Source organism: Oncorhynchus masou, chromosome 27 (assembly GCF_036934945.1).
Source record: "Oncorhynchus masou masou isolate Uvic2021 chromosome 27, UVic_Omas_1.1, whole genome shotgun sequence".
NCBI classification, from domain to species: Eukaryota; Metazoa; Chordata; class Actinopteri; order Salmoniformes; family Salmonidae; genus Oncorhynchus; species Oncorhynchus masou.
Window position 1 is genome coordinate 53,822,724 of NC_088238.1, and position 126,619 is coordinate 53,949,342.

General features: G+C 47.9%; 3 protein-coding genes, 1 long non-coding RNA gene and 1 pseudogene across 4 annotated transcripts; 4 read left to right on the forward strand and 1 right to left on the reverse strand.

Moving 5' to 3' along the window:
* The first annotated feature begins 266 nt into the window (after positions 1–266).
* LOC135516417 (EH domain-binding protein 1-like protein 1) lies at positions 267–66,775 on the forward strand. Its single transcript, XM_064940718.1, has 19 exons — positions 267–568; positions 19,687–19,744; positions 20,537–20,632; positions 20,750–20,803; positions 21,038–21,219; positions 21,846–21,994; positions 28,662–28,721; positions 30,784–30,940; positions 45,906–45,996; positions 46,224–46,390; positions 46,547–46,595; positions 46,728–47,249; positions 47,366–47,423; positions 48,546–48,583; positions 48,733–48,844; positions 48,953–49,052; positions 49,401–49,474; positions 63,434–63,548; positions 63,889–66,775. The coding sequence occupies exons 1-19, from the start codon at positions 465–467 to the stop codon at positions 63,983–63,985; spliced, it is 2,283 nt and encodes a 760-aa protein (XP_064796790.1). The 5' UTR covers positions 267–464; the 3' UTR covers positions 63,986–66,775.
* LOC135516418 (uncharacterized) lies at positions 39,022–42,069 on the forward strand. The gene is made up of 3 exons (XR_010451929.1): positions 39,022–41,130; positions 41,224–41,290; positions 41,623–42,069. It is a non-coding gene; the product is annotated as an uncharacterized LOC135516418 (long non-coding RNA).
* Positions 66,776–72,269: 5,494 nt separating the features above from the next.
* Positions 72,270–83,359, forward strand: si:ch73-40a2.1 (tyrosine-protein kinase receptor TYRO3). The gene is made up of 15 exons (XM_064940720.1): positions 72,270–72,613; positions 73,026–73,090; positions 73,359–74,007; positions 74,199–74,354; positions 74,639–74,974; positions 75,441–75,612; positions 76,292–76,383; positions 76,547–76,666; positions 76,786–76,866; positions 77,347–77,439; positions 77,581–77,696; positions 77,811–77,920; positions 80,349–80,508; positions 80,819–80,952; positions 82,572–83,359. Exons 1-15 carry the CDS (start codon positions 72,532–72,534, stop codon positions 82,933–82,935), a joined length of 2,730 nt encoding a protein of 909 aa, XP_064796792.1. The 5' UTR covers positions 72,270–72,531; the 3' UTR covers positions 82,936–83,359.
* A 738-nt stretch (positions 83,360–84,097) lies between these two features.
* On the forward strand, positions 84,098–110,591 carry rab1ba (zRAB1B, member RAS oncogene family a). Its single transcript, XM_064940721.1, has 6 exons — positions 84,098–84,462; positions 88,080–88,152; positions 88,277–88,372; positions 104,201–104,296; positions 104,524–104,655; positions 106,044–110,591. The coding sequence occupies exons 1-6, from the start codon at positions 84,449–84,451 to the stop codon at positions 106,236–106,238; spliced, it is 606 nt and encodes a 201-aa protein (XP_064796793.1). The 5' UTR covers positions 84,098–84,448; the 3' UTR covers positions 106,239–110,591.
* A 1,666-nt stretch (positions 110,592–112,257) lies between these two features.
* LOC135515385 (E3 ubiquitin-protein ligase pellino homolog 1-like) overlaps positions 112,258–126,619 on the reverse strand; it is a 25,943-nt pseudogene continuing 11,581 nt past the window's right edge.

A 126,619-nucleotide genomic window follows, 5' to 3' on the forward strand; every position in this document is an offset into this window, starting at 1 on the left:
TTCATCTCAAACAATGGTCTAAACCAGGCAATGCTTTCTGTTTTTTCAGACTTAAAAAAAATATATATCAGTAAAATATGATTTAAACAACATGCAGGTCAAATGTAAAATTGTAATTGTTTTTAATAATGTCATAGGCTACTATGGATAATGCAGTCACACTAATAATTTTTAATTACAAGTGTTATGATTAGCTATTAAGTTTTGTGTTTGGGGTGTCACCGCTCGTTCCTGTCGCAGCGTGCATTTGTTTTGCCTCAGTTCTGTGTGTTGTGACATTCTAGAGGTGAAGTTGTGAACACGTCAGTAAGACTGTTTGAGTGAACATCGGCTGTCTTTCTTGCGCAGCAAACGCAAGTGCTGCATCAACAGACTCCTTGGCAGAACGCGAGGAGGGCAGAGGGGTACTGTGACGACGATTTTAGTAATGTCTCTTGAGAAATAACATTGTAGCGTCTCTAAACATGACTTCGGTGTGGAAGAGACTTCAGCGTGTCGGCAAGAAAGCGTCGAAGTTCCAGTTTGCGGTGACTTTTCAAGAACTGACAGTAGAATGCACGAAGAAATGGTAAGTAAACATGCTTTTTTTTGTTGCCTTGATAAAAATGGTCATGTCTGAACCGATAAAACGCAACCTCGTGGGACCTTTGTCACTGACTCTGTCCCCAGCTCGAGTTGTGATGTTTTAAGGTCATACTTTTAGATTCAAATTTGGTTGGTGCAAAGCTATGTTGTCAGTTATAGGCTAAGTGATGGTTTAATGTTGTCAGTTATAGGCTAAATGATGGTTTAATGTTGTCAGTTATAGGCTAAATGATGGTTTAATGTTGTCAGTTGCGTACTGCTATCACATTGTCTTCCCCATTACTTTTTTTGTTGAATGTACACGTTTATACCATCAGTGCATCGTGCATTACACTGTACTGTACAGCTTTGGATGAGCGTACGCCTTTGACAGCCAATGCACTTCCGCATTTGCCCTTTTCCTATTCTAATCATCGTCATGCGACAAGCATCCTAATTGACATTCAGTTATTCAGAGGGGAAACATTAAAACTGGTTGTTTTGAGGTTAAGCAATAGATGTGTCCAAATTCAAATATAAAAATGTGTAAGCCTGAACTATGAAGTATCACAGGTCTATAACAGGTGAATGAACTACAGTTGATTCTGTACGATGATGATGATGATGATGTCATTTATTCATGAAAATCATTGTTGTCATCACCGTTGTCATGATGATGATGATGATCATCATCATCCATCATCATCATCCATCATCATCATCATCATCACCTGTAGTGCATATAATGTCCACTTGTTCCAAGCAGGTGTTATTATTTTTCGACCATACAGTGCATTCAGAAAGTATTCAGAACCCTTGAAATTTTCCAAAATGTGTTACGTTACAGCCTTATTCTAAAATTGATTAAATTGTTTTCACCCTCATTAATCGATACACAATACCCCATAATGACAAAGTAAAAACTGTTTTTTAGAAATGTTTGCAAATGTAAAACTGAAATATCACATTTACATAAGTATTCAGACCCTTAACTCAGTACTTTGTTGAAGCACCTTTGGTAGCGATTACAGCCCAGTGTCTTCTTGTGTATGTCGCTACAAGCTTGGCACACCTGTAGTTGTGGAGTTTCTCCAATTCTTCTCTGCAGATTCTCACACCTCTGTCAGGTTGGATGGGGAGCTTTCAAGTCTGAGCTCTGGCTGGGCCACTCAGTAACATTCAGAGACTTGTCCCGAAGCCAATCCTGCGCTGTCATGGCTGTGTGCTTCGTGTCGTTATCCTGTTGGAAGGTGAACCTTCGACCCAGTCTGAGGTCCTGAGTGCTATGGAGCAGGTTTTCATCATCAAGGATCTCTCTGTACTTCGCTCCGTTCATCTTTCCCTCGATCCTGACTAGTCTCCGAGTCCCTGCTGCTGAATAACATCCCCACAGTATGATGCTGCCACCACCATGCTTCACCGTAGGAATGGTGCCAGGTTTTCTCCAACGTCTAGTTTGATTTACATTTGGTTGAGTTGTCAACTAACGTGAATTCAAAGTGAAATCAACCAAGAATGTTCACCTTATCATAGGATTTAGCTTAAAAGTTAGGTGGGGAAAAAATACATTCCCTTACCTTGATGACTTTTTGAAAATCCAATCAGTTATCCATGTTGATTCAACGTCGTCATATAACATTTTTGTTGTGGAAATGATGTGGAAACAACGTTGATTCAGCCAGTTTTTGCCCAGTAGGATGTTATTTCAGCATTTTAAGCTGATACTGTATCTCTTAGTCTGACCTAACCTAATATAATCATGTAATCAATCACTCATGTGGAATAAAGACTGTCAGGCTGGTGAGGCAGAGTGCTATGCAGCCCCTCTGACAACCCAATGCACTGCTGCCTATGACTGCTGTGCAGCCAGGTGTTGCTCACACACGCGCTAAGTCAGTTCTTATGTATGTATGGAATGTGCGTACAGCCAGTGGTGCTGTGGTTCCTGTCTGGGCCCTGGCTCTGCATGAATTCCATTAGCATTACTCACATTGTACCTAGAATGTGCTTCCTCCATCCGCCCAGCCCTAACTGGCAGACGACCTCCCTGTCTCTCTACCCTCATTGTTCTATTATACACCACCTTAGTAGTATTAGTATGTTCTTGGTATTGCTATCTAGCGAACCATTCTCCTATACCTAGTGTATGCATATTCAGCTTGATGATAACATCATTCAGTACAGTGTAATTTTAATGTGGTAAGAGTCAAGTTTGACCAGTTTGAAAACGAGGTCATCAATTGCATGGCTTTTATGACTGTTTGATGTATGAGATTAACACAAGTGGTGTTTTGTCGGCTGGTGATGGAGTCAGTATGTTTTGGTGATCTGACTCTTGGCAGCAAACTGTGGGTTCTGTATGGGCCTCTGCTTGTTCACTGTTTAGCAGTAATACCATGTGATGCTGTGAAACCACAGACCACGCAACGTCACATCAGTCACTCAACAAGCCCCAGCAGCACAGCATTAAAAGGCCAATATCGGCAGTTAATATTGATGAAATTATATATTGGTCCGACTCCACAGAGAATAGCAGTAATGTTACCAGACGTGGTGTACGTTTCCATGTTTCCAGTTCGCAAGAAGAATGTGAACAATGTGGATCAGCTAGACAGGTCGTCCTGCTTAACTGATTAGCAAAACGACTGTTCAGTTTGCAACAATAGAGGTGTGTGTGCGTACAGTGCATTTGGAAAGTATTCAGACCCCTTGACTTTTTCCATAATTTTGTTACGTTACAGCCTTATTCTAACATATATATATATTTTTAATGATCCTCATCAATCTACACACAATACCTCATAATGACGAAGCGAAAACAGGTGTTTAGACATTTGTATACATTTTCACAAATAAAATAACTGAAATAACTTATTTATATAAGTATTCAGACCCTTACAACCAACTAATTGCAGCATTACTGCAAAGCGAAAGGGGGGAAAAGTAAGGATCTTGTAAGTCTGGCCTGCATTAAAGACCAAAGTTATTTAAAGAAAATTGTGATTAAAAAAAATATATACCATTTTCATTTAAGGACCAAAAAATTGACAGCTGTGTCATATAGATTGCAAAATAGTTGTGAAGAAATGTTCGATGTACTGATTCCATGGCACATAGTTTATGAACTGATATGCAAAAGCTGCATATAGCAATACTTGGTGATTTGAAAAGTCATAGTCAATCGGTCAATAATATAATAACACTTTTAGTTAAAAAAATTCTTTAATTTACAATCTGTAGAAACTATGAGAATAGAAAAGTTCAGAACGTTTGTGAAGCATCACAGCACAGTTAAAAAATATATGTCAAATAGAAATCCAATATGGAGGATGTTAAGAGATATATGGGAGGGGTTGAAAGGAGCTGAAGGGTGGGACTAATAACAACAAGATAACATATACTGTGTCTATAAAATGTATATAGGTTCACAACTTTTGTGAAACAGCACAGTTAAAAATACATGGCAAATAGAGATCAAACAAGATGGAAAATCAGAAATAGATGGGATAGGTTGAGGGTAGTGGAAAGACAGGACTCAAAACAAACAAAGTATAACTATTGTCAAATAAATTGTGTCCGTAAAAGGTATATAGTGTTTATAAGTGTTGTTGTTCATTCGTTTACACCAATTAGGGGAGGGGTGGAAGGGTTAGTGGAAAATAACAAAGTAAATATATTTTAAATAAGGTATGTGTGTGTATATGTACACTAACGTTCGAAAGTTCGGGGTCACTTAGAAATGTCCTTGCATTTTTTTTTTTGTCCTTGCACTTTTTTTTTTGTCCATTAAAATAACATCAAATGGATCAGAAATACAGTGTAGACATTGTTATTAATGTCGTAAATGACTATTGTAGCTGGAAACGGCTGATTTAAAAAAAAAAAATATATCTACATAGGTGTACAGAAGGCCCATTATCAGCAACTATCACTTCTGTCTTCCAATGGCATGTTGTGTTAGCTAATCCAAGTTTATAATTTTAAAAGACTAATTGATCATTAGAAAACCGTTTGGCCATTATGTTAGCACAGCTGACAACTAGTTGAGTATCTGGAGCATTAGCATTTGTGGGTTCAATTGCAGGATCAAAATGGCCAGAAACAAAGAACTTTCTTCTTAAACTTGTCAGTCTATTCTTGTTCTGAGAAATGAAGGCTATTCCATGCGAGAAATTGCCAAGAAACTGAAAATCTCATACAACGCTGTGTACCACTCCCTTCCAGAACAGCATAAACTGGCTCAAACCAGAATAGAAAGAGGAGTGGGAGGCCCCGGTGCACAACTGAGCAAGAGGACAAGTACATTAGAGTGTCTAGTTTGAGAAACAGATGCCTCAAGTCCTCAACTGGCAGCTTCATTAAATAGTACGCGCAAAACACCAGTCTCAACGTCAACAGTGAAGAGGCGACTCCGGGATGCTGGCCTTCTAGGCATAGTTGCAAAGAAAAAGCCATATCTCAGACTGGCCAATAAAAATAAAAGATTAAGATGGGCAAATGAGCACAGACACTGGACAGAGGAAGCTTGGAAAAGTGTTATGGACAGACAAATCTAAGTTTGAGGTGTTCAGATCACAAAGAAGGACATCTGTGAGACGCAGAAAAAAATGAAAAGTTGCTGGCGGAGTGCTTGACGCCACCTGTTAAGCATGGTGGAGGTAATGTGATGGTCTGGGGGTGCTTTGGTGGTGGTAAAGTGGGAGATTTGTACAGGGTAAAAGGGATCTTGAAGAAGGAAGGCTATCACTCCATTTTGCAACGCCATGCCATATACCCTGTGGACGGCACTTAATTGGAGCCAATTTCCTCCTACAACAGGACAATGACACAGCTCCAAACTATGCAAGAACTATTTAGGGAAGAAGCAGTCAGCTGGTATATTGTCTATAATGGAGTGGCCAGCACAGTCACCGGATCTCAACCCTATTGAGCTATTGTGGGATCAGCTTGACCGTCAAGCCAATCCAACGTGTGGGAGGTGCTTCAGGAAGCATGGGGTGAAATCTCTTCATATTACCTCAACAAATTGACAACTAAAATGACAAAGGTCTGCAAGGCTGTAATTGCTGCAGATGGAGGATTCTTTGACGAGAGCAAAGTTTGAAGGACACAATTGTTATTTTAATTAAAAATCATTATTTATAACCTTGTCAACGTTTTGACTATATTTCCTATTAATTTTGCAACTAATGTCATGTATGTTTTCATGGAAAACAAGGACATTTCTAAGTGACCCCAAACTTTTAAACAGTAGTGTATGTTTTTCACAATTCCTGACATTTGATCCTAGTAAAAATCCGCTGTTTTAGGTCAGTTAGGATCACCACTTTATTTTAAGAATGTGAAACGTCAGAATAATAGTAGAGAGTGATTTATTTCAGCTTTTATTTTTTTCAACACGTTCTCAGTGGGTCAGAAGTGTACATACACTCAATTATTATTTGGTAGCATTGCCTTCAAATTGTTGAACTTGGGTCAAACGCTTCAGTAGTCCTTCCACAAGCTTCCCACAATAAGTTGGCTGAACATTGGCCCATTCCTCCTGACAGAGCTGGTGTAACTGTGTCAGGTTTGTAGGCCTCATTGCTCGCACATGTTTTTTTCAGTTATGCCCACAAATTTTTTATATGATTTGAGGTCAGAGCTTTGTGATGGCCACTCCAATACCTTGACTTTGTTGTCCTTAAGCCATTTTGGAAGTATGCCTGGAGTCATTGTCCATTTGGAAGACCCATTTGCGACCAAGCTTTAACTTCCTGACTGATGTCTTGAGATGTTGCTTCAATATATCCACATAATTGTCCTGCCTCATGATGCTATCTATTTTGTGAAGTGCACCAGTCCCTCATGCAGAAAAGCACCCCAACAGCATGATGCTGCCACCCCCTTGCTTCACGGTTGGGATGATGTTCTTCGGCTTGCAAGCCTCCCCCTTTTTCTTCCAAACATAATGATGGTCATTATGGCCGAACAGTTCTATTTTTGTTTCATCAGACCAGAGGACATTTCTCCAAAAAGTACGATCTTTGTCCCCATGTGCATTTACAAACCGTAGTCTGGCTTTTTTATGGCGGTTTTGGAGCAGTGGCTTCTTCCTTGCTCAGTGGCTTCGGCCTTTCAGGTAATGTCGATATAGGACTTGTTTTACTGTGGATATGGATACTTTAGTACCTGTTTCCTCCAGCAATCTTCACAAGGTCCTTTGCTGTTGTTCTGGGATTGATTTCCACTTTCGCACCAAAAGTACCTTCATTTCTAGGAGACAGAACACGTCTCCTTCCTGAGCGGTATGATGGCTGCGTAGTCCCATGGTGTTTATACTTGCGTACTATTATTTGTAGCGATGAACGTGGTACCTTCAGGCGTTTGGAAATCGCTCCCAAGGATGAACCAGACTTGTGGAGTTCTACAAAACAATTTCTGAGGTCTTGTCTGATTGCTTTTGATTTTCCCATGATGTCAAGCAAAGATGCACTGAGATTGAAGGTAGGCCTTGAAATACATCCACAGGTACACCTCCAATTGACTCATGTCAATTAGCTTATAATAAGCTTCTAAAGCCATGACATACTTTAATGGAATTTTCCAAGCTTTTTAAAGGCACAGTCAACTTAGTGTATGTAAACTTCTGACCCCCTGGAATTGTGATACAGTGAGTTATTTCAATGTATTTTTTCCAGTTTCGAATTAAATATACCTTCCTCCATCCCGCCTCACCCAATGTGGTACAGATCTGCTATTTTTTAGATCTTATAACTGGAAGCTCTATCAGAAGCTAGCCATCAGAGACTAGCCAGCTAATTAGCTACTAGCTATTTAGTCATTGTTAGCCACTGCAAGCAGTCTTTACCTTTAGCTCAGACACTAGATGCTTTAGCCTGGATAATACCTGCCAGTCTGCACAGCGTGATATCAGCCATGAGCATATCGGACTGCTTTTCTCCACTACATCACCGGATTCCTACAGCAAGCTCTGGACCATTACACCGGATCATCGCAGCTAGCTAGCTGCTACCGAGTGGCTAATGTGGCTAACGCTCTTGTCCAGAAGCAAGCACCAGTTAGCCTCGAGCTAAGCCCATCTCCCCGCTAGCCAACGAAGTACACCAACTACAGTAACTCTCTTGCCAATTGGCCTGGACCCTTTGTCGACACGGAGCCCCGCCGATCCATCACTACTGGTCTGCTGACGTAATTCGGCCGATGTGCTCTCAACCGACCTCTGCATTGTGTATGTCTGCTAGCCCCGGCCCGCTAGCTTTCTGAACGCCGTGTCTCCCACTCGCCTAGCATAGTAACGACTACCGAACGGCTCCTTGTTTCATCTATTGCTGCTCATTGAACTCTATGATCACTCGGCTACACAGCTGATGCCTGCTGGACTGTTCATTAACACGGTACTTCATTTTGTTTATCTATCGGCCGCAGCCTCGAACTCAGGCCATGTGTGTAGCTAACTGACCCTCTAACTGACCCTCTCTGCTCAGCTGTTTACCCGTTGTTGTCTTAGCTCTCCCAATCAACACCTGTGATTGCTTTATGCCTCTCTCTAATGTCAATATGCCTTGTATACTGTTGTTGAGGGTAGCTCTCATTGTTTTATTTTACTGCGGAGCCCCTAGTCCCACTCAACATGCCTTAGATAGCTTCTTTGTCCCACCCCCCACACATGCAGAGAGCTCGCCTAGATTAACTGGTGCCTCCAGAGATGCAACCTTTCTCATCGTCACTCAATGCCTAGGTTTACCTCCACTGTACTCGCACCCTACCATACCCTTGACTGTACATTATGCCCTGAATCTATCCTACCACGCCCAGAAATATGCTCCTTTTATTCTCTGTTTCCAACGCACTAGACGACCAGTTCTTGTAGCCTTTAGTCGTACCCTCATCCTACTCCTCTTCTGTTCCCCTGGTGATGTAGAGGTTAACCCAGGCCCTGTGTGTCCCCAGGCGCTCTCATTTGTTGACTTCTGTAACCATAAAAGCCTTGGGTTCATGCATGTTAACATCAGAAGCCTCCTCCCTAAGTTTGCTTTATTCACTGCTTTAGCACACTCCAGCAACCCTGATGTCCTAGCCGTGTCTGAATCCTGGCTTAGGAAGGCCACTAAAAATTCTGAAATTTCCATCCCCAACTGCAATATTTCCCGTCAAGATATAACTGCTAAAGGGGGCGGAGTTGAAATCTACTGCAAAGATAGCCTGCAGAGTTCTGTCATACTATCCAGGTCTATGCGCAAACAGTTCGAGCATCTAATTTTAAAAATGAATCTCTCCAGAAATAAGTCTCTCACTGTTGCCGTTTGTTATAGACCCCCCTCAGCTCCCAGCTGTTCCCTGGACACCATATGTGAATTGATTGCCCCTCATCTATCTTCAGAGTTGATACTGTTAGGTGACCTATTATTTTTTTCATGTTTATTTAACCAGGTAGGCCAATTGAGAACAAGTTCTCATTTACAACTGCGACCTGGCCAAGATAAAGCAAAGCAGTGCGACAAAAACAACACAGAGTTACACATGGGATAAACAAATGTAGAAAAACCTGTATACCGTGTGTGCAAATGAAGTAAGGAGGTAAGGCAATAAATAGGCCATAGTGGCTAAGTAATTACAATTTAGCAATTAACACTGGAGTGATAGATGTGCAGATGAGGATGTGCAAGTAGAAATACTGGTGTGCAAAAGAGCAGAAAAACAAATATGGGGATGAAGTAGGTAGTTGGAAGGGCTATTTACAGATGGGCTGTGTACAGCTGCAGCAATCTGTAAGCTGCTCTGACAGCTGATGCTTAAAGCTAGTGAGGGAGATATAAGTCTCCAACTTCAGTGATTTTTGCAATTCGTTCCAGTCACTGGCAGCAGAGAACTGGAAGAAAAGGCGGCCAAAGGAGGTGTTGGCTCTGGGGATGACCAGTGAAATATACCTGCTGGAGCGCATGCTACGGGTGGGTGTTGCTATGGTGACCAGTGAGCTAAGGCAGAGCTTTACCTAGCAAAGACTTATAGATGACCTGGAGCCAGTGGCTTTGGCGAGGGCCAGCCAACGAGAGCATACAGGTCGCAGTGGTGGGTAGTATATGGGGCTTTGATGAAAAAACGGATGGCACTGTGATAGACTGCATCCAATTTGCTGAGTAGAGTGTTGGAGTCTATTTTGTAAATGACTTCACCGAAGTGAAGAATCGGTAGATCATGAACAGTCAGTTTTACGAGGGTATGTTTGGCAGCATGAGAGGAGGCTTTATTGCCAAATAGGATTAGTCTTGTTCAAGGAGGTGACCAAGAACTCGATAGACACTCTGACAGAACTCCAGAGTTCCTCTGTGGAGATGGTAGAACCTTCAGAAGGCCAGACGAAGCCACTCCTCAGTAAAAGGCACATGACAGCCCGATTTTCTGGTCTGATGAAACCAAGATTGAACACTTTGGCCTGAATGCCAAGCGAGCAAAGTACAGAGAGATCCTTGATGAAAACCTGCTCCAGAGCACTCAGGACCTCAGACTGGGGTGAAGGTTCACCTTCCAACAGGACAACAACCCTGAGCACACAGCCAAGACAACACAGGAGTGGCTTCGGGACAAGTCTCTGAATGTCCTTGAGTGGCCCAGTCAGAGCCCAGACTTGAACCCGATCAAACATCTATGGAGAGACCTGAAAGTAGCTGAGCAGTGACGCTCCCCATCCAACCTGACAGAGCTTGAGAGGATCTGCAGAGAAGAATGGGAGAATCTCCCCAATTAGAGGTGTGCCAAGCTTGTAGCATCATACCCAAGAAGAGTCAAAGCTGTAATCCCTGACAAAGGTGCTTCAACAAAGTACGGAGTAAAGTGTCTGAATACTTATGTAAATGTGATATTTCAGTTTTTTATATTTAATACATTTGCATAAATTTTGAAAAACCCTTTTTTGCTTTGTCATTATGGGGTATTGTGTGTAGATTAATGAGGAAAAAACTATTGAATCAATTTTAGAATAAGGCTGTAACGTAACAAAATGTGGAAAAAGTCAAGGGGTCTGAATACTTTCCGAATGCACCATATGTCCTGGTTCGTTCTGCACGTTCTCTCCAAATACAGCGCATTAGTCTGTCAAGGGTTTTTCCTCAAGAATGCATGCTGGGAGTGGGAATAAAAACATACACTCATGTGACAGGATGTAATATGAAAGTGTTATGGTAAAGATTATCTCTTATAACACCGTGATTTATAAGATGATGTGGTCCCATTCACACAACTATGGTTATTTCCCTTAGGCTACTTGGTATAACTACCCCTGTAAACACTTGTTTCAGTGGCATCAGCATGTTGAGTGACCCAATTAGGTGACAGGTCAGTCAGTGGCAAGCTCGGGTTAGTTACCGACCATTACGTCTCATGTATTTCCCAATTAGGTAACTTCATTGTGCAACACATCAGTGCTTATGTTGGGCAGGTCCTAAAATGTTCTACTGCTTGATTACCGGCACCTCTTATATAATATTGTCTCTAGAAAAGTTTAGAAACCATACAATACATCCCCAAAGGTAGACTGTGGTTTGTAACAACTCTAGAGCGCGTGGCGGGCGTTGTGTGAGGCAGGCTGATATTTGTCTGCCGTTGTGTGGGGCAGGCTGATAGTTGTCTGCTGTTGTGTGGGGCAGGCTGATATTTGTCTGCTGTTGTGTGGGGCAGGCTGATATTTGTGTGCCGTTGTGTGGGGCAGGCTGATATTTGTGTGCCGTTGTGTGGGGCAGGCTGATATTTGTCTGCTGTTGTGTGGGGCAGGCTGATATTTGTCTGCCGTTGTGTGGGGCAGGCTGATATTTGTCTGCTGTTGTGTGGGGCAGGCTGATATTTGTGTGCCGTTGTGTGGGGCAGGCTGATATTTGTCTGCCGTTGTGTGGGGCAGGCTGATATTTAGCTGGCGTTGTGTGGGGCAGGCTGATATTTGTCTGCCGTTGTGTGGGGCAGGCTGATATTTGTCTGCCGCTGTGTGGGGCAGGCTGATATTTGTCTGCCGTTGTGTGGGGCAGGCTGATATTTGTCTGCCGTTGTGTGGGGCAGGCTGATATTTGTCTGCCGTTGTGTGGGGAAGGCTGATATTTGTCTGCCGTTGTGTGGGGCAGGCTGATATTTGTCTGCCGCTGTGTGGGGCAGGCTGATATTTGTCTGCCGTTGTGTGGGGCAGGCTGATATTTGGCTGCCGTTGTGTGGGGCAGGCTGATATTTGGCTGCCGTTGTGTGGGGCAGGCTGATATTTGGCTGGCAGGTGTATGGGGCAGGCTGATATTTGGCTGGCTGCAGGCTGATATTGGGCTGGCAGGGTATGGGGCAGGCTGATATTTGGCTGGCAGGTGTATGGGGCAGGCTGATATTGGGCTGGCAGGTGTATGGGGCAGGCTGATATTGGGCTGGCAGGTGTATGGGGCAGGCTGATATTGGGCTGGCAGGTGTATGGGGCAGGCTGATATTGGGCTGGCAGGTGTATGGGGCAGGCTGATATTGGGGCAGGTGTATGGGGCAGGCTGATATTGGGCTGGCAGGTGTATGGGGCAGGCTGATATTGGGCTGGCAGGTGTATGGGGCAGGCTGATATTGGGCTGGCAGGTGTATGGGGCAGGCTGATATTGGGCTGGCAGGTGTATGGGGCAGGCTGATATTGGGCTGGCTGTATGGGGCAGGCTGATATTGGGCTGTGTATGGGGCAGGCTGATATTGGGCTGGCAGGTGTATGGGGCAGGCTGATATTGGGCTGGCAGATATTGGGCTGTGTATGGGGCAGGCTGATATTGGGCTGGCAGGTGTATGGGGCAGGCTGATATTGGGCTGGCAGGTGTATGGGGCAGGCTGATATTGGGCTGGCAGGTGTATGGGGCAGGCTGATATTGGGCTGGCAGGTGTATGGGGGCAGGTGTATGGGGCAGGCTGATATTGGGCTGGCAGGTGTATGGGGCAGGCTGATATTTGGCTTGCAGGTGTATGGGGCAGGCTGATATTTGGCTGGCAGGTGTATGGGGCAGGCTGATATTGGGCTGGCAGGTGTTTTGGGGAGGCTGATATTGGGCTGGCAGGTGTATGGGGCAGGCGGATATTGGGTTGGCAGGTGTATGGGGCAGGCTGATATTTGGCTGGCCGGTGTATGGGGCAGGCTGATATTGGGCTGGCAGGTGTATGGGGCAGGCTGATATTGGGCTGGCAGGTGTATGGGGCAGGCTGATATTTGTCTGGCGTTGTGTGAAGCAGGCTGATATTTTGCTGGCGGGTGGGTGAGTTAGCTGTTAACCTAATGGTTAAGCCCCACCATTCCACAGGTCTATTTCTGTGGCCCCCCCACCACCTCACCTTTCCCCCAGCCTCCTCCACTTTGCCCTTACTCTCTGATCCTCCCAGCTTCTATAACTGGCCTGCAACATGAGAGAGGCCCATCCCGTCCAGTCATACTGTTTACTCTACCCTTACTCTCTACCTCCCTACTTCTCCCATCCTCAGCCAGCAAACAAGTAGTTAGTTACTCACAGGCAGTTCAACTTTTAAGAACCTATGTTCATTCTAGCGTACTAAGAAGACATAAGAGTGCATTCTGTTACATTTCCACATGCAAATAGCCTGTTGCTTGTTTTCTGTCAGAGTCGTCCGGACTGACTATCTTGCCGACTCTCACTATTGGTTCTTGTTATTGGGAGATGAAAAAAGGTCAACAACATGGCACTCGGTTATTTCACATCCACACAATGAATCTCTTCTAGGATTACATAATAGCTGATCAAGTCTAGAATAGGTCTGTTGGTAGACAACCATATTTGTGTGACGTACATGTAGGAGGTAGCTGGCCGCAGCTGCTGGAGACAAGGTGAAGTATTGTGGCCTGACGGTTGCTAGGGACCACACCCTCCAGTAATAGGGCACTGAGGACTGTAATTGCACAAGTGAAAAAAAAAAACATGTCCAAGCTGAGATATGTTCAGTAGGGAGCAAGGAGGTGTGAAACTTGGAGTGTAACATGGAGGTTTTACCTACCCCAAACGTGTCCAATGATGTTTTAGAAAGTTGTTGCTACAGTTGGACCTGCTGAACACTACACTCATCATGTGTCTCACAGCAGAAGCAACCAGAGGAGGCCTCTTTGACACTCAGGCTATAGTTAGTTTGTTGATGTTGACCCCATTGTGGAGTTCATTCTATACTCAGTCTGTTTGTTAGAGCTTTGATTATTTCAATCAGATGTGTCGTGCTAGGGCAAAAACCAAAACGTGCACTCGGGGTTACAGCCCTGAACAGAGTCACAACATGGCTGACGCTCCCCCTCCTTCTCTTGTGTTTACGCAGCAGACAGATGTGTGAGCTTGTATTTGAGAGAAGGCCAATGGGTCATTCCTTAAGCTTTTATCTTTGTGTCCCTTAATTCCAGTCACTTTATGGGGGGGGGTTATTCATAAATCCTCGACTTAGTCCACATTTTGTTGTGTTACAGCCTGAGTTAAAAATGAATAGCTGTGAGCCATTCTTGGTAAGAGCTTTGAACACCTAGATTTGTACGATTTTTTCCAATTGTTATTTTCAAGCTCTGTCAAATTTGTGGTTGATCATAGCTAGACAAGCATTTTCAAATCTTGCCAAAGATTTTCAAGCAGATTTAAGTCAAAACTGTAACTCGACCACTCACTGTCTTCTTGGTAAGCAACTCCAGTATATATTTGGCCTTGTGCTTGAGGTTGTCGTCCTGATGAAAGGTGAATTAATCTCCCAGTGTCTGGTGGAAGCAGACTGAACCAGGTTTTCCTTTAGGATTATGCCTGTGCTTAGCTCCATTCTGTAAATGTTTTATCCTGAAAAACTCCCCAGTCCTTAACAATTACAAGCATAACCATAAGATGATTCAGCCACCACTACACTTCCAGATATGGAGGGTGGTACTCAGTAATGTGTTGTATTGAATTTTCCCCAAAGTGAATTGCTTTTCCACATTTTTTTGCAGTACTACTTTAGTGCGTTGTTGCAAACTGGATGCATGTTTAGAAATATTTGTATTCCTTGTATTCCTTTTTTCACTCTGTCAATTAGGTTAATATTGTGGAGTAAATACAATGTTGTTGACCCATCCTCAGTTTTCTCCTATCACAACCATTCAACTGTAATTATTTTAAAGTCAACATTGACCTCACGGTGAAATCCCTGAGTGGTTTCCTTCCTCTCCGGTAACTGAGTTAGGAAAGACACCTGTATCTTTGTAGTGACTGGGTGTATTGATACACCACCCAAAGTATAGTTAATAACTTCACCAGGCTCAAAGGGATATTCAATGTCTGCTTTTTTAAAAGAAGAAGTGCCCTTCTTTGTGAGGCATTAGAAAACCTCCCTGGTCTTTGTGGTTGAATCTGTGTTTGAAATTCACGGCTCGATTGTACAGATAATTGTGTGTGTGGGGTAAAGAGATGAGGTAGGCATTCAAAAATCATGTTAAACACTATTATTGCACACAGAGGGAGTCCATGCAACTTGTTAAGCAAATTTTGACTCCTGGACTTATTTAGACTTAGCATAACAAAGGGGTTGAATACTTATTGACTCAGCTTTAATTATTTTATTATTTTGCAAAACGTACTTTCACATTATATGGGGTATTGTATGTGGACCAGTCACAATTTTTTATTTAAAAAAAAAATCATTTTTAAATTCAGGCTTTAACACAACAAAATGTGGAAAAAATAAAGGGGTGTGAATACTGTTCATAGTATGTGCTTACATGCTGCATGTTTGTGGCATGCTGTGACCAGAAGGAAGGAACAGAGGATACACTGAGAGCTCTGTCCTGATAGTTATTCTGTGCTATAGTACCGGTATCTTCCTATGCACTGTACACAATTTGAATATCTCAGGCTAGGCTTGGGCGGTATCCAGATGTTAATTTCGTCAGACCGTCCTTCTCTCATCCCGGGGATTTACGGTATTACGGGTGTAGCACACAAGGGGGTGCTAAAAAGGCAAGAAAAGCCCATTGGACCTCTATTACCAGAATGCTAATAACATTTTCACAAACTAATAGCGAAATCACATAAGAAAACTAACATAAACTAATTGCAAAGACGGCTTAAAAGTTATCCAAGCATAGCTAGTAGTTATTAAATCTCATTTTCGGTAAGTGTGGACATTTACAAGTGAAAGGGAACAATATAAATTGTGCAAATGAACAAAGTTGTTGTGCATGCTTTTCTGAAGGAAGTACATGGAGCAGAGGGGAGAAGAAGAGAGGAGAAAAGAAAACCTTAGTCGGAAGCACAGGGAAAAAATGGCAACTGTACAGATAACTCATGCAGAGTTCTTTGACTTCTGTCAGAAAGACATTATAAGATATCTGATGGCAAACATTTAGTAGTGAATTGAATAACTTCATCACCTCATGTACGCTGAACAACAGACTGGCTGATAGATATAGAACTTTATGAACTCTGCAGCTCCCGCTTTCTCCCGTTGTGCTATTTACAAACAAACACGTGACTGGCTCAACTGTTCTGGGGAACTACGGTGAGATTCATAATTTAAAATAATGTGACAGGTGAAATGAAGAGCGCAATCTGCTTTATCTCCCAATGTATTGCACAAGTTGACTGCAGGTAAATATTCACATTTATTGAACAACTTCAAATAAATCGTTTTGACGGTATTGAAAATCCTCCTGTGGCTTTTTCCAAATGCCCCAAAACAGTATGTGGTATATATGAAGAATGCAGGGTCGCCTCGTGGCTAGAGCGTTGGACTAGTAACCGAAAGGTTGCAAGTTTCAATCCCTGAGCTGACCAGGTACAAATCTGTTGTTCTGCCCCTGAACAAGGCAGTTAACCCACTGTTCCTAGACTGTCATTGAAAATAAGAATTTGTTGTTAACTGACTTGCCTGGTAAAATAAATGTATATCTATTATTACCTGAAGTGGGTTAGGTAATCAAATACTGCATTTTCAAAGGAAACACTAATCCCTCAGGGCACAGATGATATTGGTTCAGTCACTGGTTGAAACAACATTGATTCAACCTGTGTGTGTGCCCAGTAGGATATCCCAGCTTACCTTTGGGCGATTCCACACCAGCATGGCCGGAATTGTTTTGGGGGGGCGTGTCTCAGATTGTTCTGGTAATTCTCACAATAAAACTTAATTGGGAGGAAGGATGTTTAACATCGTTTTTACATTTGTATCACAAACCATTTTTGGGAAAATCATGGCCAACTTAGGCTCTTTTTCAGACCTATACAGTCCCTGCTTCCTGTAAGACCCAATGATCTGTGAACCGTACATGATACAGACAACACATTGTCATTATACTCCTAATAGTGTGTTTTAAAATATGGAGTATGTTTATATTGTGAGAAATAAATAAATAAATAAATATACACATTAATTTATTCAACATTACAAATATTAATATCTCAAAAGTACTCTTTTTTATGTTGTTAATTTGAGACACATTGTTTGGAATACTCTTCAAACACATCAAATATACAGAGTGTGCTTTCTGCTACTTTTTTTCTACAATAGAAATTGACATCACAGCCCTCCATTCAGCAAATCACCAGCAGAGGGAGGTCCCATTGAATCCATTTTCCCATTCAGCTGTGTTGGTGGTGGTCATAAAATGTAGCAGAGAGCCCACTAGACATTTGATGCACTTGTAGAGTATTGTAGGCCAACAGTATATGTCTAAAAAGGGCCTAAAATCGCCTCGTGATTTTCTGAAAGATGCTCATGTAAAAAGCATATCAAACCAACTTCCTCTCAATTAAGTGAGAATTGGCAGAAAAATCGGAATATTTTTGTTAACAATGTTAATGTATGTTCATACATTGTCTTTTTTTACCCCCTTTTTCTCCCCAATTTTGTGGTATCCAATTGGTAGTAGTTACAGTCTTGTCTCATCGATGCAACTCCTGTACGGACTCGGGAGAGGCGAAGGTCGAGAACCATGCGTACTCCGAAACACAACCCAACCAAGCCGCACTGCTTCTTGACACAGCACCCATCCAACCCGGAAGCCAGCCGCACCAATGTGTCGGAGGAAACACCGTACACCTGGTCAGTGTGCACTGCGCCCGGCCCGCCACAGGAGTCGCTAGTGCACGATGAGACAAAGATATCCCTGCCGGCCAAACCCTCCCTAACCCGGACGACACTGCGCCAATTGTGCGCCGCCCCGTGGGCCTCCCAGTTGCGGCTGGCTGCGACAGAGCCTGGGCTCGAACCCAGAATCTCTGGTGGCATAGCTAGCACTGCGATGGGAGGCTTACTTTAACATTGTTAATGTATGCTTATACAATGCTTATGTGTGCTGTTACAGTGTGTATGTGTACTGTTACAGTGTGAATGTGTGCTGTTAGTGTGTATGTGTGCTGTTACAGTGTGCATGTGTGCTGTTACAGTGTGTATGTGTGCTGATACAGTGTGTATGTGTGCTGATACAGTGTGTATGTGTGCTGTTACAGTGTGTATGTGTGCTGTTACAGTGTGTATGTGTGCTGATACAGTGTGTATGTGTGCTGTAACAGTGTGTATGTGTGCTGTTACAGTGTGTATGTGTGCTGTTACAGTGTGTATGTGTGCTGATACAGTGTGTATGTGTGCTGATACAGTGTGTATGTGTGCTGTTACAGTGTGTATGTGTGCTGTTACAGTGTGTATGTGTGCTGATACAGTGTGTATGTGTGCTGTAACAGTGTGTATGTGTGCTGTTACAGTGTGTATGTGTGCTGTTACAGTGTGTATGTGTGCTGATACAGTGTGTATGTGTGCTGTTACAGTGTGTATGTGTGCTGTTACAGTGTGTATGTGTGCTGATACAGTGTGTATGTGTGCTGTTAGTGTGTATGTGTGCTGATACATTTACATTTACATTTAAGTCATTTAGCAGACAATACAGTGTGTATGTGTGCTGTTACAGTGTGTATGTGTGCTGTTACAGTGTGTATGTGTGCTGTTACAGTGTGTATGTGTGCTGTAACAGTGTGTATGTGTGCTGTAACAGTGTGTATGTGTGCTGTTACAGTGTGTATGTGTGCTGTTACAGTGTGTATGTGTGCTGATACAGTGTGTATGTGTGCTGTTACAGTGTGTATGTGTGCTGTTACAGTGTGTATGTGTGCTGATACAGTGTGTATGTGTGCTGTTAGTGTGTATGTGTGCTGATACATTTACATTTACATTTAAGTCATTTAGCAGACGATACAGTGTGTATGTGTGCTGTTACAGTGTGTATGTGTGCTGTTACAGTGTGTATGTGTGCTGTTACAGTGTGTATGTGTGCTGATACAGTGTGTATGTGTGCTGTTACAGTGTGTATGTGTGCTGTTAAACTGTGTGTATGTGTGCTGTTACAGTGTGTATGTGTGCTGTTACAGTGTGTATGTGTGCTGTTACAGTGTGTATGTGTGCTGTTACAGTGTGTATGTGTGCTGTTAGTGTGTATGTGTGCTGTTACAGTGTGTATGTGTGCTGTTACAGTGTGTATGTGTGCTGTTACAGTGTGTATGTGTGCTGATACAGTGTGTATGTGTGCTGATACAGTGTGTATGTGTGCTATTACAGTGTGTATGTGTGCTGTTACAGTGTGTATGTGTGCTGTTACAGTGTGTATGTGTGCTGTTACAGTGTGTATGTGTGCTGATACAGTGTGTATGTGTGCTGTTACAGTGTGTATGTGTGCTATTACAGTGTGTATGTGTGCTGTTACAGTGTGTATGTGTGCTGTTACAGTGTGTATGTGTGCTGATACAGTGTGTATGTGTGCTATTACAGTGTGTATGTGTGCTGTTACAGTGTGTATGTGTGCTGTTACAGTGTGTATGTGTGCTGTTACAGTGTGTATGTGTGCTGTTACAGTGTGTATGTGTGCTGTTACAGTGTGTATGTGTGCTGTTACAGTGTGTATGTGTGCTGTTACAGTGTGTATGTGTGCTGATACAGTGTGTATGTGTGCTGATACAGTGTGTATGTGTGCTGATACAGTGTGTATGTGTGCTGTAACAGTGTGTATGTGTGCTGATACAGTGTGTATGTGTGCTGTAACAGTGTGTATGTGTGCTGATACAGTGTGTATGTATGTACAATGCTTATTATGTGAACTTCATTGTTCTGTGTTTTTGTTACTTTCAGGCAGCCAGACAAACTGAGAGTAGTATGGAGCAGGAGAAACCGGAGAAATTGCACCAAGGTAATATGGGGACGGAACTTCATTCAACAAGTAGACTCGTGACATATGTAGGCCTGTTTGTCTAGAACTTGTCATCACGATAAAGTGTGATTAGGCCCCTAATGTATGTAGCCTACCTAAGGGTGTGTAGCCTATAAGGTGAAATGTCAGATTTTCTGGTGTTTGAGGAAATGGAACCATGTATTACATAGAAGTGTGGTATGTTTTGAGTTCAGACATAAATCATTCTGGCTTTATTCATCACAGTAATTGCTTCATTAATCACATCACATTTAAGGTGCACTATGCAGAAATCACTCCGCCTTTTCCTGGTTGCTAAAACTCCAATAGTTGGCCTTATTTCAGTTTATGTGACAAAATAAACAAGTGTAGTGTAGAGAATTATTGTACCATCTAAACCCGCTGTGAAATATCTTTTCCAGAACCAAAAATATTGTATTCCCAGCTGTTTGAAGCTGGTGTATAAAAACAAAAGTAAAAGACAGGAAGCATAGAAATATCGCACATAGAAGAGATCTACAGTTTCTTAGACTTGCTTTCAATGAGAATGACAGATCTATAACTCCCATTGCTATGTGAATTTGGTCGGGTCGCCCAAAAAGTGACACAGTGCAAGCTTTAAGGCTCAGTTGCTTATAGTCACAATGTGTTCATTATTTATCACGTTCAACATTCTACAAGCCACACGTGACTTATTCAGTATACAGTACAATTCATAGGTATGACTGGGTTCCCCCAGTCACCGTATTATCAGATCCTTTCCCTGACTTGATATTTACCCCATTTCCTCAGCTGCATGGGTGGCAGCCTGGCATCAAGAACCCCTACAGGGGCACGGTGGTGTGGCAGCTGCCCGAAAACCTGGACATCACCGTCACACTCTTCAAGGTATGGAATCTCACCCCTGGAAAGATATGTGCAAATGAATTGGGAAATTATTTAGATGAATCTGTGTTTGGATGGACAAAACATGTTTCCTTATTCTCAGAATCGCTCTTCTTTTAGGACCCGACTGCAGATGAATTTGAAGATAAGGACTGGACATTCATCATTGAGAATGTGAGTCTTCTTGTCTGATGTGGTGGAATGAATAGATGTTTCTATCAATTAGAATGTTGAGTCAAACACACATACAGTACATGGAGTGTTTAAAGTGCCTGCAACAAAAACATTTCCTGGCTTTAAGCCTTAATACAGTTTAGGGGGAAAAAATCCTCTTGGATATACCAAAGTATTGGATTTAAACAGCATCAGCAGGAAAGCCTGAGTTAACCCCTGACCTTTGCCTCCCAGGAGACTAACAAGGGCCACAGGAAGGTGCTGGCATCGGTGGACGTCAACATGAAGAAGTTTGCCAGCGCCACCCCTGCCCAGTACGACCTGACGCTGAAGCCCAAGCCCCTGTCTGTGAAGGTGGTGGAGGCCACACTCAAACTGACCTTGACCTGCGTCTTCCTCAAAGAGGGCAAGGCCACGTGAGTTGCCATTTATCTAATCAGTCATGCTTATCACAGGCTTACCGTATTATGTCGAGTCCCTCAGCTACTAAAATGCTTACCGTATTATGTCGAGTCCCTTGGCTACTAAAATGCTTACCGTATTGTGTCGAGTCCCTCGGCTACTAAAATGCTTACTGTATTATGTCGAGTCCCTTGGCTACTAAAATGCTTACCGTATTATGTTGAGTCCCTCGGCTACTAAAATGCTTACTGTATTATGTCGAGTCCCTTGGCTACTAAAATGCTTACCGTATTATGTCGAGTCCCTCGGCTACTAAAATGCTTACCGTATTATTTCAAGTAGACAGAGATTGAGATTCTAAATGGTTTACCACATTATGTGAAGTAGAAAAGGCCTTGAGTCAACTGTCTCTCAACTAAGCTTACCGTTAAAAAAACAAAGCTCACCGTTAAAAAAACAAAGCTTTACCGTTAAAAAAACAAAGCTTTGTGATGGCGTATAACCTTTTGAGTTTATTACTGACCTGTAATGTTATAGTCAGTTAATGGTGTTTAGTGATTAGTCATATACAGTCAATTAGACAGTATTACTGTTTCTGGGAGAGTTATAATACAAGGCTTCTTCCTTTGTAATCCAACAGAGATGAGGACATGCAGAGTCTGGCCAGTCTGATGAGCCTGAAGCAGAGTGACATCGGCAACCTGGACGACTTCAACGATAGTGACGAGGAGGAGGGTGAGAGGAGGGTCAGCATCGGAGCCGGCATGGGCCCCGCCACTCCCGTCACAGGTATGGGTCTCGACACAAATGACAAGTCATCCGCTCTCGCATTCCAGGATCGAGTCAAGACGGAGAAGAATGTGTATGAGACTGAGACACACAAAATGCTCTGGTCTTGACACTGATAAACACAGTAGCTTTGTACAGTACTAACCCTGCATGCACACCGGAAAACAAAAGCCCACTTATCCACTCCATCTCACAGGTAAACAAAACTGCCATAGGAGATGCTCACTTTGCATATGTTTGCCATCCTTCGGAGGTGTGACAGATTTGAAGTGTTTAATGTTTGAAAACATTGCTCAATACACCTGCATGGCACATTGCTCCACTCTCCAGCCTCACACGTAATGTCTCAACTACGGTTGCCCAGTAGGAACTCACAAATGCCCTCCTATACATTTTCCCTTTCGAATGTATGAATGCCAAACAAATCTCTTTCCACGCCAAGCTTCCCTTTCCATAATAAATCAATATCCTTTCCTTCCTTTTCTTTTCTTTAATATTTTCCCCTTCCTTCCTTCCTTCCTTCCTTACTTCCTTACTTCCTTCCTTACTTCCTTACTTCCTTCCTTCCTTCCTTCTTTTCCTTCCTTCCTTCTTTTCCTTTCTTCCCTTCCTTCAACTCTGAAAGCACCCACGAGAAGAATATGTGATCAGGCATGGAGGCCTGTGATTGACCCAGAGCCCACAAGTAACTTCCTGTTTCTGCCCCTGCTCCCGCCTCCTATGAATCCTGATTGGATCTTTTCCCTGGCTCTGGTCCTATCCCCTCTCCTCCTATATAACATCCCATCCCTCATTTGAAATGTTAATATTTATGTGTTATAAGCATTTATCTAAATATTGATCATCAAACTATTCACATCATTTGTATGGTTTGATTAATCATATTTATTAAACCCAATGGATATTAGCCAATGAGGTGTCAAATGAAGTTGTATACCTCATTACATTCTCATGTTAAATCATTAAATCAGATACTCTGTCCATAACACTTTTTCCAATCTTCCTCTGTCCAGTGTCTGTGGAATAGACATGGAATAGCCTTCATTTCTCAGAACAAGAATAGACTGACGAGTTTAAGAAGAAAGTTATTTGTTACTGGCCATTTTGAGCTTGTAATCAAACCCACAAATACTGATGCTCCAGATACTCAACTAGTCTAAAGAAGACCAGTTTTATTGGTTCTTTAATCAGAACAACAGTTTTCAGCTGTGCTAACATAATGGCCAAAGGGTTTTCTAATGATCAATTAGCCTTTTAAAATGATAAACTTGGATTAGCTAACACAACATGCCATTGGAACACAGGAGTGATGGTTGCTGATAATGGGCCTCTGTACACCTATGTAGATATTCCATTAAAAATCAGCAGTTTCCAGCTACAATAGTCATTTCCAACAGTAACAATGTCTACACTGTATTTCCTATCAATTTTATGTTATTTTAACAGACTAAAACATGCTTTTCTTTCAAAAACAAGGACATTTCTCAGTGACCCCAACCTTTTGAACGGTAGTGTAAGTAAACAAATTAGTAGTCGTTTCAATAACTGTTTGAAGTGATGGAATCTGTTACGTGTTAATCTTTATTGTTACACAATATGGATTCCTAATGTAGTCATTTATAATGAAGAGTTACAGTGAGAGAGAACATTTATTTGAGCAACTGTACCGTTTGAAAGTCTGGGATGAGTATCTGAGTACTATCCCTATCCATTTCTTATCTACTTTCATTCTTCCCCTCTTTCCTTTTCTCACTTCTCCTTCCCTGCTGTTCTCATTTTCCCTCCTCTCTTTTCTCTGGAACCCTCTTCTTCAACTGCATTTCACCTGAGCCTAACCCTAACCCTTACCCTAACCCTAACTCCTAACCCCTAACCCTAACCCCTAACCATAACCCCTAACACCTAACCCTAACCCCTAACCCTTTGATATCTGTATATCTCTACAACACTTTGTCTCTACTTTCTCTTCTGTTCTCTCCTGCATCTGTCCTCCTTCCTATCTGCTGCTCCACCTCTTCTCCCACCCCATCACCTCTTCTCCCACCACATCACCTCCACCCCCTCGCCCTCTTTCTGCCCATCACCTTCACTTCCACCCCGCCCTAATCTCTGACCCCACCTCCCTCTTTCTGCCCATCACCTCCCCTTCCGCCCCGCCCTCATCTCTGACCCCGCCTCCCTCTTTCTGCCCATCATCTCTCCTCCCACCCTGCCCTCATCTCTTTCACCCAGCTGCCAGTGAGATAGATTGAAGTAGCTCATTTGGCACTGTCTCTACCATCTCACTCCTGTCACACCCCCCTCTGCCCGTACCCCTCGACCCCTCTGCCCCGCCTCCCGCCCCTGCCTCCTGCTCCCGACTCAACACCGACCCTGAGGGCACCACTCACCCGGCACGACCCTCCCTCTATGCCTACCAAGTGCCAGCCTTTGTCTGCTCCTACCCACCTGCACTGCCAGAAATCTTCCAACCCGCCGCTGGCTCAGGTCCTGGCAAACAGACTGACTGACTCACGGTCTTATCACTGTGACTTTGAATCATAGACCACACCTATTGTAATAAGTAAATAGTCCATTTGCAGTTTTTATTTAAGGAGTGAATACCTACAAGTTTGATTCTGTGCATAGCGTTAACTAGTACATCAGTTAGAATATTTGTTTGACATTTGATAAATGATTAAAGGTTGATTGCTTTAAAGAGAGGAGAGAGTTCTGAGAAATTGAGAGCGGCATTTGTTGTTTGGGAATTCTGACTCATGGGAAGACATTAAAGGGGCCTCAGACTTGTTATATAATGTAACTGTCTATGGTCTGAGGCACCCCCTGCTGTTGAAAACAGTTTAGCCACAGCAAGATTGAGAAAAACACGTCGACAGATTCCTGGACGAATGAACTGAATGTCCTGAATGTGCTGAATTACCTTGAGACATACATAGGCCTGGAATAATTATTTTCTCCACGGACTGAAATGCTAGCCGTTGAAAGTTTATTGCCGAGGTTGCCAGGGGCGACTGCCTCATTTCCATAGCAACTGTCCTAACTCGCAGTGAATTTGTTCATCAAAGCGGTGACATATTTTATGGTTTCTGGCGTTGGTCCATTGACTTCCTGTCATGACTGTTGCTAGGGAAGTGAGGTCGCAGTTAATAGGGCTGTTCAGGGAGATTTTTGGACACACTAGAGGAATGCTTCTTTGCTGGATTTATATGTGGAGTAGTTTAGTTGTTGAGTGCTTTACTTTATTTAGGCTAGTTTTAAGAGAAAGCATGTTCTTTTTTTGAGAACATTTAGCCAAGCTTAATGACAATGTATTTTCTGTATTTTCTCCGTACTGGTCGGAGTACTAGTAAATCCATGACGTTATCCACAGATGTTGGCATATTTCCCAGCATGCTCTGTTGCAGGTTTGTTTCAATATCTTTGTTTTCGCATGTGCATTGATTGTTTTTTATCTTGAGCTCCACAAGGATAAGAAACGTACATTTTTCTAAACTAATCAAATCTCTAAGTGGTTGGATTCATAGCAACCGTTAGTTGTTGGTGGTGGTAGTCTTCTTGTAGTATATATTCTAACCTACTCTCCGGCATTTTAAATGCAAGTTGTGAGTGATGGAAAAGTGATGGATACCCAACACAGATTGGATATCACATTGCAAACCACCCTTATAACACAAAGGAAGTCAAGTGAAACAGAAATGTACTTTGTTGTAGTTGATTTTTTATGAAAAACAACACAGAAAAGTGTAAAAAGGCAAGAGAGTTGGTTGAAAAACGACAGGGAAAACAGTAACATGGCAATTGGAGTTAAATTTAAGAAACTCTCTGAGAGTTGGATGTCTACTCCATTTAGTGTCGTTTTGACTCCAAAAATATCAACACCATGACCAGAGTACCTTTAACACAAAATAGGGTTGGGACCATATAAACCCCAAAATAGTGTTCAATTTGACTCCCTAGAAGTTGAATTAATGCTTGCAATTTTACTGGCTTCCAGAGTGACCCGGGTCTGGACCCTGACAGTCTTTCTGAGGGCCACATGGCTCCGGGTCTGGACCCTGACAGTCTTTCTGAGGGCCACATGGCTCCGGGTCTGGACCCTGACAGTCTTTCTGAGGGCCACATGGCTCCGGGTCTGGACCCTGACAGTCTTTCTGAGGGCCACATGGCTCCGAGTCTGGACCCTGACAGTCTTTCTGAGGGCCACATGGCCCTGGGTCTGGACCCTGACAGTCTTTCTGAGGGCCACATGGCTCCGGGTCTGGACCCTGACAGTCTTTCTGAGGGCCACATGGCCCTGGGTCTGGACCCTGACAGTCTTTCTGAGGGCCACATGGCTCCGGGTCTGGACCCTGACAGTCTTTCTGAGGGCCACATGGCTCCGGGTCTGGACCCTGACAGTCTTTCTGAGGGCCACATGGCTCCGGGTCTGGACCCTGACAGTCTTTCTGAGGGCCACATGGCTCCGGGTCTGGACCCTGACAGTCTTTCTGAGGGCCACATGGCTCCGGGTCTCTCCACCGTCTCTCCATCAAGACCCCTCTCAGCCTCCATCACTAGTCATTCCTCCACCTCTCTTCTCTCCTCTTACCCATCCGTTCTTCCACATCCCTCTTTCTCTGATATTCCACAGACAGGTACTGCATGGGGAAAAATGATGGCGTAGTTTCAAGGAATTTGTCCGTAGTTGTATTTTTTTTAAATTCCAATCTCATCTCTCTCTCTCTCTCTTTATTCCAATCTTCTCTCTCTCTCTCTCTCTTTATTCCAATTGTATCTCTCTCTTTATTCAAATCTTATCTCTCTCTCTCTTTATTCCAATCTTATCTCTTTCTCTCTCTCTCTCTTTATTCCAATTTTATCTCTCTCTCTCTCTCTCTTTATTCCAATTTTATCTCTCTCTCCCTCTTTATTCCAATTTTATCTCTCTCTCCCTCTTTATTCCAATTTTATCTCTCCTCTCTCTTTATTCCAATTGTATCTCTCTCTCTCTCTTTATTCCAATTGTATCTCTCTCTCCTTCTCTTTCTTTATTCCAATCTTAATTCCTTTTCTTCTCTAACCACCCATATACAATCCCTCTTTCTCCCTCTTCTCCCTCTATTTCTCCCTCACCCCCTTTATTTCTCTATTTCTCCCTCACACCCCTCTATTTCTCCCTCACACCCCTCTATTTCTCCCTCACATCCCTCTATTTCTCCCTCACATCCCTCTATTTCTCCCTCACATCCCTCTATTTCTCCCTCACATCCCTCTATTTCTCCCTCACATCCCTCTATTTCTCCCTCACATCCCTCTATTTCTCCCTCACGTCCTTCTATTTCTCCCTCACATCCTTCTATTTCTCCCTTACATCCCTCTATTTCTCCCTCACATCCTTCTATTTCTCCCTCACATCCTCTCTCCTGTTCCTCTTTTTCTCAAACTTGTGCCTTATTTTAATCCCTTGTTACCTTTCCCTCCCCCATTCTTCCCCTTCCCATCCCTCCCTCCGTTCTACCCCTGCTTATCCCTCCCCCCATTCTTCCCCTTCTCATCCCTCCCTCTGTTCTACCCCTGCTCATCCCTCCCTCACAGTTCCTTGGCAGAGTGAATGGAGGCCGCCCAAAACTCAGGCCCCTCTGGCCCAGCCAGGCCAAATTTCTGCACCCCTCTCCCCCTGAGCCAGTAGAGCTGGTGCCCCTGGAGCAGACAAAGCAGAGCATGGCAACATGTAATCCTGCTTTGTGTCCCTCCGTGTCCTTCTCCCTTGATGTGTCCCCTTCTCCCATGTCGCAGTCTCCCCTCCCCTCACTTCCCTATCCCCTCTCCTCCCTCTCCCTTCACCACCCTCTCCCCTTCCCTCACTTCCTTCTCTCCTTACGTCCCTCTCTCCTCACCTCCCTCTCATCTCACCTCTCCTCTCCCCTCACCTGTTGCCCCATGTTGTGACCCCGCTCCTGGTCCCTCCCCTGATGCTATTGGTGCTTCTCTGTGTGCTGCAGATCCCGCTTCTGCCACTGTCCCCCAGTCAGGTATAGATCTCAAAGATAGACTCAGCCCCCAGCATTGACATTGGACAAATGCTTGTCTAACCAGTCTACAAAATTATACTATGATCTCAACTGGTTGATACGTTTATGAATCAAATTCTTTCCTCTACTCACTCTTTTCTCCCTTGTCCTTTCCTTCCTTGTCTTCCCTGTGCCCTACTATTTTTTTCTCTGCCCTCCTCCGGCACTCCCCCATCACCCTCTCCTCTCACCCCCTATCCTGCTCCTATTCCAGGGCTCTCTCCTGGCCAGCCCACTCAGACTCAAGTCCCCAATTCCCCCCTCCCAGTACCAGTCACTACTCCCCTGTCTGTCCAAGAGACAGGTATACCACCTGAGGCAACAGACAGAGAAGGCAATCACTGACAAAGTCCTTACGTTTAATAATGGGGGAAATAAATGACAGAATGTTATGATGAAAACATGTGTTCCCTTCTCAGTGTGAGAACACCTGGGACCTGGCTAGTTGTTTTGGTTGTAACAGTCTCTTGCAAATTCTAGTTGAATGTAAGAATTGTATGTTAGCATTATATGTTTCCTTCATTCATCGGTCACATCACAGGTGTCAAGCCGGTTGCCAAGCCAACTCTCTCGTTCAGATAATCGTGTCTAACCAGTACCTGTCTGTCCCCTTCTAGAGTTTCAGAGGCAGTTGAGCACTCTGACAGAGGAGGAATACAGCACTGCCACAACTCCCAGTGAGTAAGACCTAATGCAAACACAATGCCTTTTAGGAACATCCCCAATCTATACAACAGGGCCAAATCCTAACTTGAGATCTGTGTGCTTAACTTTGCTCAAAACTTCAAATTTATAGGGCACATTGTTAAAAAGGCTATGATATACTAGCAATTTTTTTGTGGCCATATTGCTAAGCAATGTTGCTTGGCAACGTATAGGGGTACGAGACACTGGAGCAATGGTGAGCAATGAGCAACGTGGACATTAATAATATATTTCATATGAAACGTAGATCAACTTAAAACTTAATTTCCCCATTTATTTACTCATCTTCTATACCAATATCTGTGCTCTGATTGGAAGATTTCTAAAAATATTGCAGCAACCATTGATGGCAATATTGCCTAAAAAAATACAGTTGAAGTCGGAAGTGTACATACACTTAGGTTGGAGTCATTAAAACTCGTTTTACAACTACTCCACAAATTTCTTGTTATCAAACTATAGTTTTGGCAAGTCGGTTAGGACATCTACTTTGTCCATGACTCAAGTAATTTGACCAACAATTGTTTACAGACAGATTATTTCACTTATAATTCACTGTATCACAATTCCAGTGGGCCAGAAGTTTATATACACTAAATTGACTGTGCCTTTAAACAGCTTGGAAAATTCCAGAAAATAATTTAATGGCTTTAGAAGCTTCTGATAGGCTAATTGACATAATTTGAGTCAATTGGAGGTGTACCTGTGGATGTATTTCAAGGCCTACCTTCAATCTCAGTGCCTCTTTGCTTGACATCATGGAAAAATCAAAAGAAATCCAAGACCTCAGAAAAACAATTGTAGACCTCCACAAGTCTTTCATCCTTGGGAGCAATTTCCAAATGCCTGAAGGTACCACGTTCATCTGTATGAACAATAGTACGCAAGTATAAAGACCATGGGACCACGCAGCCGTCATACCGCTCAGGAAATTACGTACTTTGGTGCCGAAAAGTGCAAATCATTCCCAGAACAACACCAAAGGACCTTGTGAAGATGCTGGAGGAAACGGGTACAAAAGTATCAAAAACCACAGTAAAACAAGTCCTATATCGACATAAACTGATAGGCCGTTCAGCAAGGAAGAACCTACTGCTCCAAAACCGCTAATAAAAAACCAAGACTACGGTTTACAACTTCACATGGGGACAAATATCGTACTTTTTGGAGAAATGTCCTCTGGACAAAAATAGAACTGTTTGGCCATAATAACCATTGTTATGTTTGGAGGAAAAATGGGGAGGCTTGCAAGCCGAAAAAACACTATCCCACCCGTGAAGCATGGGGGTGCAGCATCATGTTGTGTGCGTGCTTTGCTGCAAGAGGGACTGGTGCACTTCACAAATAGATGGCATCATGAAGTAGGAAAATTATGTGGATATATTGAAGCAACATCTCAAGACATCAGTCAGGAATCCTAAGCTTGGTCGCAAATGGGTCTTCCAAATGGACAATGACCCCAAGCATACTTCCAAAGTTGTGGCAAAATGACTTTAGGACAATGAAGTCAAGGTATTGGAGTGGCCATCACAAAGCCCTGACCTCAAACCTATAGAACATTTGTGGGCAGAACTGAAAAAAATGTGTGTGAGCAAGGAGGCCTACAAACCTGACTCAGTTACACCAGCTTTGTCAGGAGGAATGGGCCAAAATTCACCCAACTTATTATCGGAAGCTTGTGGAAGGCTTCCCGAAACGTTTGATCCAAGTTAAACAATTTGAAGGCAATGCTACCAAATACTAATTGAGTGAATGTTAACTTCTGACCCACTGGGAATGTGATGAAAGAAATAAAAGCTGAAGTATATCACTCTCTTACTATTATTCTGACATTTCACATTCTTAAGATGAAGTGATGATCCTAACTGACCTAAGACAGGGAATTTTTACTTGGATTAAATGTAAGGAATTGTGAAAAACAGAGTTTAAATGTACTTGGCTAAGGTGTATGTAAACTTCCGACTTCAACTGTAGCTGGTGTATCATCAGGGTTGACTTCAGCTTCATGATGTCCTCCACTGTTATCCCCTCTAGACCACACTGCTGCAATGATCAGTATTGCCAGTCAGAGGCCAGACCCATCAACATCCACACTTGACCCATTGGCTAAGCCCTTTGGGACAACAGTCCATGAGAGAAGGCAGGAGGCATTCTCAATGTTTGGAGTGGAGGTTGTCCAGGCAATGGCAGGGTGAGTAAATTCAAAGGTTGTACAGCTATAGACTGTTTGGTTGTTTAGCAACAATACCGACCTGTGGTTGTTTAGCAACAAAACCGACCTGTGGTTGTTTAGCAACAAAACCACCCTGTGGTTGTTTAGCAACAAATCCGACCTGTGCGCAACTATGGGGCAAAACAGACGGGGTTGGCTTGGAATGTTGACAACGTGTAAACTATATTTCATCTCCAATGTTTATTGAAAACATAAATACATTTACACAATGAGCACGTGTTGTCTCTCAAATACATAATTACAGTTATTGGTTAGCTCGCTAGCGAATTTTAGCCATATTAGCAATGAAATTAAATCAATCAAAACATCTCAAAACAAGACATGGTATCAAGAAGAAGATGAAACTAGCTGAAACGAGCCTCTGACGATTCCCCACATGGCAGCTTCGTGTCATTGTTGCTAGCTGTCTGTCTGTCTGTCCCATTGAAGCGTGCTATCATGGATCCCTCTGGAACTGTGTCATTACGCACACCTGGTCCCCATTTCCCCGATTGTAATTGTGTAAATGTGCCCTTTGGTTTCCATTGGGCTGTTGATTATTGTTCCTATGTCCGTTGGTCGTGTGAGTACCTGTGCTGTGTTGTTTTGGCGTTCGGGCCACATGTATTGCGCAGATGATTACGGGTCTCACCCCGGTGTATTTATTTGAGGTACTCCTCGCACTCTTGTAAAGATTTCAACCATGTGTTTTGTATACGTGTTTGTTTGGTCTTCGATCCCCGTGTTACCTGTAATTTGCGTAAATAAAAACCCATTTTACGCATTCCTGCGCCTGTCTCCCGATCCCTTTATACCGACATGCACATTGTTTTGGTGATTGTTGTCAGCTATTAGTGGCGGTGATCATTATTTCAGCTTGGAATGACTGGATTGGTTTTAACCTTTGCATGATGGAAGTTTGTAAAACAACGACGGAAGATGACACTTTGAAAGAAAAAGAAGTGTGTTCATTTATCCTTAATTTGTGAATTTCACCTTCCTACTAACTTGAAGTAGGCCTAAAACATTTGTGGTACAGCATATCATGGAATATCAGGGGCATTATAGACGTGTCTTATTAGTTTTTAATGGTGACATAGATATACATTCATGGATAACTGTATGAAGGAGTTTTTCCTAAATTGTTGGAAGAATGGCAGGTTTCATAAAAGTTGTAATTATAACTACTTGTTCGCTGTGGCACAAGATAGAACTACATATTATTTCACACTCAGGATGCATGGTCACTGTAACAACGTATTCGTCTAACCGAAAGGTCGCTGGACCGAATACCCGACAAGGTGACAAGCTGACAAGGTAAAAATCTGTCATTCTGCCCCTGAACAAGGCAGTTAACCCACTGTCCCCCGGTAGGCCGTCATTGTAAATAAGAATTTGTTCTTAACTGACTTGCCTTGTGATTCATTGAAAACTACTGGAAACCAAAAGTTTCCAGTTGGCAGATCGATAGTGTGTCAAGTTTCCTCAAGCTGCAATACTGTTGATATCATATCAGATCACTGCTCATCTTGACCCAGGGATAGTCTTACACGATTAGCTTCTTGCTGGTAGGCTACTCTGTGTGCAGTCTAGTAGTATGCTACCTCAGGTAGCATGCCAAAGAATTCATGTAAGATCCTTAGCAAAGCTCTTCTTACAGTAGCACTCCATAGAAGGGTCTCTGACCGTGCTTGAGATGGGCAACCTTGCCTGTTTTTTTGTCTGCATTGTTGCCATGGAGATACAAGCTCCCCCACCCTTGAGCTCTGAACTCTGACCTTGATTTGTTTGTCCCTCAGAGCTGAGACCATGACCCCTCTTTTACCCTTTGGCCCCAGAGGTACCCTCTGTTCTGGGGCTCCAATATTTTGAGATGCCATAACTGTAAAAAGCAAAGAGTTAGGGAGAGGGGAGGTCAACCAGGGCACTACCAGTTCCAACACCCCCAACAACCTCTTCCTTCTGCACCCATGCAAGGGCCTGGCTTACCTGAGCCCATAGCCATGAAGTCACATGACAGAACAATGAGTCACTTGATCAAGATGTCCATGTAGATAGGGACACCATTATGCCAAAACCAGAGCCTGAACCGATTGTGGCGGTAGCCATTGGGCATCAGAGCGTGCTGCCAAAAGGGTCTGACACTTGGTCCCTAAGAAAGACACTCCTAAAGATTCTCCCAAAAGAACAAGAGGGTACAAGATGTTCAAGAGGTTTCAAAATAACAAGTGGTACCCATGGACTGGGGGTGTGGCATGGTGCACAATCACACCCATGTTTCTCAATGTGTCACTCTCATTAAACTAGTTCTAAAAGATATAAGCATGTCCTGAAGACATGTAATACTAATGTAGGTTTGCATGTCAATAAATATTAAAGTATTTTCCCACTAGTTATTTAAATACAATAGCATGTTTTGGGAACTACATTGGCACCATTCTCTGGAATATTTCCTTGGTGTCCCCTGTTCCTTTAGAACTAAAAGTATGGCTGCCTTGCTGCCATCTTGTCCAAGAGTGGGCAGTTTTCCTGGTTTCCCAGCCGTGTTGATTAAGAACAGACTTAAGGCTTGACCCGAAGAATGGCCCATTAATAAAAGGCCATTATGGGAGAAGCCACTGAAAGGAACCCCAATAATCACCACTGCTCCTGAAAGATCGGATGAGGACCAGAAAGTAATGGAACATATGGCTGCCCTGATGCTAAGTTATCCAAGGGTAGCCAGTGTTCCTGGATTCTCCTCAGCACCACCACCCAAAACAGAAAGACCAGCACAACAACCCAAAACAGAGAGACCAGCACAACAACCCAAAATAGAAAGACCAGCACAACAACCCAAAATAGAAAGACCAGCACAACAACCCAAAACAGAAAGTCCAGTACAACAACCCAAAATAGAAAGACCAGCACAACAACCCAAAATAGAAAGACCAGCACAACAACCCAAAACAGAAAGACCAGCACAACAACCCAAAACAGAAAGTCCAGCACAACAACCCAAAATAGAAAGTCCAGCACAACAACCCAAAATAGAAAGACCAGCACAACAACCCAAAATAGAAAGACCAGCACAACAACCCAAAATAGAAAGTCCAGTACAACAACCCAAAATAGAAAGACCAGCACAACAACCCAAAATAGAAAGACCAGCACAACAACCCAAAACAGAAAGTCCAGCACAACAACCCAAAACAGAAAGACCAGCACAACAACCCAAAATAGAAAGACCAGCACAACAACCCAAAACAGAAAGTCCAGCACAACAACCCAAAACAGAAAGTCCAGCACAACAACCCAAAATAGAAAGACCAGCACAACAACCCAAAACAGAGAGACCAGCACAACAACCCAAAATAGAAAGACCAGCACAACAACCCAAAATAGAAAGACCAGCACAACAACCCAAAACAGAAAGTCCAGCACAACAACCCAAAATAGAAAGTCCAGCACAACAACCCAAAACAGAAAGACCAGCACAACAACCCAAAACAGAAAGACCAGCACAACAACCCAAAACAGAAAGACCAGCACAACAACCCAAAATAGAAAGACCAGTACAACAACCCAAAACAGAAAGGCTTGAAAAACAAATGGAACCAAGTAAGGGGAATCTAGCACCAACTTGCACAAGGGTACCTGGTTTGGCCTCCAGGAAACCAAAGAAGACTGAAGGGGCTGAGACTGTAAGCTGGGCTGTAGATAAGAAGCTGCTATGGGAGAGATCACATGATGAGAAGACAGTTATAGGGCTTTCTCCATCAGTTGCTTTAGACAAGGTGTATTTGAGATGTTGAAACGTATGGTAGAACTTGTCACATCTTGCCTAAGTGAGAGTACTTTTCCTGGTTTTCCCTCTGTTCCAAGGCCCAAAGCCCAGGTTGTGCCAAGCATACATACATAATGACAACTTGCCCCAAGGGTATCTAGAGTTCCTGGATTGCCAACCACAGAGCAAACGAAGGCAATAGACTGGTCAGTAGATATTAAGTCTGTTTAAGAGGTCACCTACAGATGTAGAATTATTGATGGTCCGTTTAGAGGATGTTGACACAGTCTATCATGATAGTGAAAAGAACAAGGAAATTAGTGTCTCTTGCACCGTCCTGCCCAAGAGCAGACAGTATTCCTGGCTTTCCCTCTGCACTAGGGCAAGCGCCAACCAAATGACCCAATGTTGGGATAATAAGCCTTTCTGAATCTGAGCCGAGTATGGTTAACCTTCTGCTTACATGCCCTTTAATGGCTAGAGTTTCTGGTTTACCCTCTAAACAGCCAATTATGTCAGATAATGTTGACTGGCATGTCACTTTTGGAGAGGCCATTGAAGAAAATAACAGTTTGTGGTACAGGCAATGCCACACGAGAACAAAGAACTTACAAATAACATGGTACAGTAGATATTACCATCTTGCCCAAAGAAAGCCAGGATTCCTGGCTTCCCTTCTGCACCACAAGCAAAAGCTCTTATAGCAGGAAAAGGGGGGACCAACCCCATATTAATGCCCATGAAGTGTGGGCTGTAGATCAAAGACCATTCTGGAAAAAAAGACAGAAAGAGATTCCAGCTTTTGGAGTCAGTAGATCAGGCGATGCAAAGGGTATGGCAGCTATATGTGCTTGGTTTCCCTTCAGCACAGCATCCAATTATAGAACCACGAGAGCCAAACATGGTCAGTCCACAAGAGTCAAGCATGTTCAGGGACCATGCCACAGGACTACCTGGCCTGATGACTCCTTGCTGTCCCCAGTCCACCTGGTCGTGCTGCTGCTCCAGTGTCAACTGTTCTGCCTGCGGCTAGGGAACCCTGACCTGTTCACCGAATGTGCTACCTTGTCCCGGACCTGCTGTTTTCGACTCTCTCTCTCTCTCTACCGCACCTGCTGTCTCTAACTCTGAATGCTTGGCTATGAAAAGCCAACTGACATATGCCCCTGTTGCACCCTCTACAACCACTGTAATTATTATTATTTAACCCTGCTGGTCATCTATGAACATTTGAACATCTTGGCCATGTTCTGTTATAATCTCCACCCGGCACAGCCAGATGCGGACTGGTCACTCCTCAGAGCCTGGTTCCTCCCTAGGTCTCTTCATAGGTTCCTGCCATTCTAGAGAGTTTTTCCTAGCCATCATGCTTCTATATCTGCATTGCTTGCTGTTTGGGGTTTTCGGCTAGGTTTCTGAACAGCACTTTGTGACATCAACTGATGTTAAAAGGGCTTTATAAATACATTTGATTGATTGATTAATTGATTCAGTCTTTTGCCAATTTTCCCAATGGTTACACATGTCTAAAGGATCCCATCTACAAAAACGCTAAGTCAAGAGGATCCTCTGATTCAACAGTGGCCTGTGGAGGAGAGGCCATTTTGGGAAAATACACTGAAAGAGGAAACAGTGAAGTCTGGCTCCCGCGCATGATGAATTAAAGAAGGGAATGGTGGCTATGTTGCCATCTTTCCCAAGTGAGGCCATTGCCCCTGGTTTTCCATCGACACATTCTCAAACGCCTCTCAACAGTGGTTCTTCTCTCCATCTGTGTGGGCAGAGGAGATCTATGACTGCAAGAAGGAGAGCCATACAGAGCCTAACTACAAACCTCAACTAACCAAAGTAGTGCTGAATGAGAACAAACAAGAATCGGAACATGGCTCAGTGTTGGAGGGGCACAAAGAGGAGGGGGGCATTGGGACCAGATATGAGGTATAGGAAGTGGGCATTCTAGAAAAAGGGTGAGTGAGTGGGAGTAGGAAAGCATTACATTACATTACATTTAAGTCATTTAGCAGACGCTCTTATCCAGAGCGACTTACAAATTGGGAGCAAACAATTCCAAATCTGCATTATGATGTTTTTCTAAAACTTTAAAGTACATTTCTATGCCTGTCAGTTGAATTTCAACCCTGTTTTCAGACACTTGCACTGCAGAATGTGGCTCGCCATTCCTGCAGACATGTCAATATTCTTGACTGTCAGAGATAGGTGGGTTGTGTTGATTTGCTGCAGGAGTGCAGCTGTTCTTGTTTGGCTGCTTTTGAACCATCTCATCCACATCTGACTGACATTACTGTGCTTTTTGCACTATTCTTGCAAGGCGCCTGCCCTGTGCTCTTTTCCCTCATTTATTTAGTATCTCTCTTCGTGTCGCTCTCTTTCAGCCCTTCATGTCAGTCTCCCATCCAAGTGGGACAGACATTGCGGTATGGGATGGGAGCAACTGTTGACAATGAGCCAAAAGAGCCAGACCACAGCCAGGCCACTTGTGATGTTGTGGCCCTGGCAAAGTGTCAAGTTGTAGAGGACTTGGAGATGATATGTAAGGAAGAAATGGAAGAGGAAGTCATAGAGTCAGGCTCCGGAATAGAGCATTCTGGGAAGGAAGAGGTTACTGTGGCTAGCCAGGTGGAAGTGTATGAGATGCGGTAAGTGTATAAGGTGCTGGTTTAGCCACCTGCCAGCGGTGCTGGTTTAGTAGTGTTGACCTGCATGGTGCTGGTTTACCTGCCATGGTGCTGGTTTAGTAGTGTTGACCTGCATGGTGCTGGTTTAGTAGTGTTGATGGTGCTGGTTTAGTAGTGTTGACCTGCATGGTGCTGGTTTAGTAGTGTTGACCTGCATGGTGCTGGTTTAGTAGTGTTGATCTGCATGGTGCTGGTTTAGTAGTGTTGACCTGCATGGTGCTGGTTTAGTAGTGTTGACCTGCATGGTGCTGGTTTAGTAGTGTTGACCTGCATGGTGCTGGTTTTTAGTAGTGTTGATCTGGTGCTGGTTTATGGTGCTGGTTTTTAGTAGTGTTGATCTGCATGGTGCTGGTTTAGTAGTGTTGACCTGCATGGTGCTGGTTTAGTAGTGTTGATCTGCATGGTGCTGCTTTAGTAGTGTTGACCTGCATGGTGCTGGTTTAGTAGTGTTGATCTGCAGGGTGCTGGTTTAGTAGTGTTGACCTGCATGGTGCTGGTTTAGTAGTGTTGACCTGCATGGTGCTGGTTTAGTAGTGTTGATCTGCATGGTGCTGGTTTAGTAGTGTTGACCTGCATGGTGCTGGTTTAGTAGTGTTGATCTGCATGGTGCTGGTTTAGTAGTGTTGACCTGCATGGTGCTGGTTTAGTAGTGTTGACCTGCATGGTGCTGGTTTAGTAGTGTTGATCTGCATGGTGCTGGTTTAGTAGTGTTGACCTGCATGGTGCTGGTTTAGTAGTGTTGATCTGCAGGGTGCTGGTTTAGGAGTGTTGATCTGCAGGGTGTTGCATTTCTATTGCCGTTTTTGGGATTTAAAACAACTTAAACAGAGCATTTAGCCCCCTGCAGCAATGGAATAAAATCACATTGTAGGATTTGTGCTTTTAGACTTATTCATTATATTTTCCAATATTCTCCATTTTAATTTGGATGAATATATAACATTTTGTGAGCAAAGGCTTTGAAAAATGATTTACATTTGATTGCGTTGTATGGTATTTATGCACCTTGGCCGGCTCTTATCTCGATTTAAACGGTTGCATTATTAACTGTCGTTTTCATGAATAGTCAGAGATAATATTTTTGAGCGTGAGTTTTGGTTTGTGTGTGATAGTTTTAGAACTTTCCATTTGATTGCTTTGTTCTTACTGGAAGACTCTGCTTTCTTGGTTTTCATAATCACCTCTGACCATGGTCTCCCCTCTCCTCAGACCTGAAAACAAGGTTTCTCTGCCTCCATCATGCCTAAGAGTTGCCAGTGCACCAGGGTTTCTATCCACTCAAGCATCCTGTTCAGAGGCTCAGTTAGAATACTGTCCAGTGGACAATAGCATATTATGGGAGACGCCAAGAAAGGATGGGTCAGAGCTCTCTATCGAAAGATCAAAAGAGAAGAGAGACATGGTGAGAGGAATGGCAGATATGGTCTCATCTTGTCCAAGCACCGTCAGCATTCCGGGATTTCTGTCTCCACATCTGTCCAAGGAAGCCAAGTTAGAGAGGGAACCTAGCATGGCAGATCTAATGCCATCCTGCCCAAGATTGGCTGGCACACTCAGATTCCCTCCTGAAAGTCAAGTAACGGAGTGTACAATCAACATCGAGGCCATTTGGGAGAATCCCCCAAAGAGGAAGAAAAGGATGGCCTTTATGTCCACTCCACATTTGGACAGATTAAACGAAGACAAAGAGCTAATGAAACACATGGTGGCTCTGGTACCATCATTGCCTACTACAACAAGTATTCCTGGCTTCCCCTCTGCACCACATCCCAAAGCTGAGGTATATCCAAGTATGTTGAGTCTTGTGCCAGCGTGCCCTAAAGTGGCCAGTCCCCCGGGTTTTGCATCCACTGGGGGGGCTACAACATTAGAGTGGCTTGTTAACCCAAAGTCTATGTTTGAGCACTTGCAGAAAGATAAGGAGAATAAAGAAGAAAACGATTCTCCAAAATACAGATCGAAAGAACACAGTGAGAAAGTTAAAGCAATGGTTGATATGGTGTCATGTGGCTCAGATGTATCCACGATTCCTGGCTTCCCCTCTGCTCCACATCCAAAAACTGAGGTGGGGCCAAGTAGTGTGCATCTTGTTCCCTCCTGCACTAAAGTTTCTAGTCTACCTGGTTTTCCATCCATTGAGAAGGATAGGTGGGCAGGGTGGGTTGTTGACCAGAGGCCATTGTTGAAGAGACCACTAAAGGAGAGGAAAGTCATTATTGACAGCTCAAAAGCAGACCAAGAGGAAATGAAAACCAATGTTCCTTTGAGGCTATCATGTCCACACTCTGCAAGGATCCCTGGCTTCCCATCTGTACCCCAACCCAATATGATGATTATTTTGCCTGCTTGCTCTAAAGTTTCCAGTGCGGAGGCTACAACATTAAAGTGGCTTGTTGACCCCAAGCCTGTGTTTGAGCACTTGCTGAAGAAGGAGGAGGAAGATGTTTTTCCAAAAGACGAATCAAAAGAAGACATTGACAAAATGAAACCAGTAGTTGCTTTAGTGCCATGTTGCCCAGAAGTAGCCATCATTCCTGGCTTCCCCTCTTGTTTCCCCTCTGTACCACAACCCAAAGATGTCTACTTGGGGCAAACTGTAGTCAACCTTCTTCCATCTTGCCCAAAAGTCTCCAGTATTGCAGGTTTCCCATCTCATCAGCAAACTGACAGAAAATATTGGCACACAGATCCACCCAGAGATCATCAACCATTATGGGAGAAGCAACTGAAAAAGAAGCAGAAGTTATTGATGGGAATATCAGAAAAAGACAAACAAGGAATGAAAGGAATAGTGGCTCTGGTACCATCATGTCCTACTGCAGCAAGTATTCCTGGCTTCCCCTCTGCACCACATCCCAAAGCTGAGGTAGAGCTAAGTATGTCGAGTCTTGTGCTCGCTTGCCCCAAAATGTCCAGTCTACCTGGTTTTGCATCCACTGATGGGGCTACAGCATTAGAGTGGCTTGTTGACCCAAAATCTATGTTTGAGCACTTGCAAAAGAAGAAGGAAGAGGAAGAAAACATTCTCCCAAAAGTCATCGGCAAAACAAAAGCATTGGTTGCTTTGGTGCCATGTTGCCCAGAAGAAGGCAGGATTCCTAGCTTCCGCTCTGCACCACAACCTAAGAGGGAGCTTAATAGTGTGGATCTCACGCGATCTTGCCCCAAAAGCTCCAGTCTCCCAGGTTTCCCATTGACGGCCAACGTCCAGACAAGAGATTGGCACGTTGAACAGAAGCCTTTGTTTGAGAAGAAGCTGAAAGATAAAACCGTAATAATCAAAGATAGGTCACCAGAAGACAGAGAAAATAGGGTGTCACTGGCACCATCTTGCCCATGTGAGAGTCTCACTTCTGGGTTCCCGTTCTTTACACAACTAAAAGCAATAGAAGAACAAACCGTGTTTTCCCTAATGCGAGCCTGTCCAAGTGAATCTCGAGAACCAGGATTACCTTCTAGACAGCCGTCTGAATTAGCCCGAACCCAGGGAGAAGAATCTGTGAGTTCTATGCAGCCAATGTGGGAAAAACCATTGAAGGATAATAGGTCAGAGAATATGGTGCTTTCCACACCTGACCTCGGCAGTGCAGTTGGAGATGAAAACCTAAAAACATTGCTTGCACTGGTTCCATCTTGCCCCGAGGCAGCAAGCATTCCTGGTTTCCCGTCTGCCCCTCCTCACAGTCTAGAGTCTACAGAGGCAAATGGTAAGGCGTGTGTGGTTAGGCATGCAATATCTTTTTTCCCAGTGTCTCGCATTGCAAGTGGAAAGCAACATACTTTGTTTTTTGGTTTCTAAGAGACAAGTATGCAGACAGAGAAGGAAGAGGTTACTGGAGAACCAGCAGAGTGTGTTCTAGATAAGGGGTAAGTGTTTGAGCATATGGCTCTCTGCATGGATTGCAGTGGCAGTGAAACATAGTTTTTTGTTTGGTCTGCAACGGCCACTGTAAAGCCAGATATTTTAGCTTTGGCAAACCTCTTAAGACTACATGGCGTATTTGGTCATTTTACATGGCGTGATACTCTGCATCTGAGATGTGTTTTGGGTCTGTGAACCTGTTACATGGAGATAATATATTATAGGGTGATATTCATTCTAAATTTGTGACAGATGTGTTGTTTTGGTGCATGCCAATGCATGTGTGTTTTTCTGTGTGTAGCATGGATTCTGTAGGAATGTTCACCTCTCATGTTAGTGTCCCCGACAGCCCACAAATAGAGAAAATCCCATCTGAGGAAATCCAGAAGTCCTCTGCAGTGTTAGAACCAGAGCTGGTCTTAGGATGGGAGGTGTTGGAGGCTGAGGGGTCTGTGGCAGAGAAGCAGCAGGAGGCCTCTGGCCTAGTACAGACCATTTTTGGTGTCTTCTCCAGGGGGTAAGTGGGAGATTGTAGGCTCCTATGAAGCACGGCAAAGTGTGTGGTGTGTTCTGTAGATTCTTAGTCTAATTGTCACCAGTGTCACCCTCACGTTCACTAGTTTATTTATATTAATGTTTGCATATAATGGCATTTTCTATTTTTGATTCATTGATTTAACAAATCCTATTTTGGTCAAATCAAGTACTTTTAGCAACTCTCACATACAGTTAATAAAATAAATGTATTGAAGTTTGAATGATCTGTGTTTAATCTCTCAGATTTTTAAATGTGTTGAGACTTTTTTTTATATGGTTTTCGAATGCTCCCAATGTTTACCATGCCTGTTTTAAAGCTCAGTCCCTCAATTACAGCAAGTAATCCCTCTCTCACAGTTATGAAACAGTAGCAGCCATGCTGGGTCCGTCTGGCTCCTCACCAACAGAAGGTGCAGCTCCATCAGAGAGCTCCTCTGAACCTGTCCCAGATACATCTACCCTCGTCCAGGAAGCAGTGTCTGGAAAGGCACCGCACCTTGAGGGTGAAACCAAAAAAACGATTGAACTCCCAACCACCGCTGAGCCATGCTTGTTGAATATGGAAGACCAACAGTCAATGAGTGAGGCAATGAGACAAGACACTGAGGATGGGTTTGTTCAAGTCCAAGTTCTAAGCAGTATGAGAAAATGGCCGTCATTGACGGAGGCTGACCTTACTGAGATCTCCAGAGGACAATTTGTGGTAACTGGGGAAGAAGAGATTTACCTTGACTTGTGGGCGCAAATAGGGGAGAAATCGATGTTAAAAGCACAGGACTCTGGACAGATAACAGGTTATGTTGATGATTATTCAGCCGGGTCACCTGTCGAGACAGAATTATCAACTTCATTACACCTGGACAAGGGGTGAGTGTCCTGGCAGCTAACCGGTGTCTGAACTATTTGGCTGCACTGCTTGAAAATACAAATGCGGTATTATGTCATAACATTGTCTTTCGTACGCATAATGTTTGGCTCAGCCATGCTTGCTACTCAGTGAACTGTGATGGACAAGTCTACAGTATGTGTTAAATTTAAGCTGCGTATTGATGTTTAAGGCACCTGCTTGTGGGCCCAGGTTTTCTAATGTTAACTAAGGTCTTCAGGGTCTCTGTGTACTGTTTATGCTGCTACCTATGTCATGCATGTTTGTCTCGTAAAGAAAAACCTGTGGCTTTTTCTTAGTTATTATCAGTCAATGTGTTGAGCTTTTCTACATCTGGAACGCTTCTCCAGTGTCTGCTCAGTGGAATGGGATATGTAATCGCTTCAGTGAGGTGTGCCAGCTTGTGGAATGTGAGGGGTTGCTTTACTGTTAGTACCATTTCCATAGTCATTTAATAGAATGTAATTATATAGCAAGATCTGAGCCATGATATTTTCTTACCTTTTATTTATTTTTTTAACCTTAAGCGCCCAACATGCAAGCACAGAGGAAGCCTCTGCCCCAACCTCACAACCTACTACAGACAAGTTGCTGTTAGAGGACAAGGCTCAAGAACATATAGTCCCCATCCCAGATAAACCCTCTGATGAGCAGACACTCGCCTCAGAGGAAACACAATCGGAAGTCGCCCCTGTTGTCGCTGGCCAGGGTGTCCCTGCACAGGTAACAACTGAACTGGTCGCTCCTCATCATGCAAAGAAACGAGACGGTAGTCTTCCTCCAGAAACTCAACAGGAAGCTGATGATCAAGGGATTGTTTCTAAGGTAGTCCCTTCACGGCCTCCAAGGAGAAAAGACTGTCTCACTTCAGAGCGCAAACAGAAATCTGAGAATGTATCTGTACAGAAGCCCACTGAAGAGAGGGGAGACCGTAGTCTTTCAACAGAACCTCTAAAGAAAGATGATGACCGGAAGGGTTTCACTGCCCAGGCCCCAGAGGAGATGGTACCATCACATCCTGGTAGGAAAATAGATTATTGTCTTTCAACAGAGCCTCAACAAAAAACTGATACCCCTGTCCAGGTGCCCACTGAACTGCTCCCTCCTCGCCGTACTAAGACAAGCCTCACTAAAGAGACACCACAGTCAACCTGCGTTATCCCAGCTCCACGCACAAGGGGAACCTATAGTGCTTCCAGTGCAGAACGTTCACAGAAACGTGGCCAGGTAGCCACTGAACTGATTCTACCATGGCCTGTGAAGAGACAAAACAGCTTCACTCCAGAGCCATCTCAGAAAGCTGATGAGCCAGAGAATGTGATTGCCCAGGCGGTCGCTAAGCTGATTCCACCTCAACGCACCAGGAAAGCATCTCTCTCTCCCGAACCGCGACAGAAAGCTGACGATTTAAAGACTGTTACTGGTAAGGCCACAATTGTTCCCCTAACTCCATATCATGTACCTACAGAGTCATACCCCGACTTTGGTGTGGGAGAGACTGCCCCCCTCTCGATCATCAGAAAAATAGCCCCGCCCAGGCGCAGCAAAAGAACTCATTCTCCCCCAGTGGAATCAAGCAAAGCAGAGGATGGCGCAGATGAAGCTATGGCTTTAGAGGCCCTGAATGTTGCCAACCAGGGGTCTACAGCTCCAGCCCAGATACAGGATCATATGATAACCTTTTCAAAGGAGTCTGAGGTGGAGACGCAGTCTCCGGAAGTGACAGAAACAGCCACTGAGTCACTCGAAGATGAACCAGCTCAGAAGTTCTCACCAGAAGTTACAGACCCATTTGAAAAGGTTGAGGTGGAGAAGCAGACCTTGGAAGTGACTGAAACAACCAATGCTTCACTTGAAGATGAGCCAGCTCAGAAGGCAACAACAGAGGACATTGCACCAGGAGTAAAGATGAAAGGCAAGCCGGAGATCTTTCCAGTCCCAAAGCCTCGTGGGAAACGAGACCCAACCCCACCTGTCCAAACAGATGCTACCCGACCAAAGACCTGGCATGCTTCTATTGGGGACAACACCCAGTCTACCAGAGATGGAGGACAGTCACCTGCAGTCTCTGGGCTGGTACCACCTCAACGCAACAAGAGTAGCAGTAGTCTTCCTCCTGTACCCCCTCGTGGCCAGCTTGCAGCATCTGGGGAAGTGGTGGTTGCTCCTCTGCGTAAAAGGAGCAGTAAGCTAAACATAAAACAATCGAGCATGCCTGTTCCAGTTCCCCGCTCTAAAAAATGCCTTAGTTCCTCTTTTTCTGATGGAAATCCTCCAATGGACTCCTCATTCACCAGCCAGGCAGACTCCCTTGAGGGCTCGCTGTCTCTCTCTCAGGAAGACAGACAAGACACCAGTCAGGAAGCCTCAGAGGGTTCAATATCATTAACCTCAAACACGGCCTCCGATGGGAGCTTTGTCACAATTTCTCGCTCAGAGGAGATGTCTCCAGAAGTACAACTCTGTGAGAAGGGACTGGAGGAGAGCGGGGAGAGCTGGATCTTCACAGAAACCACTATGTTCACAGAGGCCTTCACAGAAACTGCTATGGTCAGTGAGTTCTTTGTAGACACTGTAGGAGTTGACATTGAGAGGGGTTCAGAGGTAGAGGCTGACTTTGAGAAGGGACTGGAGGAGAGCATGGAAAGCTGGACCTTTACAGATACTACCATGGTCACTCAGGCCTTCACAGAAACCCCTATGGTCACTGAGGTTTTTGAAGACACTGTAATCAAGGATATTGAGAGAGGTTCAGAGGCAGAAGTGCTTGACACGACCTCTCTAGCCACCGGTACACCAGCTGAGGACGACTGGTTACGTGTTGAGGGAGCCAAAGAGACAGAGCAGATGGAGGTAGAGAGCAAAGACATGTGGGTTGAAGAGATGGACTTTGGCTTTGAGTCAGTAGACATATCTGCTGGTGGCTTAGATGAGGAGAGGTACGTTATGTTGAGTTGGACACGCCTGTGCAATACAGTGGTTGATTGACGCGTGGCAGTTTTCTGAGTGCATTTACATATAGTTGTTGATAATTCTGTGTGACTAGAATGCTTTTATGAAAGGAAACTGATTGAGAAAATGCCATATTTCATCCTTTACCATTATTTGAAATGTGTTGCTTCTAAACTGTTAGAACTAAACATCCAGAATATGCTGTGAAGTCAGGTCATATTAAATCCCGGTCTTTCTCTTTTTAGACAGCAGGGGGCAGCAGACGAGCCAACAACGCCTAAAGGCAGAGCTGTAAACTCTCAGGAAACGGGTCTAGGCAGTGCTGCTTCCCCAGAAGTATGTTATTTATAGTCTTATCAGTTGACCAATCCTCCACCATCATTTTGCATCAGTGTCCTTTGAAATGAAATTCTGATTCATAACTGTCCATTATGTCAATGACAAAAGCAACTTTTTAGGTTATTACAGTGTGATACCTGGTCATTTCTGCACCATAAACTGAAGTGCCACTTATATTTTACTCTGAATTGACCTATTATATCTGATGTAATTTGTTGTCTTAGGGCCTCATGGCCAGTCCTGGCCTTGTTACCTCCAGCCAATCCCTACTGGAGTGGTGTCAGGAAGTCATCAAAGAACACAAGGGGGTCAAGATCACCAACTTCAGCACATCCTGGAGGAACGGCCTGGCCTTCTGTGCCCTGCTACACCACTTCCACCCGGACAGGATGTAGGTACCCCCTCTGTGATGCGTTTAGACATAAACGTGAGCAGGCATTGTGTTATGGCTTGTTTGTTAACCTTTAAAAATGACATCATAATTTTTGTGTTAACGTGTTTCCTGTTCTTGTAGTGTGTATTGATTCTCTATTTCTTCGCTGCTTAGAAACTTTGAGATGCTGGACCCTTATGACATCAAGCGCAACAACAAGAAGGTAGTTTGTTTTCTTTATGATATCTTGTCATATCATAATCACTATCAACAGCCAGGCCTTAAATGTGACCATCAGTTGGTTAACTGCTGAATATTTTCCCCACCCAACCCATCTTCTCTCATTTCCCTCAAGGCCTTTGACGGTTTCGCAGAGTTGGGCATCTCTCGGCTGATAGAGCCCTCGGACATGGTCCTCCTGGCCGTGCCTGACCGCCTCATCGTCATGACCTACCTCAACCAGATCCGCACCTACTTCACGGGCCAGGAGCTGAGCGTGCTGCACATCGAGGCGGACAGCAGTGAGTCCAGTTACGGCATGGCCGGGGAGAGCCGGCCGGGCCCCGACCCGGAGGCCGCCGCACGCTACTGTCAACGGATCCAAGATGAGGCCCTAACAATGGAGACCAATGTGGGCACTGCAGAGAAGAAGGCAGATAGTGACACTAAGGAGGGCACCAATAGGGAAGTGGTCCCACCCCCTAGAACCAAACGGCTGCAGGCTGCAGGGGAAGCAGGAGGGGCCCAAGCCCCCGTCGTACCCCCCAGGACACATTTTTTATCTGCCAAGTCTGGGTTCTCCCACCTAAAGGATGTAGATCTGGTTAAGAAACGACGGTCACAACGCAGGTCAATAGACGAGGCAGACTCAACCGAGGTCAGTGGCCTACGATCTCTCTCTCTCTTCACTTTCTCTCCCGCTCATCTCCCCTCTTTGTCTCTCTCTCCACTTTCTGCCACTTAATCTCTCTGTGAGTGATTGCTTTGTTGTAGTTACAGGTTGCTGCAGCACAGGAAGAGAGTGGAGCTGACAGAATAAAATCAGAAACAGGTACATACAGTATATTGATTTTGTATGATGTGTTCTGAGTTCACACACACACACACACACACACACACACACACAACTTACTGAGTCCCCAGTTTCCCAGGTACCTTATGATTGTGAACCACCCCTCAGAGGAGCAGTGGAGAGGAGAGATGGACTTGTGTCTGTACTCCATCCCCTGAGAGGAGCAGTGGAGAGGAGAGATGGACTTGTGTCTGTACTCCATCCCCTGAGAGGAGAGAGAGAGGAGAGATGAAGAGGAGGAGAGATGGACTTGTGTCTGTACTCCATCCCCTGAGAGGAGAGAGAGTGAAGAGGAGGAGAGATGGACTTGTGTCTGTACTCCATCCCCTGAGAGGAGAGAGAGAGGAGAGATGAAGAGGAGGAGAGATGGACTTGTGTCTGTACTCCATCCCCTGAGAGGAGAGAGAGAGGAGAGATGAAGAGGAGGAGAGATGGACTTGTGTCTGTACTCCATCCCCTGAGAGGAGAGAGAGGAGAGATGAAGAGGAGGAGAGATGGACTTGTGTCTGTACTCCATCCCCTGAGAGGAGAGAGAGAGGAGAGATGAAGAGGAGGAGAGATGGACTTGTGTCTGTACTCCATCCCCTGAGAGGAGAGAGAGAGGAGAGATGGACTTGTGTCTGTACTCCATCCCCTGAGAGGAGAGAGAGAGGAGAGATGAAGAGGAGGAGAGATGGACTTGTGCCTGTACTCCATCCCCTGAGAGGAGAGAGAGAGGAGAGATGAAGAGGAGGAGAGATGGACTTGTGTCTGTACTCCATCCCCTGAGAGGAGAGAGAGAGGAGAGATGAAGAGGAGGAGAGATGGACTTGTGTCTGTACTCCATCCCCTGAGAGGAGAGAGAGAGGAGAGATGAAGTACAGACACAAGTCATCACAGTTGTCTCTGTTGTACTTGGCTCATCCATCCCCTGAGCATTGACTCATTCTAATTACTTTGATGGCTTCCTGTCGTTAGGATTAGAGTCCTTAGCCTATCAAACTATGTGAATTACCTCGTCATCACAGTCTAGTTTGCCACTTTCATGCTCTTTCAGTAATTGGAGCTACTGCATCATGTTGCTGTGTTTCTCGTTACGCTGTGTGTGTTTGTTTCATATAGGAAGGACAGCTGGTGAAGAAGGACGATCGGCTGAGGAGGTCTGTCACTTTCACAAGTCACTGTCTGCAGCTGTCATAAACACTGGAAATATCAATGTTCTGTATCAGAAAGAAGTATCATTCTCTCTGTGTGTGTGTGTGTGTGTGTGTGTGTGTGCGTGCGTGCGTGCGTGCGTGCGTGTGTACAGGACACCAGCGAGTATGTGCTGAGGGAGATGCAGGCCCTAGAGTTTGAACAGAAGCACATTGACAGCAGGGCAGACGTCGTGGAAAGGAGTCTACGGCGACTGATGGAGTCCGGTGAGAGGAGGATGGAGAAAGAGAAAGAGAAATACCCTTGAATAAAGGCTTCCAGTATTTTCAAATCGTCTCCTTATAATGATGCCCTCTCTGTCTCCATACATGTAGGTAGTGACAAGATGCAGGAGGAGAAGCTGATTCAGGAGTGGTTCACTCTGGTCAACAAGAAGAACGCCCTCATCAGGAGACAAGACCAACTACAGCTACTGTAAGATCCACCATCCCCACCATGTTCTCCACCGTTACCTAGTGCTTTAAGCAACACTGTTTACTTTTTTTATTTAACCTGGCAAGTCAGTTAAGAACAAATTCTTATTTGCAATGATGAGCTACAACGGCAAACTCGGACGACGCTGGACCAATTGTGTGCCGCCCTACGGGACTCCCAATCATGTCCGGTTGTGATACAGCCTGGAATGGAACCAGGGTGTTTGTAGTGACGCCTCAAGCACTGAGATGCAGTGCCTTAGACCACAGCGCCATTTGGGAGCCCTAAACACTGACATATTATAGACACATTACATTGATCTTAACCACAAGGCATTCTGCTCCACAGGCAAGAAGAGCAGGACCTGGAAATGAGGTTTGAGATGCTGAACCGAGAGCTGAGAGACATGATGGCTATTGAAGGTAAGACTACAGTACCAATATACTGAACTACAAGAACCATTATGCCACTCTATTCTGTGATACAGCTCATTAATGTGGCCAGATGTGGTCATAGTGACACTACAAACCATACAATAACAAAAATATCTCTGCAAAGGAAATGAGAATAGTGTGCTGTTCCGTATGGCAGTGTTAGGTTCTAATTTCTGGTACAATGGACGGACTCAGACAAAAACTTGAACTAGATTTATGCAACACACTGTGTGTTGCAGTTGCAGAGCACAAACATACACTGACAGTGTCATCTGCAAAACACCATCACACCTTTTCCTCCGTGATTCACAGTGGGAACCACACATGCGGAGATCATCCGTTCACCTACTCTGTGTCTCACAAAGACTGCGGTTGGAACCAAATATCTCAGATTTGTACTCATCAGACCAAAGGACAGATTTCCACAGGTTATGTCCGTTGCTTGTGTTTCTTAGTCCAAGCCAGTCTTATTCTTACTGGTGTTCTTTAGCAGTGGTTTCTTTTCAGCAATTCGACCATGAAGGCTTGATTCACGCAGTCTCCTCTGAACAGTTGATGTTGAGATGTGTCTGTTACTTGAACTCTGTGAAGCATTTTTTGGGGCTGCAATCAGAGGTGCAGTTAACTCTCATGAACTTATCCTCTGCAGCAGAGGTAACTCTGGGTCTTCCTTTCCTGCGGCGGTCCTCATGAGAGCCAGTTAACTCTCATGAACTTATCCTCTGCAGCAGAGGTAACTCTGGGTCTTCCTTTCCTGCGGCGGTCCTCATGAGAGCCAGTTAACTCTCATGAACTTATCCTCTGCAGCAGAGGTAACTCTGGGTCTTCCTTTCCTGCGGCGGTCCTCATGAGAGCCAGTTAACTCTCATGAACTTATCCTCTGCAGCAGAGGTAACTCTGGGTCTTCCTTTCCTGCGGCGGTCCTCATGAGAGCCAGTTAACTCTCATGAACTTATCCTCTGCAGCAGAGGTAACTCTGGGTCTTCCTTTCCTGCGGCGATCCTCATGAGAGCCAGTTTCATCATAGAGGTTGATGGGTTTTGCGACTGCTATTGAAGATACTTTAAATGTTCTTGAAATGTTCCGTATTGACTGATGTCATAAAGTAATGATGGACTGACATTTCTCGTTGCTTATTTGAGCTGTTAATGCCATAATACGGACCTGGTCTTTTACCAAACAGGGCTATCTTCTGTATACCACCCTAACCTTGTCACAACACAACTGATAGGCTCACACGCATTAAGAAGGAAAGAAATTTGACAAATTAACATTTAACAAGGCACACCTGTTAATTGAAATGCATTCCAGTTGACTACCTTATGAAGCTGGTTGAGAGAATGCCAAGAGTGTGCAAAGTTGTCATCAAGGCAAAGGGTGGCTGCTCTGAAGAATCTTAAATATAAAATATATTTGGATTTGTTTAACTTTAACTTTTTTTTTGGTTACTACATGATTCCATATGTGTTATTTCATCGTTGTGATGTCTTCACTATTATTCTACAACGTAGAAAATACTAAAAATAAAGAAAAAGCCTTGAATGAGTAGGTGTGTCCAAACTTTTGACTGGTACTGTATACCTTCTGATTAGACTGAGTGCCCTCCGTGTATTTCTAGGATAAACAATCAGTCTCTGAGTCTGTACTGAGTCTGTTCCTCCTATTGGTATTGTCGTGGTCCAGCCTGAGTCCAGAACCTCGGTGCTCCTCCGTGCCTTTCACAGGTCTTCTTATCAGTCAGGAGAGGCGTTGAGTTATTGGGAGGACACATCCGCACAGGTGAATTTTTGTCTTTTTTTCACCTTTATCTAACCAGGTAGGCTAGTTGAGAACAAGTTCTCATTTACAACTACGACCTGGCCAATATAAAGCAAGCAGTGCAACACAAACAACAACACAGAGTTACACATGGAATAAACAAACATACAGTCAATAATGCAATAGAAAAAGTCTACATGCAGTGTGTGCAAATGAGGTAGGATAATGGAAGGCATAGTGACAATTAATAGGCCATAGTGGCAAAATAATTACAATATAGCAATTAAACACTGGAGTGATAGATAACAGTATGGGGATGAGGTAGTTGGATGGGCTATTTACAGATGGTGTCACGACTTCTACCGAAGTCGGCTCCTCTCCTTGTTCGGGCAGCGTTCGACGTCACTTCTAGCCATCGCCGCTCCACTGTTCATTGTTCCATTTGTTTTGTCTTGTTCCCCGCACAGCTGGTTTACATTCTCTAATTACACTGCATATATATATTCCTCTGTTCCCCCCCATGTCTTTGTGTGGAATTGTTTTGTTATACGTTTAGTGTTACGCGCCAGACTGTTTTTTCCCCCGGGTATCGTGTTTTGACCTGTAGTATGTTTATTGTCATACATTTGCATTATTGTGAGTGTTTTCGCATTTATTCACTTTTTGCATTGGCTGGAGGTTTTTTGACGCAGTTGCGTCTGTCTTTTGTGCTTCTGCCAAATAAAGTGCTCCTGATCACAACTCTCTGCTCTCCTGCACCTGACTTCTTACCAGTAGCGCACAACCTTGACAGAATTCCACACCATTCATGGAGTCAGCGGGAGCAGGTACCCCGGTCAGAGGAATCGAGGAGCGCGTCCGGGAACACTCGGCGATGCTGCAACATCTCGGCACCACGATAGATCGCATTGTCCAGACCATGGACCGCTGGGAGAGACAGGGAGTCTCTCCAGCGCCTCGAACAGCACAACCAGGGGTATCTCTACCCGTCCCTCCTGTATCCGGTCCCAGTGGGATGTGTCTCTCCCTTCCCAGGGATTATGATGGGACGTCAGCACAGTGCCAGCGGTTCCTTTTACAACTGGACCTCTACCTGGCCACCGTTCACCCAGCTCCCTCGGGAAGAGAGAGGGTGTCCGCCCTCGTCTCGTGCCTCTCGGGGAGAGCTCTGGAGTGGGCAAGTGCCCAGGAGTTCGCCCTGTAATTTTGGACCTTGGCCACCGCAGCAGGATGGAACGACAGGGCCCTCATCAACCACTACAGATGCAGCCTGCGCGAGGACGTTCGTCGGGAGTTGGCCTGCAGGGATGCCACCATCACTTTTGACCAACTGGTGGATCTGTCCATTCGGTTGGATAACCTGCTGGTCACCCGCGGACGTCCAGAGAGGGCTCTGTTGGTTCCATCCTCCAGCACCACCGCTCTGGTGCCAATGGAGCTGGGAAGGGGCTGCGCTCAGGGAGGCTGGAGGAGGGCTCTGTCGATTCCATCTTCCAACACCACCGCTCTGGTGCCAATGGAGCTGGGAGGGGCTGCGCTCAGGGAGGCTGGAGGAGGGCTCTGTCGGTTCCATCTTCCAACACCACCGCTCTGGTGCCAATGGAGCTGGGAGGGGCTGCGCTCAGGGAGGCTGGCTCTGTCGGTTCCATCTTCCAACACCACCGCTCTGGTGCCAATGGAGCTGGGAGGGGCTGCGCTCAGGGAGGCTGGAGGAGGGCTCTGTCGGTTCCATCTTCCAACACCACCGCTCCGGTGCCCATGGAGCTGGGAGGGGCTGCGCTTAGGGAGGCTGGAGGAGGGGCCTTTACGTGCACCATCTGTGGCCGCAGAGGGCACTCTGCCTGTCGTTGCCGGGTTGGTTCCTCTGGGAGTCGAGGCAGCAGCCAGGGCTCTCTGGCGTCACGCTAGGTGAGTCTGCACCACTCTCATCCAGAGTCCTCTGTTGTCCATCTGTTTGTTCATGTTTGTTTCCCAGCATAAGGAGCTTGTCGATTCAGGCGCAGCTGGGAATTTTATCGACAGAGTGTTCGCCCTTAGTTTAGGGATCCCCATTGTTCCTGTGGTTAGACCCTTCCCGGTACATGCTCTGGATAGTCGACCTTTAGGTCACAAGGAGAGAATCAGTCTCTTCCTCATAGACTCTCCTACGTTTGCCGTGGTACTTACTAGGCCTTCCCTGGTTAGCTAGTCATGACCCCACAATTTCATGGCAACAGAGGGCTCTCACGAGGTGGTCGCGAGAGTGCTCGGGGAGGTGTGTAGGGGTTTCCGTTGGTGCTACCACGGTGGAAAGTCCAGACCAGGTCTTTACCGTGCGCATCCCCCCAGAATATGCCGATTTGGCTCTCGCCTTCTCCAAAAAGAAGGTGACTCAATTACCACTTCATCGACGGGGGATTGTGTGATAAATCTCGTGGTAGACGCTACACTTCCCAGGAGTCACATGTATCGCCTTTCGCAAGCGGAGACGGTGGCTATGGCGTCATATGTCTCTGAATCCCTGCGTCAGGGGTACATTCGGTCTTCGACTTCACCCGCGTTATCGAGTTTCTTTATTGTGAAGGAGGGAGGTCTGCGCCCGTGCATTGACTATCGAGGTCTCAAACAAATCACGGTGAGGTACAGTTATCCGCTACCTCTCATCGCCATGGTGATTGAGTCAATGCACGGGGCGCGCTTCTTCACGAAATTTGATCTCAGGAGCGCTTACAACCTGGTGCGTATCCGGGAGGGAGACGAGTGGAAGACAGCGTTTACTACCACCTCAGGGCCTTATGAGTACCTTGTCATGCCGTACGGGTTGATGAATGCGCCATCAGTCTTCCAATCCTTTGTAGACGAGATTTTCAGGGACCTGCACGGGCAGGGTGTAGTGGTGTATATTGATGACATTCTGATGTATTCCGCTACACGCGCCGAGCACGTGTCCCTGGTGCGCAGGGTACTTGGACGACTGTTGGAGCATGACCTGTGCGTCAAGGCTGAGAAATGCCTGTTCTTTCAGCAGGCAGTCTCCTTCCTAGGTTACAGCATTTCCACATCAGGGGTGGAGATGGAGAGTGACCGCATTTCAGCCGTGCATAATTGGCCGTTTCCCACCACAGTAAAGGAGGTGCAGTGGTTTTTAGGGTTTGCCAATTACTACCGGAGATTTATCAGGGGTTTTGGCCAGGTGGCTGCACCTGGGGGGGGGTCCTGTATGTTTTCAGTGGTCGGCTGAGGCGGACAGGGCTTTTGGGCATCTAAGGGCTCTGTTTACCTCGGCTCCCGTGCTGGCCCATCCGGATCCCTCTTTGGCCTTCATTGTGGAGGTGGACGCGTCCGAGGCTGGGATAGGAGCCGTGCTCTCTCAGTGCTCCGGTACATTTACATTACATTTACATTTAAGTCATTTAGCAGACGCTCTTATCCAGAGCGACTTACAAATTGGTGAATTCACCTTCTGACATCCAGTGGAACAGCCACTTTACAATAGTGCATCTAAGTCATTAAGGGGGGGGGGGGGTGAGAAGGATTACTTATCCTATCCTAGGTATTCCTTGAAGAGGTGGGGTTTCAGGTGTCTCCGGAAGGTGGTGATTGACTCCGCTGTCCTGGCGTCGTGAGGGAGTTTGTTCCACCATTGGGGGGCCAGAGCAGCGAACAGTTTTGACTGGGCTGAGGGGAACTGTACTTCCTCAATGGTAGGGAGGCGAGCAGGCCAGAGGTGGATGAACAGTGCCCTTGCTTGGGTGTAGGGCCTGATCAGAGCCTGGAGGTACTGCGGTGCCGTTCCCCTCACAGCTCCGTAGGCAAGCACCATGGTCTTGTAGCGGATGCGCTTCAACTGGAAGCCAGTGGAGAGAGCGGATGAGCGGGGTGACGTGGTTGAACACCAGACGGGCTGCGGCGTTCTGGATGAGTTGTAGGGGTTTAATGGCACAGGCAGGGAGCCCAGCCAACAGCGAGTTGCAGTAATCCAGACGGGAGATGACAAGTGCCTGGATTAGGACCTGAGGCAGGGTTACTCTGCGGATGTTGTAGAGCATGAACCTACAGGAACGGGCCACCGCCATGATGTTGGTTGAGAACGACAGGGTGTTGTCCAGGATCACGCCAAGGTTCTTAGCGCTCTGGGAGGAGGACACAAAGGAGTTGTCAACCGTGATGGCGAGGTCATGGAACGGGCAGTCCTTCCCCGGGAGGAAGAGCAGCTCCGTCTTGCCGAGGTTCAGCTTGAGGTGGTGATCCGTCATCCACACTGATATGTCTGCCAGACATGCAGAGATGCGATGCCACCTGGTCATCAGAAGGGGGAAAGGAGAAGATTAATTGTGTGTCGTCTGCATAGCAATGATAGGAGAGACCATGTGAGGTTATGACAGAGCCAAGTGACTTGGTGTATAGCGAGAATAGGAGAGGGCCTAGAACAGAGCCCTGGGGGACACCAGTGGTGAGAGCGCGTGGCGAGGAGACAGATTCTCGCCACGCCACCTGGTAGGAGCGACCTGTCAGGTAGGACGAATCCAAGCGTGGGCCGCGCCGGAGATGCCCAACTCGGAGAGGGTGGAGAGGAGGATCTGATGGTTCACAGTATCGAAGGCAGCCGATAGGTCTAGAAGGATGAGAGCAGAGGAGAGAGAGTTAGCTTTAGCAGTGCGGAGCGCCTCCGTGATGCAGAGAAGAGCAGTCTCAGTTGAATGACTAGTCTTGAAACCTGACTGATTTGGATCAAGAAGGTCATTCTGAGAGAGATAGAGGGAGAGCTGGCCAAGGACGGCACGTTCAAGAGTTTTGGAGAGAAAGAAAGAAGGGATACTGGTCTGTAGTTGTTGACATCGGAGGGATCGAGTGTAGGTTTCTTCAGAAGGGGTGCAACTCTCGCTCTCTTGAAGACGGAAGGGACGTAGCCAGCGGTCAGGGATGAGTTGATGAGCGAGGTGAGGTAAGGGAGAAGGTCCCCGGAAATGGTCTGGAGGAGAGAGGAGGGGATAGGGTCGAGCGGGCAGGTTGTTGGGCGGCCGGCCGTCACAAGAAGCGAGATTTCATCTGGAGAGAGGGGGAGAAAGAGGTCAGAGCACAGGGTAGGGCAGTGTGAGCAGAACCAGCGGTGTCGTTTGACTTAGCAAACGAGGATCGGATGTCGTCGACCTTCTTTTCAAAATGGTTGACGAAGTCATCTGCAGAGAGGGAGGAGGGGGGGGGGGGAGGAGGATTCAGAAGGGAGGAGAAGGTGGCAAAGAGCTTCCTAGGGTTAGAGGCAGATGCTTGGAATTTAGAGTGGTAGAAAGTGGCTTTAGCAGCAGAGACAGAGGAGGAAAATGTAGAGAGGAGGGAGTGAAAGGATGCCAGGTCCGCAGGGAGGCGAGTTTTCCTCCATTTCCGCTCGGCTGCCCGGAGCTCTGTTCTGTGAGCTCGCAATGAGTCATCGAGCCACGGAGCGGGAGGGGAGGACCGAGCCGGCCTGGAGGATAGGGGGCATAGAGAGTCAAAGGATGCAGAAAGGGAAGAGAGGAGGGTTGAGGAGGCAGAGTCAGGAGAAAGGTTGGAGAAGGTATGAGCAGAGGGAAGAGATGAAAGGATGGAAGAGGAAAGAGTTTGGGACGGCGCGATACCATCCGAGTAGGGGCAGTGTGGGAAGTGTTGGATGAGAGCGAGAGGGAAAAGGATACAAGGTAGTGGTCGGAGACTTGGAGGGGAGTTGCAGTGAGGTTAGTGGAAGAACAGCATCTAGTAAAGATGAGGTCGAGCGTATTGCCTGCCTTGTGAGTAGGGGGAAGGTGAGAGGGTGAGGTCAAAAGAGGAGAGGAGTGGAAAGAAGGAGGCAGAGAGGAATGAGTCAAAGGTAGACGTGGGGAGGTTAAAGTCGCCCAGGACTGTGAGAGGTGAGCCGTCCTCAGGAAAGGAGCTTTTCAAGGCATCAAGCTCATTGATGAACTCTCCGAGGGAACCTGGAGGGCGATAAATGATAAGAATGTTAAGCTTGAAAGGGCTGGTAACTGTGACAGCATGGAATTCAAAGGCCCGGTGGCAGTGTTATCTGGGTGATCCATGTTTCCGTCAGTGCCAGGAAGTCGAGGGACTGGAGGGAGGCATAGGCTGAGATGAACTCTGCCTTGTTGGCCGCAGATCGGCAGTTCCAGAGGCTACCGGAGACCAGGAACTCCACGTGGGTCGTGCTTTAGGTGGCTGCGGCCACGCGGTGTGGAGCGTTTGTATGGTCTGTGCAGAGAGGAGAGAACAGGGATAGATAGACACATAGTTAACAGGGTACAGAAGAGGCTACGCTAATGCAAAGGAGATTGGAATGACAAGTGGACTACACGTCTCGAATGTTCAGAAAGTTAAGCTTACGGGAATCTTATTGACTAAAATGATTGAAATGAAACAGTACTGCTGGAGTAGGCTAGCTGGTAGTGTCTGCGATGTTGACACTACACTAATCAAGTCGTTCCGTCGAGTGTAATAGTTTCTACAGTGCTGCTATTCGGGGGCTAGCTGGCTAGCTAGCAAGGTTGATTGCGTTCCGTTACTTAAAAGAACGACAATAGCTGGCTGGCTAACCTAGAAAATCGCTCTAGGCTACACAATTGTCTTAGATACAAAGACGGCTATGTAGCTAGCTAGCTACGATCAAACAAAACAAACCGTTGTACTGTAATAGTTACAACAGTGCTGCTATTCGGGGGCTAGCTGGCTAGCTACGTTAGAAGAACGACAATAGCTGGCCAGCTAACCTAGAAAATCGCTCTAGACTACACAATTGTCTAGATACAAAGACGGCCGGGATCAAACAAATCAAACCGTTGTACTGTAATGAAGTGAAATGAAAATGTGATACTACCTGTGGAACGACGGAATGTTGACCGGGTAGTTGGAGTTCAATTCGGTAGAGGTTGGCTCTGTTGGCTAGCTAGCTAGCAGCATTTCCTACGTTAAGGACGACAAATAGCTGGCTAGCTAACCTCGTGATAATCACTCTAAGTCTACACACTCTAAACTGCACAATTATCTTGGATACCAACTATGTAGCTAGCTGACACTACGCTAATCGAGTCGTTCAGTTGAGTGTAATAGTTTCTACAGTGCTAGTGGACAGTGGATGTTAGCTAGCTGCTTAGCTGCTGGTACGCCACCGAAGCTCCGCCCCTGTGCTTTCTTCTCGAAGAAGCTCAGCCCGGCGGAGCGGAACTATGATGTGGGGGACCGGGAGTTGTTGGCTGTGGTTAAAGCTTTGAAGGCGTGGAGATTTTGGCTTGAGGGGGCTAAACACTCTTTCCTCATCTAGACTGACCACCGCAACCTGGAGTACATCCGGGCAGTGAGGAGACTGAAGCCTCGTCAGGCAAGGTGGGCCATGTTCTTTACCCGTTTTGTGTTTAACCTGTCCTAAAGACCAGGTTCCCAAAATGTTATCTTCTTATGGCTGCAGGGGCAGTATTGAGTAGCTTGGATGAAAAGGTGCCCAGAGTAAACTGCCTCCTCCTCAGTCCCAGTTACTAATATATGCATATTATTATTGGTATTGGATAGAAAACACTCTGACGTTTCTAAAACTGTTTGAATAATGTCTGTGAGTATGACAGAACTCATATGGCAGGCAAAAACCTGAGAAAAAATTCAAACAGGAAGTGGGAAATCTGAGGCTGGTCGATTTTCAACTCAGCCTCTATCGAATACACAGTGGGATATTGGTCAAGTTGCACTCCCAGGATTCCTGGGAGTGCATTCTGATGAAGATCATCAAAGGTAAGTGAATATTTATAATGTTATTTCTAACTTTGACTCCAACATGGTGGATATATATAAATGTTTTGTATGCGCCGTTCTCAGATTATTGCATGGTTTGCTTTTTCTGAAATCTGACACAGCGGTTGCATTAAGGAGAAGTATATCTATAATTCCATGTGTAACACTTGTATTTTCATCAACATTTATGATGAGTATTTCTGTAAAATGATGTGGCTCTCTGCAAAATCACTGGATGTTTTTGGAACTACTGAATGTAACGCGCCAATGTAAACTCAGATTTTTTGATAGAAATATGAACTTTATCAAACAAAACTTACATGTATTGTGTAACATGAAGTCCTACGAGTGTCATCTGATGAAGGTCATCAAAGGTTAGTGATTCATTTTATCTCTATTTGTGCTTTTTGCGACTCCTATCTTTGGCTGGAAAAATGGCTATGTTTTTCTGTGGCTTGGTGGTGACCTAACATAATCGTTTGTGGTGCTTTCGCTGTAAAGCCTTTTTGAAATCATACACTGTGGCAGGATTAATGAGAATTGTATTGTATCTTTGAAATGTTGTAAAATACTTGTATGCTTGAGGAATTTTAATGATGAGATTTTTGTTGTTTTGAATTTGGCGCACTGCACTTTCATTGGCTGGTGTCATATCGATCCCTTTAACGGGATTGCAGCCCTAACAATCGGCAGACGCATTCCCGGCTGTATGACACAGAGGAGCGGCCCATGGATCAGACTCCCATACTCCTGGCCTCCTGCCTGGTAGCGCTAGTTGTGTGGGAGCTGGATGCGGACATTGAGCAGGCGTTACGTACAGAGCCCGCTCCCCTCCAGTGTCCCATCGGGCGTCTGTACTTTCCATTTGCTGTCCGTGACCAGTTGGAGCACTGTCTGAGTGGGAAGTACTGGTGGCCTACCTTGGCAAAGGACGTGAGGGTTTATGTTTCCTCCTGCTCGGTGTGAGCCCAGTGTTTATTTTTTTATTTTTCCTTTATTTAACCAGGCAAGTCAGTTAAGAACAAATTCTTATTTTCAATGACGGCCTGGGAACAGTGGGTTAAACTGCCTGTTCAAGGGCAGAACAACAGATTTGTACCTTGTCAGCTCGGGGGTTTGAACTCGCAACCTTCCGGTTACTAGTCCAACGCTCTAACCACTAGGCTACCCTGCCGCCCCAAGTGTAAGGCTCCTAGACACCTGCCTAGAGGTAAGCTTCATCTCTTACCCGTTCCACAACGGCCTTGGTCACACCTGTCGGTGGATTTTCTGACCGATCTTCCTCCCTCACAGGGAAACACCACGATCCTGGTCGTTGTGCATCGTTTCTCTAAGTCCTGTCGTCTCCTCCCTCTCCCCGGGCTCCCTACGGCCCAACAGACTGCGGAGGCCTTGTTTACACACGTCTTCTGGGTCTCTGGGATGCCTGAGGATATAGTGTCTGATCAAGGTCCCCAGTTCACTTCGAGAGTCTGGAGGGTGTTCATTTAAAAATAAATTATATCACCTTTATTTAACCAGGTAAGCTAGTTGAGAACAAGTTCTCATTTACAACTGCGACCTGGCCAAGATAAAGCAAAGCAGTGCAACAGAAACATCAACACAGAGTTACGTGGAATAAACAAGCATACAGACAATAACACCATAGAAAAGTCTAAAAGTCTATACACTAGAGGTCGACCAATTAAATCGGAATGGCCGATTAATTAGGGCCGATTTCAAGTTCTCATAACAATCATAAATCTGTATTTTTGGGCGCCGATTTCCGATTATTTTTTTATTTTTATAGATTTTATTTAACAACACATTCTTATGTTCAATGACTGCCTAGGAACTGTGGGATAACTACCTTGTTCAGGGGCAGAGTGACAGATTTTCACCTTGTCAGCTCAGGGGTTCCAATCTTGCAACCGCACAGTTAACTAGTCCAACGCTCTAACCATTGCACTCCACGAGTAGCCTGCCTGTTACGCGAATGCAGTAGAAGACAGGGTAAATTGCTAGCTAGCATTAAACTTATCTTATAAAAAACAATCAATCATAAGCACTAGTTATTACTACTAATCCAGTTTAGCAGGCAATATTAACCAGGTGAAATTGTGTCATTTCTCTTGCGTTCATTGCACGCAGAGTCAGGGTATATGTAACAGTTTGGGCTGCCTGGCTCATTGTGAACTAATTTGCCAGAATGTTACGTAATTATGACATACATTGAAGGTTGTGCAATGTATCAAGAATATTTAGACTTAGGGATGCCACCTGTTAGATAAAATACCGAACGGTTCCGTATTTCACTGAAATAATAAACGTTTTGTTTTCGAAATGATAGTTTCCGGATTTGATCATATTAATGACCAAAGGCTCATATTTCTGTGTGTTATTATGTTATAATTAAGTCTGATTTGTAGCAAGGGCCAGCCGACTAGAGCATACAGGTTGCAGTGGTGGGTGGTATAAAGAGCTTTGGTCACAAAAAGGATGGCACTGTGATAGACTGCATCCAATTTGCTGAGTAAAGTATTGGAAGGTATTTTGTAGATGACATCACCGAAGTCGAGGATCTGCAGGATAGTCAGTTTTACTTGGGTAAGTTTGGCGGCGTGAGTGAAGGAGGCTTTGTTGCAAAATAGAAAGCCAATTCCAGATTTGATTTTGGATTGGAGATGTTTGATATGAGTCTGGAAGAAGAGTTTACAGTCTAGCCAGACACATTTAACATTTACATTTAAGTCATTTAGCAGACGCTCTTATCCAGAGCGACTTACAAATTGGTGAATTCACCTTCTGACATCAGTGGAACAGCCACTTTACAATAGTGCATCTAAATCATTTAAGGGGGGGGGGGTGAGAAGGATTGCTTTATCCTTCACCTAGGTATTTGTAGTTGTCCACGTATTCTAGGTCAGAACCGTCCAGAGTAGAGATGCTTGTCGGGCGGGTGGGTGCGGGCAGCGAACGGTTGAAAAGCATGCATTTGGTTTTGCTAGCGTTTAAGAGCAGTTGGAGGCCATGGAAGGAGTGTTGTATGGCATTGAAGCTCGCTTGGAGGTTAGTTAACACAGTGTCCAAAAAAGGGCCAGATGTATACAGAATGGTGTCGTCTGCGTAGAGGTGGATCAGGGAATCAGCAGCAGCAAGAGCGATATTGTTGATATATACAGAGAAAGGAGTCAGCCCGAGAATTGAACCCTGTGGTACCCCCATAGAGACTGCCAGAGGTCCGGACAACAGGCCCTCCGATTTGACACACTGAACTCTGTCTGAGAAGTAGTTGGTGAACCAGGAGAGGCAGTCATTTGAGAAACCAAGGCTGTTGAGTCTGCCGATAAGAATGTGGTGATTGACAGAGTCGAAAGCCTTGGCCAGGTCAATGAATACAGCTGCACAGTATTGTATTTTATTGATGATGGTTATGATATCGTTCAGGACCTTGAGCGTGGCTGAGGTGCACCCATGACCAGCTCAGAAACCAGATTGCATAGCGGAGAAGGGATTCTAAATGGTCTACTGCCGTCCGCTAGATAATTACACCTCAAATACACAAATAGCTTAAACCTAACACTACTTTCCAATGTCTAAGAATATATTTCAACTGTATATTCATTCTAAGAGTATATAATTATATAAAACAGTGACAATATATAAGAACCGTAATTTATGATCTATCAGCTCCAACTCCAAGAGACAGCCCTCTTTGTACTTTCCCTCTGCCCAAATACAATGCTCATAGATCATTCCATCTAACCCATGTTTACTGCTGCTAGGCTCATTTAGAATTAGAAATGGATTCAAAAGGGCTCAAGTCAGTCTCCAACAGCAGTACATTTTGGACGTGATTGACTCACACAATTAATATGTCTGTTTCGTAAAGTCAGACTTCCCAACTATGCCGTGGTATCTGTCCACCTGCTGGTTTGAGGAAGTGATCCTTTCTTTAATTACGTAATTTATTGTAATCCTTTGTTTACTTCCAGTTGAATTTTACATTACATTTAAGTCATTTGGCAGACGCTCATATAGTTTAAAATGAATCACATTGCAATTAAAAGCTGGTCATGGAACTCAATTTCATGTTGGCAAAGCAACATCTGTCTTCTCTACTCTGTACCACCCTCAATCTCTTACCGCTCTCTCCCTCTCACTCTCTTCCTCTCTGCTCACTGTCTCCCTCTTTTCCTCTCTCTCTTCCTCTCCTCCTCTTACTCTCTCCCTCTCTTCCGCTCACTCTCTCCCTCTTCTTGTCCTCCACTCACTCACTCTCTCCCTCTCTGCTATCTTCCTCTCTCCCTCTCTTCCTCTGCTCACTCTCTCCCTCTTCTTGTCCTCCACTCACTCACTCTCTCCCTCTCTGCTATCTTCCTTTCTCCCTCTCTTCCTCTGCTCACTCTCTCCCTCTCTGCTATCTTCCTTTCTCCCTCTCTCTTTTTCCTCTCTTCCGCTCCCCTTTTTCCTGTCCTCCAGAGTGGCAGAAGACAGTGGCCCATAAACACAGGGAGCAGCTGCTACTGCAGGAGCTGGTGTCTCTGGTCAACCTGAGGGACGAGCTGGTCCACGACATGGATGCCAAGGAGAAAGGGTGAGACAGCCAGGGCTGCATCCAAAATGGTACCAAATGGTATTCCCTATATAGTGCACTACTTTTGACAAAAGCCTAATTGGCCCCTGGTAAAAAAAGTAGTGCACGATATAGGGAATCGGGTACCATTTGGGAAGCATCCCATGGCCCAGCTGAGTCACACACGCTGAATACACACAGCAAGCACAGAAGCTCATCTGGGAGGACGGTATGCTATGGGGTGAATGAGATGTCAGGTGTCTTTGTGAGTTTTGTCTTCCTCTGCCACACAGTTGAACGTAAGTTTGAGAGAGTGACTGTTTGATATGAGACTACTGTTCTATCTATTCTCTGCGCCTAGGGCTCTGGAGGAGGACGAGAGGCTGGAGAGAGGCCTGGAGCAGAGACGAAGGAAGTACAGCAAGAAGAGCAAGCAGGAGAAGTGTGCACTGCAGTAAGGCCTGGCGTTGGACACACCCGAACCAGTGGAAGTTCACACCCGAACCAGGCAGCCCAGTGGAAGGTCACACCCGAACCAGGCCGCCCAGTGGAAGGTCACCTGGATGCACATTGTTACTAAAGTTGTATGTGTGTGGATCATGACATCAACACTGCATGGAAGAGACTGAGAACTGTGTTATGGGACTGCACTAAGAGGACATAAAACACTGGCCACTCGCCCCCCTCTATGATATGACTGAGCCTCATTGCAACCTATGACTGGTTGTCAACAGTCACCCTGCTCTTCAGATTGTGTTTTGATTGGATTTAAGTTTTGTTTTTTTGTTCATAGTGTGTGTATATGTTGGGTTTTAATGTTGAGTAAATAACGACTCTAGAGATGCTTAACCAAGTTGAATTCTTCCAGAAGGGTCGATACAGCTGTAATCAGACAAAGACACAGCTTCCCCCGTGGTGGTAGTCATACCCCCCGTGGTGGTAGTCATACCCTCCGTGGTGGTAGTCATACCCCCCGTGGTGGTAGTCATACCCCCCGTGGTGGTAGTCATACCCCCCGTGGTGGTAGTCATACCCCCCCGTGGTGGTAGTCATACCCCCCGTGGTGGTAGTCATACCCACTTTGGGTGGAGTCTCCTCATCTCTAAACATTGCGTCATTCTTGCTAAATGTGGGCGGCAGGGTAGCCTAGTGGTTAGAGCGTTTGGACTAGTAACCGAAAGGTTGCAAGTTCGAATCCCTGAGCTGACAAAGTACAAATCTGTTGTTCTGCCCCTGAACTGGCAGTTAACCCACTATTGCTAGTCATTGAAAATAAGAATTTGTTCTTAACTGACTTGCCTAGTTAAATAAAGGTAAAATAAAAAAATTAACTTCAGGTCACAAAGACATATCCCTAACGAACTAATCACCAGATTAAGTGCCTTACACTTTTAGAAAAAAGCATTCCAAAATGGTTCTTCAACTGTCCCCATAGGATTTTTGGTTCCAGGTAGAACCCTCTTGGGTTTTACATGGAATCAAAAGGGTTCTACCTGGAACCAAAAATAGTTATTCAAAGGGTTCTCCCATGGGGATAGCCAATTAACCGTTTTAGGTTCTAGATAGCACCTTTCTTTCTAAGATACTGTATAATCTGTTACAGTAGTGCATTATGGGTTACTTCAAAAAGGTATTTTCTACTGAATGGGATATTAGGGAAGGGGCAGGGCTCCTGTACTTAGCTACATCAAATACCTACATTAGACCCATGCAGCAGGTGGATTGATTCACCCTGTGTCATCTATTGTTAAATAAGCAGTCTGATTATTGAAAATTACAATGGCGAAAAGGAAGTGAAATGCTGAATTTGTGCAAACAAAGAATGCCAAAACGAGCTTCCTCATTTATTGCAGTATGTTGGCTTGGACTGTGCAGACAGCACACAGCGAGCACCTGTTGTCTGATTCTTCATTGAGGTGAATGTATGTGGATGCTCCAACACTCAAGCAGAGTGGGAGATCTTGGATGAAAGAGGAAAAGGACAGAAGTCAGTGTACTGCAGCTTGGTGTCTGAAAGAACAAAGCAGTTTAAACGTGTTGGAAATATTTGAAGCTTTTATTTATTGAATAGGTATTTTCGACAGATAATCCTACCTATCCTGCCTGTCATATGTGCCTTTAACCAGATCCAGAGAAAACAGAAATGTTCAGAAGTAGGACTCAACTTCGTGTTCCTAGTTCTCACATGTTTATGCAGCGAGTTCAGTTACTGTTTGTGACATTAGTCTTGTCATGCCTTGTTTTCCATTGATTGCTTTTTGTTGTTTCGAAAGGTAAATAAGGAAGTGGAGTATGAAAATGATAAATTTCAAGGTGCTCTAAAATGTTAGAGAACAGGAATATTCAAACGGAAAACATGAGGCAAATGCATGTTTCTTAGTGTTTCCATCTTAACCGTACAACTATCAATTGCTATAGTCTTATGCACATTCTTATTAGCAAACCTGTAACATGCAAAAGTGTATGCATTAAACAAATAACCCTCATACATGATACAAAATATACACTTTACTTTAGCTAAAATATATTCTAGTATTAAAACTCCAGCACTTCGCTACAGCAGGATTACTGCAGATGTAGGATCTGAATTTGAGCCAGTTTGCTACAGCAGGAAAATAATCTTGCAGCAACAGGAAATGTGAATTATTATGTGTATTATAAGTAATGGACATTTTGTATGGGGTTGATACATTTATAATTAGGGCAAATCTAGTCTGAAATTTCAAAGTGGAAATTACAAACTTTAGAAGTATTTTTAAAACTCAAATACACTACAAGTTTGCGTTTCCTGCCATGCAGGAAAATTCTCTGCAACAAAAGAGTGATCAAATGAAGATCCTACATCTATATTATTGGCCAGGCAGGAGTGCACCAGAGCTTGATATTTGCTTGACATCTTCTCCTCTACACTTTGTGTAATGTTAAGTTATCATGAGCGCAGGCGTTTCTATTTCAGTGGGAGGAACTACTTAACAGAGTAAAAACATGATTCTGTCTGGAGTTATTTTGGGTGACACTGGAGTGATTTTTTTTGTTTTGTTTTAGAAGTGTTTGAATTTGTGTTCCAGCTTGTTCCCCCTCTGCCCCACTGTTGTTAGTTACTGTGTCAATGTTCCTACCACTGTGTGAGTTTGAGAGATTTTACTTTCAGTTTTCTGAAATAGCTTTTGGGGAAGGTTTTGTTTGTTTTAATGTACATTTGCACTATTTGTAATGTTTGGAGAATTAAAAGGTATCTTGGATAACTATTTTGGATCAGTATTCATTAATTCATATGGATATCATACATTTACATTATGAATCCATCAGGATTATCAGTTGTGCATTATATAATACAAAGTACATTTATATTCTCACTTAACCCCCATATTGATTTGTCCTTTAATGCTATAGCCGATAGAAAAACGTTGAAACAGTCAAAAAATAAATCATAAGGAATACGGTTTAGAAGTGTCTGTCCTATATCTAAGAGATATAAGAAAGCTCAGGATTGAACCCCTTTTTTTGTCGGCACAAAACTACTTCCATAATTCCTTCCATGAATTGTTTTCACCAGAACAGGGTTACCTTCAGACGGGTGTTTTGCGAGAGTCTCCCCTTTCCATAGTGGGGTCATATTAGGTTGTAGCCCAAACCGTTAGGACGCTACAGATGTTTTCATGAGAAGACTGATTTTCGGGATGTCTCCTGGTCTGACAAACAGCACTGTAGGTCTTCCACGGCAGATGGGGAAGGCCAACATAGGCAGATGTGGTGGGTTGAGATGCAGTCCATACTCAGTGACCACAGCTGAAATGCCCAATAATAGAGTATAAAGTTGGGTACATGTAACAGTATAACGCACCGCTAACTAAGCTAGCCGTTTCACATCCGTTACATATAGAAAGCCTTCCAAACTTTTTGGGACGCTGAAGCCCTAGGACGGTTCCCAAGAATGACGTTAGGGGAGGAAGAGGAAGCATTGAAAACAGGAAATTAATACTGGGGATTTTTGTATTACGTTAATTATATTGACGTCAATCGATTCATTAACCAACAATTATACCTGGCTACACTTCAAAGCCGAAACATATCCATAACTGAACGTCAGTGCTTGACTTTGGGAGGAGCTTTCCGGAGCTGAGTACCAACACCTCAAATTTATTTTTTTATTTCACCTTTATTTAACCAGGCAGGCTAGTTGAGAACAAGTTCTCATTTACAGCTGCGACCTGGCCAAGATAAAGATAATAACACATGGAGTAAACAATAAACAATCAATAACACAGTAGAAAAAAAGGAGTCTATATACATTGTGTGCAAAAGGCATGAGGAGGTAGGCGAATAATTACAATTTTAGCAGATTAACACTGGAGTGATAAATGTTATACTGCTTGAGCTCCTGTTCATCTAATAGAATATTAGCGCAAAAGTATTGTGCAGCTCCTAAATACAATACGTTTCAGCAACCAAAATGAGTACCGTCACATATTTGAGTTCAAGTCGAGCACTGCTGACCGTAGAAATCGACTTACTACCATGAAAGCCACTATTAGTGTGCCAATGCGTGGATGCTATTTCCCTTCGGGTTGTTTTTACTCCCAAACTATCTTTTGATATTTGTTTCATTAGTCCATTGTTGGTATAGTCCCAAAATGTTTTGCATGTCAGCCATCAAGATGTCACGATATATAACTTTCAAAATAGAGAAATACAGCCGCTATTTCCCTTCAGGTTGTTTTTAATCATTAATTTCCATTCCACTGAGAGTTGGTCCTCATTGTTAGTCTCAGTGTATTGCCTATGGGCACAATGATGATTTCGTTAATCCAGGGCACGAAGCTCTAGATCTGGAACTATAGGGGTCTGCCCAACAATAAAAACAATCGGGCGTATCCCATTTTTATTTGACCTTTTACCCGGCAAGTCAGTTAAGAACAAATTCTTATTTACAATGTAGGCCTAGGAACAGTGGGTTAGGGGCAGATTTGTAACTTGTCAGCCCGGGGGTAACCTTCCGGTTACAAGTCCAATGCTCTAACCACTAGGCTAACCTTCAGTCCCAAAGGTATGTTGTTTCGATTGGGTGCAGGATCATGTTGTAATGCGTTTTCCTGTTATTATGGAAACGAGATTGAATCTCGGGAATAACACAGGACTGCCCACTCCTGATGCAAGACTTGTTAACCCCTTATTGTCTCATGTCAAAGGATTATGTCAATTGCTCCTGGCCATAGAGAAATATGTACTTCCCTGACCTCTCCAATACATTTAAAAAACTGTATTGTATGTATGTGAGCTATCAAAAATAAACATTTCCAGAGAGCTGGTGTGTCATACATATGCCACTGGTATGGCCTGAAACTAAGAAGGATGGTATACTTAATTATAAAGTGAGAAAGTGCTGTGAAAAGTAATCATGTTCCTGTGATCTACGAATAGTTTATTCATTTTGTTTAATCATTCAGGAAACAGGCTTGAACCGCACACATGGAGCATGTCTGGCCACACAATGCATCCCCATGGGCCATATCCACAATGCTTTGTCAGCATGAGAAACAGCTACAGAAAAAAAAAGTATTTAGTCAGCCACGAATTGTGCAAGTTCTCCCACTTAAAAAGATGAGAGGCCTGTAATTTTCATCATAGGTACACTTCAACTATGACAGACAAAATGAGAAGAAAAAAATCCAGAAAATCACATTGTAGGATTTTTAATGAATTTATTTGCAAATGATGGTGAATAACAAATGTTCTCCACTTCGACTTGCGCTCCCTCCCTCCCTCCACTGAGACATAACCAAGAGTAATGAATTTACGTATGCCTACCAGTGGCAATTTTAGCTGTAAATCTTGGTGGGGCAAACTTACATTTTTGTTGTTGATGCATGCCAGCAAAGCCACCACACAACACTAAACAATACATGAACTGCACTATAATGGTGACAAAGGGTGCCTATAAAGCCTACATAAAACTGTCCCAACAGCCGAGATTTGTTTTCAGCACAGTGGAGTGAATCCTTGCCGCCGCTACACCTGGCTATCAGTGGAGCCTTGTCTGGCAGCGAAACAGTTCATGCAGCCTCATTTACTGCCTTTAAAAAAACATGGCTGACTTGCTTAAACAAATGTAGTTTCTTCTGACAATTGAAATGTAAGAACTATGGCATAAGGGGACAATAAGCGGATCAGAGGCAATCCGTAATTTAGATTGACATTAATGAGCGAGCTAAGACGGATTTAGTCAATATAACTATTTGTTCAGCACTTTTGATATGTACAGTGACAGAATTCAGAACATGGAGCGTTCTTACAGTATTCTCCCTGTACACCAAGTCAGAACCGTAGGATAAATAAAGGGGGCATATAAGCAGACAATGAAAGCTCTTACAGTGTTCGATGATGACATTTCTCTAAAACAGGCTATAGGCTACATGTGCACCACCAATTTAGAACAGTAGGCTAAGTTATGAGGGGGAAAGGGACCAAATGATTAAGGTGAGCCACATGCGCTACGAACAGCTTACTACACAACACACACTTAGTATTATTGTCGTAGCTACAGTATACATATCTCACTGGAATATTACATAATTTATGCAGCAGCATACAATATGTTGTTGGACTCACCTTGTTGTGCTGTGCTCACTTGAACAGCAAAGTTGCATGGCGGTCCTTCTAGTGGGCAAACTTTGTCATCAAAGTCTGGCATTCTCTGGATTTGTGGAGTTTAAGACAACTGGGAACTCAGAAAAAAAACTATGTTAAATCATGACATCAGTGATCTTCAGGTCAGAGCTCTAGGAAGAGGCCTGAGTTTCCGACTTGGAATTCCAAGTTGGATAACTGTTCAAAATGTATTTTCCCAGTCGGAGCTTGTTTTTTTCCTAGTTCCCAGTTGTTTTGAACTCACTGGTGTCTGAGATTTCCCCGTTCTGTGTTCCCAGTTATTTTGAATGCAGCTGAAGTCACGCTGGATTGACAGCATGGCCAATGTATTTAATATTTTCTGGCCAGTGGTGTTGCATGTGAATGTTTATCATTTTAAGCTTGGAAAAGTGAGCCTTAAAACCAGACTTGGACCACCTCTCCACTGAATAGCAGGCTAGTGATTGCTTTGCAGTTAGCTAACACTTGCAACTAGCCACTGATTCCTTCCAAACCACTCTGTTGAATATGCGATTTCCAACTTGTTGTGTAATGTTAATGTCCAATGGCCGATGAGCACCGATATGTTCTATCTATCGTTTCTCTTCATATGACAAGGATTTGCCAGTAGATTGTCAACATAATTCTTGAAGATGACTGCTTGTCTAGCTTTCTAGCTAAGATTTTGAAAGTATGATGTTGACATGATCAGTCCAATCAAGGCTACAGTAGATATAATGTGATTTGACGTAATTTTATCTGTGCCCAATAATCGTGAGCCTTATTGGATGGGCACTTCTAATGTAAATCTATGGCAGAACCCAAGGGGCTTGAATTTTTGAGTTCTCCCCGTAGATTTTGTGGTGACGTAGTGTCCCCATGAATGACATAACACTGATCCAATCACTGCGCAGCTAGAGAACATTACCAACGCGTCCGCTCTGTATTTTAAGCTGGCTGCCCCACCACCACAGAAAGCACTGAGCTCGGCTGAAACATCTGCATTTTGAGGCAGCCTTTGTTTGCAAACTGATATGTGATACGTATTGTCGCCAAACAAACATGCAAAACAGGTGGGTCTTTCACAATGACCGGTAGCAACTGTGACTACAAGACTACTTGGTCTGAAAAGTGAAATCACAGTCAGATTTTTTGTTGTGTGCGATAGATGACAGCAGAAAAATATTTAAAAGTTCGTAATACAACTAAAAAAGTATTTACAAGCAAAACCAGCCAAGATTACCATCTGTACAACGTAACTGTCATCGATGACAGTTGGCCCACATACTGCACATTTTAGCTGGCCCTGCCATCAGTAGATTTCTGCCTACGCCACTGAATTGAACTAAATGAAAACCTAGAGTGCATTTTAAGAAGCTATTCATTAGACTTCTACTTCTTCTACTGTTTACCATTACTCCACAATGACTGTTGCGACACCTCAGTCTCATAAGCAGGCCACAAATATCTGTTTTCTTTGTACTTGTACTGTGGAAAGCAGAAATTGACCAAAATGGCAGTCATGTGATTTAAAATCTGAAAAAAAGAAGAAGTGGGAGATATTGACCAATACTGGGCATGTGTTGATCAGTGGGAGGACAAGCATCCTTCATGGGATAACAGTAAGTCTGTACAGGATGACATCAGAAGCCAGTGAATAATATGCCTCTTCTCAAGACGTCTCTGCCTTCATATGACCTGTTATGAGCAGTTTTGTATAAGTGATTTTACACCTTTCTAAGCTTGATGAAGTTAACAAACTGAAAATCATCTTCGTAAATAATATTTGATTGGTTAATCATCATCATCAACAAAAAACAACAACTACAGAGAAAACAAAAACAGTGACCCCCCCCCCCCCCCCACTGACCCTTTCAGAATTATACTGTTCCTCTAAATGTAAATTATTCTAAAAAGTATTCTGCAAAATTAAATTATTTTGATAAAGAAGGTAGGACTAGGTATCTATGCATTTTTAATGGAGCTACTACTATAGGATATTTGAGTGACGGGATGGAGGTTATCAAATTAACTTCACGCCTCAGCACTCTAATCTTCCTTTCTGTCCTATTGTTATTCTAGCAAGGGGTGAGTGGAGGAGGGAACATAAAGTAATGTAATAGCCTCCAGGCGGTAGCGACATTCTTATGGTCAAACTGAGGATTCCAGGCTGAAAGAATTTCCCGCTATCGCAATATGACCAAAATATTTAACATGTAGCCCAGTTTAGCTATAGACGTCTTACAGACCAAATGCATTGTGGAAAAAGTGGTTCCTGTTTAAACTTTTTCATAATAGCACTTCGTCATCGCTTGAAGACAGCGGGTTCTGATATGTATATTGACAGAACTTGAGAAGACTGGGGAGTGTGCGGACGATGTCGGCCGTCAGGTGGAATGTTGTACTTTGGTTATGTATATACGGTGGCTGCACCTTTGCGCAAACAACCTCGCAAGAAGGTAAGTAATTCATACAGGTGTTCAAGATGACGTCCGAATAATATACATTGTTATGTATACGTTGACGAGCACGCAATAGCCTGTACTGTATATTTGATCATATTTTCAGATTAACAATAGTTTTCTTTTCAATTCTCCTGGTAGTAATATGCCTCTGTATTGTACATTACACTGCTAAAATGAATCAAATTATACTTGTATTTATATATATATTTTTAAATAGAATAGAACGTTTTGTATAATGTAATTAGTGCCACTGTCTGTGCACTTTACAGTATTTACATTTCATGCCAGAACACCATGTTATTTGAGAGCTGCAAAAGGCTTACATTATGGGTCAAATAAACCACTTTTACTTCCAATCCTCTCCCTTCGTTCCCCGTCTCTGTCCCCTCTCTCCTCTTCCTTTCAGTGGAGCTCTTCAACTCAGTCAAACAGGCCAGTCTGAAATGGACATCTTATCCAGACCCCAAAGCAGTACGTAGGATGGCTACCCATTCTGCTCTCTATGTCTAGCAGAAACATTAGACCAGTTACTTTATAGATCATTCATGAAATACATTTTTGGCCGGTTTCCCTGACACAGTTTAAGCACGAGAATCTCTGTTGAAGAGGCTTTTTAGTCCATTACTTGGTTAAATCTGTATGAGGGAAACTGCCCCCTGGTGTTTTTGGCCCTGTCCTACAGTAGGCCGATGGCTGTATGCCGAATAACATGTTGTATCATCCTCTCCTGTCACTACAGTGGAGTGAGAAATTACTGAAGATGGGTTCAGAGACCCAAGTCCCAGTCTATCAAGCCTGCGCTGTCAACAACAAACCCAGTTCAAGATCACTACTGACTAATTGGATTGCACGGAAGGATGCCTTGCGCCTGCTATTGGACCTACAATTCGCCCAGGAAGAGGAGTCATCATCTAATCAGCTGAGTCCACTCCAGGTCCACCTTCTGGAATCAGACTCTCCACTCACCAAATTTAGTGAATCTCAGAATCCCCTCAATCTAAAAACCTCTCAGACTTTCAGCACCACAACAGAAGTGCATCGGATCAAGGAGTACCTTCAAAACAGCCTGGAATTAGTGTTAAACACTGAGCCTCTCTCACACGACGGCTTCCATCTTGGATTCACCTACTCAGGGCCCTGCATCTTCCTATCCTCTGTCAGGCTGTACTACAGGAGATGTCCTTGTTTGGTCAGCCACCTTGTTGGGTTTGAGGGAGCGTCTGCAGGAGCGGGGCCATTGACAGGGTCCTGTGTTGAAGGCGCCGTGGGGGTAGAGGGACAAGTGGAGCCCCCTCAGAGGGAGTGCCAGGTGAATGGGACGTGGGGTCCACTGCAAGGGGGGTGCACCTGCGCCCCGGGTCACCAAGAAAAGGTGGACTCTTGTGAAGGTATGTGACGACCAACCCGAAAAACACCACTATGATGAGTTTGACTCTAGTAGATACACAGTATATTTTTTGGGACAGGAGTTTTTCCAGGTCAGGTCGCATAGTTGGGAAAAGCTCCTGGCCCCATATAAGGGCTAGCCGTCTATTTGAGGTAGTAGCCTTGACAGATTTATTTGGGTTTCTTCCAACAGCCTGTGGAGTTGGATACTACAAGGCAGCCAATGAGAGTGGGGGTTGTCGCTCGTGTCCACCCAACAGGAAGACGGACAGGGAGGGTGCAGAATGGTGTGACTGTCGTCAGGGGTACTTCAGCCTCCCAGGTGACCCGTATGTCATGGGGTGCACACGTAAGACACTCCGACGAGTTCCTCAAACCACATTATTTTTGTCATTTCGCAGAAGTATCAAACAAGATTAATGGACGAGTTGTGTAGAATGTAGTAAATAGTTCAACAACTTGCTTCAACTGAATAGGGATGTGTCATATTAGAGGAGTCAGAGAGGGTCATTCATGAATCTTAATAACAATGGGAAACAGGTTTGTAGATGACAACCATGTTTCTTTCATTTCCTAATTTTCTTATGTTGCAATATTTCGAGCTGTTTGGAACTTAGTATTTCTCTTCCACAGGGCCACCCTCTGCTCCTGTAAATGTAACAGTCCAGCGCCTCAATGACTCAATACTGACTCTGCTTTGGGACCCTCCCATTGACCTGGGGGGGAGGCAGGAAGTGATGTATGACGTGGAATGCTCAGAGAGAGAGGGAGGGACTGATGGTCAGTGGGCAGTGTGTGGCGAGGCGGTCATCTTTCTCCCTGCCTCAGCGGGACTGACCGTCACTGCAGTCAACCTCACATGGGTCAGCCCATGGTCGGACTACCGGCTGTCGGTCCAGGCAAGAAATGATGTGCCATTCCACCAGGGGGAAGCAGCGTCATCAACAGCATCCATAATCATTCATAGATGTGAGTGTCTGGATGATGTCATTACTACTACCTCATTCTAACACAGCTGTAACTGCTGCTGCTGATACAACGGGTGGGTCTAATCCTGAATGCTGATTGGTTAAAACTAAGGAAGAACATGTGAGTCATGATCAAGATAAGAATTGTACCATACTACTGTGATCATACCCTTATCACATCATAACATGTCATAGTGAGTTTGGATGATGTCATCACATTTGACATCGCTGTTACGGTATAGTAACAAAACCAAAACGGCTGATGCGAACAACGCTGCCTAAAGATAATCATGACTCAGAGCACTAACCTTGGCTGTTAAAAGCCTCACTGTGCCGATGCACACATGTGCAAGGTTATGGGTAACACATACAGCTCATTTCCTTTTGATGTAGAAGGACATGGAATGTCAGGACAGATATGAATCCAACCCACTTCAAATGATGTGAAGATACCCGTCTGTCTACAGGGAAATCTCTAGTGATAAACACCCCTGGTTCCATCCCCCTGGATCCTCACCACTCCCATGTGGAGGGTCCCTCTCCCTGGGTGATCATAGGAGCTCTACTGGGAGTCCTACTGCTGTTGATTCTGGTCCCTGCTGCTTTTTATTCTCTGCTACGCAAATACACCAAGCTCAGGTAAATACGCAAAGCTCAGGTAATTACACCAAGCTCAGGTAATTACACCAAGCTCAGGTAATTACACCAAGCTCAGGTAATTACACCAAGCTCAGGTAAATACGCAAAGCTCAGGTAAATACGCAAAGCTCAGATAATTACACCAAGCTCAGGTAATTACACCAAGCTCAGGTAATTACACCAAGCTCAGGTAATTACACCAAGCTCAGGTAAATACACCAAGCTCAGGTAATTACACCAAGCTCAGGTAATTACACCAAGCTCAGGTAATTACACCAAGCTCAGGTAATTACACCAAGCTCAGGTAAATACACCAAGCTCAGTTAAATACACCAAGCTCAGTTAAATACACCAAGCTCAGTTAAATACACCAAGCTCAGGTAAATACACATAGCTCAGGCAAACCAGAATACCCACCTGGGGACCAGAGGAGGCTGGTGGGAGGCGCTATAGGAGGAGGGGCTCATTGTCATGTCTGAAATGGAATTACTGGAACCGTATCAAACACATCAAACATATGGTATTCACGTTTGACTCTGTTCCAAAAATTACATTCCAGCCATTACAATGAGCCCGTCCTCCTATAGCTCCTCCCACCAGCCTCCTCTGCTGGGGACAGAGCCTTTGTGATCTAGCTTGGATGTAGAGGTTCATATATATATATATATTTATTTTCCAGTCAAGACCAGGAGGTGGAGCTGCTGCCTTCTCACTCAGGTGTGAGCTATGGTCGTAATGAGGGCCCACACACTGCCCCTCAGGAAGTCAACAGTGAGTCTGACACGGCCAGGAATTCACTATAAACAGTAGACACAGCATTTGACTAAGATAGACAGGAATGTCAGATGAACTATGTAGATAACAGTGTTGTGTCCCCATTTGATTCCCCCTCCGTTCTCTTTTCCCCCCCTCTCCTTTCTCTCGTCTCCTATAGTGGTGGTGGTACCTGGTGTGGTTCAGTTGCTGGAGAGTGTTGGTGACAGACTACTTACCAGTCTGAGGGATGTCCTGGTGGACAGGAACCAGCTGACCCTGGGAAAGGAGCTGGGAGCTGGTCAGTCAAGGAGACGTATCATATAACATTCTATTCTAGTCTGCGGCCTGCTTTTCTATTCTATCCTGATAATGAAGCATGTTCCAGTGAATTATAATGGGTTTTGACTCTACCTCCAGGAGAGTTTGGCTCTGTCTACGAGGGGATCTTTACTCCAGAGGAAGGGATAGACATCAAAGTAGCTGTCAAGACTATGAGAGGTACGCATCATTCAGGGAATTATCCCCATGTGAAACGAATGGATATCTTGAAATATCCCCATGTAAAACGAATGGATATCTTGAAATATCCCCATGTAACATGAATGGATATCTTGAAATATCCCCATGTGAAACGAATGGATATCTTGAAATATCCCCATGTGAAACGAATGGATATCTTGAAATATCCCCATGTAAAACGAATGGATATCTTGAAATATCCCCATGTGAAACGAATGGATATCTTGAAATATCCCCATGTAACATGAATGCAGTCTATTCCTTAGTACTGTATGTCTGTAGCACAGGATGCTGTTGAGGGGAGGACAGCCCATAATAATGGCTGAATGGAATGTTATCAAACACATGGGAACCGATGTTTGATACCATTCTATTTATTCCATTCCAGCCATTAATGAGCCCGCCCCCCCTGTGGTTTATATCGCTTATACCGTATGTTTTCTCCCTATGTGGCTTCAGTTGGACTCGACAGGCAGGAGGACTTAGAGTCGTTTCTGAAGGAAGCAGAGATCATGCAGCACTTTGACCATAACAACGTTGTCAAACTTCTTGGTAATTCTGTCCTACTAGCTCACCTTACTCTGTAATGTATTTTAATGCCGACTTTAATGCTATCACTCAACATTCCATTCATCCTTCAAATTCTTGTTGCAGTATTGGCATCCTCTGAAAGTATCTGTGTTTGTCCTGCAGGGGTCACCTTGGAGCAGGATTCTCCTTTGCCAGTCCCTCTGGTGATACTACCCTTCATGAAGCATGGAGACCTGCGCCGGTTCCTCATCGCTACCCGCTATGGGGATATTCCCATGGTGAGACACACACAACCACACACAAAGAGGCATGGACACAAGGACGCACATCACACGTGCACAGTCTCTGACTAATATGTATAATCTAAATGAATACCTCTTCCCTCCTCACAGTTTGTGCCTCACCAGAGTCTTCTGCGCTTCATGGTTGACATTGCAGCAGGGATGGAGTATCTGAGTTCGCATGGCTTTTTGCACAGGGACCTGGCTGCACGCAACTGCATGTAAGTCCACCAGGGGGTGCCAGTCAGTCAGAGTGTACTTACACGAAAGCCTCAGATAAGGAAGACCGCATCTATGTCACAGGAGGTCGGTGGCACCTTAATTGGGGAGGACGGGCTGGTGGTAAATGGATGGAGTGGAATTGTATCAAATACATCCAACGCATGTGTTTGATGCCATTCCATTTGCGTCATTCTAGACATTATTACGAGCCGTCCTCCCCTCAGCAGCCTCCACTGATCTATGTCCACACCATTGGTATTCAGCTAAGGGAATACTATACGATGAAACCTACCAACGTGTTCAATGAGGATGGGTAAGGTTCTTCCAGGCCTTGGAGGACATGGTACCAAGAAACACAGACTGATTTCAGGATAGTGGGATGGATGGATACACCAGTTGGTAAATCAATTGAAACAAAGCCTTGTCACATTGAATAGGTCAACAGATCACCATGCAATAGTACACATGTTTTATTTGTAGCTGTAAGTACATATTATTAAATAGTGTACAACGTAGTTGACTACCGGTCAGACTTGTTGTGTTTGTATCTGTGTGTGTCTTTCCCAAGTTGGGGATGATGTGTGTGTGTGTGTGTGTGTGTGTGTGTCTTTCCCAGGTTGGGGGATGATGTGTGTGTGTGTGTGTGTGTGTGTGTGTGTGTGTGTGTGTGTGTCTTTCCCAGGTTGGGGGATGATGTGTGTGTGTGTGTGTGTGTGTGTGTGTGTGTGTGTGTCTTTCCCAGGTTGGGGATGATGTGTGTGTGTGTGTGTGTGTGTGTGTGTGTGTGTGTGTGTGTGTGTGTGTGTGTGTGTGTGTGTGTGTGTGTGTGTGTGTGTGTGTGTCTTTCCCAGGTTGGGGGATGATGTGTGTGTGTGTGTGTGTGTGTGTGTGTGTGTGTGTGTGTGTGTGTGTGTGTGTCTTTCCCAGGTTGGGGGATGATGTGTGTGTGTGTGTGTGTCTTTCCCAGGTTGGGGGATGATGTGTGTGTGTGTGTGTGTCTTTCCCAGGTTGCGGGATGATGTGTGTGTGTGTGTGTCTTTCCCAGGTTGCAGATGATGTGTGTGTGTGTGTGTGTGTGTGTGTGTGTCTGTCTGTCTTTCCCAGGTTGGGGATGATGTGTGTGTGTGTGTGTGTGTCTTTCCCAGGTTGGGGGGATGATGTGTGTGTGTCTTTCCCAGGTTGGGGGATGATGTGTGTGTGTGTCTTTCCCAGGTTGGGGATGATGTGTGTGTGTGTGTGTGTGTCTTTCCCAGGTTGGGGGATGATGTGTGTGTGTGTGTGTGTGTGTGTGTGTGTGTGTGTGTGTGTGTGTGTGTGTGTGTGTGTGTGTGTGTGTGTGTGTGTGTGTGTGTGTGTGTGTGTGTGTCTTTTCCAGGTTGGAGGATGATGCGTGTGTGTGTGTGTGTGTGTGTGTGTCTTTTCCAGGTTGGAGGATGATGTGTGTGTGTGTGTGTGTCTTTTCCAGTTTGGAGGATGATGTGTGTGTGTGTGTGTGTGTCTTTTCCAGGTTGGAAGATGATGTGTGTGTGTGTGTGTCTTTTCCAGGTTGGAGGATGATGTGTGTGTGTGTGTGTGTGTGTGTGTCTTTTCCAGGTTGGAGGATGATGTGTGTGTGTGTGTGTGTCTTTTCCAGGTTGGAGGATGATGTGTGTGTGTGTGTCTTTTCCAGGTTGGAGGATGATGTGTGTGTGTGTGTGTGTGTGTGTGTGTGTGTGTGTGTGTGTGTGTGTGTGTGTCTTTTCCAGGTTGGAGGATGATGTGTGTGTGTGTGTGTGTGTGTGTGTGTGTGTGTGTGTGTGTGTGTGTGTGTCTTTTCCAGGTTGGAGGATGATGTGTGTGTGTGTGTGTGTGTCTTTTCCAGGTTGGAAGATGATGTGTGTGTGTGTGTGTCTTTTCCAGGTTGGAGGATGATGTGTGTGTGTGTGTGTGTGTGTCTTTTCCAGGTTGGAGGATGATGTGTGTGTGTGTGTCTTTTCCAGGTTGGAGGATGATGTGTGTGTGTGTGTCTTTTCCAGGTTGGAGGATGATGTGTGTGTGTGTGTCTTTTCCAGGTTGGAGGATGATGTGTGTGTGTGTGTCTTTTCCAGGTTGGAGGATGATGTGTGTGTGTGTGTGTGTGTGTGTGTGTGTGTGTGTGTGTGTGTGTGTGTATGTGTCTTTCCCAGGTTGGGGGATGACACGTGTGTGTGTGTCTTTTCCAGGTTGGGGGATGATATGTGTATGTGTCTTTCCCAGGTTGGGGGATGACGCGTGTGTGTGTGTGTGTGTGTGTGTGTGTGTGTGTGTGTGTGTGTGTGTGTGTGTGTGTGTGTGTGTGTGTGTGTGTGTGTGTGTGTCTTTTCTAGGTTGGGGGATGACGTGTGTGTGTGTGTGTTTGTGTGTGTCTTTTCCAGGTTGGGGGATGATATGTGTGTGTGTCTTTCCCAGGTTGGGGGATGACTTGCGCGTGTGTGTGGCTGACTTTGGCCTCTCCAAGAAGACATACAGCAACAACTACTACAGACAGACAGTGACTATCCGAATGCCGGTCAAGTGGATGGCCATAGAGAGCCTTTCAGAGTCCATCTTTACTAGCAAGAGTGACGTGGTAAGTCACACATGACAAAGAGATGACTGACTTGCATGACATCTGACTGACCCATCACTTGGACCAGCAGTGTGAGCTGACCCTGTGACCTGACCAGGGCAAACTCTGTATGCTACTCATTACTGAAGCTAGCAGAGGGTGATCATAAAGATAGCTGTAAATAACTGGCTGTTATGCCAATGCATGTTTAAATTGAAGAAAGTGTGTGTGTGTGTGTGTGTGTGTGTGTGTGTGTGTGTGTGTGTGTGTGTGTGTGTGTGTGTGTGTGTGTGTGTGTGTGTGTGTGTGTGTGTGTGTCCCTTTACTACAGTGGTCATTTGCGGTCACCATGTGGGAGATAGTGTCCAGGGGAAGGACACCGTATCCTGGGGTCCACAACCATGAGCTCCTGGAGCTGCTGAACGCTGGACACAGACTCAAGCTTACTGATTGTGATGACAAACTGTGAGTCCTCACTTTATTCTTGTCTAGTTTAGTAGTATGACCTCACTTGTTATGGAGTCAATGGGGGAATGTAGCTCAATGCATGTTCACAAGAACTGATGCTAGTTTTGTGAACGTAGATATGGTTACCAGTAGCCTGTGTTTACAATGTAATGTGTGAGTGCAATAATTAATTGAATTTGAAGCTGTATTTAGTGAAAACTTCAGTTTACAGATTCACACAGAGTTGCTGACAACTTGGGCCATGTTTGAATCCCACTGGGCAAAAACTGGTTGAATCAATGTTGTTTCCACGTCATTTCAGCCCAAATCTGTAATGTGATGACGTTGAATCAACATGGAAAACAGATTGCATTTCCAAAAAGTCATCAATGTCAGGGAATTTTGTATTTTTTCACCCAACTTTTAACCTACATCCAATGACAGGATGACGTTTTTGGTCGATTTGACGTTGAATTCACATTATTTGACAACTCAACCAAATGTAAATTAAAGCCAGTGGTGAAAAAAAGTACTCAATTGTCATACTTGAGTAAAGATACCTTAATAGAAAATGCCTCAAGTAAAAATGGAAGTCACTCAGTAAAATACTACTTGAGTAAAAGTCTAAAAGTATCTGGTTTTATATGTACTTAAGTACAGATATGGAAGAAATACTAAATTGTCATACTTCAGTAAAAGTATGAAGTAAAAGTAAATGCTATACATCAAATTCCTTTTATTAAGCAAACCAGATGGCATGATGTTCTTGTTTTTTAAATTTACGGACGGCCAGGGACACACTCCAACACTCAGACATTATTTACAAATGCAGTATTTGTGTTTAGTGAGTTCTCCAGATCAGAGGCAGTAGGGTTGACAACACGTTATATTAATAGGTATGTGAATTGGACCATATTGCTGTCCTGCTGAGCATTCAAAATGTGACGAGTACTTTTGGGTATCAGGGAAAATGTATGAAGTAAAAAGGACGTATTTTCTTCAGGAATGTAGTGGAGTAAAAGCAAAGTAATGTCCAGATACCCCCCAAAACGACTTTAGTAGTACTTTAAAGTATTTTTACTTAAGTACTTTACACCACTGATCAAAGCTAGATGTTGAACTGACGTCTGTGCCCAGTAGGACATAAATTGCGCCTGGTTTCTCCCCAAATATTTATTGGCTAGCTTCTGGACCTCCCCTGTAGTTCTAACTAATTGAATCAACGTGAGCCTTATTGGCACGACAGGCTGTAACTGAGAGTTGGGTAACATGGAGCATGTCCACAGAGGTGATATTGTCTGTGTAATTAATTATATGTTCACCCTGCCTCTCCCTCCCTCTCAATCTATCTTCCTTCCTCTCTCTGATACGGTGTCTCTTTCCTTTGTTCTCTCTCAATCCATCTTCTTCTCCCCTTCTCTCTTCCTTTCTGCACTGTCTGACTTATTCCTCTCTCTCTCCCTCCCTCTCTACCTCCCTCCCTCCCTCCCTCTCCCACTCGCTCTCTACCTCCCTCTCTCTCTCTCTCTCCCTCCCTCCCTCCCTCTCATCTCGTGAGATGAGGGAGAAAATATATACTGTATATATGCACTGTATATCTACTCATCTCATCCCTGCACCTCTCATCTCCCCCCTAGTTATGAGGTGATGCTGAGTTGTTGGCACAGGGAGCCAGGACACAGGCCTGATTTCAGGGAGCTGGGGGAGACGCTCAAAGCCCTTCTGTTTGAGCTTCCCCGCTGGAGGCCAGCCAGGAGGCCCACTACATCAACCAGGGCCTGGAGGCTGCCACTTACAGTCCGTGGGTTGCCTATGGATATGACAACCCCAGTTTCGAGGAGGGCGCAGTGGGGAACGTGTACCTGCCCACCCCTGTGGGGGCTGGGGCTTATGCTAAACCTCCACCCAAGAAAGATGAGGAAGGATATCTGTTATGTACGAAAACTGAGTCTGCTGTGTCGACAGTGGATTAGGAAGGCATTGTGGGTGTTTTATAGATGATATTTGTGAAAGAGTCTCTGCTTTTGTTTTGTGTTTCAGTCAGTTTGGTGTTTTATGTTCTGTCAGCTACGGTTATAGCCTACAACAATCCAAGCGTGTTTGAATGTGTTTATTCCATGCGTCATCTCTGTGGTTAGATACCTCGGCACAAATCAACATATCAAATTTTGATAAATTCAAATCACCTTGACACTTTTACATGTACAGTATCTCGCTCTCCCTATGTGTGTGTGTGTGTGTGGCAGACAGATTGCTGGGCATTACCTTCTCTACTGATGATTGTTGTGCCACAATGTTTCTCCAACTTCTGTAAATAATGTTTGATAATCAAATATGTTGTTTTTTTTTATAATGAACATTGTTTTAGGGATGATCTTTGAAACCCATAACTACATAAAAGCATTACATTTTTCCAGAGTTCAAATTTGCATGAAGAAAGAGTGATATTGTGCAAGAATAGAGTGTGATGTGTCACCAAAGATAGTACAGTATGAAGATAAGCTAAAACTGCTTCTCCAAAAGAAATCCCCGATCACACTTGTTTGCGAGCTCATGGCGACGTTAGCTTGCAATGCGCATGCGTAGATACACGTCACCGGGCGGAACTGCGCGTATGCAGGCCGTCAAATCAAAGGCACTCCGTTCTAAAGTTGTTTTTCACGAAAATGTAAACGTGTCAGTTTGTCACTTTCGCTAGTTTGGAGTAATAACATGTTCAACTATTTAAGACATTGGCTCTGATCTAGGTTGTGCCTTTAGATTTCGAAAAAGTAACAAAGGAATAATTTTTCCATTTTCTCATTGTCTTCTCAAACCCCGGCGGGTCTGTTTCACTAGCGTTCGCAGCAGTCTCGCGATGTTGCGCCTTTGGGCTTAGAAAGTCTGCGGTGTCACCATGTCCAGGTATGGTGTATTCATGACAACTGGGAACTCGAATAGAAACGAGGTCAAATCATGACGTCAGTGATCTTTAGGTCGGAAAGTTGGAGCTCTAGAAAAAGGTCCGAGTTCCCGACTTGGAATACTGAGTTGGAGCAATTTTTTTTTTAGTTCCCAGTTGTCTTGATCGCACTAAAGTCGGAGATTTCCGAGTTCCTCGTCTTGATCGCACTAAAATCGGAGATTTCCAAGTTCCTAGTTGTTTTGAACGCGGAAGTAGACTTTGAACTACAACTCCCATCATCAGACCCTTTCTAGATTTGTCTGTAGTGCCACATCATTTGATGTCACTGCCGCACCTGCGCAGCCATCTTGTACTTTGAGCGAGGAGCGGACACAGAAAGAAATCAAAAGGATCAAATAAACCTGTCAAATTAGAAGTAGGAATGTCCTTAAACGTTATATAGCCTCATAACGATTAGACACCCAAGAAGGACAAGGTTAGGTTAAAAAAAAGACGGTGAAATAGATATTCAAGTGCTTCGGATATCCAGACCTACAAGTCATCTATCTTTTGCTTGTGAGTGAGAGGAAGGAACAGTCAAATCGCCGAAAGAAAAACATCAGTCAAATCATGAATCCAGAATAGTGAGTAGACCCGCCGACCACTAATATTTTACTGTAATGGTACATGAATTATCAAACAAGCTATTGTTTGGTGCGGTCAGTTCCATAACATGAGTTTCGAGCGGTATGTAGCTATTCAGCTAGCTAGCGTCAGCTGATCTCTTTCCTGTGCCAACCAACGCTAGCTAGCATAATGTTTTACATACACATAGCTAGCTAGGCATCACGTCATTGATATAACGTTACGCATTGTCAGTAAATACAGCTAGCTTTCTTGTTCCTCAAACATCTGTCACTTGTGTGTGGCCCTGAAATGCTCAGTGCGGTGGCGACCGGAGAATTAGGACGTTGTGCTTAAACGTCACCCCGGTGCTGTAGTTACAGTAGCAGGTGAGATCTGAGATCGCTTTGTCAGAAACTCACAGTTCTGTGAAGGTTTTTTGTCTCTAGCTGCAACGTAATGTAGCTAACTAGCTAATAATAACTATGTTAATGTTCGGGCCAAGACTTAGGTGCTACTGAGCCAGAGTATATGGGCTTGAGGAGACGAGATCTGCTCTGACGCACAGGATCCTCAATTCAAAGTCCCATTGACCAGCTGTGCAAACGTTATGCCAATTCCTTTCGGTACTCACCAGAATATGCTATTTCGCCGAACAACTATCGGCATTACTGCCGTTACCAACGTTATGTACTTAAAAAAAAAGGTCTAAATAAAACTAATATTCTTTCGCGATACTGTAGTGCTGCTGGATCAGTCGTCCTGTGCGCGGCAGTAATGAGTATTTTTTTTTATTGGAGGTGCTGAAGGGAGAAGGAGCCTCGTAAGGAGACCAGAGTGTGGGTGTGTCAAAGACGCTGTGCCATAGATTAGACCAGGGATTGGGCAATTTTGATGGGGGTGGGGGCCACAAAAAAACGGAACTCATCATGAGGGGCCAGTGGCTCATGGGTCTGCATACCCACATTGATACCCCCCACCTTGCAGGCAAAACATTTTAGCAGCCACACTCTTGACAGTGAAGAGAACATTTACTTTTTAAAGTTCATTTCCTGCAATTCTACACATTTGTCCATAGTGTGGAGGCAGATGTTTGCAGTTTTTAATATAACTGATGATCAATTGGTTTAGATAGTTGGCTGCTAGACTAATTTACCAATCTATAAAATGTTAGCTGACATGGGCTAATTGAGTGACTGCTGATTCGTTTTCCGTACACCCACTCCTTTCCGTACACCCACTCGCCCATACTCCAGTCGCCATATTGGACTGCAGCGAGCCATACTTGGCCGAAGGTGGATTTGGGAGTACACACAGTGTGTCACGGCAGTAATGATGATAGTTGCTCAGCATAATATTAAACATTTAGTTCTGTGTACAGCCAGAGGCACAGCTAAATGCCCTGTGTAGAAGTAGTTGCTTGAACACAAATTAATATTGGTATCACCATGATGTGATAATTTCTTGCCTGGGCAGTCTTTCTCCACACTTTCTCTATATTGGCCTTAAGCCTATCCTAAGCTATCCAAAGTAGTGTTGCAAGGTATACTAGTACCACCGCAATATCACGGTACCAAAACATAATTAAACTTATTTAAGATACCAACATTTTAGAATACCGTTTCATATGATACTACCACATTTTTCAGCCCTACCGATCGAAAGAACCTGCTGGCGCCTATTGTAAAGAAGTTTATAAAGTCCTTTTTGTTGATAAATCCAGTTGAATTTAAGAAAAAGCCATTAGTCTCCTTGTATGCGCAGGTCCAATAATATCCATTTCACTTTCATGCGCATATCACGTGTGGCAGCTGTAATCATCAAGCTACATCCTCTGCCAGCTCTCACTCACCTGCTTCTCTCCATCCTCTCTTCATGCACATCTATTTTTCCATCAGTTTTTAAAATATAATTTAGCCGTGATGGTGAGCAGGGATACAGACCCTGATGAGTCTTCTTTTAGAGTTGTACATTTGTTACATTGGTGCAGCGTGCAGTGTGCCATGTTGATACATTGTATAATTTCATCGCCTGTTATAACCAAGAGCACTCACCAGCCTGTGGAGACTTTGCAAGTTCACTGTCATGCCTCCTCTGAGTGTCAGAGAGGGAAACTGGAGCACCGTTCACGACAGGCATGTCTGCAGCTTTACAGCAAAGAAAACGGTTTGTCTCTAGTCTAAACGGTTCAAATATGACCCATATTACCTATCGGGATTAGCACACATTTTATATAATTTCACAAACAACGTTGTTCAGTCATGTTACCTAGCTAGCTGACAGTAGGTCTAGGCACATTTGATTGGCCCAGGAAAAAAGGACAAGGCTCTGCTTTCTTGAGATGTATTTCAAAAAGTAGGATTAATTTAGGCCTAATAACTATTTCAAAAATCTATTTCTTACAAGTGCTCTTTAAATTCTGTTTGGTTCCTAACGTCTTAAAAGTTGGTAGCAGTGTGTGTGTATTTGTTGGAGAGAGAGGTGTGTGTGTGTGTGTGTTTATGAGAGAGGGAGATCAGGGAGGGTGTGTGTGTCTGTTAACTGAAGGGTAAAGAAGATTTCATGTTGTGTTTTCCCCTTACTGCTACAATAACATGTAGATCATTATGCATGTATACTGAATGAAAATATAAACGCAACAATTTCAAAGATTTTACTTAGTTATAGTACATAGAAGGACATCAGTCAATTGAAATAAATAAATTAGGCCCTAATCTATGGGTTTCACATTACTGGGCAGTGGCCATGAGAGGGCTTAGGCCCACCCATTTGGGAGTCAGGCCCAGCCAATCAGAATGTGTTTTCCCCCACAAAAGGGCTTTATTACAGAACTACGTCTCAGCAACCCCCCTCCTCCTCCGATCCCACAGGCCAAGAAGCCGGATGTGGAGGTCTGGTCTGGCGTGATCACGTGGCTGTGGTTGTGAGGCCAGTTGGATGTACTGCCTAATTCTCTAAAATGACGTTGGAGGCGGATTATGAGCATTCAATTCTCTGGCAACAGCTCTGTTGGACATGCCTGCAGTCAACATGCCAATTGCACGCTCCCTCATCTGTGGTGTTGTGACACAACTGAACATTCCAGTTGCCTTTTATTGCCTCCAGCACAAGATGCACCTGTGTAATGATCATGCTGTTTAATCAGCTTCTTGATATGCCACACCGGTCAGGTAGATGGATAAACATGAAACACTTTACATGTTGCGATTTATATTTTTGTTGAGTATATATTCCTTCCTCCCATTCCTCCAGCCAAATCACAGATATGCATTTGCAAATATGAGCAAATCAGCCATTCTATGCCGTATTTTATGTTTGTTTTGAGTGAGAAGTGTGAATTTCAGTGACAGGTTTTTGCGTAGCACATGGGTAAAACGTTTAGAAAACAGAAACAACCGTCCGGGGGACGGGGCGAACAGGACACTTGGCCACTGATTATTTAAAAAAATCTTCCCGTGGTATTGCGATACTACTCTATCATATCGTTAGTAAAACTTTGGTACCGCGACAACACGAATCCTAAATAGAATAAATTGATGCAACTTGACATCAGTAGTAGGGCTTATTACTATTGTCAAGTAGCAACAGTGTTTATAATGTCTAGTCTTTGGTCTAATGCTGGATGCTTTAATTTCAGTGACTACCTGTTCAAGCTCCTCCTTATTGGTGACTCCGGTGTGGGAAAGTCCTGTCTTCTGCTCCGCTTTGCTGTAAGTCTACTCACTGTATATACTATTACTGTACACAGCTATTTAGTAAGTGGCGTTCAGGTGCCTTCTGTCAAAAATGCAGTTTCCTGGATCTGTCTAACTGTTCTCTCTTCCCTGCCTCCAGGATGACACGTACACAGAGAGCTACATCAGCACAATCGGTGTAGACTTCAAGATCCGTACCATCGAGCTGGACGGCAAGACCATCAAACTACAGATTGTGAGTCTGAGACAATGACCAACACCACGACCAACACCTCTACCACCACCACTACCAACTCCTCTACCACCACCACAACCAACACCTCTACCTCCACCACTACCAACTCCTCACCACGACCAACACCTCTACCTCCACCACTACCAACTCCTCTACCTCTACCAACACTTCTACCTCTACCAACACCTCTACCACTACCAACACCTCTACCTCTACCAACACCTCTAACACTACCAACTCCACTACCACTACCTCTACCACTACCAACACCTCTACCACTACCAACTCCACTACCACTACCTCCACCACTACCTCCACCACTACCTCTACCACTACCACTACCAACTCCTTTACCACTACCAACTCCTCTACCTCCACCACTACCAACACCACTACCACTACCAACTCCTCTACCACTACCTCCACCTCTACCACTACCAACTCCTCTACCTCCACCACTACCAACTCCTCTACCACCACCACTACCAACTCCTCCACCACTACCAACACCTCTACCACCACCACTACCAACTCCTCTACCACCACCACTACCAACTCCTCTACCACCACCACTACCAACTCCTCTACCACCACCACTACCAACTCCTCTACCACCACCACTACCAACTCCTCTACCACTACCAACTCCTCTACCACTACCAACTCCTCTACCACTACCAACTCCTCTACCACTACCAACTCCTCTACCACTACCAACTCCTCTACCACCTCTACCACTACCAACACCTCTACCACTACCTCTAACAACACCACTACCAACACCACTACCACTACCTCTAACAACACCACCACCTCTACCACCACCTCTACCAACACCTCTACCAACACCACTACCACCAGCTCTACCACTACCAACACCACTACCACCACCTCTACCACTACCAACACCTCTACCAACACCTCTACCACTACCAACTAGTTGACCGATTTATGATTTTTCAACGCCGATACCTATTATTGGAGGACCAAAAAAGCAGATACCGATTAATCTGACAATTTTTTTATTCATTTATTTGTAATAATGACAATTACAACAATACGGAATGAACACTTATTTTAACTTAATATAATACATCAATAAAAATCAATTTAGCCTCAAATTATGTTCAATTTGGTTTAAATAATGCAAAAACAAAGTGTTGGAGAAGTAAAAGTGCAATATGTGCCATGTAAGAAAGCTAAACGTGTAAGTTCTTTGCTCAGAACATGAAAACATATGAAAGTTGGTGGTTCCTTTTAACATGAGACTTAAATATTCCAAGGTAAGAGGTTTTAGGTTGTAGTTAATATAGTATTTGTAGGACTGTTTTTCTCTATACCATTTGTATTTCATATACCTTTGACTATTGGATGTTCTTATAGGCACTATAGTATTGCCAGTGTAACAGTATAGCTTCCGTCCCTCTCCTCGCCTTGAACCAGGAACACATTGACAACAGCCACACTCGAAGCAGCGTTACCCATTGATTCACAAAAGCTGCGGCCCTTGCAGAGCAAGGGGAATAACTACTCCTCAGAGCGAGTGACGTTTGAAACGCTATTAGCGCGTACCCAGCTAACTAGCTAGCCATTTCACATCGGTTACACCTGCTATTAGGCTGATAGGCTTGAAGTCATAAACAGCGCTGTGCTTGCGAAGAGCTGCTGGCAAAACGCACTAAAGTGCTGTTTGAATGAATGCTTACGAGCCTGCAGCTGCCTACCACTGCTCAGTCAGACTGCTCTATCAAATCATAGCCTTAAATATAACATAACACACACAAATACAAGCCTTTGGTCATTAATATGGTCAAATCCGGAAACTACCATTTCGAAAACAAAACGTTTATTATTTCAGTGAAATACGGAACCGTTCTGTATATTATCTAACGGGTGGCATCCCTAAGTCTAAATATTCTTGTTACATTGCACAACCTTCAATGTATGTCATAATTATGTAACATTTTGGCAAATTATTTCGCAATGAGCCAGGCTGCCCAAACTGTTGCATATACACTGACTCTGCGTGCAATGAACGCAAGAGAAGGAACACAATTTCACCTGGTTAATATTGCCTGCTAACCTGGATTTCTTTTAGCTAAATATGCAGGTTTAAAAATATATACTGTGTATTGATTTTAAGAAAAGTATTGGTATTTATGGTTAGGTACAGTCGTCCAATGATTGTGCTTTTTTCGCAAATGCGCTTTTGTTAAATCATCCCCCAGTGTTGCGTTGATTATATGCAGGACACGCTAGATAAACTAGTAATATTATCAACAATGTGTAGTTATAACTAGTGGTTATGATTGATTGTTTTTTATAAGATAAGTTTAATGCTAGCTGGCAACTTACCTTGGCTTCTACTGCATTCGTGTAACAGGGAGGCTCCTCGTGGAGTGCAATGAGAGGCAGGTGGTTAGAGTGTTGGACTAGTTAACTGTAAGGTTGCAAATTTAGATCCCCCCTGGCTGACAAGGTGAAAATCTGTCGTTCTGCCCCTGAACAAGGCAGTTAACCCACCGTTCCTAGGCAGTCATTGAAAATAAGAATGTGTTCTTAACTGACTTGCCTAATTAAATAAAGGTATAAAAAAAATCGGCACCCAAAAATACAGATTTCCTATAGTTATGAAAACTTGAAATCGGCCCTAATTAATCGGCCATTCCGATTAATCGGTCGACCCCTACTACCAACATCACCGCACCACCACTACCAACAGTGTGACTACCACCACTGACCCAAATTATTTGTCTGGTTCAAGATTTTTTGTTGTGTCGAGCAGCTGCAAATGTATATATTTTGTTATGGCACACGAGACACCTGTCTTATTTGCACCCATCTCAGTGAACTAATCCACTGCGGAGGCACAGTTCAAGAAGGGAGTGTGGCTGCGCTATGCACATCTCTCCAGAATGCGCTCTCTCCCGCAAATTTGTGCACATTCATTGTTTCTTAACTCCATTGTGTGAATTGTTTGCGTTTAATTGTTAGTATCTATCAATTCCCCATTACATACAGTATCACCAGTAGTATATTTACTGTTAATTCCTTTCATTTCTAATCTACAATGTTTGTTTGGTTACGGTAATGTCTGTTAATGCGTTCAATATATTATTAATCCTAGTCTTTTACCATTCTCATTGAGGAGTGGACATGTTATTTACAGAGCGCACAACCTATGCAACATTTGTGAGAAACTTGTTTTTGGTTTATTTCATTCCATTTACGAGTTTTGTCAATTTAGTCATTGTCTGTTGTTTGGAGAGCTCCTGTCCATGTTGAGTGAGGACGCGCTCCTGATTACGCATAGAAGCTGGCCAATAGGCTACCGGGCATGCTGGCACATGTAGGCATATAAATGTGCCCATTTTGGGGTCTGATAGTATTTCTGATTGGCTTAATGCACCACCGCTAATGACCTGTGGAGCTTCTCAAAGTAATGTTTTCTTCACCTCTAACAGCAAGCAAAACAGTCTGTTTTTAACATCCATTGAGAATTACAATAGTTCCTCATTTAAATAGGCCTACGTGATTACTTCTTATCCCAAGCGCAAATAAGGGAAAGGGGGATACCTAGTCAGTTGTTCAACTGAAATGTGTCTTCCACATTTAACCCCTCTGAATCAGAGAGGTGCGAAGTAGCCTAAAGCTGTGTGTCTGTCCCGAACTCACTGGCATTGTAAAGGCCGAATATTTTAGACAATGTTACAAGGAGCTTCCGTTCTGACCCAAGTTTATAGTTGACAATGTTTTAAGTTCATTGCAGACAGGCCATTTTTAGCCAATGTGATTTATATAATATTTATTTTAATCAGGATATTTTCTACCTGCAATGAGTTTGTTTTCTTCATAGGCTAGTTTTACATATTTGGCAATAGAAGTAACTTATGTTTATCATTTTCATTTAGGTTTGGATTGAATTTTGATGAACCACATGACAATGATTTTGAGATATGAAGACATTATTATAAATTAAATGAAACTATATGCATATGAAAACCATAACTGGCATGCAGATTGGTAGAGATGGTAAGATAAATGGCCGTGCCACATGAGACAGTTTGCAGACTCTTTGTGTAGCCTTTTACCGGCAACTTCCGGAGAGTAACGACAGAATCTGGGAAAGCCAGTAGGAGCGGGAAGAGGATGGTCGGGACAGGTTAGGTTTTTTTTTTTTTTCTGGTTATCTGTATCTCTGGCTCCCTCTTGAGTAATTTGTCTTATTTCATCAAACAGTGAGCTTAAAGCATCAGACAAGCTCAATGCATGTATCTTTGATTTTATTAAAACAACACCACCGCCCACTCCCGACACCACCACCACTGCCCACTCCCGACACCACCACCACTGTCCACTCCCGACACCACCACCACTGTCCACTCCCGACACCACCACCACTGTCCACTCCCGACACCACCACCACTGTCCACTCCCGACACCACCACCACTGTCCACTCCCGACACCACCACCACTGTCCACTCCCGACACCACCACCACTGCCCACTCCCGACACCACCACCACTGCCCACTCCCGACACCACCACCACCGCCCACTCCCGACACCACCACCACCGCCCACTCCCGACACCGCCCACTCCCGACACCGCCCACTCCCGACACCGCCCACTCCCGACACCGTCCACTCCCGACACCGCCACCACCGTCCACTCCCGACACCGCCACCACCGTCCACTCCCGACACCACCACCACCGCCCACTCCCGACACCACCACCACCGCCCACTCCCGACACCGCCCACTCCCGACACCGCCCACTCCCGACACCGCCCACTCCCGACGCCACCACCACCGTCCACTCCCGACACCACCACCACCGTCCACTCCCGACACCACCACCACCGTCCACTCCCGACACCACCACCACCGTCCACTCCCGACACCACCACCACCGCCCACTCCCGACACCACCACCACCGTCCACTCCCGACACCACCACCACCGTCCACTCCCGACACCACCACCACTGTCCACTCCCGACACCACCACCACTGTCCACTCCCGACACCACCACCACTGTCCACTCCCGACACCACCACCACTGTCCACTCCCGACACCACCACCACTGCCCACTCCCGACACCACCACCACTGCCCACTCCCGACACCACCACCACCGCCCACTCCCGACACCACCACCACCGCCCACTCCCGACACCGCCCACTCCCGACACCGCCCACTCCCGACACCGCCCACTCCCGACACCGTCCACTCCCGACACCGCCACCACCGTCCACTCCCGACACCGCCACCACCGTCCACTCCCGACACCACCACCACCGCCCACTCCCGACACCACCACCACCGCCCACTCCCGACACCGCCCACTCCCGACACCGCCCACTCCCGACACCGCCCACTCCCGACGCCACCACCACCGTCCACTCCCGACACCACCACCACCGTCCACTCCCGACACCACCACCACCGTCCACTCCCGACACCACCACCACCGTCCACTCCCGACACCACCACCACCGCCCACTCCCGACACCACCACCACCGTCCACTCCCGACACCACCACCACCGTCCACTCCCGACACCACCACCACTGTCCACTCCCGACACCACCACCACTGTCCACTCCCGACACCACCACCACCGTCCACTCCCGACACCACCACCACCGCCCACTCCCGACACCACCACCGCCCACTCCCGACACCACCACCACCGCCCACTCCCGACACCACCACCACCGCCCACTCCCGACACCACCACCACCGCCCACTCCCGACACCACCACCACCGCCCACTCCCGACACCGCCCACTCCCGACACCGCCCACTCCCGACACCGCCCACTCCCGACACCGCCCACTCCCGACACCGCCACCACCGCCCACTCCCGACACCACCACCACCGCCCACTCCCGACACCGCCCACTCCCGACACCGCCCACTCCCGACACCGCCCACTCCCGACACCGCCCACTCCCGACACCGCCACCACCGTCCACTCCCGACACCGCCACCACCGTCCACTCCCGACACCGCCACCACCGTCCACTCCCGACACCGCCACCACCGTCCACTCCCGACACCACCACCACCGTCCACTCCCGACACCACCACCACCGTCCACTCCCGACACCACCACCACTGTCCACTCCCGACACCACCACCACTGTCCACTCCCGACACCACCACCACTGTCCACTCCCGACACCACCACCACCGCCCACTCCCGACACCACCACCACCGCCCACTCCCGACACCACCACCACCGCCCACTCCCGACACCACCACCACCGCCCACTCCCGACACCACCACCACCGCCCACTCCCGACACCGCCCACTCCCGACCGCCCACTCCCGACACCGCCCACTCCCGACACCGCCACCACCGTCCACTCCCGACACCACCACCACCGTCCACTCCCGACACCACCGTCCACTCCCGACACCACCACCACCGCCCACTCCCGACACCACCACCACCGCCCACTCCCGACACCGCCCACTCCCGACACCGCCCACTCCCGACACCGCCCACTCCCGACACCGCCCACTCCCGACACCGCCCACTCCCGACGCCACCACCACCGCCCACTCCCGACGCCACCACCACCGTCCACTCCCGACACCACCACCACCGTCCACTCCCGACACCACCACCACCGTCCACTCCCGACACCACCACCACCGTCCACTCCCGACACCACCACCACCGTCCACTCCCGACACCACCACCACCGTCCACTCCCGACACCACCACCACCGTCCACTCCCGACACCACCACCGCCGTCCACTCCCGACACCACCACCGCCGTCCACTCCCGACACCACCACCGCCGCCCACTCCCGACACCACCACCGCCGCCCACTCCCGACACCACCACCGCCGCCCACTCCCGACACCACCACCACCGCCCACTCCCGACACCACCACCACCGCCCACTCCCGACACCGCCCACTCCCGACACCGCCCACTCCCGACACCGCCCACTCCCGACACCGCCCACTCCCGACACCGCCACCACCGCCCACTCCCGACACCACCACCACCGCCCACTCCCGACACCGCCCACTCCCGACACCGCCCACTCCCGACACCGCCCACTCCCGACACCGCCACCACCGTCCACTCCCGACACCACCACCACCGTCCACTCCCGACACCACCACCACCGTCCACTCCCGACACCACCACCACCGTCCACTCCCGACACCACCACCACCGCCCACTCCCGACACCGCTCACTCCCGACACCGCCCACTCCCGACACCGCCCACTCCCGACACCGCCCTCCCGACCCGCCCACTCCCGGCACCGCCCACTCCCGACACCGCCACCACCCACTCCCGACACCGCCCACTCCCGACACCGCCACCACCCACTCCCGACACCACCACCACCGCCCACTCCCGACACCGCCACCACCGCCCACTCCCGACACCACCACCACCGCCCACACCCGACACCGCCCTCCCGACACCGCCCACCCCGACCCGCCCACTCCCGACACCGCCACCACCGCCCACTCCCGACACCACCACCACCGCCCACTCCCGACACCGCCCTCCCGACACCGCCCACTCCCGACACCGCCACCACCGTCCACTCCCGACACCACCACCACCGTCCACTCCCGACACCACCACCACCGTCCACTCCGACACCACCACCACCGTCCACTCCCGACACCACCACCACCGCCCACTCCCGACACCACCACCACCGCCCACTCCCGACACCGCCCACTCCCGACACCGCCCACTCCCGACACCGCCCACTCCCGACACCGCCCACTCCCGACACCGCCCACTCCCGACACCGCCCACTCCCGACACCGCCCACTCCCGACACCGCCCTCCCGACACCGCCCACTCCCGACACCGCCCTCCCGACACCGCCCCTCCCGACACCGCCCACTCCCGACACCGCCCACTCCCGACACCGCCCTCCCGACACCGCCCTCCCGACACCGCCCACTCCCGACACCGCCACCGCCCACTCCCGACACCGCCACCACCACTCCCGACACCACCACCACCGCCCACTCCCGACACCACCACCACCGCCCACTCCCGACACCGCCACCACCGCCCACTCCCGACACCACCACCACCGCCCACTCCCGACACCACCACCACCGCCCCCTCCCGACACCGCCCTCCCGACACCGCCCACTCCCGACACCGCCCACTCCCGACACCGCCCACTCCCGACACCGCCCACTCCCGACACCGCCACCACCGCCCACTCCCGACACCGCCACCACCGTCCACTCCCGACACCGCCACCACCGTCCACTCCCGACACCGCCACCACCGTCCACTCCCGACACCGCCACCACCGTCCACTCCCGACACCACCACCACCGCCCACTCCCGACACCACCACCACCGCCCACTCCCGACACCACCACCACCGCCCACTCCCGACACCACCACCACCGCCCACTCCCGACACCACCACCACCGCCCACTCCCGACACCACCACCACCGCCCACTCCCGACACCGCCCACTCCCGACACCGCCCACTCCCGACACCGCCCACTCCCGACACCGCCCACTCCCGACACCGCCCACTCCCGACACCGCCCACTCCCGACACCGCCACCACCGCCCACTCCCGACACCGCCACCACCGTCCACTCCCGACACCGCCACCACCGTCCACTCCCGACACCGCCACCACCGTCCACTCCCGACACCGCCACCACCGTCCACTCCCGACACCGCCACCACCGTCCACTCCCGACACCGCCACCACCGCCCACTCCCGACACCACCACCACCGCCCACTCCCGACACCACCACCACCGCCCACTCCCGACACCACCACCACCGCCCACTCCCGACACCACCACCACCGCCCTCCCGACACCACCACCACCGCCCACTCCCGACACCACCACCACCCACTCCCGACCGCCGCCTCCCGACACCGCCCTCCCGCCCGCCCACTCCCGACACCGCCCCTCCCGACACCGCCCACTCCCGACACCGCCCACTCCCGACACCGCCCACTCCCGACACCGCCCACTCCCGACACCGCCCACTCCCGCCACCGCCCACTCCCGACCCCGCCCACTCCCGACACCGCCCTCCCGGCCCGCCCACTCCCGACACCGCCCACTCCCGACACCGCCCCCGACACCCGCCACCGCCCCTCCCGCCACCACCGCCCACTCCCGCCACCACCGCCCACTCCCGCCACCACCGCCCACTCCCGACACCGCCACCACCGTCCACTCCCGACACCGCCACCACCGTCCACTCCCGACACCGCCACCACCGTCCACTCCCGACACCGCCACCACCGTCCACTCCCGACACCGCCACCACCGCCCACTCCCGACACCGCCACCACCGCCCCTCCCGACACCGCCACCACCGCCCACTCCCGACACCGCCCACTCCCGACACCGCCCACCCGGCCGCCCACTCCCGACGCCACCACCACCGTCCACTCCCGACGCCACCACCACCGTCCACTCCCGACACCACCACCACCGCCCACTCCCGACACCACCACCACCGCCCACTCCCGACACCGCCCACTCCCGACACCGCCCCACTCCCGACACCGCCCACTCCCGACACCGCCACCACCGCCCACTCCCGACACCACCACCACCGCCCACTCCCGACACCACCACCACCGCCCACTCCCGACACCGCCCACTCCCGACACCGCCCACTCCCGACACCGCCCACTCCCGACACCGCCACCACCGTCCACTCCCGACACCACCACCACCGTCCACTCCCGACGCCACCACCACCGCCCTCCCGACACCACCACCACCGCCCACTCCCGACACCACCACCACCGCCCACTCCCGACACCGCCCTCCCGACACCGCCCACTCCCGACACCGCCCACTCCCGACCGCCCACTCCCGACACCGCCCACTCCCGACACCGCCACCACCGCCCACTCCCGACACCGCCACCACCGCCCACTCCCGACACCACCACCACCGCCCACTCCCGACACCACCACCACCGCCCACTCCCGACACCACCACCACCGCCCACTCCCGACACCACCACCACCGCCCACTCCCGACACCACCACCACCGCCCACTCCCGACACCACCACCACCGCCCACTCCCGACACCGCCCACTCCCGACACCGCCCTCCCGACACCGCCCACTCCCGACACCCCACTCCCGACACCGCCACCACCGCCCACTCCCGACACCGCCACCACCGCCCACTCCCGACACCGCCCACTCCCGACACCGCCCACTCCCGACACCGCCCTCCCGGCACCGCCCACTCCCGACACCGCCACCACCGTCCACTCCCGACACCGCCACCACCGTCCACTCCCGACACCGCCCACTCCCGACACCGCCCACTCCCGACACCGCCCACTCCCGACACCGCCCACTCCCGACACCGCCACCACCGTCCACTCCCGACACCGCCACCACCGTCCACTCCCGACACCGCCACCACCGTCCACTCCCGACACCACCACCACCGTCCACTCCCGACACCACCACCACCGTCCACTCCCGACACCACCACCACCGTCCACTCCCGACACCACCACCACCGCCCACTCCCGACACCACCACCACCGCCACTCCCGACACCACCACCACCGCCCACTCCCGACACCACCACCACCGCCCACTCCCGACACCACCACCACCGCCCACTCCCGACACCCCCCACACCGCCCACTCCCGACACCACCACCACCGCCCACTCCCGACACCACCACCACCGCCCACTCCCGGCACCGCCCACTCCCGACACCGCCCTCTCCCGACACCGCCCACTCCCGACACCGCCCTCCCGACACCGCCCTCCCGACACCGCCCTCTCCGACACCGCCCTCCCGACACCGCCCACTCCCGACACCGCCCACTCCCGACACCGCCCCTCCCGACACCGCCCACTCCCGACACCGCCCACTCCCGACACCGCCCTCCCGACACCGCCCACTCCCGACACCGCCCCACTCCCGACACCGCCCACTCCCGGCACCGCCCTCCCGACACCGCCCACTCCCGACACCGCCCACTCCCGACACCGCCACCACCGCCCACTCCCGACACCGCCACCACCGCCCACTCCCGACACCGCCACCACCGCCCACTCCCGACACCGCCACCACCGTCCACTCCCGACACCGCCACCACCGTCCACTCCCGACACCGCCACCACCGTCCACTCCCGACACCGCCACCACCGTCCACTCCCCGACACCGCCACCACCGTCCACTCCCGACACCGCCACCACCGTCCACTCCCGACACCGCCACCACCGTCCACTCCCGACACCGCCACCACCGTCCACTCCCGACACCGCCACCACCGTCCACTCCCGACACCGCCACCACCGTCCACTCCCGACACCGCCACCACCGTCCACTCCCGACACCGCCACCACCGCCCACTCCCGACACCGCCACCACCGCCCACTCCCGACACCGCCCACTCCCGACACCGCCCACTCCCGGCCGCCCTCTCCGGCCGCCCCCTCCCGACCCGCCCACTCCCGACACCGCCCACTCCCGACACCGCCCTCTCCCGACACCGCCCACTCCCGACACCGCCCACTCCCGACACCGCCCACTCCCGACACCGCCCACTCCCGACACCGCCCACTCCCGACACCGCCCACTCCCCGACACCGCCCACTCCCGACACCGCCCACTCCCGCCACCGCCCACTCCCGACACCGCCACCACCGCCCACTCCCGACACCGCCACCACCGCCCACTCCCGACACCGCCACCACCGTCCACTCCCGACACCGCCACCACCGTCCACTCCCGACACCGCCACCACCGTCCACTCCCGACACCGCCACCACCGTCCACTCCCGACACCGCCACCACCGTCCACTCCCGACACCGCCACCACCGTCCACTCCCGACACCGCCACCACCGTCCACTCCCGACACCGCCACCACCGTCCACTCCCGACACCGCCACCACCGTCCACTCCCGACACCGCCACCACCGTCCACTCCCGACACCGCCACCACCGTCCACTCCCGACACCGCCACCACCGTCCACTCCCGACACCGCCACCACCGTCCACTCCCGACACCGCCACCACCGTCCACTCCCGACACCGTCCACTCCCGACACCGCCCACTCCCGACACCGCCCACTCCCGACACCGCCCACTCCCGACACCGCCCTCCCGACACCGCCCACTCCCCACACCGCCCTCCCGACACCGCCCTCCCGACACCGCCCACTCCCGACACCGCCCACTCCCGACACCGCCCACTCCCGACACCGCCCACTCCCGACACCGCCCACTCCCGACACCGCCCACTCCCGACACCGCCACCACCGCCCACTCCCGACACCGCCACCACCGCCCACTCCCGACACCGCCACCACCGCCCACTCCCGACACCGCCACCACCGTCCACTCCCGACACCGCCACCACCGTCCACTCCCGACACCGCCACCACCGTCCACTCCCGACACCGCCACCACCGTCCACTCCCGACACCGCCACCACCGTCCACTCCCGACACCGCCACCACCGTCCACTCCCGACACCGCCCACTCCCGACACCGCCCACTCCCGACGCCACCACCACCGTCCACTCCCGACACCACCACCACCGCCCACTCCCGACACCACCACCACCGCCCACTCCCGACACCACCACCACCGCCCACTCCCGACACCACCGCCCACTCCCGACGCCACCGCCCACTCCCGACGCCACCACCGCCACAACCACCCACTCCCGACGCCACCGCCCACTCCCAACCGCCACCGTCCACTCCCGACACCACCACCACCGTCCACTCCCGACACCACCACCACCGTCCACTCCCGACACCACCACCACCGTCCACTCCCGACACCACCACCACCGTCCACTCCCGACACCACCACCACCGTCCACTCCCGACACCACCACCACCGTCCACTCCCGACACCACCACCACCGCCCACTCCCGACACCACCACCACCGCCCACTCCCGACACCACCACCACCGCCCACTCCCGACACCGCCCACTCCCGACACCGCCCACTCCCGACACCGCCCACTCCCGACACCGCCCACTCCCGACACCGCCCACTCCCGACACCGCCCACTCCCGACGCCACCACCACCGTCCACTCCCGACACCACCACCACCGCCCACTCCCGACGCCACCACCACCGCCCACTCCCGACGCCACCACCACCGTCCACTCCCGACGCCACCACCACCGTCCACTCCCGACGCCACCACCACCGTCCACTCCCGCGCCACCACCACCGTCCACTCCCGACGCCACCACCACCGTCCACTCCCGACGCCACCACCACCGTCCACTCCCGACGCCACCACCACCGTCCACTCCCGCGCCACCACCACCGCCCACTCCCGACACCACCACCACCGCCCACTCCCGACACCGCCCACTCCCGACACCGCCCACTCCCCGACGCCACCACCACCGACCACTCCCGACACCACCACCACCGACCACTCCCGACACCACCACCACCGCCCACTCCCGACACCACCACCACCGTCCACTCCCGCGCCACCACCACCGTCCACTCCCGACGCCACCACCACCGTCCACTCCCGACGCCACCACCACCGCCCACTCCCGACACCGCCCTCCCGACACCGCCCACTCCCGACGCCACCACCACCGTCCACTCCCGACACCACCACCACCGTCCACTCCCGACACCACCACCACCGCCCACTCCCGACACCACCACCACCGTCCACTCCCGACGCCACCACCACCGTCCACTCCCGACGCCACCACCACCGTCCACTCCCGACGCCACCACCACCGTCCACTCCCGACGCCACCACCACAGCCCACTCCCGACACCACCACCACCGCCCACTCCCGACACCACCACCACCGTCCACTCCCGACGCCACCACCACCGTCCACTCCCGACGCCACCACCACCGTCCACTCCCGACGCCACCACCATCGTCCACTCCCGACGCCACCACCACCGTCCACTCCCGACGCCACCACCACCGTCCACTCCCGACGCCACCACCACCGCCCACTCCCGACACCACCACCACCGCCCACTCCCGACACCGCCCACTCCCGACACCGCCCACTCCCGACGCCACCACCACCGTCCACTCCCGACACCACCACCACCGTCCACTCCCGACACCACCACCACCGTCCACTCCCGACACCACCACCACCGTCCACTCCCGACACCACCACCACCGCCCACTCCCGACACCACCACCACCGTCCACTCCCGACGCCACCACCACCGTCCACTCCCGACGCCACCACCACCGTCCACTCCCGACGCCACCACCACCGTCCACTCCCGACGCCACCACCACCGTCCACTCCCGACGCCACCACCACAGCCCACTCCCGACGCCACCACCACAGCCCACTCCCGACGCCACCACCACAGCCCACTCCCGACGCCACCACCACCGCCCACTCCCGACTCCCGACGCCACCGCCCACTCCCGACGCCACCGCCCACTCCCGACGCCACCGCCCACTCCCGACGCCACCGCCCACTCCCGACGCCACCACCGCCACAACCACCCACTCCCGACGCCACCACCACCGTCCACTCCCGACACCACCACCACCGCCCACTCCCGACGCCACCGCCCACTCCCGACGCCACCACCGCCACAACCACCCACTCCCGACGCCACCGCCCACTCCCAACCGCCACCGCCCACTCCCGACGCCACCACCGCCACAACCGTCCACTCCCGACGCCACCACCACCGTCCACTCCCGACGCCACCACCACCGTCCACTCCCGACGCCACCACCACCGTCCACTCCCGACGCCACCACCACCGTCCACTCCCGACGCCACCACCACCGTCCACTCCCGACGCCACCACCACCGTCCACTCCCGACGCCACCACCACAGCCCACTCCCGACGCCACCACCACCGCCCACTCCCGACGCCACCACCACCGCCCACTCCCGACTCCCGACGCCACCGCCCACTCCCGACGCCACCGCCCACTCCCGACGCCACCGCCCACTCCCGACGCCGCCACAACCACCCACTCCCGACGCCACCACCACCGTCCACTCCCGACACCACCACCACCGCCCACTCCCGACGCCACCGCCCACTCCCGACGCCACCACCGCCACAACCACCCACTCCCGACGCCACCGCCCACTCCCAACCGCCACCGCCCACTCCCGACGCCACCACCGCCACAACCACCCACTCCCGACACCACCACCACCGCCCACTCCCAACACCCACCGCCCACTCCCAACACCGCCACCGCCCACTCCCAACACCGCCACCGCCCACTCCCAACACCGCCACCGCCCACTCCCAACACCGCCCACTCCCAACACCGCCACCGCCCACTCCCAACACCACCACCGCCCACTCCCAACACCGCCACCGCCCACTCCCAACACCGCCCACTCCCAACACCGCCACCGCCCACTCCCCGCGCCTTTATTCCAACACCATTTCCTGATGTTCTAAAGGCTTGACTAGATTTGATAAACGGTTCAGTAACCGAGTTATGTTGCTTAGCTTTACCTCCTGTGTTTTCTCTGTAGTTTAACGACTCGCCCTAAGGCTAAACAACAGGGACCCTGTTCTGTTCCTAACATGCCTCTTTAGATCCAAGGAGGGGCACTATAGATGTTAGTGTGATTTTCTATTGACCATACATACCTAGTGCTAATCCAGATGCTTTTAGGACAGGAACGATGTGAACTTGGGTGACGACAGGCAAGTGTGTGTTTTTAGTCATTTAAATGAACCTGGTCTGTTTTGTTTGTTGGCATTAAACAAATCTCTCTCCCCTCCATGTCACTTTTGTCATTCTCCACACCCTCCCTCTCTCAGTGGGACACTGCTGGTCAGGAGAGGTTCCGCACCATCACCTCCAGTTACTACAGGGGAGCCCACGGCATCATCGTGGTCTACGATGTCACAGATCAGGTGGGTTATTAGTTCAGAGGCGATCTGTGCTAAGACCTAGTCCTACTGGGTTTTAACTATTCTTAATCAAATGCTGTACTTCCCAAGTCCTTTTGACATACTAAAATGTTGTCTTTTGCATGGACATATTAGCCCTTTACCTGTTTCTCACATGCCTGTAGGATAGGCAGCCATTCACTGTCACTAATCTCACACTCTGTCTTGTGTATCTCCGTCCTGCTCTGTAGGAGTCGTACAACAATGTGAAGCAGTGGCTGCAGGAGATCGATCGCTACGCCAGCGAGAACGTCAACAAGCTGCTGGTGGGGAACAAGTGTGACCTCACCACCAAGAAAGTAGTGGACTACACAACAGCCAAGGTACAGCTACCATACAACACCTACAATCCCAGATGAAATGCACTCCCAACGAGTAGTGTTTAGGAGATTTCAGGCTACACAAATCAATTATCGAATTTCTTTGTTTTGAGCGCTCAATATCTCTCTAAATCTATATCATCATTAATGTGGTAATACCTGAGGGGATCGAATGCATAATATTAGATCTTTAAAAAAAAATGTTTTTTCATTGGCCAGATAAAAAAGAAAGATACTTTGAGTCAAAAGTATAGATATAAAATTGTGATAAGTTAACTGTATAAATAATTTCCCCACCACTAGTGCATATTAAACTCACAGACAAAATTACGCACCATACTGCCAGTACTTTTTGACAATTTAACGCATAATACAATACCAACATTTTTGAACCGTTATACAGCTTTTTAATGAACAATACAACAGGCTGAGAGAGGCTGGACTGAGGGCTTGTTGGCCTGTTGTAAGGCAGGTCCTCACCAGACATCACCGACGACAACGTTGCCTCTGGGCACAAACCCACCGTCGCTGGAACAGACGGGACTGTGCTCTTCACTGACGAGTCGCGGTTTTGTCTCACCAGGGGTGATGGTCGGATTCACGTTTATCGTCGAAGGAATGAGCGTTACACCGAGGCCTGTACTCTGGAGAGGGATCGATTTGGAGGTGGAGGGTCCATCATGGTCTGGGGCGGTGTGTCACAGCATCATCGGACTAAGCTTGTTTTCATTGCAGGCAATCTCAACGCTGTGCATTACAGGGAAGACATCCTCCTCCCCCATGTGGTACCCTTCGTGCAGGCTCATCCTGACATGACCCTCCAGCATGACAATGCCACCAGCCATACTGTTCTTTCTGTGAGTGATTTCCCGCAAGACAGGAATGTCAGTGTTCTGTCATGGCCAGCAAATAGTCTGGATCTCAATCCCATTGAGCACGTCTGAGACCAGTTGGAACGGAGGGTGAGGGATAGGGCCATTCCCCCCCCAGAAATGTCCGGGGACTTGCAGGTGCCTTGGTAGAAGAGTGGGATAACATCTCACAGCAAGACCTGACAAATCTGGTGCAGTCCATGAGAAGGAGATGCACTACAGTACTTAATGCAGCTGGTGGTCACACTGTTACTTTTCATTTTGACACCCCCTCTTCTTTCAGGGACACATTATTCCATTTCTGTTAGTCACGTGTCTGTGGAACTTGTTCACTTTATGTCTGTTTTTGAATCTTGTTATGTTCATACACATATTTACACATGTTAAGTTTGCTGAAAATAAACACAGTTGATTGTGCGAGGACGTTTCTTTTTTTGCAGAGGTTACACACACACACACACACACACAAAATACATACGTTTGACCCCTATCTATTCTGTCCCTATTTGCCGCCTGCAGGAATTTGCTGACTCCCTGGCCATCCCCTTCCTGGAAACGAGTGCCAAGAACGCCACCAACGTGGAGCAGGCCTTCATGACCATGGCTGCTGAGATCAAGAAGAGGATGGGCCCCGGGGCCACAGCTGGAGGGGACAAGCCCAACCTGAAGATAGACAGCACCCCTGTCAGGCAGTCTGGGGGGGGGTGCTGTTAAACTGGACTCTGTTCTGGATGCTCTCCTCTTCTTCACCCTCCCTGCTCTGGGCTTCACTTCCTCCACCTCTTAGTCCCTCAGCCTCCCTCCCATCTCCCGTTCTCTTACTCTTGCCGCGGGATGGGTGGTTGGATAGGGAGGGGAGGAGTTGAGGGGTGAGAACTGGGGAATGACTTTAAGACCGTATCTCCCCACAAAAAAAGTAAAGAGAAAAGTTAGGTGGGGGGTTAGGTTTTCTTTTTTTCCAAGCGATGAGTCAGGAACGTAAACAGATATGAGAAAAGATTGGTATTGACTTAGAGGAGAACTGGGTGATAGAAGATTAGGTTTTAGATTCCGGCGAGCGCTTATCTCCCTCCTGTGTACACACACACACACACACACACACACACACACACGCAAACAGACAGACAGAACAGGGGGCGGAGTGATTCTCCCATAGGAAGTCGTCACAGGTGAGGTTCTCTTTCCTTTAGGCTATGTCTGTCATTGCTATCCAATAGCAAATTCAGTTTAGAGTGCTACAGTAATCTGTCATTTATGTATTGGACCTGTTTTATCTCAGACTGCTGGGGTGCCTTGTAGTCATGGCGATGTGTCACCATCTTAAGTCTGTTTATAGGTATCAAGTGAGTGACGTTTTCAATCTAGCCTACGGTCTACGTTCCACATGTAATAGTAACACTAATGCACTATTTATACCCATGTATCCATCCATCCATCCATTGTATGAACTGAATTGGCGTTGGGGCAGACTGCACCACTACCAGCGTCCTAACAACGGAGTCATCCATCATTAATCGATGAGGATACGGGTATCTTAGAATTAGAATGAATAGACCGGACTCTGAAGGAAGGCATCAGCAGAGAGGGGAGAGACATACACTTTGTCTGTGTGGAGAAGAGGGTGCTGGGAAGGATCCTCTGACTCCCCGTAGAGCCTGAGCTTTAGGTTGATTCGACACAGAACAGGAGAACTTTTGGTTGAACTTGGAATCACTGCTTCCCTCTATCCCTTCATCCCTCTACATGCAGACGGGAGGATGGAGTGAGAGAGACTCTTGGTTTTTGAGTGCTTTAATATACTGTATGGTGTTAGTTAGCTCACATCACTCTTGTTAGAATTTCACATGTAAAAAAAGACCAAACAAAAAAAAATAATGCATAAATATTTGAGATCTGCTTAAGTCATGTTTGTATGTCTTTTAAGTTGTCAGGACTCTATATTACAGTATGCCCAAGGTGGTTCTTCAACATAAACAGACAGTGTACACACACACACACACACACACACACACAGAACGGGGCATGACGTAGTACTAGATTAGTGGCGGAAGTATGTCGAGGCTTGGGAAAGTGATATTCAACTAATTAACAGGATATATGAAACAAGAAATTGGCAATATTCTCTCTTCATATTCATAGATTATTGTTCATATTATTTTATTGTTATTACAATGATTTTATTATTTGATATTTGTATATTCTGTAGTTTTTTTCTAATCGAAAAATCTTGTAAAAATTGCTTGAAATGTTGTCCAACATCCTTTATCGGGTGGGTTGGGATGTTGTTTGGTCGGAGGAGTTGGGGAGTTGTCTCTGAAAGCTACTGTTCCCTCCTGTGCCTCACTGGACTCCGAAAGATACGGACCGCGTGTAGCATGTCACACCACAGGTTCTTTACGCCTTGGCCATGGCCCACTTCTCAGACCGTGTTGCCATCCACCATTTGTCATCACGTGTCCCACAGTGCTTTTCTTTTATGTTTGTCATGGTTTCACGTCAGTTAGTGTGGTCATTATGAAGCGTAGCCAACTCATTACCCCTCTCTAGATCAGTGCGTGAATGGTGTTCTTCAATCTACATCATTGTCAACTGCTAGCTAGTTCCAGTAGCCTCTATATAGCTGAAGACATGGCGTGTGTTTGGCAGATCAGAATGTGTGTTAATGGGCCTGGCTGTCCTGACTGAGTCTCCTTCTACAGGAACCTGCCCTGCGTCGTTCCCTTCCCAGTCTGTCCTCATGCTTCTCATGGCTGTGTGTGATTTCTCAGGCATTCCTAGGGAACTATGGAACCGAGCAGGAAAGTGGAGAAAACCCTCCAACCCCTGACCTTAACCAACCCCTGACCTTAACCAACCCCTGACCTTAACCTACCCCTGACCTTAACCTACCCCTGACCTTAACCTACCCCTGACCTTAACCAACCCCTGACCTTAACCTACCCCTGACCTTAACCTACCCCTGACCTTAACCAACCCCTGACCTTAACCTACCCCTGACCTTAACCTACCCCTGACCTTAACCTACCCCTGACCTTAACCTACCCCTGACCTTAACCTACCCCTGACCTTAACCTACCCCTGACCTTAACCTACCCCTGACCTTAACCGACCCCTGACCTTAACCTACCCCCTGACCTTAACCGACCCCCTGACCTTAACCGACCCCCTGACCTTAACTGACCCCTGCGCTAGTTTTGAATTAATGTAATGCACTACAGTACGGCTAATACTACTAATATGGCCTCTAAGCTTTTGTGTTCTTGACAACAAAGAATATTGGCCTTTGTAATAACCGACAATCTCAGTTTTGGATCCATTTTTTCTGTAGAAGTAGTCATGGTTTACAACGGGACTTTAGGAAAATGGTTGAAATTGCAGTGACGTACTGTTAGCCAGAACTGGACCCACAGACTTGTTAAAGCACTATAGTGAGCCTGTTGTGGAATGGACACCTCCATTTTGTCCTCTTGGTTAGCCCTTGGTCTTGCCAGTCTGACATGGTGCAGTAGGCAGTGTGTGACCGTTCTAACCTTCGACCTGTATATCTTTATGACTAGGAGAAGAGCAGACTGGAAGGGTCGTACTCTAACGACAACTATGTAAGCGTGTTGCACGGTCATGTTATATGGTCATTGAGCCTTGATCAGTTTGGCGTTGAGCATTCCATTGGGTTTGAGCATGTTACGGTCATCATGGTCATGTTACGGTCATCATGGTCACGTTACGGTCATCATGGTCATGTTACAGTCTTCAAATAAGTCCTAGATTCTGGTTCATTGGGTCGGAGTGAGTTTGACTGTGCTTGAACGTTCAGGGGTAGCAGGGACTGACTGGTTTTGGCATGCAGACCGGATATGAACTCCCATCGGCCTCTTTAAGCCAATCAATATATTACAACAATGTTCTCTGAATGGCTCCTACTACTCATCGATAAAATGGTAACTGGCTTGGACTTTCCCGGTCGGTCTTCGACAGGTAGTTGAAGTTAAGGTGGCACAGCCTCGGCCTCCCGGCTCAGAGCTCCATGTAGTAACGTGAAGTTTCAGCCTCTATAAACTGATGTCCAATGTGTACTGACGTGTTAGTGGGCGCTTCCTGCAGAACACGGCTACCAACCAGTCTATGGCATTAAGGTCTAGAAGAGCGACGCGAGGGCTGAGATCAGGTTTAACAGAAAGTATCTGTTTGTAGATGTGATTCTTTAAGGTAGTAGATACAGCAGTCGTCTTAGCACTGACGTTAAGGTGTTGTCTTTTTGGTAGAGCCTTTTACAGATGTGGTTTGGCCAAGCCTGCGACGCAATGCAAGACTAAACCAGACTGGATTGTGTGCCAGCTCTCATTTCATGCTCATTCAGTTTGGCATGATGAATTTGAGGATCTGCTAGGCCTAAGTAATCGCTGGTAGGAAGGGAGGGAACAGTAGTGTGTGGGGTCAGGGTCGGGGATGGTCTGTGTGCGTGACATTCCTGCTCCCTGAGCACAGGTAGGCTTTTCTCTCAAATCTCAAGTCCTGCGAATGAAACGATTGTTTGCAACTCTCCACACAGACACACAGACTCTCTAAATTGGACGTTTCAGTCCAATAAACAGTCCTTTTTGATTTGTTCTGGATGTGCTTTTCCTACCAAGAATTCTTGATATTCTACTGATTTTAATATATTAATTGAAAATATACTGTGGTAATATTGTGTTCAGTCCATCGACGGATATGAGGGAGGGGTTTAGGAAATGAGGGTGTGACAACACGTGGGGGTGGAGTTCGCGGCTGGCTTTGTTTGGGCTCGTACTCATGAATGTGATTATGATGGAACTGCTGAAATCTTTTATTTTTTCTGTGTAATTTCCACAGTTCTTTGTGGCTCTCCTGTGGCTTAATAATGGAACGCGTGTTCTTTAATAGCGAGCGTCATGCAGGTCCCCTCCTGATCCTCACTTTTTTTCATTTTTTCTCTTGTCCACTTTGGTGCTCTCTGTCTCACTGCTGAGTTTGATCATGATGTTTTTTTTAATGTACATATTATAAATATATATATATAATAAAATGAATAAAAAAGATCAATGTCAACATGGGTAAACTGTCCCTCATTCCCCTCCTCCCATGTAATGTGTATTATTATTAGTACACCAGTGTTGTCAGCTATATGAAGGTCTGTGTTTATACGTACAAGTCAATGTCAACCGTGTGTGTGTGTGTGTCTGCAGGAGGGTACTCGGCTGGAGGTGCTGCAAGAGGTCACTTTCTTCCCTGAATCACCACCGGAGGGCAGGAACCGATCCAGTATCTGCCTGGCAGCTCTACTTTGTCCTTGATTTGACACACACACACACACACGCGCATAAACAAATGTTGAGAGTGAAGAAGGCCCAGACAGCTGCTCATCTAATGGTGTACTCTTTTACTCTGCATGAGGGAAGTAATGTGTTCAGTATGGAGCTGCTTCAAATATAATCATTCACAATGAGTATTGCTTGGGAGAAAGAGTATGCTGTGGGCAGGGAAATGACAGCTCTAATATAAAGTACTCTAATATAGTCTTAGGACTGCTGCTGCAGACTGCTCATTGCCGTAGGAAGACCCTGTCAGCAAAAAAACATACCAGCTAATTCCATTCTAGCACTTTTTGGATTACGTATTAAACAATGAAGCTACTTTTAGCATGGCAATGTGAAAGTCACTACAATGGAGAATTGCAGTCGTGTGTGTCTGTGTACTGAAATTCATATTTGGATTTTGAATTCGATTAGGTTTTGTGAAACATGCCAAATACATTATTTTTAGTCATCTGCCAGACAATGGTCTAGACACGTATCCTTAAGTCGCGGTCAGGCTAAGAATTAGGACATTGTCCAAAATCAGTTCAATGATATATGCACTGATCTGAAAGTGTGATACGGTCTTTGAACAGGGCCTGTATTCACAAAGCGTCTGGAGTGCTGAGTGCATTTTAGATCACAGTAAGTAAGATTACAAGTGCGGGGGGGGGGTCTGATCCAAGATCAGCTCTCCAGGACCCTGACCTATGTGGAATCTCTCATGACGAAACTGACCCATTGTCCTTCATCTCTCCCTCCCTCCTCCTGTCGTTGTGGCAGGGCGCTGCTGACCTTGAGTGAGTTATGTATAGCGCGGTGACGCCGCAGACAGGGAGCAGGGTACCAGACTACTCAGGGGGAGACCAAACAGACAGAGAGAAACAGGGAGGTTCTGTAGGTTGAAATCAAACCTCACTGAATGGGTTTCCTCAAGTGGAGGATGATAACCACTCATGTCATCAATAAGCTGTTGAGGATGCTGTTGATTGGCTAATGGCCTGGTAGGAGGTCAGCCCTCATGGTGCTTCAGACCCATCCTGATGAATCCGATTTAATGAGTCAATCACCAGGATAGAAACATGTAGCAGATCTAGCTCTAACATTGAGTCAATGAGGAACCAAGTGCTCAAAAAACTCATGTTTATAGACCTGTAAACACCATCATACACAATGGATGGTTTCATCATTAGATCTGATTCATCTGGATTGACTAAAAGTGGTTGTCCGACGACCCATCCACACCGCTCCGGCCAAATGCCACACCCTCTAGTGTTTATTTTCCACACGATTCAGGATGAGTGGTCAGGCAATGAAACCATAGCCAGTTTACCAGTTCAATTAATCTGACGATGAACCTATTCACGCCTTTTATCTACAATAAGTAATCCAAAAATCAACAAACACTTGTCATGTTTTCATTTCAACACATTTTATTTACATATTCCCCAAATACAACTTAAATACCATTTATGCTTCATCTGCTTCCATCACGTTTACATCTTCAGTTCAGTCCATCTTCATTTCAACAGTCTTTCCAATGATTATCCCTTCATGTTTCCTTTTAGACTTTTCCATAGTCCACCCTCCCTCCACCCTGCTCTCTATCTCACCCCCCAGGGGCAGGCTCAGTCGACGGGCCCCTGAAAGATGAGTTTGATGTGCCCGTGCTCGCCTGTCAGCCAGGTGCCACAGAAGGGGCATGCGGCGTGGAAGGCGTGTGTGCCGTGCGGCAGCGGGATCTGGCTCCAGCCCGCCACTGTCTTTTCCGAACACACGTGGCCACAGGGGCAGAAGGCGTGGGTCGGGGGGCCCGCGTCCAGGTACAGCCCGCCCTCACAGCCCAGCCACAGGGGCACGTAGGGGCCCACGCGCCGGCACATGGGGCACTCCCTTTCCCCGGTGCTCGCCGGAGCTGTCCCTCCAGGGCCCACGTTGTGGCCCTTGTCTTTCCGGTAGCCCCAGTTGTGGTAGCCGTGGACGTGACCACAGTTGACATAGACCCAGGGCTGCTTCTTGTCCACAATCTCTCGCCGGGCCAGGCTGGGGAAGGCCAGGGTGTTGAAACCCACGGGGCACTGGGGCCGTGCAGCATTCAGCTCCTGGCGGAGGGTCTCCAGCTGCTTGAGGGTGGGGGTGCGGCGCAGGCCCGACGGGGTACGCCACAGAAGGGTTGCGCCGCACAGGTCGATCAGAGAGCCGTCCTGCAGGGTGTTGGACTCGTTCTCCACCTGGGGAGGAGGGGAGGGGGAGGGGGAGGAAGGGAGAGGGAGGAGGAGGGGGGAGGAGGGATAGGGGGGGAGGGGGAGGGGGAGAGGGATAGGGGGAGGAGGGGGAGGGGAAGGGGGAGGAGGGATGAGGGGAGGGGGGGAGGAGGGATAGGGGGAGGAGGGGGAGAGGGATAGGGGGAGGAGGGGGAGGGGAGGGATAGGGGGAGGAAGGGAGAGGAAGGGAGAGGGAGGAGGGATAGGGGGAGGAGGGGAGGGGGAGGAAGGGAGAGGGAGGAGGGATCGGGGGAGGAAGGAGGGATAGGGGGAGGAGGGATATGGGGAGGAAGGGAGAGGGAGGAGGGATAGGGGGAGGAAGGGAGGGGGAGGGGGGATAGGGGGAGGAGGGATATGGGGAGGAAGGGAGAGGGAGGAGGGATAGGGGGAGGAAGGGAGGGGGAGGAGGGATAGGGGGGGGATTAGTAAACAAGCCCAGAAAATACTGTAACTGACAAACCCATAACTATTTGCATATGTTGTTTCCTTTTTCGGTGTTTGGAATTTTATTTCCCTTCCCAACAACCACTTGATGGCACTGTGATCATCCCATAGACATTAAAGCCATGATTCACATACCATCAAGAGTCTAATCAAATGATTCACATACCATCAACAATCTAATCAAATGATTCACATACCATCAATTATCTAATAAAATGATTCACATACCATCAAGAGTCTCATCAATTGATTCCAGTAGTCCTGATAATCAGACAGGTTTGAGGCTTTATTCCCCCCCCCCCCCTTACCACTGATGACCCCCCTCTCACCAATGTTCCCCTCTGCTGGGCCGAGCGTGTCTCCCGCAGGGCAAAGACGTTCCCACACACCGAGATCTCCCGCCACACGCCCGGCGCCGGCTCAGACACAAACTCCCCCGCCGGGTGCATCACCAGCACGCCATTGGTGGTCAGGCCGTCCATCAAGCCGTCCGACGTCCGCCATTTGGCAGCCCGCTCCTGAGAGACCCGCCCCCGCACACAAAGAGACAGACAAAGAGCCAAGGTAAGGGATAGTGATGATAGAGGCAGATAGAGAGATCAAGAGGGGAGGGAGGTAGAGCGAGAAAGAGAGTGGAAGAGAAAAAAAAGAAAGAGAGAGAGAGGGGCTGGGGCAAATAGAGAAAGAGGGGGAGAAAAAAACAGCAAGCATTGCTTTTTTGTACTTCTATATTTAGCACAGAGTAGGACTGCTATACTGAGATGCACACACACACACACAAACATTTCAGGGCATTCAATCCCTCCAGCGGCTGTGTTCTCTGATATTCTGTCAGTGGACATAGAATTCAAAGCAGTCACGACTGCAAGCCATTCAACCAGTAATATTGTATAAGCTTTACAGTAAATGTACGTCATTATATTTTTTTACAAATCCCCTCTCTCTCTTTCCATCCCTCTCTCTCCACCTCCACACTAGCAGTGTGCCAAGCCGCCTGCCTGACCCCGCTTTCTGCCAAGGACATTGTGTGTGCCAGTTATAGTATAGAGGAGGTTATTCAGCCTGCGTTTCATTGACAGCAGCTAGCAACTCTTCAGCTATTATCCAGTTCTCTAGCTGTATGTTTAGCATAGCCGTGCACCGACGACATGCTACGAAGCTGAGATGAGTTAAGTCTCTATAGTTGGGTTAGTCATCTGGATGTTATGTCACAATTATGTCATGACTTGGTAACATTGTCCTTGTGGGTTGACTTTTTATCTCACAAAGTGTGAAGTCACACTATAATTGTCATCAACGGCATAATTTTGTGTCAGCTTGAAGGCAGGGCAGGAGGCAAGATCAGGTGGGACCATTCTAGCCAATGAAAGGGCAGATACGGGTGTGAACAACAGGCACAAACCTAACCACTATGAAACTTACATTTGAGCAAATATGCCATCTATTTTTTCTCAACCAAATTCGACACGCTCTCAAATTCCTCGCTTGGTGAGCAAAAAATACATTTTAAAAAAATAAAACGATTTTGGGCTCAGTTTTCCCTCTCGCCTCTCTGGCTGTAGTCAGTTAAACCATTTTCAGAATAAACAGCCTTCTTGTGTTATATTCACTAAAACACATATAATGTATCACAACTGCATGTATCATAATTAATAACTGCATTTGGTGTATTAACTATCCTGTCATTGGTCACTGTTGGCACAGGATGCAGTATTCATCCCCAGGACAAACTTTAAAAGAAACATTACCTCCTTCCTTAATCCAATCCAATATGGCCGCCCTTCCTGCCCCTCATAATCAAGTGCTAGTGGAGGTCAGTGGCAGTACAGTGTGTCTGACTATGACTCTGGCTCCCATTGATGCAGATGAGTACTGCTGGACTCCTGCCTCCAATGTCTTCCACAATGACAATGCCCTCCCTCCCTCTCTCCCCCCCCCTCTCTTTTCCTCCCTCCCCCCCACTGGCCTCCCTGTCTCTCCCCTTGCCAACTCTCTGTCTCTCCGTTTACAAATTAATCTTGCAGAACCCCTTCAATAGCTCATTCCATGGTATGGGAGAGGGCAGGGGAGGGGGAGAACTGAGTGTCTCTGCCAGGAATGGATCAAAAGCTTATTTTGTCAATGAGTAAGCAAGCAAGCAACCCACCCACCCCCTACTTCATGACACTGGACCACTGCACTGTGATTTTGTGCCAGTCGATTGTTGTGTTTGCTGATTGGAGCGGTTTTCAGCAAACTCACACTCAAACACAGGCAGACACAAGTGTTTGCACACACACATAACATGCATTCATAACAATTTAATCACAGCTCCTTGATTCCCACTATTCCCATTTCCCTGCAGTGTGTGTGTGTGTGTGTGTGTGTGTGTGTGTGTGTGTGTGTGTGTGTGTGTGTGTATAGCATCCAACAATGCTGTCATAAATCCGATCCATTAAAAGAGTTGTGGCCCTTAGAGCCTGACAAAGCAAATGTGTCTTGTCCATCCCGGACGTGTGTTTATTGATAATTACCGTTGATAGTACTGTTGATCTTTAAACAAAGTGCAGGCGCGGGCTGTTTCTGTGGCTGGGAGCTGGGCCAACCGTGAGAAGCCCTAAGCACTAAGGCGAAAAAGATGCCCAACACCAGAGCAGTGTGTATGTGTGTTTGCTACGTGTGCTCCCTCTCCGGACTCTAGGTCACCAGGCTGCTCGTTATGGTGCACGCCAATCACCATCGTTACGCGCACCTGTGCGTCATCAGACTCACCTGGAGTCCATCACTTCCCTGATTACCTTCCCTATATATGTCACTCCCTTTGGTTCCTTCCCCAGGCCTCATTGTTTCTGTTTCATGTCTGTGTGCTGTTAGTGGGTCTTGGTTTGTATTATGGTGCATTTAAAACACCAACTCCCTGAACTTGCTTCCCGACTCTCAGCGTACAATGTCAGTGGAGGCTGCTGTGAGATCAGCTCATAATAATGACTGGAACGGAGTGAATGGAATGGTGCATTTGATACAATTCCACTCCAGCCATTACCACGTTCCCATCCTCCCCAATTAAGGTGCCACCAACCTCCTGTGGAGACCAGAGGTGTTTGTGTTTAAGATGGGGACACCAGAGTGCTAATGGGTTTGTCCAGTACAGAAGGCTGTGCATGAATATATACCTCGACAAAACATTCCCAAGAAGCAGATCACAGGGTGACGATTCACACAGTCACTTACAACTCCTCCACACCACCACTTCCGCCCTGATTCGTCTCCACAGTATATCACACATAACGATGACATCAACGGGTGTGATGTCGCCCATGCTGTCACTCACACTGTAGTCGTCACCGCGATGACTCACCCCCAGGAAGATGTTTTTGGAGGAGTCGAAGCCGGCGGCGTAGATGCGGGCCGTGTACGGGGCGCTGCGTTCGCACATGATACGGCACGCATAGCGGGATATTGTGCTCTGGACCGACTGCCCTCCTCCTCCGCCCCCTCGCCCACCGCACCCTGGCCCTGCCCCCTGGCCACGCCCCCTGGCCCCGCCCCCGGGCCCTGCCCCCCACCACCACTGGTGCTGCTGCCTGCCGTGTCCGTCACCACAAAGTCAATCATGTTCTCTGTAGAACGCCCGATCTGTTGAGGGAGATCGAAAGAGATAGAACATAAGTGATAGAACATAAGTGATAGAACATAGGCGATAGAACATAAGTGATAGAACATAGGAGATAGAACATAGGAGATGGTTCATAGAATTATACAATAAAGTACAGCAGAATAGAGTGGAGTAGTGTAGAGCAGTGTGGAGTAGGGTGAAGTAGAGTGGAGTAGTGTAGAGTAGTGTGGAGCAGAGTGGAGCAGTGTGGAGTAGAGTGGAGTAGAGTGGAGTGGTGTAGAGCAGTGTGGAGTAGAGTGGAGTAGAGTGGAGTAGAGTGGAGCAGTGTGGAGTAGAGTGGAGTACCGTGGAGTAGAGTGGAGCAGTGTGGAGTAGAGTGAAGTAGAGTGGAGTGGTGTAGAGCAGTGTGGAGTAGAGTGGAGTAGAGTGGAGCAGTGTGGAGTAGAGTGGAGTAGGGTGAAGTAGAGTGGAGTAGGGTGGAGTAAAGTGGAGTAGAGTGGAGCAGTGTACAGTAGTGTGGAGTAGAATGGAGCAGTGTGGAGCAGAGTGGAGCAGTGTGGAGTAGAGTGGAGTAGAGTGGAGTGGTGTAGAGCAGTGTGGAGTAGAGTGGAGTAGAGTGGAGTAGAGTGGAGCAGTGTGGAGTAGAGTGGAGTACGGTGGAGTAGAGTGGAGCAGTGTGGAGTAGAGTGGAGTAGAGTGGAGTGGTGTAGAGCAGTGTAGAGCAGTGTGGAGTAGAGTGGAGCAGTGTGGAGTAGAGTGGAGTAGGGTGGAGTAAAGTGGAGTAGAGTGGAGCAGTGTGGAGCAGAGTGGAGCAGTGTAGAGTAGTGTGGAGTAGAATGGAGCAGTGTGGAGCAGAGTGGAGCAGTGTGGAGTAGAGTGGAGTAGAGTGGAGCAGTGTGGAGTAGTGTGTAGTAGGGTGGAGTAGGGTGGAGTAGTGTGGAGTAGAGTGGAGCAGTGTGGAGCAGTGTGGAGCAGTGTGGAGTAGAGTGGAGCAGTGTGGAGTAGTGTGTAGTAGGGTGGAGTAGAGTGGAGTAGAGTGGAGTGGAGTAGTGTGTAGCAGTGTGGAGTAGTGTGGAGTAGGGTGTAGCAGGGTGGAGTAAGATGGAGGAGTGTGTAGCAGTGTGGAGCAGTGTGGAGTAGGTTGGAGTAGGGTGGAGTGGGGTGGAGTAGGTTGGAGTAGGGTGGAGTAGGGTGGAGCAGTGTGGAGTAGAGTGGAGTAAGATGGAGTAGTGTGTAGCAGGGTGGAGTAGTGTGGAGTAGGGTAGAGTAGTGTGGAGTAGGGTGTAGCAGGGTGGAGTAGGGTGTAGCAGTGTGGAATAGTGTGGAGTAGGGTGTAGCAGTGTGGAGTAGGTTGGAGTAGGGTGGTGTAGGGAGGAGTAGGGAGGAGTAGGGTGGTGTAGGGAGGAGTAGGGTGGTGTAGGAAGGAGTAGGGTGGAGTAGGGAGGAGTAGGGTGGTGTAGGGAGGAGTAGGGAGGAGTAGGGTGATGTGGGGAGGAGTAGGGAGGAGTAGTGTGGAATAGTGTGGAGTAGAGTAGAGTGGAGTAGTGTAGAGCAGTGTGGAGTAGAGTGGAGTGGAGTAGAGTAGAGCAGTGTGGAGTAGGGTGGAGTAGAGTGGAGTAGTGTGGAGCAGAGTGGAGTAGAGTGGAGCAGTGTGGAGCAGTGTGGAGTAGAGTGGAGCAGTGTGGAGTAGTGTAGAGCAGTGTGGAGTAGAGTGGAGTAGAGTGGAGTAGTGTGGAGTAGTGTGTAGTAGGGTGGAGTAGGGTGTAGCAGTGTGGAGTAAAGTAGAGTAGGGTGTAGCAGGGTGGAGTAAGATGGAGTAGTTTGTAGCAGTGTGGAGTAGGTTGGAGTAGGGTGGAGTAGGGTGGAGTAGGGTGGAGTAGGGAGGAGTAGGGTGGAGTAGGGAGGACTAGGGAGGAGTAGGGTGGTGTAGGGTGGAGTTGGGAGGCGTAGGGAGGAGTAGGGTGGTATAGGGAGGAGTAGGGAGGAGTAGGGTGGTGTAGGGAGGAGTAGGGTGGAGTAGGGAGGAGTAGGGTGGTGTAGGGAGGAGTAGGGAGGAGTAGGGTGATGTAGAGAGGAGTAGGGAGGAGTAGGGAATAGTGTGGAGTAGGTGAGTGGATAGTGAGGCAGTAGGGAGGTGTAGGAAGGGTAGGGTGGAGTAGGGAGGAGTAGGGTGGTGTAGGGAGGAGTAGGGAGGTGTGGAGTAGGGTGATGTAGGGGAGGAGTAGGGAGGAGTAGTGTGGAATAGTGTGGAGTAGAGTAGAAGTGGAGTAGTGTAGAGCAGTGTGGAGTAGAGTGGAGTGGAGTAGAGTAGAGCAGTGTGGAGTAGGGTGGAGTAGGGAGTGGAGTAGGGTGGAGTAGCAGAGTGGAGTAGTGGAGGAGCAGAGTGGAGTAGAGTGGAGGAGCAGTGTGGAGTAGAGTGGAGCAGTGTGGAGTAGTGTAGAGCAGTGTGGAGTAGAGTGGAGTAGAGTGGAGTAGTGTGGGAGTAGGGTGTAGGGTGGAGTAGGGTGGAGTAGGGTGGAGTAGGGAGTGTGGAGTAGGGAGTAGGGAGGAGTAGGGTGTAGTAGGGTGGAGTAAGATGGAGTAGTTTGGGAGGAGTGGGAGTAGGTTGGAGTAGGGTGGAGTAGGGTGGGTGAGTAGGGTGGAGTAGGGAGGAGTAGGGTGGAGTAGGGAGGACTAGGGAGGAGTAGGGTGGTGTAGGGTGGAGTTGGGAGTAGGGTAGGGGAGGAGTAGGGTGGTGTAGGGAGGAGTGGGAGGAGTAGGGTGATGTGGGGAGGGGAGTAGGGAGGAGTAGGGTGGAATAGTAGGGAGGGAGTGGAGTAGTAGGGTGGGAGTGTAGTGGAGGAGTAGGGTAGGGTGGAGTAGGGGAGGAGTAGTAGGGAGGAGTAGGGTGGAGCAGTGTAGTAGGAGTGAGTAGGGAGAGGAGTAGGGAGTAGGGTGTAGCAGTGTGGAGTAAAGTAGGGGGTGTGTGGGGTGGAGTAAGGGAGTAGTAGGGTGGTAGTGGGAGTAGGGAGGAGTAGGGTGGAGTGGGAGAGTAGGGTGGGGAGGAGTAGGGAGGAGTAGGGAGGAGTAGGGTGGAGTAGGGAGGAGTAGGGAGGAGTAGGGTGGTGTAGGGAGGAGTAGGGTGGAGTAGGGAGGTGTAGGGAGGAGTAGGGTGGTGTAGGGAGGAGTAGGGTGGAGTAGGGAGGAGTAGGGTGGTATAGGGAGGAGTAGGGTGGAGTAGGGAGTAGTAGGGAGGAGTAGGGTGGTGTAGGGTGGAGTAGGGTGGAGTAGGGAGGAGTAGGGTGGTGTAGGGTGGAGTAGGGTGGAGTAGGGAGGAGTAGGGTGGTATAGGGAGGAGTAGGGTGGAGTAGGGAGGAGTAGGGAGGAGTAGGGTGGTGTAGGGTGGAGTAGGGTGGTGTAGGGAGGAGTAGGGAGGAGTAGGGTGGTATAGTAGGGGAGGAGTAGGGTGGTAGGAGGGAGGAGTAGGGTGTGGGAGTAGTAGGGAGGAGTAGGGTGGTAGGAGTAGGGTGGAGTAGGGAGGAGTAGGGTGGAGTAGGGAGGAGTAGGGAGTAGGGAGGAGTAGGGTGGTAGTAGGGAGGGGGTGTAGGGAGGAGTAGGGTGGTAGTAGGGAGGTAGTGGTTTAGGGAGGTGTAGGGAGGAGTAGGGTGGAGTAGGGAGGAGTAGGGTGGTATAGGGAGGAGTAGGGTGGAGTAGGGCGGAGTAGGGAGGAGTAGGGTGGAGTAGGGTGGAGTAGGGAGGAGTAGGGAGGAGTAGGGTGGTGTAGGGAGGAGTAGGGAGGAGTAAGGTGGTGTAGGGAGGAGTAGGAAGGAGTAGGGTTATGTAGAGAGGAGTAGGGTGGAGTAGGGAGGTATATGGGGGAGTAGGGTGGAGTGGGGAGGAGTAGGTAGAGTAGGGAGGAGTAGGGTGGTATAGGGAGGAGTAGGGTGGTTAGGAAGGAGTAGGGAGGAGTAGGGTGGTGTAGGGAGGTGTAGGGTCATGAATAGAATAACATGTATATGAGTGGAAATATGTCATTAGGGAGGAGGGAGGTAAAAAGACCCAATTCCATTTCAATCCCACTGATGTCATGATATTGTCTGGGGCACAGTGGACAAATGCCCACAACATTTCATTAAACAAGCCTGTCCCAAGCCCAATTTCTCATCAAAAAGTTCAATTTCCTATCAGCTCCCTGCCAGGATGCCAGGAGATAAAATGTCAGCCTCATCACAGCCCCTGGTTGGAGAGAGAGCTGACAGAGGAACAGATGGGCTCACTGCAGCCTTGAAGCATTCCAGCCCTGCAGCCTGCAGCCCCTCCAATCCATTCAGTCTGCAGGAGTTGGGACTCCACATTCATCACAGGGATAAGAGAGATAGATATCGGATGGGAGGAGAGGAGAGGAGAGAGAAAAGAGGGGAGGACAGGAGAGGAGAGGAGAGAGAAAAGAGGGGAGGACAGGAGAGGAGAGGGGAGAGAAAAGAGGGGAGGACAGGAGAGGAGAGGAGAGAGAAAAGAGGGGAGGACAGGAGAGGAGAGGGGAGAGAAAAGAGGGGAGGACAGGAGAGGAGAGGGGAGAGAAAGGAGGGGAGGACAGGAGAGGAGAGGGGAGAGAAAGGAGGGGAGGACAGGAGAGGAGAGGGGAGAGAAAAGAGGGGAGGACAGGAGAGGAGAGGGGATGGGAGGGGAGAGAGGGGGAGAAAAGAGGGGAGGACAGGAGAGGAGAGGGGAGAGAAAAGAGGGGAGGACAGGAGAGGAGAGGGGAGAGAAAAGAGGGGAGGACAGGAGAGGAGAGGGGAGAGAAAAGAGGGGAGGACAGGAGAGGAGAGGGGAGAGAAAGGAGGGGAGGACAGGAGAGGAGAGGGGAGAGAAAAGAGGGGAGGACAGGAGAGGAGAGGGGAGAGAAAGGAGGGGAGGACAGGAGAGGAGAGGGGAGAGAAAGGAGGGGAGGACAGGAGAGGAGAGGGGAGAGAAAGGATGGGAGGACAGGAGAGGAGAGGGGAGAGAAAGGAGGGGAGGACAGGAGAGGAGAGGAGAGAGAAAGGAGGGGAGGACAGGAGAGCAGAGAGAAAGGAGGGGAGGACAGGAGAGGAGAGGGGAGAGAAAGGAGGGGAGGACAGGAGAGGAGAGGGGAGAGAAAGGAGGGGAGGACAGGAGAGGAGAGGGGAGAGAAAGGAGGGGAGGACAGGAGAGGAGAGGGGAGTGAAAGGAGGGGAGGACAGGAGAGGAGAGGGGAGAGAAAGGAGGGGAGGACAGGAGAGGAGAGGGGAGAGAAAGGAGGGGAGGACAGGAGAGGAGAGGGAGAGAAAGGAGGGGAGGACAGGAGAGGAGAGGGGAGAGAAAGGAGGGGAGGACAGGAGAGGAGAGGGGAGTGAAAGGAGGGGAGGACAGGAGAGGAGAGGGGAGAGAAAGGAGGGGAGGACAGGAGAGGAGAGGGGAGAGAAAGGAGGGAGGACAGGAGAGGAGAGGGGAGAGAAAAGAGGGGAGGACAGGAGAGGAGAGGGGAGAGAAAAGAGGGGAGGACAGGAGAGGAGAGGGGAGAGAAAAGAGGTGAGGACAGGAGAGGAGAGGGGAGAGAAAGGAGGGGAGGACAGGAGAGGAGCAGACACCACCACCGTCTTCTCCTGACTCTGCATTTCTAACAATCCCTATGGCATCTGCCAACAAATGGCATTTTCCATGAACTGTGACATCAGCTCACAGTGAGTGTGTAGGTAGACTGGTCCCAGATCAGTTTGTGCCATACAGTCAACTCCTACGGCCGTTGTTATGCTATAAAGTACAAACTGAACTAGGACCAGGGTCGCTTGTAGGCAAGAACAGGGGAGTCTGCAATAAAGGCTGCGACTGTGTTGATCCCAAACGGCAACACATAGGGAATAGGGTGTCTCATACTCTGTTGTGAGTTTCTCGGTCCTTGTTTTGCGGAAGCTTTGGGACTCTGCCTGAGTTGGCATGTCATGTTAAAGATGACTCACCTGAAACATATCTGTGTTGCTGTCATGGGTGTATTCTACAATGACCGAGTGACTCCTGGACAAGGTGTAGGAGATGCTGTGCTGGCTTTTGTTGCTGAGAGCCTGTCGATGCAGAACACACACATACACAGGAACCAGGTCATATAGCCAGCTACTTAGGAAAGGGCATTACAGTTTGGAAATGTTTTAGTACCACACATGGTAAGAGTTAATAAACATAGTCGTATATATGTACTACTCATTCCTGCAGCAAACATTTTATAGACAGTGTTTAATACCGTGGAAGACTGTATAATTATAATGTGACCTCTCACCTTTGACACCAGAGGGGTAGAGACATTGTGGATGACATCAGGTTTGACCCCGTTGGCTTTGGGTCTCTTGTAGAGGGCCAGGCGACTTCTCCTCCGTCCCTTGTCCCCATTGGCCAAGGAACCATTGTGCCTGAGTACAGTATGGGTCATAGAAAACACGTATCCAATATTCAACATGGACAAAATATACACTTTCATTAGATAGTTGCCTATATTCCATTCAGTTGGGATTGAGGCTTGCAGTTTTATCCTATTATATATAGTGGGATCTACACAACTAAGTGATGTGAAATGAGAAGTAGACTCTAGACTACTGCTGAGGGATTAAAACATGTGACACTGGGCACAGACGTCATTTCAACTTTTAGTGTTGATTTACATCTGGTTGAGTTGTCAACTAATGTGAATTATACGTGAAATCAACCAAAACAATGACCACGTCATTGGATTTAGTTTAAAAGTTGGGTGAACATCATCACATAGATTTTCGGGTTGTTGAATTGACGTGAAAACAATGTTGATTCAACCAGTTTTGGGCCATTGGGTTTAGTTTTGGCGCGAATTATCCTTTTAAACCTGGACCAAATGTACTGAATCTCAATCCATAATCCTTGGGTTCTAAGGGGAATATTCCTAATGTAGGTTAGTCTGAGTAAATTCTATTAGCTGTCTATGTCATGATTGGATAGGGATCACAAAATGTGTGCAGCTGGCAATACACTGTTAAAACCGCCTCAAATCTATTGCCACACCAGTGCGCCAAAGTAACATAATAAAAAAATCCATCAATTTAAGCTAGAGATATGTCAGTGACATTCCTTATCTACAGCGGTACGACCCCAACAAGACCCGTCGCTGTGCCAACCTACAGCGGTACGACCCCAACAAGACCCGTCGCTGTGCCAACCTACAGCGGTACGACCCCAACATGACCCGTCGTTGTGCCAACCTACAGCGGTACGACCCCAACAAGACCCGTCGCTGTGCCAACCTACAGCGGTACGACCCCAACAAGACCCGTCGTTGTACCAACCTACAGCGGTACGACCCCATCAAGACCCGTCGTTGTGCCAACCTACAGCAGTACGACCCCAACAAGACCCGTTGTTGTGCCAACCTACAGCGGTACGACCCCAACAAGACCCGTCGCTGTGCCAACCTACAGCGGTACAACCCCAACAAGACCCGTCGTTGTGCCAACCTACAGCGGTACGACCCCAACAAGACCCGTCGTTGTGCCAACCTACAGCGGTACGACCCCAACAAGACCCGTCGTTGTGCCAACCTACAGCGGTACGACCCCAACAAGACCCGTCGCTGTGCCAACCTACAGCGGTACGACCCCAACAAGACCCGTCGCTGTGCCAACCTACAGCGGTACGACCCCAACAAGACCCGTCGTTGTGCCAACCTACAGCGGTACGACCCCAACAAGACCCGTCGTTGTGCCAACCTACAGCGGTATGACCCCAACAAGACCCGTCGCTGTGCCAACCTACAGCGGTACGACCCCAACAAGACCCGTCGTTGTGCCAACCTACAGCGGTACGACCCCAACAAGACCCGTCGCTGTGCCAACCTACAGTGGTACGACCCCAACAAGACCCGTCGTTGTGCCAACCTACAGCGGTACGACCCCAACAAGACCCGTCGTTGTGCCAACCTACAGCGGTGCGACCACAACAAGACCCGTCGTTGTGCCAACCTACAGCGGTACGACCCCAACAAAACCCGTCGCTGTGCCAACCTACAGCGGTACGACCCCAACAAGACCCGTCGCTGTGCCAACCTACAGCGGTACGACCCCAACAAGACCCGTCGCTGTGCCAACTTCTGTTTGTTTTGTCCCAACTGTTTGGCCTACAAACTAATGTGGCCCCACTGTGGAAAGGGGACATTCTCATGAACACGATAGTGGTGGATCTCTCTCTCTCTCTCGTTGAGGGTGTCATTTTCTTATTCTGCCCCATGGCGCAGTATTTTATTGACATCTTTGTAAAGTAGGTAGGATGAATAGTGTTTTCAAATCATGTCTTAAGGTACACACAAGTCTATTGTACACACAACCACTCAGACTTGAAACCCCATATAAAATACGCTTTCTTAGGGCATGCTGTTCGTCAAACAGTCTGGAATGGGATGAATGTTATGGCAAATGGACCAACTGTTGTACATATCAACCACTAATGAAGACACATGAGCAAACACACACACATACACACACACACACACACACAACGTCACAGCCACACACGTACACACATGCACTCACAATCACAGCCTTCACCACCACACATCTCCACCACACACATCAGAGGGACAGGTAGATAACCCACCCTAGAACCATGAGCTCCCCATACTTGATGGGCTCCTTGTCCCCGGTGAAGAGTCCGTCGTGGGGCGTGGAACATGAACCCGGGGGGCTCTTGTTGCAGGACGGGCGCAGCTCCAGAGAGGGTGGGGGACACAGGGCCTCTGAGCTACCCTCCAAAACCATGCCCACCAGCCACAACGTGGGCTCACAGCTGGGAGAGAGAGAAGGGGGAGAGAGAGAAGTGAGGCGAGAGAGAAGTGGGGAGAGAGAGAAGGGGGAGAGAGAGAAGGGGAGAGAGAGAAGGGGGAGAGAGAGAAGGGGGAGGGAGAGAAGTGAGGCGAGAGAGAAGGGGGAGAGAGAGAAGGGGGAGAGAGAGAAGGGGGAAAGAGAGAAGGGGAGAGAGAGAAGGGGAGAGAGAAGGAGGAGAGAGAAGGGGAGCGAAATAGAAGGGGGAGAGAGAAGGGGGCGAGAGAGAAGGGGGAAAGAGAGAAAGGGGAGAGAGAGAGGGGAGAGAGAGGGAAGGGGCAGAGAGAGAAGGGGGAGAGAAAGAAGGGGGAGAGAGAGAAGGGGAGAGAGAGAAGGGGAGAGAGAGGGAAGGGGAGAGAGAGAAGGGGAGAGAGAGAAGGGGAGAGAGAGGGAAGGGGAGAGAGAGAAGGGGAGAGAGAGGGAAGGGGGAGCGAGAGAGAGAAGGGGGATAGAGAGAAGGGGGAGAGAGAAGGGGGAAGAGAGAGAAGGGGGAGAGAGAAGTGGAGAGAGAGAAGGAGGGGAGAGAGAAGGGTGATAGAGAAGGTGGAAGAGAGAGAATGGGGAGAGAGAGAAGTGGAGAGAGAGAAGGGGAGAGAGAGAGAAGGGAGAGAGAGAGAAGGGAGAGAGAGAGAAGGGGGAGAGAGAAGGG

What these genes read in the sequence shown, in the direction of transcription:
- si:ch73-40a2.1 (XM_064940720.1), top strand. Translation starts at nt 72,532, where the DNA reads ATGTCGGCCGTCAGGTGGAATGTTGTACTTTGGTTATGTATATACGGT. An exon ending in AAAGGTGGACTCTTGTGAAG is followed by an intron (nt 74,008 to 74,198) that starts GTATGTGACGAC and finishes TTCTTCCAACAG; the next exon opens with CCTGTGGAGTTGGATACTAC. An exon ending in TGCCCCTCAGGAAGTCAACA is followed by an intron (nt 76,384 to 76,546) that starts GTGAGTCTGACA and finishes CGTCTCCTATAG; the next exon opens with TGGTGGTGGTACCTGGTGTG.
- rab1ba (XM_064940721.1), top strand. An exon ending in TCTACGATGTCACAGATCAG is followed by an intron (nt 104,297 to 104,523) that starts GTGGGTTATTAG and finishes CCTGCTCTGTAG; the next exon opens with GAGTCGTACAACAATGTGAA. An exon ending in TGGACTACACAACAGCCAAG is followed by an intron (nt 104,656 to 106,043) that starts GTACAGCTACCA and finishes TGCCGCCTGCAG; the next exon opens with GAATTTGCTGACTCCCTGGC.
- LOC135516417 (XM_064940718.1), top strand. Translation starts at nt 465, where the DNA reads ATGACTTCGGTGTGGAAGAGACTTCAGCGTGTCGGCAAGAAAGCGTCG. An exon ending in GGACATTCATCATTGAGAAT is followed by an intron (nt 20,804 to 21,037) that starts GTGAGTCTTCTT and finishes TTTGCCTCCCAG; the next exon opens with GAGACTAACAAGGGCCACAG. An exon ending in GTTGTCCAGGCAATGGCAGG is followed by an intron (nt 30,941 to 45,905) that starts GTGAGTAAATTC and finishes TTCTCTTTTTAG; the next exon opens with ACAGCAGGGGGCAGCAGACG.